Genomic DNA, 135013 nt, shown 5'->3' on the forward strand with positions numbered 1-135013 from the left:
ACCCACACGCCCGTCACCTAGCATGTGCTCACCTCCAAAATACTCACATAATCCGATAATTCGGGGTTTCATACCCTCAGGACCAGATTTAAAGCTGTTACTTACCTCAAACCGCGCAAAATCCTACTCTGCAATGACTTTGCCCCTCGAATCAAAATCCAAACGCCCCGAATCTAGCCACAAGCAGTACGATATAATTAATATAGGCTAAAAGAATCAATTCCACAAGAAAAATATGAAATTGTAAGCCAAAATCCGAAATAGGCTCAACCCAGCCCCCTGGGCCCACGCCTCGAAATCCGACAAAAGTCGCAAAACCTGAAAGCTCATTCACTCACGAGTCTAACCATACCAAATTTATAAAAATCCGACACCATTTGGTCATCCAAATCCCTAAAGTCCACTCTCCAATTCTCAAGCCCTAAACCCCCAAATTTTACTTCACAATCTCGCTAATTATGTGGAGAAATCAATGTGGAATAAAGATTTATGATAAAAAAAAAAATGAGTACAAGAAGCTTACCTCAATAATCCCCTCGAAAATCTTCTCCAAAATCGCTTAAGTCCGAGTCTCAAATGGTGAAATAAGACTAAAATCGCGAACCCTTGCTTTTAAACCTTCTGCCAAGACTTTTCGCAACTGCAGACCCACTGTCGCATCTGCGACGCCGCACCTGCGGAAAATCCATCGCAGGTGCGGATTCCACTTGAAATCCCAGATTCCGCTCCTGCGGCTACAAGATCGCATTCGCGCCTATCGCAGGTGAGGAAACCCATTGCACCTGCGGCTAGAACTTGCACCTGCACCCAGCTGCTCGCTTTTCTGACCACCGCAGGTGCGGGAAAATCTCTGCACCTGCAACCTCTGCTCAACTCATCTTTGGGCGCTTATGCAGTTCCTTCCCCGCTTTTGCGGGCTCTCACCTGCGGTGCCCACTCCGCAGGTGCGGTCACACCAGTAGCAGCAGCATTTCAGCTACTTCATCAACTCAAAATCAAGTCCGTTAACCACCCGAAATCAACTCGAGGCCCCCGAGACCTCAACCAAACATACCAACTAGTCATATAACCCAATGCGAACTTAGTCGAACCTTCAAATCACCCAAAACAATATTAAAACACAGATTACACCCGGATTTAAGCCTAAAGAACTTCTAAACTTTCAAATTCCACAAATAACGTCGAAACCTATCAAACCACATCCGACTGACCTCAAATTTTGTACACAAGACTTAAATGACATCACGAACCTACTCCAATTGCCGAAAATCAAATCCGACCCCGATATCAAAATCTCCACTGCCGGCCAAATTCGCCAAAATTTCAACTTTCGCCAATTCAAGTCTAATTCTACTACGGACCTCCAAATCACATTTTGGACACGCTCCTAACTCCAAAATCACCCAACGGAGCTAACGTAACCGACAAAACTCCATTTCGGAGTTGTCTTCACACAGTTCCGACTATAGTCAAAATCCTAAGACTTAAGCTTCTATTTTAGGGAGTATGTGTCCCAAAACACTCCGAAATCAAAAATAACATTTTTCAGAAAGTCACATAAGCAGAAACAGACACGGGGAAAGTAGAAAAATAGGGGGTCGGGGCTAATACACTCAAAATGACCAGATGAGTCGTTACATCCCCCCCTCTTAAAACAATCATTCGTCCTCAAACGAGCATAGAGACATACCTGAAGTAGTTAAAAGATGAGGATAATAGCTGCGCATATCATGCTCGGTCTCCCAAGTCGCCTCCTTGACCGGCTGGCTCCTCCACTGAACCTTCACAGAAGCAATATTCTTTGACCTCAGCTTTTGAACCTGCATATCCAAGATCACCACCGGCTCCTCAACATAAGATAAATCCTTGTGCAACTGGACTGAGCTGAAATCCAACACGTGAGACGGATCGCCGTGATACTTCCGGAGCATAGAAACATGGAATACTGGGTGAACTCATGCTAGATTGGGAGGTAAAGCAAGCTCATAAGCAACCTCCCCAACTCGCTGTAACACCTCAAATGGCTTAATGAACCTTGGGCTCAGCTTGCCCTTCTTCCCGAACCTCGTAACGCCCTTCACAGGCGAAACCCGGAGCAAGACCCGCTCCCCAAACATGAATGCAACATCGCGAACCTTCTGATCCGCATAACTCTTCTGTCTGGACTGGATTGTGCGTAGTCTATCCTGAATCACCTCAACCTTCTCCAGAGCATCCTGAACTAAGTTTGTATCTAATAATCTAGCCTTGCCCGGCTCAAACCAACCCACCGGAGACCTATACCGCCTACCATACAGAGCCTCATACGGTGCCATCTAGATGCTCGACAGGTAATTGTTGTTGTAAGCAAACTTTGCTAGAGGCAAGAACTGATCCCACGAACCTCCAAACTCCATCACACACATACGGAGCATATCTTCTAATATATGAATAGTGCGCTCGAACTGTTCGTCAGTCTGATTGTGAAATGTTGTGCTCAACTCCACTCGAGTCCCCAACTCATGTTGCACGGCCCTCTAGAACCGTGATGTAAACTGCGTACCCCGGTTAGAGATGATAGATACTGGTACACCATGGAGCCTGACGATCTCGCAGATATACACTCGAGCCTGTTTCTCAGAAGAATAGGTAGTCATCACAGGAATGAAATGAGCTGGCTTGATCAGCCTATCCACAATCACCCAAACTGCAGCAAACTTTCGCTGAGTCCGTGAAAGCCCAACAATGAAATTCATAGTGATCCGCTCCCATTTCTACTCCGGAATCTCTAACTTTTGAAGCAACCCACCTGGTCGCTGATGCTCATACTTCACCTGCTGGCAATTTAGGCACTGAGCTACATACTCCACTATGTCCTTCTTCATTCTCCTCCATTAATAATGCTGTCTCAAGTCCTGATACATCTTCGCGGTACCCGGGTGAATAGAATACCCCGAACTGTGAGCCTCCTAGAGAATCAACTCACGTAAACCATCTACATTGGGCACACATAGCATTCCCTGCATCCTCAATGCACCATCAACCCCAATAGTGACCTCTTTAGCATCACTGTGCTGGACCGTGTCTTTAAGGACAAGCAGATGGGGGTCATCATACTAACGCACCCTGATACAATCATAAAGAGAAGACCGAGAGACCACACAAGCCAATACTCAACTCGGCTCAGAAATATCCAATCTAACAAAATGGCTAGCTAAGGCCTAAACATCCAATGCCAACAACCTCTTTGTTGCTGGAAGATATGCTAAGCTTCCCAAACTCGCCACCCTGGTGGCTCAAGGCATCGGCCACCACGTTGGCCTTCCCAAGATGGTACAAAATGGTGATATCATAGTCCTTAAGAAGCTCCAACCACCTCCGCTGATGCAAGTTAAAATCCTTCTGTTTAAACAGATGCTGCAAACTCCGATGATCAGTGTAAATCTAACAATGGACCACGTACAAATAGTGTCGCCAAATCTTCAAGGTGTGAACAATAGCTACTAACTTAAGGTCATGGACAGGATAGTTCTTTTCATGAGGCTTCAACTGGCGTGAAGCATAAGCAATCACTCTACCCTCCTGCATCAGAACACACCCAATACCGATCCGCGAGGCATCACATTAAATTGTGTAAGAACCAGAAGCTGATGGTAGAATTGGAATTGGAGCAGTGGTCAAAGCAGTTTTGAGCTTCTGAAAGCTCTCCTCACACTCCTCCGACCACCTAAAAGGAGCACCATTTTGGATTAATTTAGTCAAGGGCGATGCAATAGATGAGAAGCCCTCCACAAAACGGTGGTAATAACCAACCAAATCGAGAAAACTCTGAATCTCCATGGATAAGGACGGTCTGGGCCAACTCTGAACTGCCTCTATCTTCTTCGGGTCTACCTGAATACCCTCACTGGAAAGTACGTGTCCCAAGAACGCCACTTAACTGAGCCAAAACTCACACTTGGAGAACTTTGCATAAAGCTTCTCCTCCCCCAATCGCTGTAACACCATCCTCAAATGTTGAGCATGTTCCTCCTGGCTACGAAAGTACACCAGGATGTCATCAATGAATACAATAACGAACGAGTCAAGATAAGGCCGAAACATATTGTTCATCGAATGCATGAACGTTGATGGGGTGTTGGTCAGCCCAAAAGACATCACAAGGAACTCATAATGGCCATATTGGGTCTTGAAAGCTATCTTAAGAATATCCAAATTCTGAATCTTCAGCTGGTGATACCCTGACATCAACTCAATCTTGGAGAACACCCTCGCCCCCTGAAGCTGGTCAAATAGATCATCAATACATGGCAAAGGATACTTGTTCTTGACTGTGACCTTGTTCAACTGCCTGTAATCAATGCACATCCTCATAGTACCATCCTTTTTCTTTACAAATAGAACTGGTGTACCCCAAGGTGACATACCGAATAAACCCCTTATCAAGGAGTTCCTGAAGTTGTTCCTTCAACTCCGCCGGTGCCATTCGATACAGTGGAATAGAAATGGGCTGAGTGCCCGGCACCAAATCTATACCGAAGTTAATGTCCGTGTCAGGCGGCATGCCCGGCAGGTCTGCAGGAAACACATTCGGGAATTCACACACCACAGGAACAGAATTAATAGCAGGGACCTCTGCACTAACATCCCTCACAAAAGCCAAATAGGATAGACAACCCTTCTCAACCATCCGCTGAGCCTTCAGGTATGAAATCACTCTACTAGGAACATAGTCTATAGAACCGCTCCACTCAACTCTTGGCAACCCCGGCAACGCTAACATCACGGTCTTAGCATGACAATCTAAAACAGCATGACATGGAGACAACCAATCCATACCCAATATCACATCAAAATCGACCATACTAAGCGGCAAAAGATCTACTCTGGTCCTCAGACCCCCAATAGTCACCACACATGACCGATATAAAATGTCCACAATAATAGTATCACCCGCCGAAGTAGATACATGAACATATGAAACTAGAGACTCACGGGGCATATCCAGAAAATGAGAGAAATATGAAGACACATATGAATAAGTGGAACCAGGGTTAAATAATATAGAGGCATCTATGTGGCAAACTAAGACAATACCTGTAATCACAGCATCTGAAGCAATGGCATCTGGTATGGCAAAATGAGCATAGAAACGGGCCTGGCCGCCCCCTGATCGGCCTCCCCCTTTAGGGCGAGCCCTAGATGACTGAACCAAACCCCTAGCTGGCTGGGCGGGTGGTGAAGCTGCTGGTGCCATCGGCCGAGGACTCTGTTGTGAAGTCCCACCCAACAACCTAGGGCAATCTCTCTTAATATGACCAAAATCTCCGCACTCAAATCAGCCCCTCCTCTGACGGAACAACTACTCCTGATGCCCCGAAGAACTACCCGTAGACACCTAAGCTGACAAGGCAGGGTAAGAACTCTGCATTGGTAGTACACTGAATGAAGACTGGCCCTGCTGATAGTTGTGTGACCCGTGGCTATGTGATGTAACACGGTGGGAGGGGCGAGCCGTCAGAGCATGTCGGAATGGACGACCCCTACCATGCTGGAACTTACCCCTAAAAAGAACACCGCCAAATCTACCCTGGCCACGAGGCCTCTTGGCCTCCCTCTCAACATGCTCCTAGCTGCGAACCATCTCAATCTGATGAGCAATGTCGACAACCTCGTCGAAAGTAGCACCAGACACTCTCTTTCTAGTCATAAGCAATCGCAGATGAAAAGTGAGGCCATCTATGAACCTCATGATCCTCTCCTTGCATGTGGGAACCAACCAAATACCATGACGGACCAACTCTGAAAATTGCATCTCATACTGCGTCACGGACATATCACCCTGACGAAGTTGCTCGAACTAATTGCACAGCTCCTCTCTGCGGGACTGAGGCATGAACTTCCCCAGGATAGACCAGAGAACTGTTGCCAGGTAAGGGGTGCAGCGCCGACCGGCCTACGCCTCTCGTAAGCCTACCACCAACTGAAGGAAGTCCTAGAGAACTGAAAAGTAGTGAACGAGGCCCCACTGGTCTCTAGAATACCTGTTGTTCGGAGTATCCTCTGACACCTGTCCAAGAAGCCATGTGCATCCTCTCCCTCGGTACCATTGAAAGATGGAGGCTGGAGTCTCCCAAACCTCTCCAATCTACGCTGCTCATCATCAGGCATGATAAGGACTACATAGTCCTGAGCAGCTACAACCGGATGGGCTGGTGGTGCTCTCGGTGTCTGGAAACCCTGTACCACCTGCTCTAGTGCGCGGGCGGTGGGAGTCTGAGCACCTCCCCCGGCCTGAGAATTGGTTGTTGTGGCCGGAACAGAGACCGCCTGAGCAAGAGTAGTACACACAGTCAAGATCTGAGCTAAGGCCTCTTGAAGGCCTGGAAATACAATAGGCACAGGTGGTACCTGAGCTGACCCCATAAGCTCGTCCACAACTGGATACTGCTCCTGAACTGGGGCAACTGGTGGATCTGCAGGTGCTGCCCTAGCTGCAGTGCGAGCTGCACCTCTGCCCCTACCGCGACCTCGGCCTCTCACGGCCGTGACTAGTGGTACGGGTAGATGTCCATCCTGCCCCGTAGTACGCATCCTCACCATCTATGAGAGAATTAGAACAACAGAAATTTATTACTAGAATCAAAAGATTCGCAGGACGAGAATTCAAGAATGTGAAGTTTCCTAAGGGTTCGGTAGCCACTCGAAGATAAGTACAGACGTCTCCGTACCGATCCGCAAAACTCTACTAAACCTGCACATGACTCGTGAGACCTATGTAACCTAGGTTCTGATACCAACTTGTCACGACCCAAAACTCTAACCTATCATGATGGCGCCTATCGATGGTACTAGGCAAGCCGACCTTTCAAAATACTTCAATATTTTATAAAAAGGATAATTCAAAACTTTTTCATACCAGAAAGTTTTACAAAAACCGGAGTTGAATTCAAAATAAAATGCGGAAAGATAGCCCCAAACATCGGGGTGTCACCAAATCATGAGCATTTAGATATCTAGTCTAATAAAAACAGTGTATAAGTATCAATACAGAAAAGAAAGAAAACATAAAAAGAGAGACAAGGTCTGCGGACACCGGCAGCTACCTCGTAGTCTCCTGTACTCGATCGCGCATGAACTTAACGACCTCCGTGATCAAACACACCTGGATCTGCATATGAAGTACAGGGTGTAGCATGAGTACAACCAACTCAGCAAGTAATATAAATAAATAAGAAACTGAGAAGCAGTGACGAGCTATACAATTACAGTTCATTTTCAATAATTCCAGCAAAGAATAGACATGCTTTAAAATCTGTCAGTTTAAGTCCAATCAGTTTTATATAGTTAAAGTTTAGGTAATCCAGATATAGAATCTTTCAGGAATTTCACAACAATGACAGATAGCAACTAAGTGCATCAACAAATGAAAAAACCAAGTACAGCCTCTTAGGGTAACAGTCACTCAACTAGTCACAACATCTCAAATCACTCGTCTCTCAGCCCTTCAGTACTCACACTCAATAGATACCTACGCTCACTGGGTGTGTGCAGACTCCGGAGGGGCTTCTTTCAGCTAAAGCGCTATATCTGAACGGACTACTCATGTGCTGCACGGACAACTCACGTGCAATAGTATCAATATGTGGATCCGCACGGATAACTCACGTGCCATAGTATCAATATTTCTTAAACAGGCCCTCGGCCTCACTCAGTCATCAACCTCTCTAGTCTATCGGGCTCTCGAAAATCACAAAGATCGGCCCAAGTAAAGATAACATAGTGTATCAACAAGAATCAAGAAGAGGCTGAGATATGATACACAAGTAAAACCATTACTGAGTACAAGACAGCAATTAGCAAGTAATTCAACAAGTGCGCGACCTCTGGGGGTCCCAACAGTACCATCACATAGCCTAAATATGATTTCTAACATGATTTGCAGTCAAATGTCCATAACACAGTGAGAGCATATAGCTAGCAACAAGTTATTCAACTTTACAGTTTTACGGAATGGATGAAGTCCCAATTCCTACGGTACACGCCCATACGTCTGTCACCTAGCATGTGTGTCACCTCCAAAATACTCACATAATCTGATAACCCGGGGTTTCATACCCTCAAGACAAGATTTAATACTGTTACTTACCTCAAACCATGCAAAATCCTACTCCGCAATGCCTTTACCCCTCGATTCAATATCCAACTACCCTGAATCTATCCACAAGCAGTACAATATAATTAATATAGGCTAAAAGAATCAATTCCACAAGAAAAACACAAATTTGTAAGCCCAAATCCGAAATAGGCTCAACCCGGCCCCAGGGCCCACGCCTCTAAATCCAACAAAAGTCACAAAACCCTAAAGCCCATTCACTCACGAGCCTAACCATACCAAATTTATCAAAATCCGATACCATTTGGTCATCCAAATCCCCAAAATCCACTCTCTAATTCTCAAGCCCTAAACCACCAAATTTCACTTCAAAATCTAGCTAATTAGGTGGGAAAATCAGTGGGTTATCAAAATTTATGATAAAAACGAGTACAAGAAGCTTCTCCAAAATCGACTAAGTTCGAGTCTCAAATGGTGAAATAAGACTAAAATCGCGAACCCTTGCTTTTAAACCTTCTGCCAAGACTTTTGGCATCTGCAGACCCACTGTCACACCTGCGACGCCGTACCTGCCAAGACTGCATCTGCGCCTATCGCAGGTGCGGAAACCCATCGCACCTGCGGCTAAAACTCGCACATGCGCCCAACTGCCCGCTTTTGCGACCATCGCAGGTGAGGGAAAATCTTCGCACCTGCGACCTCTGCTCAACTCATCTTTGGCCGCTTCTGCGGTTCCTTCACCGCTTTTGCGGGCTCGCACCTGCGGTGCCCACTTGGAAGGTGCGGTCACACTAGTAGCAGCAGCACTTCAGCTGCTTTATCAATTCAACATCAAGTCTGTTAACCACCCAAAATCAACCCGAGGCCCCCGAGACCTCAACCAAACATACCAACTAGTCATATAACCCAATGCGAACTTAGTTGAACCTTCAAATCACCAAAAACAACATCAAAACACAGATTACACCCGGATTCAAGCCTAAAGAACTTCTAAACTTTCAAATTCCACAAATAACGTCGAAACCTATCAAACCACATCCGACTGACCTCAAATTTTGTACACAAGCCTTAAATGACATCACGAACCTACTCCAATTGCCGAAAATCAAATCCGACCCCGATATCAAAATCTCCACTGCCGGAATCAAAAATAACATTTTTTAGAAAGTCACATAAGCAGAAACAGAAACGGGGAAAGTAAGAAAATAGGGGGTCGGGGCTAATTCACTCAAAATGACCGGCCGGGTCATTACAATCTCCCAACCTAAAAATATTGCTATATACTTGAAAATTTGTCTTTATCTTAGCTTGAAACTTTTATATTTGTTGAGGCTCTCATTGATCTTATGTTGTTTCTCCTCGTACTGTTACTCGATTCTTTGAGAGGGTGTTTATTCTTATATACTAGTACTATTCCATATGTACTAACGTCCCTTTTGTCGGGGGCATTGCATCTTTAATGGATGCAGGTGGTTCCAAAGTCGGCTGCATCGATCAATGATAGCGGTACATCCTCTCCTCAGCTGACTTGGTGAGCCCCACTTCATTTCGGGGTCTTGTATATTTTGTTCCTTATGTATAGTGTTTTGAGGTATAGCCGGGGCCTTATTGGCGGCACCATAATATTTTTCTCTTGCATCCATTAGAGGCTCCGTGGACGTAGTGTGGGTAGTATCTTGGTTTTGGGAATGTCAAACTAAAGATGTTGTATTTGTATCACACGTTTCCACTCCTAAACTATTGATGTTTAATGTAATATTTTGGGAAATCTTGAATGAAGTTCTAATGGTAATGAAATTAGTGTTGTTCATATAATCTTCTCATTGTCTAATTAATGGAATACATCTTCACTTTAGAGAGAAGGAAGAGATTGTCTTCTTCAATTGTGTGTATTGTCCTATCTATTACAAGGCCTTTATATAGACACGAAAAGTGAAGAAAAATATGTCATTGAATATGTCATTAAGCATTTGAGATGAAGATCATGGAGGAAAAGTAGACATCCACCATAATTTGATTTTTCTTATAACACTCCCCCTTGGATGTCCATAGATAATGTGCCTCGTTAAAACCTTATTAGGAAAAACCCTCTAAAACAATTCTAGTGAAGAAAAAAGAGTACACATGTTTATAAATACGCCTTTTGGTTGCCTCGTTAAAATCCTTCAAGGAAAACCCAGTGGAACAAACCCTTGTAAGGGAAAAATAGTACACTAGTTTCTTGAAGGTTGGCGTCGGTAGAGATTTGGTGAATAAATCAGCCATATTATCACTTGAACGAATTTGTTGCACATTGATATCACCATTCTTTTGAAGATCATGTGTGAAAAATAACTTTGGTGAAATGTGCTTTGTCCTATCTCCTTTTATGAATCCTCCCTTCAATTAGACTATGCATGCTGCATTGTCTTCATACAAAATTGTGGGTAGTTTGTCACATATCAAACCACATTTGTCTCTAATAAGATGTATTATAGACCCCAACCATACACATTCTTGACTTACTTCATGAATAGCAATTATCTCAGCATGATTAGATGAAGTAACCATGATTGATTGCTTAGTCGATCGCCAAGATATGGTAGTGCCTCCACATGTAAACACATAGCATGTTTGAGATCGAGCCTTGTGTGGGTCAGATAAATAACCAACATCGACATAACCAACAAGATCGGGACTGCAATCATTGCCATAAAATAATCTCATATCGGTAGTTATTTTTAGATACCGCAATATGTGTTTGATTCAATTCAAATATCTCCTTGTAGGAGCAGAGCTATATCTTGCTAAGACATTAACTGAAAAAGTTATGTCATGCCTTGTAGTGTTAGCAAGATACATTAGTGTACAAATTGCACTAAGATATGGTACTTCAGGACCAAGATTCTCTTCATTCGTTTCTTGAGGTCGGAACGAGTCCTTATTCACATCAAATGATCGAAAAATCATCGGAGTACTTAATGGATATGCTCCATCCATGTAAAACCGTTTCAATACCTTTTCTATGTAGGCAAATTGATGAACAAAAGTCCCATTTGCCAAATGTTCAATTTGCAAACCAAGACATAATTTTGTCTTTCCGAGATCTTTCATCTCGAATTCCTTCTTTAAATAATCAATTGCCTTTGGGAGTTCTATAGGTGTTCCAATAAGGTTTATGTCATCAACATATACAGCAAGTACAACAAACTCTAATATTGTTTTCTTTATAAAAACACATGGACAAATAGCATCATTTATATAACCTTCCTTTAATAAATACTCATTAAGGCGGTTATACCACATTCTTCCTGATTGCTTTAGACCATACAAAGATCTTTGCAATTTGATTGAAAACATTTTCCGGGACTTTGAATTATGTGCGTCAGACATTTTAAATGCCTCGGAAATTTTTATGTATATCTCATTATCAAGTGAGCCGTAAAGGCCGACTGTAACCACATCCATTAAATGTATGTCAAGCTTTTCATGGACAGCAAAACTAATGAGATAACAGGACGTTATAACATCCATAACAGGAGAATACGTCTCTTCATAATCGATATCAGGCCTTTGTGAAAATCTTTGTGCAATAAGGTGTGCCTTATATCTTTGTACCTCATTTTTCTCATTCCTTTTACGTACAAAGACCCCTTTATAACAAACAAGCTTAACACCATTAGGTGTTTGGACTACATACCCAAAATTTCATGTTTCGCAAGTGAAGTCAATTCTGCCTGGATAGCGCCTTTCCATTTTAGCCAATCATTTCTCTATCTACATTCATTGACAGATTTTGGTTCAAGATCCTCATCTTATTTCATTATTTCAACAGCGAGATTATAAGCAAAAACGTTATCAATAACAAAATTATTTCGGTTCCATCTTTTTTACGTTGAGACATAACTTATTGAGATCTCTCCATTCTCATCATTTTCAGGTACCTGAACCTCCCTTGAGGTCTTATCATTTGTTATGTCTCTGTGCTCTTTTTGAGCCACTACCTCCGTATTATGATCACTTTGATCATTTGCTCCTTTTCTTTTTCGAGGATTTTTATCCTTAGAACTGATTGCTCTACCACGTTTCAAGTGTGGTTTAAAATCATTTGCCTTAATTGATTGTCCTACCGGGATATCAACTCGAATTGAAGCATTAGCATCTGAATATGTGACTTAGTCACCCTTGGCAGGTCGGTGAATGTATCTGGCAGTTGATTTGCAATATTTTATAAATGAATTATCTTTTGAACCTCTTGTTCACATTGATTTGTTCGAGGATCTAAATGAGATAGTGATAATACATTCCAATCTATCGCCGTTCTCGGTTTCTTATTTTCTCCCCCTAATGTAGGGCATAACAATCAGAAAATCTTACCGTAAATAAATCTCCAATCATAGGCTCCAGATATTTTATAATAGAAGGAGATTCATACCCAACATATATCCCCAACCTCCTTTGGGGACTTATCTTTGTGCGTTGTGATGGACTAATTGGAACATATACCGCACAACCAAATATTCTAAGATTGGAAATATTTGGCTCCTGACCAAAAGCCAATGGTAATGGGGAGACTTTATGATAACTTGTGTGTCACGACCCAAAATCCAAAAAGGCCGTGATGGCGCCGGACACCACTGCCAGGCAAGCCAACCATAGTCAGTTAACTTAATTACCCATTTTAGTATTTTTGAAATAAAAATTTCATTAATAAAATTATAGAGATAAAACTCATAGAGTAAATGATAAATATTTTTGCAGCTAAATTTCTAAACAATTCACAACCATTCCCAAAATCCAGTGTCACAAGTGCATGAGCATTTACTAGTGAATTAAAAATAAAATACAACATCTGTCCAGAATACAAATTAGACAAGAAAATAAAATAACTCTGAAGGAGACTCTGTTAGCTGCGGATCGTAATATAGAATGCAGCTCACCTATGTCCCCACAATTTTTAACCACACCTCTACGCCCACAAGACCACTATACATATATGTACCTGCACAATAAGATGTGCAGCAAGTGCAGTATGAGTACGAAAATAACGTGTACCAGTAAGTATCAAGCCTGATCTCGAAGTGGTAGAGACGAGATAGCCGACTTTGACACTCACTATGGGTGAATAATAATAATTGGAATAAATTATAATTATTCAAATCAGCATGGTTCACAGAGTTAACAATAATTTTATTCAATTAGCAGAAATAATAAAAATCCTTCAATTGCAACAATTTTCAAATTTATTGATTTAAAACATGCAATTTCATTAAAACTTCCAATTTATCAAATAGCTTTACAAGTTGCAATTCAATTTCAATAAATTTTTAATTTATCAATTAAATCTTATTTACAGGAATAATAATTAATTCCTTAACAAGCAAAAATAATAATTCATTAAATTCCAAGAATTTTTCAATTTATAAATTAGCTTCGTAAGTTGAAATAAATTATTAAAGTATCGTGTAATTATTATTATTAAGCATGATTTCTGTCGAGGACGTATGGCCCGATCCAGAGTGTCGTGTACACTGCCAAGCGACGTGCGGCGCGATCCATAGATGCATCTATCCTGCCGAGGCGTTCGGCCCGCTCCACAAGAAATGAGGACATTTTCTTATGTACCTCCGGAAGGAGAGTATATTTATTATGAGATAAATTCGGAAGGAGAGCAATTCTTTTAATAATTAATTGATTTAAACAGAAAATCAAGAATATGAGATTTTCATCCTTTAATGACTTTATCTGACAATTCACAATATATTCATATATATCAATTAATATTAATTAATCAAGGAATACAATTTACACAAGTAATTCATGCTTTGAGTCCTAAACTACCCGGACTTTAGCATTTATCGTAGCTACGCACGGACTCCCGTCACCTCGTGCGTACGTAGCCCCGCAATTAGCAATAATTATTCAATTTAATCCCTATGGGGTAATTTTTCCCTCGCAAGATTAGACAAGAGACTTACCTCGTCTCAAAGTCTACTTTCCGATTACCACGTCGCGTTGAATTCTCGATTCGACGCTGAAAATACGAAACTATCCAAATATTATACAAAATAATTAATATATGCTAAATGATTCGAAATCTATCTATTAAATAAATTATCTTATCCAAAATGGTAAAATTCTTAAAATTCACCCCGGGCCCACGTGCTCAGATTCTGAAAATTTTCGGATGAAAACGTTACCCATAATCTCGAGAACTTAAATATATAATTTCTACCCAATTCCATAAATATTTTCGCCGATTGAGTTTTCGTCAATTTTAAGGTTCTGCCTAGACAAGTTTTTAGCACCTGCGGAAGGAGTACCGCACATGCGGCTTTCGCACCTGTGGAAATTCCTCGCAGGTGCGCATTTTCTTTCTTTTCCTGGTTCCGCACCTGCGGAAAAAATGCTCGCTTCTACGCAAGTGCAGGTGCGCCCATTCCTTCGCACCTACGCATCCCTCCGCTTCTGCGCACAAGGCCTTCGCACATGCGCGTTTGCATGTGCGCCAAATTACTCCGCATCTGCGATGGCTGGGCAGGCTCCTCTCTTTCGCACCTGCGAGCTCGCACCTGCGGCTGTCCAATCGCAGGTGCGATTATGACAGTAGCTGGGAGCTTCAGTCCTTGCTCAATTTTCCAAAATTAGTCTGAGCCTCGTCCGATTAACAGTAGGGACCCCCGGGGCCCCGCTCAAACATACCAACAGGTTTGAAATCATAAAACGGACTCGCTCAAACTCCCGGAATGCGTAAAACAACATCAAATCTAAGAATCATACCCTAAACCAAATTGATTCAAACTTAAGAATTTCAAGTTCTACTCAAAATCCTACTCCAAACCAAATTTAATGAATTTTAAACCTTCAAATAGTTGATATTTACTATTAAGCGCCAAAATATTCCCGGGTTATCCAAAACCCGATTCGAACATACGTCCAAGTCCGAAATCATTATACGAACCTATTGGAACCGTCAAATCCCAATTCCGAGGTCGTTTTCTCAAAATGATGACCAAAGTCAAACTTGTCCATTTAAAGTTAACTTAAGGAACCAAGTATTCCGATTTCAACCCAAACACTTTTAAATCCCGAACCAACCATCCCCGCGAGTCATAAATTAATTAAAGCATGTTCGGGGAGTTTTATTTAGGGGAACGGGGTTCTAAAAGTCGAAACGACCGGTTAGGTCGTTACATTCTCTCCCACTTAAATATACGTTTGTCCTTGAATGTGCTAAGGAGTGTTCCGGAGTTATCCAAAATTACTGTTTAACACCTCGTGCACCTACCCGTGCTACCCCACCCAGTTGAGCACATTAACTCGAGCCAATATGAAGATTCTCCCCTTTATTTAGGCAAATAAGCCTTAGAGCCCAATTCTAACATCCAGAATTTTCCACCATGCCTGTTTCCAACCTATGAACATTGTATCAATCACTACATGATGCACCAAAACAGGATTGCATACCTCGGTTGAATTTAGACCATGCACTCACCATTTACATGATCATAATATCATCCTCTGATAATAATAGCCGAATTTCCACGAATCTGATGTTCACAACCCACCTCATGATACCTATAACTCCTGTTCCAACTCCTGAACTGCTTCCACGATGGAAGAAATGTGTAGAGATTCATAACCAACTGCTGAGTCAACAAATTATTGAGTTTCTCCTTCTGACAAGAACCATTGCCTCATTACGGACCAAATAATGGTATTTGCTCTTTATTATACTTCATATAATCTGATCGTACTGATCGCGGATCCAATAACCTCATCTCACTTAGTATAAGCTGCTCAGGCAATAAGCCACCTCAGACATGACAAAAAGTCTCATATGACGCAACAATGAGCTAATAAGCTACGGACTCGATTGCGATACATAAGGAAAACAGACTATGGAAAGGATTACTCAATCCACGTGACTAATTAAACAACTGAAAAGGTGTCATGTACCTTCTTCAGAAAATGGGACATAAAAACACACAAAATAGAATATAGGGAACTGTGCTCAACATCACACCGTTGCGGCGTGCAATCCGATCCGCACAAAAGAATCTATATATATAAAAAAAAATACTTTCTGAGCTAGAATGCTCATTACTTACAAAATATTCGAACATCGGACACAAGCACGCTAAGTGCATAATACCATCCTTGGAAGGACCGACAGCGCCATACGCTACAAAACTCAAGCACAACTAAGGTACGATATATGATCTGAATTTCGAGAGCCATCCTGCTCACATAACACTACCACTACTCGGAACCTCAACACATAAGAATTTTATCAAGCCGTTTCATAACTCAAACAGCACAATATAGTATTACCTGAAATAACCGACGACAAAACGACACCCAACGTCTGAATACTACTCCATAGGGAGTTTTTATGCTGAAATGAACACATCCGGCCTGATATAGAGCTCGTATTCATATTTAAATCCATCTACAGACCTCAAGCCTATTCTGATCGCACCATACTAGGCTAATAACCTTTCAAGGATCTATAATAACCATTTTTCCCATAACACACAAGAATAACCATCATAATCGGAACAAACTTTCACAGTCCACAACCAAATGAACCGAACGCCCTCCAAGCATAAATTCTCGAATCAGCGATATTACCACAATCTTGATACTTGGCTTTAAATCTTCACTCAATCAAGTTACTACATGTCACTATTACACAATCTTTCCGTTAGACATGCTCCCACGACCTTCCGCACCAGGTAACAAGTCTGCACATCCATGCTACCGGTTACACTAATGCTGTAAAGCATATCAAGAATCCACAAATCAATACACAAGATCTCTTACACCCGACATCGACCTTAGATGATGCCAAAAACAATACCATCTTACTTTAAACATCTAAATCCCTTTGCCTGCTCATCCGAGCTCATGACATCCTTGTCAACACTGAACCGAAATCTTAAATCCTCAACTTTCGAATCCCATGCTACTTAGTGCACTTAACCACGCCAATGCGCAAGAGTACAAGAATTCCATCATAACTCTCGAACCACTAATAGGGTAAACACTTCATCATATAGAAACCTTTTTCTTAACTTATTTCAAGAGAACCATTGCAACACGTGACTGAATTTCCATATTCGTAGAAAATACCGGCCTCGGGTAGTGGTCTAAACCACTATAACTCTTCTGGGATCCCTCTACATATAACTTGTAATAATACTTGAATTCCTCCAAATAAAATCAATTACGACGGTCGTCAAGCCTCGCACGTGCCGCCACCAATCACATGCATAATTCAATGCGCTGAAGGAACTGATCATTGCCACTATCGAGTCGATTCAACCATTGTTAGCTGATCCGTCTCTTCTCAATTTACTCTCAACTTGACTTAGAAATAATAATAGCTCCATTCATTACATCACGAACTCAAATCCACACTCATCCCAAGTGACCTTATTTCATGTTACCACACTGTTTCAAAACCCACTAATCATCTCATATCCTTCCTTGTGCGCACTTTCACATCTTCAATTGGTACGCCCATTCTGATACTTCTTTTATGAATCCGAAGTTATTTTCTTCTGTTTCTCTATTGCTACACCACAACCTGAAGATAACGCAGAATACTCCGAGCCCCGTTTTATAATCTGTTGTAAAAGCTCGATACTCAACCATACTATAGACTCGAGATCCTTAGACACCACACTTTAAATTTTTGAATCCACTAGGACCGTTATTGAGATTCACTTGCTCTGACTTGTTCCCATACATGATCAACTCCAAGGTCCTGCTAGCACATGGACACTTTCTCAAGGAAACACCCGACTGTCTCACTTTCATGTGCATTACATATACACAAAGCATAAACTCTGAGTCTTCCAAAAACCTGAATATGAATTGATAAAGCCAAATATGGCACACATTCCCCAAATACTTTGCTCAAATTACCACTAATGTTTTCTTTCCTTAGTTGTAATGACCCACTAATACACCGATAACCAGAAATCGCACAAGTTGACACTACGCAATCCAATCATAGATGGTGGGGCTCTCCCATTTAGCTTGAAGCTACAATTATAATTTTTTGGAATCCACCGAGATTCTTTCTACATCGTTAACATGATCCTGCACATGCAACTCGCCAAATTTTCTCAAAATCCTTCTATTAACCTTTAATAAACACTTCGAACCACTAGCAACATTTACATATTAAATCTCTTACTGGGTAGCTAGTAGAATTCTTCGCAGAAGCTTCGTCAATACCACGCAACCGCTAACCTGCTCACAGGAGGTAACCCACATGTGGAAATTACAAGCTGACATATTCCAACATCGCTGCACTGGGTGAAAATACTACGAAATCAGTAGATCATCCTGAGTCCAGGCTCATTCACTAGCTGCATCAGTCCGTTCACTCCTCGTGGATGTCAACTAGAGGTGCGACAATACCTTCCAATCAAAAGTCATGTTGTATCCTTCTTCATATCAAGCAACTCCCTCTTGTTGTATCCAATCTTCCTTAATATAGCAGCTAATATTACAACTTTAAGTCCTTAGACCTAGTCATTGTCCATTCTTCATTCCAAATCACTCCAAACATTCCTCAAGACGTGTAATCATCCTACCACGTAACCCATATGCTACTTTGCCACTCTCCCACTTTGGCCAACCATCTCTTTTAAGCAACTACTCTGCTACTGTTTTCTTACACTTGGCCTTTTCGGAGCCTAACCACCGCAAGGCACCTTCTACATGCCCTTTCTCATCCTTCGCTGCCCAGTTGTTGCCTTAACTCAAAATCCGTCTCTGTAGCACTTGAACCAATAGGCGATGACACCACATCAAAATTGAGAACTCTACAACACCCAAAAATATCAAGCTTCGTTACTCCATCAACCACAAACCTGAACATCCATAGTCCGATTGCCTTTTCTCCGCTGGAATTAAAATATGGAACCTCTGAATCATGTACTGAGAAAACCTTCTTTCAAGTCATTTACTGCCCCGACACATAGACGGGCATTTTACCATTTCATAAACACTGTGTGATAACAACGCACGAATCGTTATACCAATTAATGCCAAATTTTAAAACCTTAGGTAGTACTGATACTTAATTTGAAATGACAGAGCGGCCTTTGAAATGACAGAGCGGCCTTTCGCAAGGCGACGACAATAGCCCAATTAATTACACATGGAGAAGCATCCTGTACTACATATGTAGTACCATTAAAAATTTCCTCGATCCCCAATTTATAACAAGCGCTTCACTTCACATAAGATTTAATAGGAAGAAAATATAGGCATAAGCCTCAAAGGAATCGAATCGCATGATGAGGAATCAAAAAGGAAAGTATTCCTAACAGCCCTGTAGCCTCTCGAAGATAAGCACAGACGTCTCCGTACCGATCCGCAAGACTCTACTAGACTTGCTCATGACTCGTGAGACCTACATGAACCTAGTACTCTGATACCATGTTGTCACGACCCAAAATCCAAAAAGGTTGTGATGGTGCCGGACACCACTGACACGCAAGCCAATCATAGTCAATTAACTTAATTACCCATTTTAGTATTTTTATAATAAAAATTTCTTTAATAAAATTATAGAGATAAAACTCATAGAGTAAATGATAAATATTTTTGCAGCTAAATTTCTAAACAATTCACAACCATTCCCATAACCCGGTGTCACAAGTGCATGAGCATTTACTAGAGAATTAAAAATAAAATACAACATTTGTCCAGAATACAAATTAGACAGAAAAATAAAATAACTCTAAAGGAGACTCTGTTAGCTACGGATCGTAATATAGAATGCAGCTCACCTATGCCCCCACAATTTTTAACCACACCTCTCCGCCCACACGATCACTATACATATATGTACCCGCACAATAAGATGTGTAGCAAGTGCAGTATGAGTACGAAAACAACGTGTACCCAGTAAGTCTCAAGCCTGATCTCGAAGTGGTAGAGACGAGATAGCCAACTTTGACACTCACTATGGGTCAATAATAATAATTGAAATAAATTATAATTATTAAAATCGGCATGGTTTACAGAGTTACCAATAAGTTTATTCAATTAGCATAAATAATAAAAATCCTTCAATTGCAATAATTTTCCAATTTATTGATTTAAAACATGGAATTTAATTAAAACTTCCAATTTATCAAATAGTTTTACAAGCTGAAATTCAATTTCAATAAATTTTTAATTTATCAATTAAATTTTATTTATAGGAATAACAATTAATTCCTTAACAAGAAAGAATAATAATTCATTAAATTACAAGGATTTTCCAATTTATCAATTAGCTTTGCAAGTTGAAAGAAATTATTAAAGTATCATGTAATTATTATTATTAAGCATGATTTCTACCGAGGATGTATGGCCCGATCCATAGTGCCGTGTACACTGCCGAGGGACGTGCGGCGCGATCCATAGATGCATCTATCCTGCCGAGGCGTTCGACCCGCTCCACAAGAAAGGAGAACATTTTCTTATGTACCTCCGGAAGGAGAGTATATTTATTATGAGATAAATTCGGGAGGAGTGTAATTCTTTTAATAATTAATTTATTTAAACAGAAAATCAAGCATATGAGATTTTCATCCTTTAATGACTTTATCTAACAATTCACAATATATTCATATATATCAATTAATATTAATTAATCAAGGAATACAATTTACACAAGTAATTTATGCGTTGAGTCCTAAACTACCCGGACTTTAGCATTTATAATAGCTACGCACGGACTCTCGTCACCTCGTGCGTACGTAGCCCCCTCAATTAGCAACAATTATTCAATTTAATCCCTATGGGGTAATTTTTCCCTCACAAGATTAGACAATAGACTTACCTCGTCTCAAAGTCCACTTTCCGATTACCACGTCGCGTTGAATTCTCGAATCGACGCCGAAAATCCGAAACTATCCAAATATTATACAAAATAATTAATATATGCTAAATGATTCAAAATCTATCTATTAAATAAATTACCTTATCCAAAATGGTAAAATTCCTAAAATTCACCTCGGGCTCACGTGCTCGGATTCTGGAAATTTTTGGATGAAAACGTTACCCATAATCTCAAGAACTTAAATATATAATTTCTACCCAATTCCATAACTATTTTCGTGGTTAAAATCTCATTTTTATAAAAATCTAAGTTTTTCATCTAAATCTTTGATTTCTAAGATTTACTAGTTATAATCTACTTATAATCTATGTATTTAACTTAAGGGGTGTAGAATTAACTTACCTCCAAGTTGTTAGTTGAAGACTCCTCACAAAGAGCTCTGAAATCGCCCAACAATGGATGAAAAATAGAAAGAAATGGACTGAGTTTTTGTCCGTTTTAAGGTTCTGGCCAGACAAGTTTTTCGCACATGCGGCTTTTGCACCTGTGGAAATTCCTCGCAAGTGTGCATTTCCCTTCTTTTCCTGGTTTCGCACCTGCGGAAGAAATGCTCGCTTCTGCGCAAGCGCAGGTGCGCCCATTCCTTCGCACCTGCGCATCCCTCCGCTTCTGCGCACAAGGCCTTCGCACCTGTGCGTTTGCACGTGCGCCAAATTACTCCGCATCTGTGATAGCTGGGCAGGCTCCTCTCTTTCGCACCTGTGATTGGTGGCTCGCACCTGCAGCTGTCCAAGCGCAGGTGCGATTATGACAGTAGCTGGGAGCTTCAGTCCTTGCTCAATTTCCCAAAATTGGTCTGAGCCTCGTCCGGTTAACACTAGGGACCCCCGGGGCCCCGCCCGAATATACCAACAGGTTTGAAATCATAAAACGGACTCGCTCAAACTCCCGGAACGCGTAAAACAACATCAAATCTAAGAATCATACCCTAAACCAAATTGATTCAAACTTAAGAATTTCAAATTCTTCAATTTACTTCCAATGCGCCGAAATATACTTAACTACTCGGAATGACACGAAAATTTGCGTGCAAGTCTTAATTCACTATACGGAACTATTCCCAAACTCGAAATTTCAAACGAACTTCAATTACTCAAAATCGTACTCCAAACCAAATTTAAAGAATTTTAAACCTTCAAATAGTTGATATTTACTATTAAGCGCCAAAATACTCCCAGGTTATCCAAAACCCGATTCGAACATACGCCCAAGTCCGAAATCATCATACGAACCTATTGGAACCGTCAAATCCCGATTCCGAGGTCGTTTTCTCAAAATGATAACCAAAGAAAAACTTGTCCATTTAAAGTTAACTTAAGGAACCAAGTGTTCCGATTTCAACCCAAACACTTTCAAATCCCGAACCAACCATCCCCGCGAGTCATAAATTAATTAAAGCAAGTTCGGGAAGTTTTATTTAGGGGAACGGGATTCTAAAAGTCAAAACGACCGGTTGGGTCGTTACATTCTCTCCCACTTAAATATATGTTCGTCCTCGAATGTGCTAAGGAGTGTTCCGGAGTTATCCAAAATTACTGTTTAACACCTCGTGCACCTACCCATGCTACCACACCCAGTTGAGCACATTAACTCGAGCCAATCTGAAAATTCTCCCCTTTATTTAGGCAAATAAGCCTTAGAGCCCAATTCTAACATCCAGAACTCCCCACCATGCCAGTTTCCAACCTATGAATGTCGTATAAATCATTACAAGATGAACCAATACATGGTTGCATACCTTGGTTGAATTTAGACGATGCACCGCACCATTTACATGATCATAATATCATCCTCTGATAATAATAGCCGAATTTCCACGAATCTGATGTTCACAACCCACCTCATGATACCTATAACTCCTGTTCCAACTCCTGAACTGCTTCCACGATGGAAGAAATGTGTAGAAATTCATAACCAACTGCTGAGTCAACAAATTATTGAGTTTCTCCTTCTGACAAGAACCATTGCCTCATTATGGACCAAATAAAGGTATTTGCTCTTTATTATACTTCATATAATCTGATCGTACTGATCGCGGATCCAATAACCTCATCTCACTTAGTATAAGCTGCTCAGGCAATAAGCCACCTCAGACATGACAAAAAGTCTCATATGACGCAACAATGAGCTAATAAGCTACGGACTCGATTGCGATACATAAGGAAAATAGACTATGGAAAGGATTACTCAACCCACGTGACTAATTAAACAACTGAAAAGGTGTCATGTACCTTCTTCAGAAAATGGGACATAAAAACACACAAAATAGAATATAGGGAACTGTGCTCAATATCACACCGTTGCGGCGTGCAACCCGATCCGCACAAAAGAATCTATATATATAAAAAAAATACTTTCCGAGCTAGAATGCTCATTACTTACAAAATATTCGAACATCGGACACAAGCACGCTAAGTGCATAATACCATCCTTGGAAGGACCGACAGCGCCATATGCTACAAAACTCAAGCACAACTAAGGTGCGATATATGATCTGAATTTCGAGAGCCATCCTGCTCACATAACACTACCACTACTCGGAACCTCAACACATAAGAATTTTATCAAGCCGTTTCATAACTCAAACAGCACAATATAGTATTACCTGAAATAACCGACGACGAAACGACACCCAACGTCTGAATACTACTCCATAGGGAGTTTTTATGCTGAAATGAACACATCCGGCCTGATATAGAGCTCGTATTCATATTTAAATCCATCTACAGACCTCAAGCCTATTCTGATCGCACCATACTAGGCTAATAACCTTTCAAGGATCTATAATAACCATTTTTCCCATAACACACAAGAATAGCCATCATAATCAGAACAAACTTTCACAGTCCACAACCAAATGAACCGAACGCCCTCCAAGCATAAATTCTCGAATCAGCGATATTACCACAATCTTGATACTTGGCTTTAAATCTTCACTCAATCAAGTTACTACATGTCACTATTACACAATCTTTCCGTTAGACATGCTCCCACGACCTTCCGCACCAGGTAACAAGTCTGCACATCCATGCTACCGGTTACACTAATGCTGTAAAGCATATCAAGAATCCACAAATCAATACACAAGATCTCTTACACCCGACATCGACCTTAGATGATGCCAAAAACAATACCATCTTACTTTAAACATCTAAATCCCTTTGCCTGCTCATCCGAGCTCATGACATCCTTGTCAACACTGAACCGAAATCTTAAATCCTCAACTTTCGAATCCCATGCTACTTAGTGCACTTAACCACGCCAATGCGCAAGAGTACAAGAATTCCATCATAACTCTCGAACCACTAATAGGGTAAACACTTCATCATATAGAAACCTTTTTCTTAACTTATTTCAAGAGAACCATTGCAACACGTGACTGAATTTCCATATTCGTAGAAAATACCGGCCTCGGGTAGTGGTCTAAACCACCATAACTCTTCTGGGATCCCTCTACATATAACTTGTAATAATACTTGAATTTCTCCAAATAAAATCAATTACGACGGCCGTCAAGCCTCGCACGTGCCGCCACCAATCACATGCATAATTCAATGCGCTGAAGGAACTGATCATTGCCACTATCGTGTCGATTCAACCATTGTTAGCTGATCCGTCTCTTCTCAATTTACTCTCAACTTGACTTGGAAATAATAATATCTCCATTCATTACATCACGAACTCAAATCCACACTCATCCCAAGTGACCTTATTTCATGTTACCACACTGTTTCAAAACCCACTAACCATCTCATATCCTTCCTTGTGCGCACTTTCACATCTTCAATTGGTACGCCCATTCTGATACTTCTTTTATCAATCCGAAATTATTTTCTTCTGTTTCTCTATTGCTACACCACAACCTGAAGATAACGCAGAATACTCTGAGCCCCGTTTTATAATCTGTTGCAAAAGCTCGATACTCAACCATACTATAGACTCGAGATCCTTAGACACCACACTTTAAATTTTTGAATCCACTAGGACCGTTATTGAGTGTCACTTGCTCTGACGTGTTCCCATACATGATCAACTCCAAGGTCCTGCTAGCACATGGACACTTTCTCAAGGAAACACCCGACTGTCTCACTTTTATGTGCATTACATATACACGAAGCATAAACTCTGAGTCTTCCAAAAACCTGAATATGAATTGATAAAGCCAAATATGGCACACATTCCCCAAATACTTTGCTCAAATTACCACTGATGTTTTCTTTCCTTAGTTGTAATGACCCACCAATACACCGATAACCAAAAATCGCACAAGTTGACACTACGCAATCCAATCATAGACGGTGGGGCTCTCCCACTTAGCTTGAAGCTACAATTACAACATTTTGGAATCCACCTAGATTCTTTCTACATCGTTGACATGATCCTGCACACGCAACTTGCCAAATTTTCTCGAAATCCTTCTATTAACCTTTAATAAACACTTCGAACCACTAGCCACATTTACATATTAAATCTCTTACTGGGTAGCCAGTAGAATTCTTCGCAGAAGCTTCGTCAATACCATGCAACAGCTAACCTGCTCACAGGAGATAACCCACCTGTGAAAATTACAAGCTGACATATTCCAACGTCGCTGCACTGGGTGCAAATACTACGAAATCAGTAGATCATCCTGAGTCCAAGCTCATTCACCAGCTACATCACTCTGTTCACTCCTCGTTGATGTCAACTATAGGTGCGACAATACCTTCCAATCCAAAGTCATGTTGTATCCTTCTTCATATCAAGCAACTCCTTCCTGTTGTATTCAATCTTCCTTAATATAGCAGCTAATATTACAACTTAAGTCCGTAGACCAAGTCATTGTCCATTCTACATCCCAAATCACTCCAAACATTCCTCAAGACTTGTAATCATCCTACCACGTAACCCATATGATACTTTGCCACTCTCCCACTTTGGCCAACCATCTCCTTTAAGCAACTACTCTGCTTCTGTTTTCTTACACTTGGCCTTTTTGGAGCCTAACCACCGCAAGGCACCTTCAACATGTCCTTCCTCATCCTTCGCTGCCCAGTTGTTGCCTTAACTCAAAATCTGTCTCTGTAGCACTTGAACCAATAGCTCGTTACCAGCTTTAAACCTTTCTGACAATCATCCTTCTCGAGACATCAATACTAGAAACGCTGCTTTGATCTTGAATCATTGCACACCGCGATCTCTAATGACTGATTCCCCTATACCAATTCCTAACACCCTGTCGTGAAGGCGAGTTGAAGAAAACCATAACATCGGCGAACCTTAACGCATTTTACAAGGCGATGACACCACATCAAAATTGAGAACTCTACCACACTCAAAAATATCAAGCTTCGTTACTCCATCAACCCCAAACCTAAACATTCATAGTCCGATTGCCTTTTCTCCGCTGGAATTAAAATATGAAACCTCTGAATCATGTACTGAGAAAACCTTCTTTCAAGTCATTTACTGCCCCGACACATAGACGGGCATTTTACCATTTCATAAACACTGTGCGATAACAACGCACGAATCATCATAACAATAAATGTCTAATCTCAAAACCTTAGGTAGTACTGATACTTAATTTGAAATGACAGAGCGGCCTTTCGCAAGGCGACGATAATAGCCCAATTAATTACACAGGGAGAAGCATCATGTACTACATCTGTAGTACCATTAAAAATTTTCTCGATCCCAAATTTATAACAAGCGCTTCACTTCGCATAAGATTTAATAGGAAGAAAATATAGGCATAAGCCTCAAAGGAATCGAATCGCATGATGAGGAATCAAAAAGGAAAGTATTCCTAACAGCCCTGTAGCCTCTCGAAGATAAGCACAGACGTCTCCGTACCGATCCGCAAGACTCTACTAGACTTGCTCATGACTCGTGAGACCTACAAAAACCTAGTGCTCTGATACCATATTGTCACGACCCAAAATCCAAAAAGGTCGTGATGGCGCCGGACACTACTGTTAGGCAAGCCAACCATAGTCAATTAACTTAATTACCTATTTTAGTACTTTTGAAATAAAAATTTCTTTAAGAAAATTATAAAGATAAACCTCAAAGAGTAAATGATAAATATTTTTGCACCTAAATTTCTAAACAATTTACAACCATTCCCAAAACTCGGTGTCACAAGTGCATGAGCATTTACTAGGGAATTAAAAATAAAATACAACATCTGTCCAGAATACAAATTAGACAGAAAAATAAAATAACTCTGAAGGAGACTCTGTTAGTTGCGGATCGTAATATAGAATGCAGCTTACCTATGTCCCCATAATTTTTAACCACACCTCTGCGCCCACAAGACCGCTATAAATATATGTACCTGCACAATAAGATGTGCAGCACGTGCAGTATGAGTACGAAAACAACGTGTACCCAGTAAGTATCAAGTCTAATCTCGAAGTGGTAGAGACGAGATAGCCGACTTTTACACTCAGTATGGGTCAATAATAATAATTGGAATAAATTATAATTATTCAAATTAGCATGGTTCACAGAGTTAACAATAATTTTATTCAATTATCAGAAATAATAAAAATCCTTCAATTGCAATAATTTTCCAATTTATTGATTTAAAACATGCAATTTCATTAAAACTTCCAATTTATCAAATAGCTTTACAAGCTGCAATTCAATTTCAATAAATTTTTAATTTATCAATTAAATCTCATTTACAGGAATAACAATTAATTTCTTAACAAGCAAGAATAATAATTCATTAAATTCCAAAGATTTTCCAATTTATCAATTAGCTTCGCAAGTTGAAATAAATTATTAAAGTATCGTGTAATTATTATTATTAAGCACGATTTCTGTCAAGGACGTACGGCCCGATCCAGTGTGTCGTGTACATTGCCGAGGGACGTGCGGCGCGATCCATAGATGCATCTATCCTGCCGAGACGTTCGGCTCGCTCCACAAGAAAGGAGGACATTTTCTTATGTACCTCCGGAAGGAGAGTATATTTATTATGAGATAAATTCGGGAGGAGAGCAATTCTTTTAATAATTAATTGATTTAAACAGAAAATCAACCATATGAGATTTCCATCCTTTAATGACTTTATCTAACAATTCACAATATATTCATATATACCAATTAATATTAATTAATCAAGGAATACAATTTACACAAGTAATTCATGCTTTGAGTCCTAAACTATCCGGACTTTAGCATTTATAGTAGCTACGCACGGACTCTCGTCACCTCGTGCGTACGTAGCCCCCGCAATTAGCAACAGTTATTCAATTTAATCCCTATGGGGTAATTTTCCCCTCACAAAATTAGAGAAGAGACTTACCTCGTCTCAAAGTCCACTTTTCGATTACCACGTCGCGTTGAATTCTCGATTTGACGCCGAAAATCCGAAACTATCCAAATATTATACAAAATAATTAATATATGCTAAATGATTCGAAATCTATCTATTAAATAAATTACATTATCCAAAATGGTAAAATTTCTAAAATTCACCCCGGGCCCACGTGCTCGGATTCTGGAAATTTTCTGATGAAAACGTTACCCATAATCTCAAGAACTTAAATATATAATTTCTACCCAATTCCATAACTATTTTTGTGGTAGAAATCTCATTTTTATAAAAATCTAGGTTTTTCATCTAAATATTTGATTTCTAAGATTTACTAGTTATAATCTACTTATAATCTATGTATTTAACTCAAGGGATGTAGAATTAACTTACCTCCAAGTTATTAGTTAAAAACTCCTCACAAAGAGCTCTGAAATCGCCTAACAATGGATGAAAAATACAAAGAAATGGACTGAGTTTTCGTCCGTTTTAAGTTTCTGCCTAGACAAGTTTTTCGCACCTACGGAAGGAGTACCGCACATGCGGCTTTCGCACCTGCGGAAATTCCTCGCAGGTGCGCATTTTCCTTCTTTTCCTGGTTCCGCACCTGCGGAAGAAATGCTCGCTTTTGCGCAAGCGCAGGTGCGCCCATTCCTTCGCACCTGTGCATCCCTCCGCTTCTGCGCCCAAGGCCTTCGCACCTGCGCGTTCGCAGGTGCGCCAAATTACTCTGCATCTGCTCCTCTCTTTCGCACCTGCGATTGGTGGCTCGCACCTGCGGCTGTCCAAGCGCAGGTGCGATTATGACAGTAGCTGGGAGCTTCAGTCCTTGCTCAATTTCCCAAAATTGGTCCGAGCCTCGTCCGGTTAATACTAGGGACCCCCGGGGCTCCGCTCGAACATACTAACACGTTTAAAATCATAAAATAGACTCGTTCAAACTCCCGGAACGCGTAAAACAACATCAAATCTAAGAATCATACCCTAAACCAAATTGATTCAAACTTAAGAATTTCAAGTTCTTCAATTTACTTCCAATGCGCTGAAATATACTTAACTACTCGGAATGACACAAAATTTGCGTGCAAGTCTTAATTCACTATACGGAACTTTTTCCAAACTCGGAATTCCAAACGAACTTCAATTACTCAAAATTCTACTCCAAACAAAATTTAAAGAATTTTAAATCTTCAAATAGTTGATATTTACTATTAAGCGCCAAAATGCTCCCGGGTTATCCAAAACCCGATTCCAACATACGCCCAAGTCCAAAATTATCATACAAACCTATTGGAACTGTCAAATCCTGATTCCGATGTCGTTTTCTTAAAATGTTGACCGAAGTCAAACTTGTCCATTTAAAGTTTACTTAAGGAACCAAGTGTTCCGATTTCAACCCAAACACTTTCAAATCCCGAACCAACAATCCCCGCAAGTCATAAATTAATAAAAACATATTTGGGAAGTTTTATTTAAGGGAACAGGATTTTAAAAGTCGAAACGTCCGGTTGGATCGTTACATTGTGGGCCTTATCCGCATAAGTATTGTTGCATACAAAATAGCATGACCCCATACTAAAATGGGGAGTTTTGTTCTCATAAGCATTGGTCTAGTAATTAATTGGAGGTGTTTGATTAATGATTCCGCTAGACCATTTTGTGTATCAACATGAGCAACCGAATACTCAATTGTTATCCTAGGTGATATACAATAAAGGCCTAAGATGTAAACTCACCAACATTATCAAGACGAATTATCTTAATTGTATAATCTAGAAATTGTGCTCTTAGTTTTATTATTTGAGCCAACAATCTCGCAAATGCCATATTGCGAGTTGATAATAAGCACACATGTAACCATCTTGTAGATGCATCTACCAAAATAATATAATATCTGAACGGTCCACATGGAGGGTGAATGGGCCCACATATATCACCATGTATACGTTCAAGAAGTGTAGGAGATTTCATCATAACTTTAATAGTTGATGGTCTAATAATTAATTTGCCTCGAGAACATTCAGCAGAAGAGAATTCCTTAAATTGAAGAATCTTTTGGTTCTTCATTGAATGTCCATGTGAATTCTCAATTATTTTATGCATCATAGTAGAACCAGGATGACCCAATCGGTCATGCCAAATAATAAAATTATCTTGATTAGTAAACTTCTCATTTACTAAGGCATGCGTTTCAGTCTTGCTAATACTTGTGTAATATAAGCCGGAGGAAAGAGCGGGTAATATTTCAAGCACATATTTCTTACCCGACTTTATTATAGTAATATAAATATATTCTATCTTTTCATTATTTGTAGTCTTAATGTGATATCTATTTTGGCGAATATCGTTGCAACTTAGTAAGTTTTTTTGAGACTTACTACAAATAATGCTTTATTAATAGCCAAATTTGTTCCTCCAGATAGTAATAAATCTGCTCTTCTTGAGCCTTCAATTAATTTTGTACTGCCAGATATTGTATTAACATTGGCTTCTTTCACCACCAAATAAGAAAAATATCTTGTATCTATTAAAATAGTATGTGTTGTAGCACTATCCAAAAGACATATATCATCTTTATTGATCTTGGATCTAATTGAAGACTGGAGAATTTTTATATTCTTCATAAATAAATAAAAAGTACATCATAAGAAATACGGAAAACTATAAATAAAATAAATATTAGAAATTAAACGAGAAATGTAGAAACTAGCATATATGATGCTTTAGGAAAGTACACTAAGAAGAACAAACTATATAAAGACATAATATGAAAATAACATCTTTTCTTAAAGCTTTATTCTCCAGTAAGAGAATCATTTATTCAGTCAATATCCTCAAAGAAGTCTCCAGCTTCTAAATGAGTAATATTTGTAAGGCCTCCAAAATTATCATCTTTATATGCAAGATTTGCCACAGTATCATCATTATTTTGAAAATCCAAGTGTGCCTCCACATTGTTATCTTTTCTTTTATTGGACGCTTGATAAAGTTTGACAAAATGGTCAGGTGTACGACAAACACGTGCCCATTGACCTTTCATACCATACCTGTGGCAAATATTAACTCTACCTTTTAAAAAATTATTTTGAGGATCCTTATTGTTCTTTTGTTTATTTTCACTATGATGATGATAATTATTTCGTCCCCTTCCATATCCATGTCCATGTCCACGTCCACGACTATGGCCACGACCACGACCACGATAATGATTTTGTTTTGTTTCAGACTTTTGAGTAGCTGCTACCATATTCACTTCGGAAAATGGTGCAGATCCAGTGGGACGTGTTTCATGATTTTTCATTAAAAGGGTATTATGTTGCCCAGCCACCAGGAAGCATGAGATTAATTCAGAATATTTCTTTAAACCCTTTTCACTGTATTGTTGCTGCAATACCATATTTGAGGCATGAAAAATAGAAAGAATCATTTCCAGTAAATCCTCATCATTCACAATTTTCCCACATAATTTAAGTTGGGAAGTTATCCTGAATACAGCAAAATTATATTCACTTACAGTTTTAAAATCTTGTAACCGTAAGTGAATCCATTCATATCGAGTTCTTGGCAATATCGTTGCCTTAAGATGGTCATATCGTTCCTTCAAACTGCTCCATAATTCAAATGGATCTTTTAGGGTTAAGTATTCAGTCTTTAACCCTTCATCGAGATGATGACGAAGGAAAATCATAGCGTTTGCTTTATCCTAACCTGATGTTTCATTTTTTTGTATAATAGTATTTTCAACAGCTTTTGCAACAAGGTAAATTTCAGCATCAAGGACCCATGATAAATAATTCTTTTCGGAGATGTCAAGTGCCACAAATTCAAGCTTGATAAATTCGACATAATGAAAACTATCATTAAAAAAATAAATAAATTAGAAGTAATTTGGGTAATTATGAAATAAGAAAAAAATAATAATAAGTCATGTAATATGGTATTCATATTTATATAAACAGACTTCAATAAATTTTTGAATCAATAAAATTAACCGAAAATTTCTATGGCAAATTCTTAATTGAATTCAGAGAAAAATAAATAAAAAGAGAGGTAAAGCTCAGCTGTAATTATGACAAAGTCTTGTTACGGAATGATTTAATATATGTATTCTATATTTTCTTATAATATCTTAATAACAATTTTATAATGATCTTACGATCTAAATATGACATCTGTATATATTTTTAAATTTTGAATAAAATGTCAATCTATAATTATTTTAAAACTTGTTGGCAGTATACTCAGAAAAATAACGGCATAGTGTCTTAAACCACAAATTATATAGATGCATCACTTTTATGTGGTTACCAGAATAATTAAGTCCATGTAATAGAGCTTACATAAGCATAGAATTGATTGGTTGAAAATATTTAAAGAATGATAACATTTAAATCAGCCGGTATATGTACAGATTAGCAATCAACCTTGGGAAAAAGAAAATTCTCCAGATGTAATAACAATGCTATGACAACTTTAAAAGAAACATAACAAAAAGTAGAGTGGTGGTAGCTAGTGTGTGCCGGATCGGACTTGAGTAGAAGCTAATTCATGTTGATAACATGTTATGAAATAAAAAAATAATAATAAAACATGAATAAGAAATAGAGATAGAGAGAAGAAAGAGATGTTCTTGTTCAATTGTGTGTATTTTTCTATCTATTACAAAGCCTTTATATAGGCATGAAAAGTGAAAAAAAAAATGTCATTAAGTATTTGAGATGAAGATCATAGAGGAAGAGTAGACATCCACCATAATTTGATTTTTCTTATAACAAAAGAAAATTAATTATTAAACAGCAGATATAGACTATTGATGAAAATTTTACGATCTTACCAGCGCAGAACGTGAAAGAAGACAAATGGGCCACAAAACTAACGTACTAACAACTCAATACATGACAAATGGACCAATCTGGTAACCTTAAGCTTTAGGCCCCCAATTAGGACAGAGATCGCACCTGGGCCCAAGCTTCTCGTAAATGGCCTGGTTGTTGATTGATTAATGGGAAAATTACCAGACACATCAAATATTTATACTGTATTTATCATTTGTAACTATATTTTTAATAAATTTACCACTCGTAGCTATATTTAAATTTTATAACAAATCTATAAAATAATATATTAATTATATTCATTTTATTTTTCTGTGTTTCTGTATTTCGCATTAGTTGTATTCGAACAAGTACATTCGATACAAGTTGTATCCTATGTATTCGTTGCGTGTTTGAACAATTGAACACTACCTACGAATAGTAATTAGGCAAACTATAATTAATAGGTCCTAAACCATACTGATTTATAAAAATTCCTTTCGATTAATTTGTTAATTTTTGGGATCTGACTCTTATGATTGGGTAGATCAGGGGCTAGTTTTTCCTTCTATCTTTTGTTAAAATATATTTTATTTGCCATAGTCCACCATTCTCTTAGTAGCAATTGGCAAACTCTTATTCCCTCTCCTTATGCAGAATAACAATCTAGCTAGAGTCATATTGTTCCCGACATAACTCCAACTTAAAGTAATTTTAAACTATACTCAAAAGTTAAGAGATAGATTCAAACCTTTTTCGCAAAAAATTTGGACACATGAACTTTACTCACTTCACGTTCGAAATTGTTTACCCTCAAAATCGAATAATAATTGAATTTATACGCAGTTTTAAGGATACGTGATCTAACTTGATACAAAATGAGAAATCAGATTCAAATAGAAATTAATGATAAAAAAGTAAAAGCAAACAACACAGGTTGAACAATCTTGAACTTGAAGGTTGGTCACCTTCAACTCAAAGATGCTGCAATCAATGCCAGAACAGAGTGATGAGATAATAATGACTAGAAATAACAGTTTATTACTTTGGGGTGCGTGTTACAATGTACTTTACAAATAATCAGACACCCTTTTATAGAGTAGAGGAGACCTACTTTAGATACAATTCTATATAAGGTAAAAAATCTCATGATTTGTTAATTAATCGATTTCATTGATACACGCCGAGATTCCCGCCGTGATATCCGACCGGTTATGGATATTTCGACCTTCCGTTATTTTGGTTCGATAACGTTTTCTCGAGCTAATTCGGAGTTGTGGTTAGTTCCGCGATTACAGACTCAATAATCTTGAAGAAGCATGTTCTAACCTCGTGCCTAGGTTCGATGGAACCTAGGGTAGATCTTCAATCCATTATGTTTCATCCTCGATCTGTCATGTAATAGATGAGCTCGGTTTCTACCGTATACAGATCGTCCCCTCATTTTTCAAAGAGTAAACGACGAAAAACGATATGAGCCCCCGATCCTCTTCTCGATACTTTGCGCCAGATACGACAAAATGAGTGAAATGCCTCGTCAATCACATCTAAATGGCATTAAATGTTCGTCAGTTGCCGGTCGGCCACTACAGGTTTTGAACCGTCATTTGCAAACTATAAATACTTCCTCCTTCATTCATTAAAACGTTACATCTAATCTTTTCCTACTCTTGTTCTTAAAGAACCTTTGCATTTTCTAGTGTTTTCCCCAATTTCTTGAGAGCTTTGTAAGGGTTTCTCCTTTGTCTGAACTATTTAAGTGTACCCTTTAACTCCTTCTTCATCTTCTTCAAAAAATGACAAAGACTTCTAAGTCTGTTCCCCAAAAAGAAACTCCATCTGCCTCGCGCTGAAGAGGAAAATATTTCTGCTGTTACCGAGGAAACGACGCCAGATCCCTCTTTGAAGATGTTCGTTCCTACGGGGTGCCCGACCGGTGCTGATTTTAAGGTCGAGAAAACTTCATCGGTCCCCGGTCGGTGCGATCCAGTCTTGAGATCTATATGCTCGGTCACCGACAGCTTCCTCTCCAAGGTTAAGGAGGATTGCAACTGGGTTTGTAAGCACGTGGTGGTGCATACGCCCCAGGAGGCAATCACTACCCACGTGGAGGGTTTTCTAAGTGTTTACACTTATCCCTTCACGTTGGGCCCCTTGGACCTGATCATCATCGCGTTTTGTAAGAGGTACGAGGTGACCCTAGGCCAAATTAATCCCTCCTTCTGGAGGATAGTCATTCTCCTCCGCTTTTTTGTAAACAAGATTGAGGGGTGTCCATTCACCATCGATCACATCATGCGTCTGTACACTCCCTGATTCTATCGAGGGGGCTAATAAAACTTGTTCATCGGGCCAGTATGGCCCCATTCTCGAGCATCGACGAGGATTGGGACCGAGGCTGGTTGGGCCGATTCATTCGAGTGAAGAGCTCGGACTTAATCCCATCCGAGGACATGCCATTTCCTGAGAAATAGAACATGAAGCGTAAGTATAACCTTGCCTTTAAGATTTTGTTTATCATTTTTCTTTTTCCCTTCTTCTTATCGATTCTATGTGATGCAGTTGTTGATCGGATGCCAGATGCATTTTCTCGACTCAAGGAGTGGGTCGAGGTCATTGTGTCGCAAAAATCCTATTCCGAGCGTGCGTAGCGCAAACTTTCGAAGGGCCGGTGGGAGGCTTGTGCTCACGGTGAGATTTCTCTACTGAGTGAATTAACACTTAGTTTTCTTAGCTGCATTTGTTCTTACTTTTTCTTCCTTTGTAGGTCTTCCCAAAGATGTCGAAATGAGGCCCCCATCCGGTGATAAAAACATCCTCCCCAAACCATCTGTTCTGAGACAGGATAAATAGAAGAAGAGAAAAGGGGCTCTGAGTTCTCCTAACTCGGAGAAGAAAAAACCAAAAAGGAGGCTGGTGCGCAAATCCAAGGAAAGTTCCAGCGGCCGAGAGGTCCCATCGAATTCGCTCAGTCGACTGAGGGATGAGTCCGAAGAAAAAAAAGAAGCCTCTAACATGATGACCCCCATGAGAAGCGGTACCGAGCTGCCTCAAACCAGGGTAGTCGATGAGGAGGCAGTGGCCGAGGCCTCAGAACCAGGGAAGGACAAGGCAATTTTTCCCCGAGCTAGGGAGGTCGACAAGGAAACCATGGTCGATACTCTTCGGGCTAAGGGATATGTCCCGAAGGATGAACTTGGGGTGATAGATCTTTCCGGGTCACCATCATTCACCGACTCCATAATAAACGAGCCCCATATGCTAAAAGGACGCCCAAATGAGGGGCCTCAAGGGGCGGCATTTTCCTTCAACAACTTCTTCGATGGCTTCGATTCTACCGCCTCGGAGGATGTCACCGGGTTAGGTGACTTATGGGTACCAAAGAAGATACTGTCTTCGGGAGCCAGTGGATCTTCTTTGAGTCCGAGATTAGTAGACCGGTTCCCAGCCCTGAGTGCAGATCCTGACCGGAAGCGGTCAATCATCATATCCATATCGGAGGATTCTCGGGTTCTCTCCGCCCCCGTGGGGGTTGCCATCTATCTTCGATGCCTAGTGACCGAAGAGGATCAGGCCAAAATGGACGAGGTGGAGACCCCCTGTCTTTACAACAAAGCTCAACAAGCGTTGAATCGGGTAACTCCAAATGCCTTTTTATTATGTACTTAGATTAAATTGCAAATAATCGTAACATTCATCTTTGTGTTCGCAGGCCTCGGTACTTCATCACAAAACTTTTATCCGATATTGGGAAGAGTTAAACCAACATGAGGCAGAGACCCGGGAGCTTACTGAGAAGAGGAATGCTTACAAGCTCCTTAGTGAGAAGCTCCAGGCCGAGTGAGAAGCGGCTCGGAAGGAGCATGCCGACCTGGTCGAGTAGGTAAGATGAGTATTTAAAGTTAGTGACGATGATTCAGACAAAATGGCTAACGACCCGAACCCGCAGGTTCAAAAGAAACTTGACCAGATCGAGCAGCTTCAGGCGGAGGTGGACACGGTGAAAGCTGAGGCCGAAGAATGGAAAACAACCATGGACCGCCTGGCCTAGGAAAAGGAGACTGCCAGAACAACTGGCTTCGACTGAGGTCCAGCTCTGGGCTACAAAAGAAAAGGCCTTGGTACAGGCCAAAAAGATCAAGGAGCTTCAATCTCAACTGAGCTCGGCGATCTCCGGCCAAGAAAATCTGGCCAAGGAACTTGAGGTGGCCAAGTCAGAGATTGCTTGTAACGACCCAGACGGTCATTTTGAGTATTATAATCTCGTTTCCCCATTTACTACTCAAATTGTGAATTACAGTTGTTATTTGGCTTACCGGGGTAATTAGTTTGGGTCCGGTGAGGTTTTGAAATGATTTGGAGCACTTAGTTCCAAGGTTTAGAATTTAAGTTGAAAAGGTTGACCGGATATTGCCTTATGTGTAACGACCCCGGAGAAATTTTTTGCTAAGGAAATTAAGGTTTGGTAGTGCCGAGGTGGATCAATTAGTACAAAGATCGCAGCTCGGACTTTTTGGGTTGAACAATGCATCGATGTGTAAAGGAAAAATTTTGTCGAAAAAGGGTCATTTCTGCGACCACAATGCGGTCGCAGAATCACTCTGCGGACCGCCTAATAGTCGCAAAGTGGATCAGTAGAGGGGAAAATTTGAGGAAAATCTGCGGTGCACTATGCGACCGTAGAACAAGTATGTGGACCACATAATGATCGCAGATCGGGTCAATAATGCCCAGCTTTGGAAGCCAAATTATGCGGCCATTATACGGACCGCATACCTGTTATGTGATCGCATATGCGACCGCATAACTGCATCGGAGCTTCCATTCTTTCTAATTTTTGACCCGAACCAATTTCGATCTATAGCCATTGAAGCTCATTTTTTAGCCAAAATCTAATATTTTAGAGAGAGATGAGAGCATTTTAGAGAGAGAAAGTGAAGACTTGGTCATTTATCCATCAATTCTTGTTCAAGGTTTGAAGATTTCACAAGGATCTTGCTAGGGCTTCAAAGAGGTAAGAATTTCTTTTCTCAATTCTTCAATTTCGGGTTTGGAGTAAAGATCGGTGATTTATAGTATGATTCTTGGGTATAAGAGTATTATGTATACATACCAATAAGGTTATGGAAAGATTGTTAGGTTCAAATGGGTAAAAATTGGGTTGAAAATGGTAGAAATCTTCATAGACTTTAATTGAAGATTTGAGGTTCGAGTTGATGTCGGATTTTAGTGAAATTTATATGGTTGGACTCGTGGTTGGATGGGCGTTCATATTCTGTAACTTTTGTTGGGTTCCGAGATGTGGGTCCCACGAACAATTTTGAGTTAATTTTGGAATTTTCGTTAAAATGTTGATTTCGTTAATTAGATGAGTCTATTATTGTTGTATTTATGATATGTAATTGCTTTGGCTAGATTTGGGCCATTCGGAGCCGGATACTCGTGGAAAAGGCATTGTGACCGATTGATTGAGCTTGGTTCGAGGTAAGTGTCTTGCCTAACCTTGCGTGGGGGAAATCCCCTTAAGATTTGGAACTATTGTGCTATGTGAGTGACGTGTACGTGAGGTGACGAGTACGTACACGGGCTAGTTGTGCTCAAACCCGATTTTCTTGCCGAGCAGTAACATATTTTCCTGTTATTTTGAGTTATACCATTTTAATGAATACTAATCCATTTTCATTCTTAATTGAGTTATTCCAATATGTGTAGCTATCATGTTTAGTCTAATACAACATGTCTACGTATCTTAATTGTTTATGTGAATTATGTGCAGCATGCTTAGTGAATTTTTCTGCTTCTTCCCTGACTGGTACTTAGGCTAAATTGTAAGAATTTCGTGATGTAGTTGTATTTCTATCACTCGCCCTGCACATTTACTTTGGGACTACGGAACGGTATTCCGGGAGATTCCCCTGCACATTTACTTTGGGACTATGGAACGGTATTCCGGGAGATTCCCCTACACATTTACTTTGGGACTACGGAACGGTATTCCGGGAGAATCCCCTGCACATTTACTTTGGGACTACGGAACAGTATTCCGGGAGATCTCCCTGCACATTTACCTTTGGGACTACGAGACGGTATCTCGGGAGATCCCCTGTTGTGTTTTTTTTTGTGTACTGAGCTGTTACCTTCCATGATTCCATTGTTGTTAAATTTTAGCCTTTATTTTATTGCGGTATTATACTTTATATTGTTTTATTATATATATTTACCAGTAGGGCCCTGACTGATCTCGTCGCTACTCGACCGAGGTTAGGCTTGGCACTTACTAGGTACCGATTGTAGTGTACCCATGCTACTCTCTGCACATGTTTTTATTTCATGTGCAGATCCAGTGCACCTTATCAGCCGCACTATTAGTGAGCCGGGACAGCTTTGGAAACTTCAAAGTATATCTGTCGCGTCCGCAGACCTCAGAGTCCCCTTCTACTCTTTATCACGTCCATTATCTTCTGTATTTTTCTTGTTAGAATTCTGATGTATAGAGACACTAGATTTTTCCTTCTGTAGGTTGTGATTCACGATGTTCCGGGTTTTGAGATTTGCTGTGTATTTTTGAACAGTTAGGTGTTAAAATTTTGTTTTCATTTTATTATTCCGCGAATGTTAGGCTTACCTAGTCGTAGAGACTAGGTGTCGTCACGGCGTTATACGGAGGGGAAATTTGGGTCGTGACATTATTGTGGTTAAGGTCGAGGTTGATGAGAGGGTGGCCCGGCATAAGGCCAATGCCGAGGCGGCTCAGGATCAAGTGAGAAATTTGGTGGAGCATATGAAGTGGAAATCCTGAAGGGAGGCCCTCGGGGGAGTTCGAGCTCAGGGTTTTAACCTATTGACCGAAATCAAGAATGCCAAGGTATCTGAAGCCAAGGCCAGAAAGCTGGCTTATCCCAAGGAGGAGGATTCCGAGGGATCTGAAGATTCGGATGAGCCCAAAGGTAGCGGAGACCCCGAAGATGATGACGCGGCCCCCGGCAAAGACTAGGCCACTTAGGACCTTTTTAAATATTTTTTTGTCTTTTATTTTTTTTAGGTTGTTTTGGCCGTTTTAAAATTTTATATCGGGGCCATTCGAACCTTGTAAAAAGAAATTTCTGAGTATGAATATAAGGCATTTTCCCTTCAACAGCTTTCAAATTTTCTTTTTGTCCTTGTTTATTTTTATTTGCAAAGATCTAAATGCCTTGGCATGAAACAGTTGATTTTTGTTTAGAGACTCGAAGAAACCTTGCCTTCAACTATTTTGTTTTAAGGCATCATGGGGTTTTGGTGTGACCAAAAATTTTCTTTCCCCAAAGTACTTAGACTTTTTTTTAAGTTATAGTCTGTCGAGGGTAGCCTTCGGAACCGGTTAAGAAATTTCAAGGCTTTGTTATTTTTGTTACGGGCTTTGGATGTCTCTGAGCCATGTTTATGTGGCCGTATCCTTTATATTTTGGGTGTTGTCCCGTGTTAATATCATTATCTAGAGTTATTCGGGTTTGCCTAAGATGGAAGTCCCCGAGTGGGGGTGGCCATAGCCTATAAAATTCGGGGGTTGCCTAATAGGTCTTATACCCCCGAGGTCTAATAGCTTGGACCGTCCGGGTTTGTTTTTCGGACGGCAGTCCCCGAGTGAGAGAGTGATTATTCGAACTCAAGTTAAAGCGGCCCTTGTGCTCGTTTCCTTTAGGGGATCGTAAGCAGGGAATTCCTTAATAAATGTAAAGGAAATATTTTAAAAGACAAGATGTTTGCAAGGAAGAGACTTCTCTTTATTCTTGTGCATAATAGTAATGTATGTGTACATACTTTGTGTCAGGGTTCAATCAATCTATGTGGACGCAGTTCATTTAACCGTTTGGCCCTTACATTGAATCCTATCGATCGAGACCATTCAATCCCGAAGTCTCTTTCCATGCTAAAGTCGATATCAAAGGGTAATGCCCCCAGTGTTCGTGGTTGACCGAAGAGGGGCCTCGAACACTGTTATGATCATCGTCACTGATTTGTTGCCGGCCTTCAATTCTAAGTTAGCATGATTTACTTGTTGCCTCATTAAAAACCTTGCTGGAAAATCCATTTGAGACAAAATCGGCTCAAGGGAAAAAAAGTGCAACGCGTGCTTTCAGACCTAAAACCTCATACCGTCCCTTGTTGGTTACCTGCAGGGGTTAGTTTAATATGTAAATAAAGGAAAGAACGGGGCCATACCTTAGCAGTAATATCACTTTAAGTGAGTTATATTCCAGTTTTTCAGTAGTTGCTCGCCGTTCATTGTTTCGAGCTTCTAGGATCCTTTTCCGGTGATCTCGATAATTTGGTACGGTCCTTCCCAGTTTGGCCCCAATTTTCCTTAGTTCGAGTTTCGAGTGCTTAGAGTTACCTTTGTTAGTACCAAATCCCCGGTATTGAAGTGTCAAAGGTTGGCCCTTTGATTATAATATCTTTCGATCCGCTGTTTTTGGATGGCCAACCGGACAAGGGAGGCTTCGCGCCTTTTATCTAATAGCTCCAAGTTCATACTCATACCTTTGTTGTTCGATTCCTTTGTTACATATCGGAATCTGATACTTGGTTCCCCGACCTCGACCGGTATCAATGCTTCGGTGCTATAGACCAAAGAAAATGGGGTAGACCCGGTACTGGACTTCGAGGTTGTATGGTATGCCCACAGGACTTCGGGTAATATTTCCTTCCATCTTCCTTTGGCGTCGGTTAAACTTTTTTTAAGGTTTTGGAGTATGGTTTTGTTGGTAGATTCAGTTTGTCCATTCCCAGTAGGGTGATAGGGTCTCGGTGGGATCCTTTTGATCTTGTGGTCTTCAAGGAATTTTGTTACTTTGCTTCCGATGAACTGTTTTCCATTATCGCATACAATCTCAGACGACATTCTGAATCGGCATATGATGTGGTCCTAAATGAAATCGATGACGTCCTTCTCCCTCACCTTCTCGTACGCATGGGCTTTCACCCACTTAAAACAATAGTCAGTCATAAACAATATAAATTGAGCCTTACCAGGTGCCCACGGAAGGGGGCCAACGATGTCCATTCCCCACTTCATGAACAGCCATAATGACAAAACCGAATGCAGCAGCTCCCGGGGTCGATGGATCATCGGAGCGTGTCTTTGGCATTTATCACATTTTTGAACGAACTCCTTTGCATCTTTTTTCATGTCGATCCAATAATAACCGGCTCTTATTATTTTTCAAACTAGCACTTCGGCACCCGAATGATTTCCACAGGTATCTTCGTGGATTTCCCTCAAAATATACTCAGCATTACCCGGCCCTAGACATATTGCAAGTGGGCCATCAAATGTTCTTCTGAACAAGGTTCCGTCTTCGGACAGGCAAAATCGGGACGCCTTTGTACGCAGGGCCCTCGACTCTTTTGGACCTGAGGGCAGTTTACCGAATCTGAGATATTCCACATACTTATTCCTCTAGTACCAAGTTAGGCTCGTCGAGTTGATCTTAGCGTGGCCTTCTTCCACCACCGATCTCATAAGTTATACGACTTCTCCCGAGTTGAACTCGTCGTCTTCGACCGACGACCCCAAGTTAGCGAGGGCATCAGCCTCGCTGTTTTGACCCCAAGGTACGTGTTGCAAAGTCCATTATTTGAACCGATTTAATGTCACATGTAATTTGTCCGAGTATATTTGCATTTGTTCCTCTCTAACCTCAAATGTTCCATTGACTTGGTTTACCACAAGGAGGGAGTCACACTTGGCTTCGATTACCTCTACCCCAAGATCTTGGCTAGTTCAAGGCCTGTAGTCATGGCCTCATATTCGGCCTCGTTGTTAGTCAATTTTACATTCTTAATAGATTATCTAATTATATTACCTGTTGGTGGCTTTTGTACGATGCCAAGTCCGGATCCTTTTGCGGTTGAGGCGCCATCCGTGAAGAGGGTCCAAATTCTCGAGGAAGTTCTTGAGTTAACCAATAACTCTCTTTTGACCTCGGGTATTAGGACCGGTGTAAAGTCGTCCACAAAGTCTACCAAAATTTGAGACTGAATGGCGGTCCGAGGTCGATACTCAATATCGTACCCACTTATTTCTACGACCCATTTGACCAATTGGCCCGAGAGTTCAAACTTATGCATAACGTTCCTCAATGGGTAAGTAGTTACGACACATATGGGGTGGCATTGGAAGTACAGTTTTAGCTTCCTAGAGGCGCTTAGCAAAGCGAGCACCAGTTTTTCCAGTGAGGGTACCTAATTTCGGCCTCACCTAAGGTCCTACTAACATAGTCAATTGGAAATTGCGTACCTTGTTCTTCCCGAACTAGGACTCAACTTACCGCTATCTCCGAGACCGCCAAGTACAAGTACAGTTGTTCGTTTGTTTTCGATGTGTGAAGCAGGGTCGGGCTCGATAAATACCTCTTGAGTTCCTCCAACGCTCATTGGCATTCCGAGGTCCACGAGAAGTTTTTTTTCTTCTTCAACAGTGCGAAGAATCGGTGGCTCTTGTCGGACGACCTCGAAATAAATTGCCCCAGGGCGGCTATTCGCTGATTAACCTTTTCATGGCCTTTACATTGTCCACGACCGTGATATCTTTGATGGCTTTGATTTTATCGGGATTGATCTCGATTCCCCAATTGGATATCATTAATCCGAGGAACTTACCCGACCTAAATCCAAACGCATATTTTTCTGGGTTCAGCTTCATATTGTACTGCTTCAATATGCTGAAGGTTTCCTGCAAATGTTTTAAATGGTCCTCTGCTCGCAGGGACTTAACTAACATGTCGTTAATGTAAACTTCCATTGATTTTTCTATTTGTTCCTCGAACATCTGATTTACTAGGCATTGGTAAGTAGCACCGGTATTTTTTAATCCAAACGGCATTACGTTATAACAGTATGTGTCATATTTAGTGATGAAGGAAGTTTTTTCCTGATCACCCGGGTCCATCAGTATTTGGTTGTACCCGAAAGAGGCGTCGAGAAAACTGAGAATCTCGTGACCGGCCATGGCATCGATCATACGTTCGATGTTGGACAAAGGAAAGGAGTCTTTTGGGCATGCATTATTCAAATCTTTGTAGTCTACACAGATTCTTAGTTTATTCCTTTTTTTAGGGACTACCACTACGGTTGCTAACCAATCCGGGTATTTAACCTCCCGAATATACCCTATTTTAAGAAGTTTAGATACCTCATCCTTGATGAAAGCGTGCTTGATCTTGGACTGGGGTCTCCTCTTCTATTTAACCGGGTGAAATTTCGGGTCCAAGCTTAGCTTGTGAATGGTTATATACGGTAGGATTCCTATCATATCGAGGTGGGACCAAGCGAAACAATCTTCGTTAATTATAAGAAATTGAATGAGTTTTTACCTGAGCTTAGAGCTTAGTCCCATGCCCAGGTATACCTTTCGATCGGTGAAGTTTTCTCGCAATATGACTTATTACAGCTCATCGACCGTCGATTTAGTCGCGTCGGAATTATCGAGGGCTATAAAAGATCTGGGAACCCCATAATCATCATCCTCGACTTCCTTTTGTTTGTCCGAATCTGCAGAAGATGGTATCAGTGATTGCTATTTGGCCCCAGTTTTTACCATCTGGTTTGGGGCCTTCGATGTTGAAACTGTAGATGTCGGTATCACCTCCTCGACCGCAAATATTTCCTTCGCAGTCAGCTATTCTCCGTAGATTATTTTGACTCCGTCAATTATTAGAAATTTCAGTGTCTGATGTAGTGTCGAGGCACCATCCTCATGTTGTGGATTCATGGCCTCCCGAATAAAGCGTTATACCTCATGTCCCCTTCGATCACATAAAATTTAGTCTATTGGATGGTCCGGGCAGTGTTTACGGGTAATAGTATTTCTCCCTTAGTAGTCTCATATGCCATGTTGAATCCATTCTGAATTCGAACTGCAGGCATGATTTAGTCTTGTAGACCGAGCTGCTCCACGACCCTTGATCGAATGATGTTGGCTGAGCTACCTGGATCAATTAACACACGTTTAACCCGAATTTTATTTACGAGTTCAAATATTACCAGTGCATCATTGTGGGGCTGCACGATCCCTTCCGCATCCTCGTCGTTGAAAGATAAAATTTCCTCCGGTATGTAGTCTCGAGTTCGTTTCTCCCTAGTGATGGATACTTTGGTGTGTTTCAACATCGGCCCATGTGGGATATCAACCCCTTAGATGATCATGTTAATGAAATGTTGAGGTTCTTCTTGTTCTGCCTGTTTGCTATAATCCCTGTTCCTGAAATAATTCTTGGCTCGGTCGCACAAGAACTCCCGAAGGTGCCCATTTTTGAATAGACGGACCACTTTCTCTCTCAACTGTCAATGATCTTCCGTTCTGTGACCGTGAGTGCCATGATATTTGCATATCTGGTTAGGATTCCTTTGGGTTGGATCGTACTGTAGAGGTCGAGGCCATTTGGTATCTTTGATGCGCCCGATAGCTGATACAATGGCGGCAGTATCGACTTTGAAGTTATATTCTGATAGCCTCGGTGCGTCTTTTGACATGTCGAAGCCATTTTGGTCATAATTCCCCAACTATTTTGACCTCGGTCATTTCTCCTTTCGTTTCTCATGGAGTTTTGCCCGGACCCGTTGCTTCTCCGATCTCCATTATATAGCCGATAACGATCCCTATTTGGCCTCGATTCGCGATCGATATCTCTCTTGACTCTGTCTAGGGTTTTGACGGGATAGACAGACCCCAAAGGGGCCCCGAGTTGATCATCTTCGACTCTGATTTTCGATTGATACCGGTTATACACGTCAGCCCATGTAACAGCCGGGTATTCTATTAAGTTCTGCTTTAGCTGCTGTGAAGCCACTGAGCTTCGAATATTAAGTCCCTGAGTGAAAGCTTGAACATCCCAATCATCAGCGACCGGCGGCAGATCCATTCATTCCATTTGGAATCGGGAAACGAACTCTCTAAGCATCTCGTTATCCTTCTGTTTGACTTTGAAAAGGTCTGATTTCTGAGTCTCGACCTTGATGGCATTTGCGTGTGCTTTTACGAAAGAATCTGCAAGCATAGCAAATGAGTCAATAGAATTAGGAGGTAAATTGTGATACCATATCATAGCTCTTTTCGACAGGGTCTTCCCAAATTTTTTCAACAGAACAGACTCGATCTCATCGTCCTCTAGGTCGTTCCCTTTGATAGCACATGCATAAGAGGTTACATGCTCGTTTGGGTCGGTCGTTCCGTTATACTTGGGTATTTCGGGCATACGAAACTTCTTGGAGATCAGTTTCGGAGCCTCGCTCGGTGGAAAAAGTTTTTGCATGAACTTCCTAGAATCCAGGCCCTTCAATATCGGAGGTGCTCCTGGGATTAGGTCTACCTTGGAATTATAAGTTTCCACCTTTTTGTCGTTAGCCTCGATCTTTTTCTCCCCTGATTCTATCCATTTTGTCAGCTCTTCGAGCATTTTTATAATCTCAGGGTTAGCCCCCGATTCGTGTTCGTTCGACCTTTCTATGACCGGTTCATCCCTACAGGTGACTTCCCGGGAAAGATCGAGCTCAACCCTGCTCGGTGCATGGATTTGGTTCTGTAACTGAGCTATCGCCGCATGTTGAGCCTGCAACATTTCGAAGATCACTCGTAGACTGATTCTGTCTCCTTCAACATTTTGCGTGTTTCGAGTTACCGATTGGGCTCCACCACGAACGTTATTTTCCGGGTCGGTAGGAAAGTTTGCATCGATAGCCACATGCGAATTAGCGTCAATCGGATCTGCGATTGGAATTCCAGCGGGATCAGCAGGTGGTATCTCGATACTGGGCGTTATGTTGTTATTTTCACCTTGGTGACCATACTCATTATCAACATGCAGAGGTGCTAATTGAGAGTTTGACATTTTTGTATTTTAGCTTGGAATCAAAGACACTTTAAAGAGCAAGTATAAAGTAGTGTGTGTTATGGATATTTGTATCCTTAGCTCTACGGTGGGCGTCAAATTGTTTACCCTCAAAATCGGGTAACAATTGAACTTATATGCGATTTTAAGGATACACGATCTAACTTGATACAAAATGAGAAATCAGATTCAAATTGAAATTAATGATACAAAATAAATGCAAACCACAGGTTGGACAATCTTGGCCTTGAAGGTTGGTCACCCTCGAGTCAAAGATGTTGCAATCAGTGCCGGAACAGAGTGATGAGATAATAATGACTAGAAATAATAGTTTATTGCTTTGAGGTGCGTGTTACAATGTACTTTACAAATAATCAGACCCCCTTTATATAGTAGAGGAGTCCTACTTTAGGTACAATTCTATATAAGGTAAAAAAATCTCATGATTTATTAATTAATCGGTTTCATTGATACGTGTCGAGATTTTCGCTGTGATATCCGACCGGTTACGGATATTTCGGTCTTCCGTTATTTTGTTTCGATAACATTTTCTCGAGCTAATTCGGAGTTGTGGTCAGTTTCGGGGTTACGGACTCGATAATTTTGAAGACGTATGTTCTAACCTCGTGCCTAGGTTCGATGGAACCCAGGGTCGATCTTCAATCCATTATGTTTCATCCCCGATCTGTCACATAATAGATGAGCTCGGTTTCTACCGTATACATAAGCTCAATTAATGAAAGCAAATATAATTTTTGGCACATGTAAGGGATAATATAAAGACAAATATGTTCCTTATCCCTCTATTGTTATTCTCATACTTTCTTACCTCGCAGATATCTCCGTTTTAAAGTATATCTAAGTGGGCGTTTGGACATAAGAATAGTAAAATTTCAAAATAGGGAGAAAAGTTTTTTCAAGTGAAAATGGTATTTGAAATTTAGAGTTGTGTTTGGACATGAATATAATTTTGGGTTGTTTTTGAAGTTTTGTGAGTGATTTGACTGCAAAATTTGAAAAATAGCTTTTTGGAGTTTTTTAAATTTTCGAAAATTTTCAAAATGCATTTTCAAGTGAAAATTGGAAATTTTATGAACAAACGCTGATTTCGGAAAAAAGTAAATTTTTTTTGAAAAAAAGGAAAAAATTTCTTATGTTCAAACTGGCTCTAAGTTACTTGATCCTAATTCTATCCATATGTACTAACCATTGGCTCACGGATATGTTGTAGCAGACTGAGAATGAATGTGGTACTCCCCTGAGTTGTGTTCATTTTTGGCAGCATTTTCAAACTTAGAACAATTTCTCTGCTTTTATGTTAGTACTGTACAATACATAATTTCGGTGGTCCACTCTCCAGATGAGTAACCACTGGCTGTGACATCGACTCCCCCTACTAATTGGTTGGGGTTGGGATCTTAAAAACATCTCTTGAATCTTGACCCTATTCAATTCAAGTGCTCCAACTGTCCACATTACATTCCTAGGTCTGGTAACTAACTTTTACTTCCTAGGACTTTTGTTCTTTTTACTAGTAACTAGTAATAGCTATTTTGGTTCAAAATTTACTATTCCTTACTAATTGGAATTCATGCGAACAGAGACGGAAATAGCATTTCAATTTTATGTGTTCTGAATTTTAGAATGATAATTTTAAGTGTTAACAATTAATTTATAAATTTTATATGTATACGTATTTATTGAATTGTCAACACAAATATATTGTTTGACCAAAAGTTATTGAGTTCGACTAAATTCGTACAAAGACTTCTGCTTGTGACCCAGCATGCGAGTAGACCCATCAAGGGGAGTAGAGCATGTCTATCAAGAAATTTTTCATTCCAAGGCTCAAATCCGAGAACACAAATTAATTAAGCTCATCCAACCATCTCACCACATCATTAGGGCTCGTTTGGTACGAGAAATAAAGGATTATTAATCAAGAGATTAAATTTAAGATGAGTTTATTCCACGTTTGATTGGGATAAAATCACGGTATAACTAATCCTCCCGGGATTATAGTGTAATTTTTATCTTTATGAAAGACTTAGATAATAATCTTGGGATAAAGTAATCTCGGGATAATTAATCCAGGGATAAGTTAACCAAACGACCCCTTAGACGATAATTTTACTACTCCCTCCGTTTCAATTTATGTGACTTGTTTGATTGGACACGGAGTTTAAGATAAAACGAAGACTTTTGGAATTTATGGTCCTAAACAAGTCAAAAAGGATCCAGATTATTTGTGTGGTTATAAAAGCTTCTTATTAAGGATAGAATTGAAAATTTAAGCTAAATTATTTTTAAATTTATAAAAGGGTTATTTTTTTTTTGAACGGACCAGAAAAGAAATAGGTAAATTGAAACTGAGGGAGTAATATTGTTTGCTAACAGATTTTACCGTTGGCCCCAAACATAATAATTTCCACAGCTCTTTCTCATTTACTTTTCTTTCTCTTTCTAAAATTTACTCCTTCCCACCTCATGTAAACCAATTTCAGTCCCCCCCTCTCTCTCTCCTTTGCCGGAGAAATATCCCACTACATTTTCTAGGACCTCATATTTCTTTTTCATTATCCCCATAGCGTGCACATGAGCACAAATAAGAGTGAGTGTGACTAAGGAATCTGACAACTCAGCCACCATATTTCCTTTGTAAAAACAACACTACTTTTTTCCTCCTTTCTTCTTCCTATTTGACCCTCCCTGTTTTCCATTTTCAGTTACTCAAAAAGCTACAACAGAAAGCTACCAAAAGAAGTAAAAACAAGAAACAAAATGGCTATGAAGTTGTTCCTTTTGTTGCTTCTTTTTGTCCTTCTCTCAACTATAGAACAAGCACAAGGACTCAATCCTATTGATTTATCTGCTTTACGTGATATTAAAAACAGCCTTACCGACATAAATCCTTCTTCTTCAAATGCATTTTTCACTAGCTGGGATTTCACTGCTTCAGACCCATGTTCCACTTTTGCTGGAATTACTTGCTCTACCAATTCCCTCTTTCCTAGACGTGTCACTTCTCTTACCCTTGGCTCTGGCCTTTCTGATTCGCCCGGCTTAGCCGGTACGTTATCTCCTTCTATTGCTAATCTCTCCGAGTTAACTCAGCTTGTTCTTTGCGCCGGCATTGTCACCGGTCCGATCCCTTCCCAACTCGGAACCCTCAAAAACCTCAGTGTCGTTTCTCTCACTAACAATCGCCTTACTGGCTCCATTCCGACTTCCATTTTCACGCTCCCGAATCTTCATACGCTAGATTTGAGTCATAATCAACTCACTGGAACAATCCCGGGTTCGATATCCGGGTTAACTGAGCTGAAGGTATTAATTATCGGGTCCAACAAACTCAACGGCGAGATTCCTCGGTTACTGCCGGCGGAATTACTCCATTTGGATTTGAGTAACAACCAGTTCTCGGGAATGTTGAAAAAAAGTATGCCGTTAACGCTCCGTTATCTGTCGGTATCACGAAATCGATTGTGGGGACCACTCAACGTACTCGAATCACTCTCAGAGTTAGTGTACCTCGACTTAAGCATGAACCGTTTCAGTGGGCCCATCACTTCATCACTTTTCCGTTCCACGTTGTCATCAATGTTCCTCCAACGGAATTATTTGACTGGAGGGGTCCCACAACTACCGCTATCACCGTCAACCGCCGCCGTCTACGGTTCTGGATCCACCGTGGATCTGAGTCACAACTCGCTAACCGGGAAACTCACTGGTATTCTCGCCGGAGTAGAAACTTTGTTTCTTAACAACAACCGGTTCAACGGAGAAGTTCCAAAAGAGTATGTGGAGAGTGTTTACAGTGGAAATACAAAAACTCTGTATTTGCAACATAATTATATTTCTGGATTTCCGGTAGAATCGGGATTATTATTGCCGGATTCAGTAGCGTTGTGTTTGTCGTACAACTGTATGGTGCCGCCGCTGCCGGTGGAGTTCATGGCGTGTCCTGCTAGCGCCGGCGAAGAGGTTTCAAGACCGGCCAATCAGTGTTCTGCTTTTAATACTTCCATGGCATAAGTTAAAAATTTGAGTTTAGTCCATTTGTGATTTAGAAGATAAATATTCAATTATTGTCAGCATATAGCACATGATACATATTATAGGAGTACGTTATACATATTTTGATTGGTTAAGTTTTACTTCTTCTTCTTTTTTTTTCTGTTCAAATTAGTCTCTTCTAGGCTAAAGTTACTAGTTTGAACAATTGTAATCTTCTTGACTTGAGCAAATTTTGACGTTGTTTATGTAGTAGATCCACCAACTTTGTGAAATTTGATAAGAGTTTCTTTATAAATTTTAGCATATAAATGAGAACTCGTGATTTTTAAACTTTTAATCACTCTTAGAAATAGTGATATTTTTGGCCAATTTAACAAGAACAGACAACTTAACGTTTTGATGGTGAGAGAAGTTTTAATCCTTTTGGGCGTCAAAAACTAGAGTATAATGTTTACTTTAATCGTCTTTTTTTTTGGTCATTGTAGGATCCGAGTTGGTCAAACAATTGGCTTACTTTTGCATTTTAAAAGAATAGACTGTTGTTGTGGTCGTCCTACTCTCATCCTATAGGAAATTGAACATGTATTTTTCTTTTCTTCATTTTTTTTTTGAGAACGACAATGGCCACCGGCTCACCATAAAAAATCGTATTATTATTATTATATCCTAAAAATTAGCTCATGAAGTTACGGGTTTAATCATCCTGGAAAGCTTGAATTAGTAGCGGTTTTACTATCATCGGGCCACCCGATTCAACTACCATTTTGTTACAAGATTTAGGGTGGAGATAGAAGTCGAGCTAGGGTTTAGTCAAACCTAATATTTTTGTTCAAATGCTATATATATCTTAAAAATTCATTAAATATGTCAAATATTAAAGATAGAACTCAGTCATTAGCACTTGAAGATGTCGTTGTCAATTCCAAAACCTATAATTAAAATTCTGGCTCCGCCTCTAACAAGAACTTTCGACCCTTAAAGTTGTTTAGTCCTCCCTCTCTAGTCCAAGTGAGACTAGACTCCACAATACGTAGCTCTTTTAACACCACAACTCTTTTATTGTCATAAAGAAGTAATAAAGAGGGAGGAAAGGAAATGATGCACCATAATCATTTATAGAAGCACGTAGAGTTCATGTAGGGGCAACTATTCCATAAGCGTGCATCGAGTCAAAAAGAAACACAAGTTATGATGCAGGGAAGACGACGGTATACTTTCTACTTGCAGTTTTGTAGTGTTCTATTATTCAGAGGGACCAAACATCGAATACACCACTCGTGAACACCCATACTGTTCATAATATCAACTCTTAGGAGTCGTTTGTTAGGATGCATTAGAAAAAATAACGCATGCTTTGGTATACTTTTTCAACATATATATATTACTAATGCAAGTATTAGTTATACAACATATTAGATATTATCCTATGTATAACTAATACATAGCAAACTATGGTATTAGCAATACAAAGGCTATTAATACATGCATTAGCATGGTTAAAGATAAAATTATCCTTAAAATACCTTAAAGCTAAAGAATATGAAGGGCATATTTGTAAATAACTAATTTTTTTAAACATTATGCAATGCATGTAGTTTTTAATACGTCATACCAAACGGTGGATAAGAAATAATCTTTGCATAACTAACTCATGCATTAGTAATCACTGCATTACTAACACACTTTATACCGTACTATTCTTATACACTCACCCAAACGACCCCTTAAAACTTTTGCCAACAGTATTTTCCATGTCCTCTTCCATCCTATATATTTCACTTTTTCTTGCTTCTTTTGATAGCCCGAAAAATCCACTTAAATACTTGGGTTTGTCTACAATAGAGTTCGATTTTTTTACTTTTTACCTATATTCCTTTAAATTACCTTGACTAGTAGAAAATCATGCACCATCGAATAAACTAGAAGTGGTGAAAAGTAGAATGTATTACATTGTACGTTCAATATGAGGTATCATGGATACGTTTTCATGGTTTTTGTAAAGACATTTTGATGGTTAAGTGATATTTTCTCTTTTGGTGTAAGTCAAGTGTTACCCAGTTTAATGCTGAATTTGAGTGTCAAATTGGGGGAACGGGAAGGATATATATAAGAAGTGAGAGTTCAGCCTTTAAACACAATTATAGAAAATCTTCAGCAAATTTTTGGTTACTGTAAACCTTGACACTGAATTAATGCAACAGCTCATGGAAAAGAATGAACTGTCGGTCTGACAATGGTAAGATGACCTGACTACCAAAAGATCACTAAGCTTCCACCAACTAAAATTTCAAACTATTCCACTACTGCTCAGTCACAGTTTTAATCAACAATAATAGGAGTAGAAACCAAGTAAATAGTCAATCATCAAAATGGGCTTTTCAAACATTAACTCACCAACAACAAAATAGTGAAAATACCCGGTGAAATCCCACAAGTGGGGTCTGGGGAGGCTAGTGTACATGCATAACTTACCCCTACCTCGGCGCAATGAAAAATGAAATAGCATCTATACACAAAAATGCTAAAGCCTTAATAGGTATTCTTTTCTGTCTCTCAGGTTCACCACTAACAAACCTAGCATCAACATGTAAAGGAAACCTTATTTTCAAGAGAGCTAATCAAGCGGATACAACATTCAGAGCTTAGAAGCTGCTTTGTCAATGATAAGCCTGTGAAAGGCACACGTACAATGTAGTCCTAGTCCTAGTTGCTGCTTTGATGACTAACAAGCAACTCAACATTTATTTCGGAGTACTAGACAAGAAAGCGCACAAAACTGTGGAGGTCTCTTGATAGGCGAAAATAAAGTTCCTGGGACTATCAGCGTCCCCCAGGGCCTAAACTCTAAAATTTTCCTGGTATTTTACCAAATAAAATGTTGCAGAAAACTGCTCTATCTCTATTGAGTCCTTATAAAATTCTTGAACCAAACTGAATCCTTTTCAACCTTTTCAGTGACCTGACCTGGAAACCAGGCACATGGCATGAGAAGCCCCAATGGCTACTGAAAGCACGTTATGGTTCCCAAGTCCATCGTCCTCCATGAGAAACTTGACTTCAATAGGAGATAACTGTTTCTCCGGCAGTCCGGGAACCCCCAGTTGACAATCTTGTGCATTGCCCCACATGTATAGCTTGCCACCATCTGTCACCAATAAAATTAATCATTAGCCAACAACATTACATCCTTTGTACAATAAGCTAAATATGCAAGAAAAATGAACATCGCTCGTTGACCAGCAGGTCTCTAAAGCAGTGATGGGAAGTGGTAACAATTGGATCAGAACAATTGTGACATGTTTACCAGTTATAGCTGCCGATGATGAACCTCCACAAGCTATATAGATGACTTTCTCGTGGGTCAAAGTCTCAACTGGGATAGGCACTTTCTGGTTGTGAAGAGAAGAATTACCTAGTTGACCATGGCCTCCATGACCCCATGAAAGCACTTCTCCCTTATCTGAGAGTAAAGGATACTTTCTAACATAAGTAGTTCAGATACAAATATGCATGTAAGATATACTAGTTTCACTGTATGTTACCAGTCAAAGCTAGAGAATGATATCCCCCACTAGCTATCTGAACAACACGAACACCTTTAAGGCTTGAAACTGGTTGTGGTTTCCAACCACCTAATTTGTCACCTCTTCCGAGCTCATAGTTCGAGTTGGCTGAGAAAAGAAATCACCAGAAATGTTATTGCTGCTATTCAGAAAAGAGAGATTACATAATAGGCAATAAGATGTTCTAAAGTATACCCAAAAAATAGAGAAAAAAGATCAACACTGGAATCTCCAGGCGTATTCCAGACAAAGTCAAATTCTATCATAGAACTCACAGTACAAGACTTGATACTTCATCAAGTTTGTTTCTAGGTCTGGTTCATTATTATGGATGTGACTTTTGGGGCGCTAAACTTGTTGGAATTAAGAGCAACAGATATGAATGCTATAACTCTTATTTGGTGCAAAGAATGTCTTCTACTTTTCAAGTGATTGATAAATTATATTTTTAGCTTTTTAAAAATTATAAATAGCCCCCATCTTCTTCGTTTTTTCTCACAACTTGCTCTCTTCTTCTACTCTAATTCTCTCTCAATTTCCTCTTGATTATTGAATTGCTTATTGCTCTCAAGTTCTCAATTAATTAATATTTCAAGTTTTATCAATTATTTACGGTAGCCACTACAAAATTACAATTATCAAGTGAAGTGTGTTTACCATTTTTGTTAGGTTAAAGTTAAATCATGCACCGTGCTTCTAGAGTGCGCTCACATGTTTAGGAACACTTTAAGGTGGTAGAAGAAAATGAAGAAGTTCGCAAAGTAAAGTGCAAGAACTGTGGTCGAGTCTTTAATATTCGTCTAAAGTGGGAGGGCGGATCTGGTTTAAGGAGGTATATCAAGGGTTGTCTTGAGCGTCCTTCAAGAATTCGTATTTAAGTTTATTTGAAACAATTTGTGTTATTTTGAATTTATTAGACTTATTTAAGCTTAATGTGCTAGTTTACTAGACAAGTTAATTTGAAGTATTATTATGCACAAAAATATGAAATTGAAAGCCTTTGAAGTTTGATCCTTACATATTGGTCTTATTAAATAATTTTATGTAGCCACTTAATTTCAATTTTCAAATTTTCAAATTCAAATTTCAAATTTAACACTTTAAAGTTTAAACTTTGAACTTTAAAAGTTTAATTTTATATCTTACAATACTTATTTTATTATTTAGAAGTTTGCAAACATTTAAGTATCAATTACATTGAATAATAATAATAATAATAATAATAATAATAATAATAATAATAATAATAATAATAATAATAATAATAATAATAATAATATATAAAGCCAATCTGGCTTGCTACGCCGCGCAGCTCGATCCCATAAATATCCTCATAATTGGATGCCCACTAACAGCCCGGTATACCAGCCCACTAACCAGCCCGCCCCACTAACCGGACGGGCGGTTTTTTCTCATGACTAGCTCGGTCCAGCCCGTCCGGTAACCACCCTTAGCTGTAATATAAGAGAAGTTTTCTGCTATCTAATATCATTGAAACACATGCAAGGCATTTCGATTAAGACTAATATGTCCCTTAAATTGCAATAAAGAAAATAAGACAACATCAATGCCATATTTTGCCTTCACAGTGAAATCATCTTTACGCTCCAGTACTCGAGTATGATAAAAGAAACACAGCAGAAAACCTTCCTTTTAATCTTTTTGATAAACATCAGACATAAATAATGGTGTAGCCCGGAAAACACCACCTTCCTTTCAATAAATTGACTTTCTTCAAAAGGATTATAACAGAAAATTCTCAAAAATGCGATAGTATCTACCTCCCCAATTCCAAAGCTCTCCCTCTTCAGATAGTGCCATTGTGAAAAAACCACCACATGAAACAGCAGCTGCGCTCACAGGAAGTGCTTTTACCTTTGAAGGGATGCTAAGACCACCTCCTTCATTTGGGCCTCGACCTGGACCAAGGCCTAATCGACCATCCCCTTCATCTCGGCCCCAAGTATAAAGCTCACCTAATGATAACAACTAAAAATTTAAACTCTGAGTTAAAGGAAAAGAATAAACACTAAGTTCTACTTCACATCTAAATTTAATTGAGTAAAAGAAAAGGCAATAATTAGAACGGTAAGTACCTTACAACCGAATTTCATGTTGGGAAGCGAATATCTAGGTTATCAAATAGAAATTTATATTTCTTTATTATGGATGAATGATAAATATTCCAATCTCCTACCACCACATTTCTGGGCACATTTTCCTTCTAAAGAATTGTTTGCAATTAGGAACTTTTTTAACTAGCATCTGGATAACACCAGATTTATGGAGTAAAATGGATGAAAGAAGTGACTTTATTGCCAAATGAGTAATCCAATTATAACTACTTATGATGAATCAGCTGATAGAAGTAAAAAATCTAAATCAAACAATCCAAAAAACATAACTATAAGAAAGGATGATAGCACACTTTCTCTCTATATGGTTAAGGGCGAAGCCTGAAAATGTTTGAATTTCCAACCTGACTTTGTTATAGCAGCTGTATGTGTCCCACTGGTTGCAACGTGGCATATTTCTGCATCCCAAGAGCCCTCAACTAATCTAGGAACCAGCTCTCTATGATAAACTGTATGACCAAGAGCACCAAAGCCACCGTAACCCCTGAAAACTTCATTTTTCCATAAAAGAATCAAGTTATAATGAACAAAACTACTGAATCTGGTTTTATCAGATAGTTCAAAATATTCGCCATCAATAATTAAATATCATTTCTCTTTCCACTAAAGGAATTAGAATACTTATGTCAAACTCTTCAATGGAAAAATCCATGACTCTACTTGTTCATTTGTCTATTTTTTGTGCAGCCATTCTGTGTGTTCCTTCAACTTAAGTTAACCAAAACAATAAGAGGCAACAACTGTCTTAACAAAGAGAATATAGACTGAACAGGAATATTTTGGTTCAGCAAACAGATTACCTTAAACTTCAGTACTTCCACATTCATTCACACTTATCTCGCAAAACTAAGTGAAACCACACTACAAAGAGATTACGATACAATTACACAAGGAAAATATTATTGCCTAATCAGCTTAAAAAAATTATTACACAATGGAACACTGATCAAGAAAGTTTAAACGTTTGCTCGTGCAGCCATTGAATGTGTTTATTCATCTGAAATTCACAGTTTTAATAGCAAGCAGCTGCTTTCCAAAATAAGAGACTAAAAATAGATTTTTCAGTTAAGCATCAAAATTCAACCTTTCTCCACATTCCTTTCTAGTTAACAAACAAAACTAAGTAAAGGCACTATTTATAAACTAGAACCACCCAAATTACTGTATTCAACTATGGTTAAGTAATAAAAATTGACAAGAGGGGTTGCTCCTCCACTTCCAACCAAGAGGTTGTGAGTTCGAGTCACCCCAAGAGCAAGGTGGGGATTCTTGGAGGGAAGGATGCCGAGGTTTTGTTGGAAACAACCTCTCTACCTCATGGTAGGGGTAAGGTCTACGTACACACTACCCTCCCCAGACACCACTAGTGGTATTATATTGGGTTGTTGTTGTTGTTGTTGTTAAGTAATAAAAATGAGGTGAAAAATTAATTAACCATAGTTGGAATTGGTACTGACCAAGTGAAGACCTGGCCAAGAGAGTTAAGAGCAACAGAATGAAGCCCCCCAAGAGCAACGCTTCTCACCGAGCCCAAATTAGTATTCAAAGTAGGAACAAAAACTGGATTCTCATGACCAAAACCAAGACGACCTCCATCACCTTTACCCCAAATCCATAAATTCCCATCAACCAATAAAGCTGAATGAAAAAGCCCACATGAAATTCCTATTTCCACGTCAGCATTTCCCACATTATTAGATGAAGGAAGACGACCAGGAATAGGAGAAGATAAACGGAAAGTAGGAGGCAGAGAAAATGAGGCAACAGGAGAAGGGTAAATTCGTATTTCTTCAATACCGCCACCTAATTGGCCGGAAGCACCACGGCCCCAGGAATATAATTGGACGGTGGTGATTGATTCGGAAGAATCAGTGATTTCAGATTTCCAGAGAAGAGGAACTTTGGACGAAGTAGAAGAAGAAGAAAGGTGACGCCGCCGGAGAAAAGTGGGAAGAGTACGACGACGAGTGTGGTAATAGAATGATAGCATCTTCCTCTGGCTCGTCGGCGGAACACTGGTTCTTCAGCTGCTCTTTCTTCAGTTTATGAGTGTTTTCTCAGTGTTTCTCCCGTTTTGCAGAAAAAGTGCATTTTCACCCCTACTCTTTGTACATATTTGATACTTTGCATTCTCAACTTTCAACTTATTACAACAAAGTTACTAGAAAAAATCATTCAACTTTATATGAATATCATGAAATTCAATAAACTATTTTTATTATTAAAAAGATATTCAATTTTGCTTAAGTATCACAGAATGTCTTTAAAAACAAAGGTAATACTTATTTTTTATGAATTAAGTAATTTGACTTATCATTTATGAAATAACCTCTTTGAACTCGTACTCAAAATTCAACGAAACTCCTCAATTATCCAAGTATTTGATAGCATAATTTTATAATAAATTTAAGAAAAAGTAGTAGTGCATAAACAAAATCTATATAAAAACAAGAAAAAGAGATTATATTAAATATATCAAATATTATTCCACTCAAATGTAACAATAAGCAATGGAAAATCCTAGTCTAAGTGTCTATAATTTGAGAGTGCAGTAGAGACGAGTAATTCAATATATATAATTTAAGAATTTTTTGAATGATGTGTTGAAGATTAATGGTAGTATACTCATTTTTCGAGGAGATGATTCAAGAGGCACGGGCCTTGAAGACCCTCTCCATCGAAGGAGGCCACGGAAAGGAAGATCCCTTTTGTGATTATTTTATTAGGGTCGAAGATACTACCGGCCTGAGCGATTTGGAGGTCTCGAGGAAGGACTCGGGCCAGGCATCGAGCCTTTTCAACGAAGCGCAGCAAGCTCTGAATCAGGTAAGCCTTAACTCCCAATGTTGGTATTACCCTTGTGTTCATTTTTCTCTTCCTGTCTAACTTCTTTTCTTCTTTCTGCGTAGGCCTCAACACTTCATCTGGAAGCATTTTCTCGGTAATATCCGACCTGAACACAATATCCATATCAGCTAGGGTGAGAAACATACAGGATTATAAGCATTTAAATTTAAACTTATAGTTTTTGTCAGCTAGACGTACTTATTTGAGAAAACTAAAAGTCAATGGTCAAGTTTGCAAAACAGTACAAATTCAGGTGCTATTTTGTGTATTAAACCTTTCTTTTTCCTTTAGTCTTAAATTGTCGGAAATGGTCTCAGAAAAATACATGGATAAACCCAAACAAAATATAAGCCCTCTTTCTATATTAACCACCAGAAAGTCAGTCTCGTTCTTCTTGTTGTAGTGTGTTAGGTGTGTGAAATCGCAATTGGATGCAGCATCCAGAAACAACACTAATTACATAAAAAAAAAAAACTTTAAACCAGCTGGATTTCTTGACCCATTTCAAGTTTCATTTGCTCTGTCCATCATTTGAGTAATCATTTCTTCGGAAATTATGAGCTCTTAGCCAATGACCTCATTAATGTAAGAAAATCTCCATATCATCACTTTGTATTTGTTTTTCAGCTCTGACTTTTCCTTAAAGTATTGGTTTTTTTTTAATTGTAAAGGATAGTCTTGCGAATATTATTTAAAATGGGTTTACACTTATTGGGTCAAAGAAAGAAAGAGATATCTGAAATTCATTTGATTGATGGATTATTATTTATCTGTGTGTGTTTTTATGTTATGGTGAGTGCTTCATTATCTGACTTTGAGTTTTTGATTCCCTCTTGTAAGGAAAGTGTGGTGTTGTTTATAGCTCTTTAATTACATTGAGGTACATTAACTGAGGTTTGCTTGAAATTTATGTTTTTGTCGAAGCTCTTGGAATAATTACAGGTAAATCGATTGAGGAGCATTAATTAAGAATCTGATAAAAATGGTAACTAACATGCTTTAAAGGTGAGATTCACTGATGGTATAAAAAAAATCTTGATATTGTCAGTGTCCGTAACTTAAATCCATGTAGTTTAATTGGTCATGTGAACAGTGAATACAGATACGGATTGATTGGTGATAAATTAGTACAAAATGGGCTGCAGATTGTGGCTCTTCTGATGAGATGCAGTCCAATACGCCCTCTATATGGAGGAAATCTACCTGGATGCTTATTAAAAACTCGGAAACAGTTCAGTTCTTTTTCTATCAAGAGTCTTCTTCCAGTAGTTTCTCTTAAATTGGAAATATGATTTTTCTTTTTTTCTTTTTGAGAATGAATATAGTTATTGATGGATCTTTAAGTGGTAGAAAGCATAATCTGATTTATCTAATGTATTGCCATGGGAAGCTTGGATAGTTAACCCAAGTTTTCTCATGTTTCATGAGTCACAGATTTTCAGTAAGTTTGCTGTAAATCTTCTATATTTCAAGTCCAATGAAATCCTTCATCAAAAGTCTAATGAAATCAAAGATTGTATATTACAAAAATCAACAGTAGCTTCTTCGAGATAGATTGTTGGTATGAAGTAGCTCAAATCATGGAGCTCGTTTTTGCTATAACCCATCTATTCATATCTGTTCTTTTTGGTGTGCTATTTCGTCACCTTTTGTTTTTTCCTTACTTTATTTCAATTAAGGAAACTTTTCCTGTCTATAGTACTTTGGACTGCAGTACTTTATTGCCATCATTTTGCCTCTATTGTGCCCCTCGTTACAACTTCTCTAAGCTCAAAACTGACTCTTTGAACTTGTAGACTTTCTTGTGCAAGTCATCTTAAATGCTAAGAAAGTCTTTAGTGATATGTAGTCAAAAGCACTGTACATCTCATGCTCCAATGTTGCGTTTCAAATCCTGACCTCTGCATGCTATTTCCTTATCTCTATTTCATACCCTGATTCATTTCTGAGGTAACTTTTCTGTAGGGAGACAATTCATCAACCGATAATACCTGGATTACCAGATGATTTGGCATTGAGATGTCTAGCAATGATATCACATGGATATCATGGTATTCTCGAAACTGTATGTAGAGAATGGAGGAAGCTGTTCCACAGTGCAGAATATTCCAATTACAAAGCTAGAGAAGGATGGTGCGGAAACTGGTTGTTTGTTCTGACCGAAGGATCTGAGAATCAGTGGATTGCTTATGATCCTGAAGCTGATAGGTGGCACCCTCTGCCCAGGGTACCCACAAGCCACCCTAAACAGAAGCACCTTGGTTTCTCATGTGCTTGTGTCTCGAATAAGTTTCTTCTGATTGGCGGCACATATGAAGCAAGTGATCAAGTGTTTTCCCGTCAAAAAGCCCTGACAACAAATGAAGTTTTCCAATTTGATCCTTTCAGAAAAGAGTGGAGAAGAGTTACAAGTATGAAAACACCACGTTCTCACTTCGCCTGCAGTGTTGTCTCTGGTAAGGTTTATGTAGCTGGAGGGCGCGACACATCATCGAGAGGAGGGCTTGCTCTTGTTGAAGTTTATAATCCTCTGACAGACAAGTATGTATTAGAAACTTATGGAATATTTGATTTGCTTTTGCTTCAATATTTAATTAACTAGGTCAAACATTCCCTTGCACATTTTAAGTGTATAAGGAAATATGGCTTTTTGAATACTGAACTAAGCTTAGATAAGGGTAAAACATGGACCATTGAAGTTGCAAAGGATCCATGAAATTGACAATATTTAAATAGTTTATCATGCTACTATTTGGTCCACAAGTTAACCAATTGTTGTCGAGATTATCAAATTGTTTCAGGGGCTAGGTATAACTAATATAGCGGAAGAAATTGAAAGTATGCAGAAAATGATTTGTGAACCAGACTGTATTTAACATTTTCACTTCTTTCTGCATTTTTTGCTAACGTAGTTTTTCGTTTCAGCTTCTGTTTCGCCATTTTTTTCATTTTCACTTTGGTCAAGTACACCGCTCGCTCCTCTGTTGAAGTTAATATTTTTTTATCCTTTACAGGTCACTTGTTTTCTGGTTTTGACAATTCTATGCACATATCACCTTAATTTGATTAGCAGCTTTTCAGCTAGAGGCTGACGATTTATAGTCTCAGAGAAAAAAAGTTAACCAGTGGAAGTATTCATGCGAATTCATGTCTTTTTAAAAATATATATATATATATGATCGGTCATAAGATACTAACTAAAAAACCCATGTACGACCATAAGTTTTCTTACTGCTATGCAGAAGAAGGTATTGAAGTGGCAACCTTAAATATCAGATATATTATGCCATATATCTATTGCAATTGTAGGAAAAGAGGAAGAAAAGGAGATTTTGGGAACGTTCAACTTGTTGGGTTTAAGTTATGTGTACATATGTCATGAAATAGGAAATAATACATAATTATTGGATGAGAGTAAGGAGGAGATGGAGGCGGCAATTATGGGTGCTATGAAACTTTGTTTTGAATGGGAGTGACTTGGAGACTTAAGTTAGAGGGTTAGACTTTAACCAAATAGGTGAAGGTAGGAGGGATTGGTTGGGGAGGGCCATCGGAGAAGAGGAAGCGAACACCCCCGACTTGATGATTTCACCTTGGCATTCTTCCAACAATGATAGAGTACGATCAAGGAAGAGTTGACAGAGACCGTGTTGTATTCCGTGCATCCTTTATTGTTATCACGGGAAAGAAAGAGGGACTAGCGAACACTAAGGGGTTACAAGCCTATTAGTGATAGTGAAAACATTATAAGATATATTGCGAAGTTGCTTTCTCATAAAGGAAGGTATTTGATGGCTATACTGCGCAGACTCTCCAAAATGCTGCCACACCCGTGTCGGATCCTTCGAAAATAAACTACTTTTGGAGGATCCGACACCACCCGATGATGAGCCACATTATTTGATGGAACAACCTTATCCTTATGTCCTGGTTTCACAATGATTTCAGTTCCTATTTTTATCTATCTCATGCCTATGTTGTCGATGTCTCTAGTCATTTCCCCTGTCCACATAGTCTCTTGCCTATGTTCCAACCACCTATTTGAATTCAAGCCTCTTGGACTAGCTTCTTTACCATCATCATCGTTACGATGAAAGAGCCTTTTTATATCTTAATACCACATTGGGGTGCTTATGTGGTCGACTAAGTTTTCACTCACACCCGTCCATAGTGTGGTAATCATTGTTTATAGTACCTCCCTCGCAAAGATGCAGTGGAACTAATTTCCCATTTATCACCACATCCGGGTACTTGCTGATAATTTACCAGCTTTTAGAATACAAATTTGAATTCAAAATGAATCTACATTGTTCTATTTTGTTTTCCTTTGCCAAATTATTTTTCTATTGGAGTATCCATGTAACTTTCCTTTTTCATTTACGGAAATTTAGTTTTGCCGCTTTTTGTGGTCTTAGTTTTTATATGGTAGAATTTTTTTCTTTATTTCCTTTCCAGCTTCATTATGTCCAAATTAAGCTTTCAAGAAAATCAGTGGAACTTTTATAAGTAGTCTAGATCGAGGTAATATATATCACTTTGACTACATTTGCCATAGGGGTCATAGTTTTTAGAAACTTATGTGGTCCTGTTAATTTATCATAGAAAATGTTCCTTTCTGCTTCTAACTTTTAATCCTCCTTTTTTTGGGAAGCAAAAGAGGGCTAATATCTCATTTGGCGATATCCTAAGATAGCAGTTAAATTATGTTTTCCTCACACGGTAGGGGTAAGGTCTGCGTACACACTACCCTCCCCAGACCCCACAGTGTGGGATAATACTAATTACTGGGTATGTTGTTGTTGTTGTTAGCAGTTAAATTATGTTTTATGCAGTACTCTTTTTCTTAACTTTTTAGATTTTGCAGGTGGGAAGACCTACCACCCTTGCCAAGTCCCCAGATGGATTGCATAGGGCTATCGTTTGAGGGTAAATTTTATGTTCTGACGGACCTTGTTGGGCTACTAGAGCAGGAGACATCTGTAGTTTTTGATCCATCCGATGAAACGTGGCTGAGTATAGATGATATTTGGCCATTTTCAAGGGCTATGCATTTGGGAATTCAGGTGCTTGATGGTGGTCATATATGCACAGTTGTTGATTGGGGCGGGAGCTCTGTCAAAACTAGGGAAGTGGAAGACGGTGAGTGGCATCATAGGGGTTTGGTACCTCCTGTGATTCTACCTGACCATCCACGGCCTCTAGAGGTCTTTGATTATGGATTTGCTGCACTGAGAAATGAAATTTATGTTTTGGGAGGAAGAGTGCTGCGATGGGAAGAAACTGGGACCGGGAAGTTTAACATTGTGAAGTTGAGCACAGTTAGAGTGTGCAACCCACTGAGTTTACCTTTAAGGTGGAGGGAAACCAGACCCATGTGTAAGCCTGCATCGGGCTCCATACTAGGTTGTGCATCCATGGAAACAAGATCTTTGATTTAAGATTCTGTTGTCTATGTGCTTATGATTTTCTTTTAATTATGTAACAAAGACAGCACATTGCAGCCTCGCTTTTATGATCGATTAAAAAGGTATGAAAGTGTTCCAACGGACATGAACATTCTTGCAAATTAATTCTGACTAGCAGTGTGAGTGACGTTCTAAAACTTTGACGAAAAAACTGCTGGCCTTTAGCCAAATTTTGTAAACAATAGACAGGAGTGACAGAGATCCAGGAAGATTGCATAGAGGTCTTTGATTATGTTGTATTTTATGGTATGACAAAAATGTTTATTATTAGTGTTTAAAGTTCCGTGGAAATGACTCTTTCTCCTCTTTCCGGACGGACATGCACTCTCTCAAATTCCATATACTGGGTTTCTTCTGCTGTTCTGAGTTACATCCACTGGTTTTCTTTAGCTGTACCTACATTCCATTGGCTTTAAAAACTCATCAACCTCAACATGCATATTGCTTTCACACATTTGAGATACTCTTTACTTCAAATTTGGGTGCTTCAGTTCTAAAATTTGAATCAAACTCTTATTTCTCCTGGGCGAATAGGCCAAGTAGAGTTCTGTCTGTTGTTTGTCAGGAAGATGAGAAAATGCACGATGCAATTGTCCATTGTTTATGACTATGAAATCCCACCTTCCAAAACTATGGAAAAGAGTTACAGCTCTAGAAAATAGTTTACATGTGCCACATTGTTTACTAATCCAGTAGAATACCTCAGATTCAAGAGTCAAAAACGTCAACTAATCCACTAGAATTTCTTTTCATCAAGTCCACAGGAACTCTAGTCTCCTTTTTTTCAGTTTCAGCAATACAGATAGATCATGGAATGAGCATTAACACGCGCGAATGCATGCTCTTTGCTAAAACCATGCCTGTCCATCCAACACCTTAGAGTTCTTCTTAATGAATCCCGTACAACTCTTTATTCTGCTTAACTAAGACCAGTAAAAAACCTACATGATACAGACCAAGCCACATAAATACTGGTATATCAACAACATACATCAAATAACGAATATTCAAAACAATAGCACCCTCCAAATTGGTTCTCCTGTAGACAACTCATCCCCAGCTTTATAAGGATGCAACAACTAGAGTTAAGTTTGACCGCACAGTCAAAGTAGCTAAAAGAAATTTAACAAGACAGAATGCCAAGAGACTAGATGATGCTCACAACCATTGAACATACAAAAAGATGAATGCAAGGCCTTTAAGGTTTTGTCATTCATGAATAGTAGAACTAAGAAACAATGACCAAGACAAAGAGAACATCACCCTGAACAAAATTGAAACTATAAAGTAACTAAAACACATTAGATCTTTCTCATAGGAAAGACATCGATACATGTGTTGAAGGTGCTATTAATAATTACTAAATTAATGAAAACCTGCTTCTCATCAACTACAGAAAGCCATCTTGTGCAGCAGGTCCACAGCACAGCTTTGATAACTAGACATGAGCAGTGCCTTCAGTGAACTTGGGATCCTCACATCTGTACCTTCCATCGGGCCCAATTCCGAAGCCCTTGGGATCAGCAAATACATTCTCTAGCAGCTGGCTACGAGCTGGAACAGGGCTTGCATCTGCAAACTCAACTGACTCTTCAACCAACTCATCAATCTTCTTATCTATGGCCTTTAACTCCGCTTCGCTGACAAGGTTGTTCTCAAACATATACTTCTTCAAGGCAGTGATAGGATCTCTTGTGGCATAGTGATTCTTTTCAGCTGCCAATACGAACAAATTAATGTCAAAGAAATGAAGTAATTTGCTCCAAAAAGTGGACAACGTATAAGGGTACATGTGCAACAAAAATAAGATAATAGAGTTTAAAAGGCTCATTCTCTCGTTTTCCCCTTTCTTTAATGAAATTTATTACTTTATTAAATAAAGGCTCATTCTCTCATGGTACTTCAAAAAATCCTACATCATTTCTACATAGGCTTCTTTTTTTCTGGTGTTTTGTTTGCTTTGTTTTTGGAGGTATGTCTCCATCAGAGAATACATCTGGCGATGCCCCGGCCTGAGATACTTCGTGTTATGTGCTTGAGCATAAAGGAACTAGAAATAATCAAATAGGAAGTGCTCTTCACTCCACACACTTTATCGAGGTAACATTTACTCAGTTGCTCACACATAAATCACCATTTCAAAAAATTTCACACAACCAGCCAACTTGAAGCTTCTCGTACAAAATGCTAATATCCTCCTATTCGCCATGTCATAATAGTTAGTACAGACATATTACTAAAAGAAGTGGTCGGCTAATGTGCTATTACATTCTATAGTTGCTGACATAATTCACTACACAAAAACCCAGGGGGTAGTCAAAACACATTTAACGAGTTTTCAGACAAGCTGCCTATTGTTAATTTGATAGACTAATAGCTCTCTGTTAAGTACTAACTGTTGAACCTTCAAAACCTTAGAAAACGTGGACTACGCTCATTGAAGCAGCGGTAATGTAGAACAGCAACGAGTGGATTGAGGATAAATGGATAATAATACAAGTAAATGGGAGGAATTTACAATACTTTACCAAATGAAAATAAGGGAAATGGACCTTTTATTACCGGCTACACACCTTTGTAAGGTTTTCTACTTTTTTGGTATACTCCTTTGTAAGGTTTTCTACTTTTTTCGTATACTCCTTGTTTTGCCCTTTTTTTAATGAAATTTATTTCCATATCTAAAAAAATGAACATAAAGGAAAATGGAACACTCACCAGGGTCACGAAGCTCATCTGGATCGGCCAAAGAGTGTCCTCTGAATCGGTAAGTCTCACATTCGACCAAAGTGGGACCTTCACCTCTCCTAGCTCTTCCAATAGCCTCCTTTGCTACCTCCCTCACCTTCAACACATCCATGCCATCAACATGAACCCCGGGCATCCCAAAGGCAGGACCTTTCTTCCAAATTTCAGGATCAGAAGTAGACCTCAAGTGGGACATCCCAATTGCCCACAGATTGTTCTCAACAACAAAGATAATGGGCAATTTCCACAACGCGGCCATGTTCAAGCACTCGTAGAATTGGCCATTGTTGCAAGTACCATCACCAAAGAAGGCTAGAGTGACATGATCACAATCAGCCTCCTTCAAGACCTCCCTTCTGTACTTGCTAGTGAATGCAGCACCTGTAGCCACTGGGATTCCCTCACCGATAAAAGCGAAACCACCAAGAACATTGTGCTCTTTGGAGAACATGTGCATGGATCCACCCTGGCCTCTGCAACAGCCCGTGGTCTTTCCAAATAGCTCACTCATCACTTGACGAGCTGGGACACCTTTGCTCAATGCATGGACGTGATCACGGTAAGTGCTAACTACAGAGTCTTCCTTCTTCAACAGCTTAATGAAACCAGTTGAGACAGCTTCTTGTCCATTGTACAAATGCACGAAACCAAACATTTTCCCCCTGTAATACATTTGGGCGCACATGTCCTCGAAAGCTCTTCCCAGCACCATGTCCTCATACAGTACCAATCCTTCCTCTTTAGTAATCAACTAAAATGCAACAGCAGACACAAATAATTGGGTAAGAATCACAAAAAGCCCGATTCTTTTCAAACAACTACAATGCTATATGAGAAATTCAAAGAATAGTAAGCACTAGATCAACTACTATTACTCCTCAATCGGTCAATCCCAAACAAGTTGGGGTCGGCTATATGAATCCATACTAACCATGTTATTCTATTTTAACTCGCATCATGCGAGTATTATGAAATACAAATAAAAAATATTAGAAGTTCTCTGTATTTTCTAAATGCATATATCTCTGAAAGGCTAAACCACTCCTAGAAAGCATAGGACCTAAATCGCCATAATAAAAACACTTAGAATAACGAGTTACAACTGGGTCAAAAGTTGCATGATTCAAATGAAAACTGAACTAGCAAATGTCATAATTATCAAAGATTGGGATGAAAATTAAGAAAATGCAGGACCCTTTAGCTCAATCAACTAGATGGAACAACACATACAAATAACTGAGTAAAATCACAAAAAGACCAAATCTTGCAAACAACTACAATGTCATACGAGAATTCAATGGAGAATAAGCACAAAATTAACACACAAAAACGTTTTAAACACTTTAAAATCCCAAAAAGCATGAATCTTTAGCAAGCAACAGGAATGTTATATGAGAAATATAAAGAAACTAGCACTAAATAGCCATATAGACACCACTTATAAGATGGAGTTAATAAAGTAAATAAAATGAACATGACCCAAATGAAAACTGAGCTTGCAAATGCCAAATTTATCCCAAAAATGGGGATTACATTAAGAAAATGCAGGCCCCTTTAGCCCAATCAACTAGACGGAAAACCAGACACAAATAACTGAGTAAAATCCCCAAAAAGCACGAATCTTTTGCATGACCCAAATAAAAACTGAGCTTGTAAAGCCAAAATCAATACAAAAAAAATCAATAAAATGCAAAGTACCAGATTGGAGAGAGAGGATTTGGACTTGGACTTCTTTTCCTTAACAACATCAGAAACAGCAACAACTGCTGCATTGGATCGACGCTGGCAATTAGGAGGCAAAAAAGGCTTCTTGAGAGAAAGCTTATGAGAAGATGATGATCCAAGAAAAGATGAGCTTTGGATCAAAAGGGGCTTTTCAGCAGATCTAGTAGAATTAAAGGGCAAAGGTTGCAAAACTTTTGTAGCAGAAAAAGCCGTCGCCATGTTTTTGGAGACACAGATGAATGAATTACAAGAAAATCAAAAAATGGAGTTGCTGTTTCTATTAAACAGATGAAATGTGCTGAATTATATAATCAATGGTTAAGTGAAAAGTGCGGAGAAAACGAGAAATGGGAGAGGAGAAACCAAAGTGTGGAAATAACCGTCAGGAGCGTTGGCTGCTCAGTTGGTGCTTAGCTTTCTTGTCATCCTAATTTTGCCCTTCTATTTTGTGGGCATAGTTGGTTTGACAAAAAAATAGTATCAATTTTATATGATTTATAGTGAAATTTTATTTGTTAGTATTATAAGCATTATATTTTTCTTGGTCTTCTGGCTAAGATCAATGCGTATTTGTTCTTATCACTTATCAGATGTTTGTGTAACTTCCACTTTTACTGGGCATGGCTTATGAGTTTTCTTCTATAGATTTTCATTTTCAATCATATTCCACAAGATGAATGAAAGGTTTGGTGTCACGCCCCGCGATTGGTGCTCAACCGAGTGAACCCGGCCGAGCAAGCCTGTTAGATTTCCTTCTACCCAAACTCATCCATGAATAAAGAGGAGATGCACTCCATTAATCAAACACTAAAAAGATTTCATTAACAACTCTCCTTTCATTTCCATTAGTAGCTTCATTCATAATTTCCAAACTATTACAAGTTTATAGATATAATGAAAAATATGTTTGTCAAATACCAACATTTCTAGTTCAATTCTCCATATCAAACACCACCCATAGCTTGTCTACGGAGCCTCTAAGTATAACAAAAGAGTAATATGGAAATGCCGGCAACAAGGCCCCGGCTATACCTCAAAACACAATGTACAACATCAAATGATATCAGGCCCGGAACAGAGTAGGGCTCACCAAAACATGATTAAATAAAGAGTAAATCCCAAACTATTTTAATACTAACCCTGTAACCACCCAACCGGTCGTTTTGAGCATTTGCACTTCGCTTGGTAGTTTACGGGCATGAGTAGCTCCGTATGATGTATTATGACTTATGTGAATCGTCGATTTTGATTTTTCAGGTTATTCGGAATCGAATTGGAAGAATGGATTTCATTGTTGAAGCTTTAAAGTGGGAGAGTTGACCAAGTTTGACTTTTTTAGCATTTGAACCCGGAACGGAGTTTTGATGGTTCCGGTAAGTCCGTTGGGTGATTTTGGACTTAGAGCGCATCTGGATTGTGATTTGGAAGTCTGTGGTTAAATTTGGCTCGAAATGGCGAAAGCGAAAATTTTGAAAAGTTTGACCGGGAGTAGACTTTTTAATATCGCGGTCGGATTCCGATTCCGGAAGTTGAAGCAGGTCCGTAATGTCGAATGTGACTTGTGTGCACAATTTGAGGTCAATAGGACGTGATTTGATAGGTTTTGGCATCGGTTGTGGAAGTTTAAAGTTTCAAAGTTCATAGATTTCGATTTGAGGTGTGATTCGTCGTTTTGATGTTGTTATGTGTGTTTTGAGGCCTCGAGTAGGTCTGTATTATGTTATGGGACTTTTTGGTATATTTGGTTGAGGTCCCGGGGGCCTCGGTTGAGTTTCGGACGGGGTTCAAATCATTTTCATTTCATGTTGCATTGCTAAAGATTTCTCGTTCTGGTGTTTCCCCATCTGCGGAAGAGTAGGCGCAGATGCGGACAATTGGCCGCAGAAGCATAGTAGGCTTGGCTGGAGGTCATCGCATATGCGGAGGAGGAGGCACACCTGCGAGTGCGCAGAAGCGGAAATTGTTCTGCAGGTGCGAGGGGCCAGCTGATTAGTTGTGGTCGCAAAAGCGAAACAGTTACCGCATATGCAACTATTTGTCTGCAAATGCGGAAAGTGCTGGGCAGAAGCTATAAAAATCCAGGGTTTTGGTTTTTTATTCATGAATCTACCTTCGTTTTTGGTAATTGGATTGTAAATTTTAAAGAGGAAATTACGGGTTTTGGCATAAAGTTTCATAATGTGAATTTTTTAGTTTTGAACATCGAATTGGAGTCGGATTTGAGTGAAACTAGTATGGTTGGACCCGTAATTGAATGGGTTGTTGAATTTTATAAATTTTGTCGGATTCCGAGGTGCGGGCCTGGGTTGGGCTTTTGGCCGATTTTGGGCTTTTGATTTAAGATTTGATCTTTTTGATCGGGATTGGTTCCTTTAGCATTGTTTGATGTACTTGAGTTATTTTTGGTTAGTTTCGAGCCGTTCGGAGGTCGGAACGCGCGTGATGACATCCTTGGAGCATCGCTTGGCTTGCTCGGCATTGGTATTAGCTTGTTTGAGGTAAGTAACTATTCTTAACTTAGTGCTGAGGGTATGAAACCCCAAAATACGTGTTATGTGATTGATATTGAGGTGACGCACATGCTAGGTGATGGGCGTGTGGGCGTGCACTAAGTGAATTGGGACTCTGTTGTTTTCATGGTACTGTATAGTAGTCCTGTTTTGTTAATATCCGTGTTTTCACCATGCGATAAAGTAAATGAGTTGTAAATCATGCTAGATATCATGTTTAGGCTTTATGCCGATACTGTTGGGACCCATAGTGGTCGTTTCTTGCTGTCATTTCACTGATTTTATTGATATTTCATACTCAGTCATATTCATGCATTCATATCATATCTCAGTCTCAGTTGTTATTTATTGATACATCATATCATTGTTGTCGGGCTAGTTTCATGATATTGTGAGCCCGTGAGTGAGACTGGAGAGATTGATGTTTGAGTGAGGCCGAGAGTCTGATTATGAGTGACAGTTATGGGATCGGGTTGCACGCCGCCGCATGTTATATTGATTTATGCCTGGATCTGGCTTATGATAGCGCTTGGGCTGTAGGAGCCCCTCCGGAGTCTGTACACACCCCCAGTGAGCGCGGTTGATTATATTGAGGGATGGATCTTCCCTGGACATGGATCTTGTCCGAAGAATTTATATACCTGGAGATGGATCTTCTCCATGGGGCCGGATTGGCCTTCATCGGTACTGAGTGACTGATGGTCAGTGATGTATATATTCCGGGATGGATCTTCCCTGAGCCGTATGGGCCATATACAGTACCGAGTGCTTGAGCATGATGAGTGAAAAGTATGAGACAGTGAGATTGAGTACTCGAAGAGTGTGAGTATATAATTCATCTCTGAGATACATGGCACTGGCATGCACACATGACATACATGCATAGAGATGCATTTTTCCTCATGTTGTACGGTATCACGTCATTCATAACTTTTTACACACATTGATATGTGGGCATAGAGAGGTATTTCACACTTGCTATCTGGAAAGAAAATGAAACATCTTATTTATTGTGAAAAGGATATTTGAAAAAATTACAGTTTTTAAATTTACTCGTATTTTTGGCATTTTCGGTAAAAGATTTGGGGTTTCACTAAGATACTTGAAAAGCATGACTATTTTCTGGAACTGTGAACGAGCTGAGCATTTTACTTCTGAGATACATCTTTTATTAGTTGTATTATGTTGTTATGAATTGTTGTGAGATATTGATATTGGACCCGACCTTGTGTTAGCTCATCACTACTTTCAAACCTAAGGTTAGATTTGTTACTTACCGAGTACATGGGGTCGGTTGTACTCATAGTACACTTCTGCACCTTGCGTGCAGATATTGTTTGTTGATGTTATTGTGTTTGATGAGAGCTGGATTGAAGATGTACCTGCGTCCCAGTTGTAGCTGCCCCTTGTTCGTGGTAGCTTTAGATCTATAAAACTCTATTTATGTACTTTTCAAACAGACAACGCATTTATTTCATTTCAGCTTTGTAAATTCTATTCTTAGAAGCTCATGATTTGTACTACCAGTCCTTGAGAAATGAATAAAATTCAGTAAATTACTATCTTTTTTTGTCTTGTTAATATCATTGAAATTGGATAGTTACTAGTTGGCTTGCCTAGCGGGTTGGGTTAGGTATCATCACGACTAGTGGATTTGGGGTCGTGACATGAACTATCTGCATCCATTGAAGATGCAGCGCCCCCGACAAAAGGGACGTTAGTACACATAGAATAGTACCAGTATGTAAAGCTAACTGTCCTCTTTCAAAATAGAATGCCAACATAAAAGGAAAAACCATAGAAACAACAATCAACAATCAATGATATCCAATTTCCAAGTTAAAATATATTAATTTCCAAAATACGAAGATAATATTATTTTTGGTTGAGGGATCTTTAGCACCGATATACCACTGTTCACAATATCACCATTCACAATACCAATACCACCGTACTTTTAGCACGGAGTCTGATCACGACCCGATCGGCTAGGCCATCTCATCGGAGACATCAACCACAATCACAATTTCAATTACAATTTCCAGCACAATCACCACCATGTGTGCGGCATGGTCTCCTATCACAACCCGATCGACTAGGCCATCTCACCACAATGCCGTGTGGATCGACATCATCCTTTTCTATCAATCATCTCATCCCAATTAAGGGGAATAATTTTATCACATCAATCTCATCCCAAATAAGGGAAATAATTTTATCACATCAATCTCATCCCAAATAAGGGAAATAATTACAATCCATTCCTACACTGGCACATGTAGTTTCAGGGTAAGGTTATTTCAACCTACCCTTCCTCGATGACTATCGATACTCCCAAAAAATATTTTTGATTTGCTTACAAAGGAAACAACAATACAAATGCATTTACCTCATAACTTTTCATACCGTATATAGCCTCATTGGCACTTTTAACATCATTATTTCATTAGCTCTCTTGGCCATACATATGATTCTTCATTCATGGCACAATGGTCGTACTTCGTATTCCACACTTTTATTTCTTTCCTTTCACGGATCATCATAAATATCAACAAATATAATATTTTGGAAATCACAACTTTAGGTTCATTAGTAATGAAGACTTTAAACACAATGGATTTCTTTCCAAGAAATAGAGTAAAATTATTGGTAATCGATGCGCAAGTTAAAATCATAAACAAGTAACACACCATTTATTCTTGACATACTTTTCCCCAAAAAGGACAATACACAATTTCAACTTGCGAATATGTAAGAACGCAAAACACACCGAAACTACTTACAAAGCATAACATTAGTTAAAACAGCCACATATGTGCATCACTTGAGTTCATAAGCTTTTAAGCAATTATATTTTCAAAGTTAATTTTGGAACAGTTGAATCAAAGCTCATTTCATAATCTTTCTCACATCATTTCATTTCATTGGCACCATTGGCCACAAGTATAACTTTCACTCTTGGCACGTTGGCCATACTTTATATCCCCAATTCAGTTATTTCACTTCCAACCATCGTTTTAGATTATCAACAATAAGACATCTTCAATCAAGACTTTAGGTACACATATGAGCAATTAAGAGACTTAAGCATATTGGGATCTTCTCACATAATTTGGCATCATAACCTTCATTTGAAACATGACTCAAAGACATAGCATTTTAATACATATATCATTCTTGAACACATTCCAAAAGGATAACATAATGTGATATAGGGGTGGGCATAAAATCCGAAAAACTGAATTTCGAACCGGACCGAATTAATTCGGTATTTCGGTTTCGGTTTTTTGGGTATTTCGGTCTAATTCGGTATTTCGGTATTACGGTACTGCCCTCGGTATTAGAATCTTCAAATTTCGGTATACCGTAATACCAAATTACCGAATTTTTAAAGACTTTTTTTAAATTGGACATATAGTTAGCTACTACACTCACTGCCTAGCGCCCCAGCCCAAACATTTTTAATATAATTCTCAGCCCACTGCCCACTCCAGCGCCCCAGCCCAACTTCCCAAGCCCACTCTCTAGTCTCTATTCAATTAGGGTCTAAACTCTAAAGATTAGGACATTAGCATTAGTGTCACGACCCGAAATTTTCCACCGACGGGACCGTGATGGCACCTAACATTTTACTTGCTAGGCAAGCCTACGTTAGAGAATCATTAAACCAATTTCTTATTCCCATTAAGTAATAAATAAAAATTAACTAAGATGAAATATAATAAGTGCGGGATATCATAAAACTATATTAATTACTACCACCCGGATCTGGAGTCACAATTCACGAATATTCTAGAATTTACTACAAGTAATAGTCTGAAAGAAATACAACTGTCTCAATGAAAGAAAACAGTAGGACATAAAAGGTAGACGGGGACGTCAAGGTATGTGAACGCCGACAGATCTACCTTGAGTCTCCAGACAGCGGACCAATAGCAAAATCTCGATCAACCTGAGCCGGTATCAAAATCTGCACAGAAAGTGCAGAATGCAGCATCAGTACAACCGACCCCATGTACTGGTAAGTGTTGAGCCTAACCTCAACGAAGTAGTGACGAGGCTAAGGCAAGGCACCTACAAATCAACCTGTACAATTTAACAGTGTATATACAAATAACAGAAATGAAGAACTAAACAGGAAATGTCGGGAGGGAAACATACTGAGGGGAACACAAGATAAAGAACTACAACAGAATGATCACCGGAGCAGTCAATATACCATGAATCAACAGGAATAGTGAATACAGTAAGGAAAAATACACGGCATCACCCTTCGTGCTTTTACTCTCAATCTCACCATAAAATTAATAGAAACGGCATTGCATCACCCTTCGTGCATTAACTCTCATATCATGGCATGACATCACCCTTCGTGCATTAACACTCACAGTATGGCACGACATCACTATTCGTGCATTAATACTCACAATATGGCACAGCATCAACCTTCGTGCCTTAACACTCACAATATGGCACGACATCACCTTTCGTGCATTAACACTCTCCCTTACCATAATGCAATGCATATATAACAACAGGGAGATAAAATAATACGTACAAACCTTACTTCAACATTTGGTTCCATAATATCAATCTCAACTTTGAAATAAAAACTCAATTATCACCAGAAAATCCGTAAACATGATAAGAACGATAAATTGAACAACACTAGTATAACACATAGCAATTAGGCATAGGAAAGAGACAACATAAGAAAAATAGAGAAACATGGAAAACAGATAAATTGGCGGCGCATAAGTACTCGTCACCTCACATATACGCCACTCACATGGATTTCACATAGCAAGTAATCTAAGGTTCCTAATTCCCTCAAGTCAGGGTTAGACACAACACTTACCTTGCTCCGAAGGCCACTTAATTCTCAATCACAGCTTTTCCTATAGAATTCATCTCCAAACCACTCGTATCTATTCAAAATGACCCAATAATATCAATTATTGCTAAAGGAATCAATTATATCGCATAAATTAAATATCCCAAATTTTTCTCCAAAAGTCGAAAAATCGACTCCGGACCTGCTTGGTCAAAACCTAAGGTTCGGACCAAAATCCATTTACCTATTCACCCCCGAGTCCGAATATACAATTGGTTTTAGAATCCGACCTCAAATTGAGGTCTAAATCCTCAAATTCCCGAAATCCCTAGTTTCTACCCTAACCCATAATTCTACCATGAAAACTCTAGATTTTAGGTTGATAATTCAAGAAATGTAATGGGTGATTGAAAGAAAATGGTTTAGAATCACTTACCAACACTTTGGAGAAGAAAATGACTCTTGAAAATCGCCTCTACCCGTTTGGTTCTTGAAAAATATTGAAGAAATGGCTTAAACCCGTGTTTGATTTTGTTTTATGCACTGGGCGACAGTGTGCTTCGCGTTCGCGAGGCCACTGTCGCGTTCGCGAAGGGTACTAGCTGCCAAGCCTTCGCGTTCGCGAGACCCTGCTCGCGTTCATGATGGTTACTTCCCACTGGCCTTCGCGTTCGCGAGGCATTGCTCGCGTTTGCGATGAAGGAACGACCAACCCTTCCCCAAGTGTGCCTAACACTACGCGTTCGTGAGGAGCTGGTCACGTTCGCGAAGGGTAACGCCCCCATCGCTTCGCGTTCGCGAAGAAGAAAACTTCAGCTGCCCAGTTTACTCTTCGTGTTCGCGAGAGTACCTTAGCAAACGCGAAGAAGGACATGCCAGAACACCTGCTGCAGCAAAATACCAGATTTTCAAAGTCCAAAACATCCCGTGGCCTATCCGAAACTCACCCGAGCCCTCGGGGCTCCAAACCAAACATGCACACAAGTCTAAAAATATCATACGAACTTGCTCGCGCGATCAAATCGCCAAAATAACACCTAGAATCACGAATTTAGCACCAAATCAAATGAAATTCTCAAGAACACTTTAAAATTTCTATTTTCTCAATTGGATGTCCGAATCACGTCAAATCAACTCCGTTTCTCACCAAATTTCACAGATAGGTCTTAAATATCATAATGAACCTGTACCGAGCTCTGGAACCAAAATTCGAACCCGATACTAACAATGCCAAATATCAATTAATTCTTAAAAATAAATAATTTCCAGACTTTTAATTTTTATCAAAAATTCATAACTCAAGTTAGTGACCTCCGAATTCGATTCTAGGCATACGCCCAGGTCCCATAATTCAATACGGATCTACCGGGACCGTCAAAGCATGGATCCGGGCCCGTTTACTAAAAATATTGACCGAAGTCAACTAAAATCATCTTTTAAGGTAAAAATTCTTATTTTCATTAGTTTTCAACATAAAAGTTTTCCGGAAACCTGCCCGGACTGCTCACGCAAATCGAGGAGAGTAAAAATGAGATTTTTAAGGCTTAAAAGCGCAGATTGGAGTTCTATAACATAAGATGACCTTTTGGGTCATCACATTCTTCACCTCTAAAACAACCGTTCGTCCTCGAACGGACATAGAAAAGTACCTGGGCTGGTGAAAAGGTGGGGATATCTACTCCGCATATCGGACTCGGACTCCCAAGTAGCTACCTCAATAGGCTGACTGCTCCACTGCACTCGAACTGAAGGGTAACTTTTGTTCTCAACTGGCGAACCTGTCGGGCTAGAATCGCCACCGGCTCCTCCTCGCAAGTCAAATCCTTGTTCAATTGGACAGAGCTGAAATCTAACACATGGGACGGATCACCGTGATACTTTCGAAGCATAGACACATGGAATACCTGATGAACAACTGCTAAACTAGGTGGCAACGCAATCCTGTAAGCCACCTCTCTCACTCTCTCCAGAATCTCAAAAGGTCCGATATACCTAGGACTCAACTTGCCCTTCTTTCCGAACCTCATTACACCCTTCATGGGTAATACCCGAAGTAACACTCTCTCTCCGACTATGAATGCAACATCACGAACTCTACGGTCGGCATAACTCTTCTGCCTGGACTGAGTTGTGCAAAGTCGATCCTGAATAATCTTAACCTTATCCAAGGCATCATGTATTAAGTCTGTGCCCAACAACCGAGCCTCTCACGGCTCGAACCACCCAACTGGCGACCGATACCACCTACCATATAATGCCTCATAGGGAGATATTTGTGTGCTCGACTGGTAACTGTTGTTGCAGGCGAACTCTGTAAGGGGCAAGAACTGATCCCAAGAACCTCCAAAGTCTGTGACACAAGCGCGGAGCATATCCTCCAAGATCTGAATAGTACGCTCGGACTGCCCGTCCGTCTCAGGATGGAATGTTGTGCTCAAATCAACCCGCATACCCAACTCACGTTGTACTGCCCTCCAAAAGTGCGAGGTAAACTGCGTACCTCGATCAGAAATGATAGACACGGGCACACCGGGAAGACGGACGATCTCCTGAATATAAATCTCTGCTAACCGCTCCGAGGAATAGGTAACTGCCACAGGAATGAAGTGCGCTGACTTAGTCAGCCTATCCACAATAACCCACACGGCGTCGAACTTCCTCTGAGTCTACGGGAGTCCAACAACAAAGTCCATAGTGATACGCTCCCACTTCCACTCAGGAATCTCCATCTGTTGAAGCAAACCACCGGGTCTCTAATGCTCATATTTCACCTACTGATAATTCAAGCACCGAGCCACATAAGCAACTATATCTTTCTTTATCCTCCTCCACCAATAATGTTGTCACAGGTCCTGGTACATCTTGGCAGCGCCCGGATGAATAGAATACCGGGAACTGTGGGACTCCTCAAGGATCAACTCACGAAGTCCATCCACATTAGGCACACAAATACGACCATGCATCCTCAAAACTCCGTCATCTCCAATAGTAACCTGCTTGGAACCACCGTGTCGCACTGTGTCTCTAAGGATAAGTAAATGAGGATCGTCATCCTGCCGATCTCTAATGCGCTCAAATAAAGAAGACCGAGCAACTATACAAGCTAGAACACGGCTGGGCTCAGAAATATCTAACCTCACGAACTGGTTGGCCAGGGGCTGAACCTCCAATGCTAGTAGTCTCTCACCAACTGGAATATAAGCAAGGCTACCCATACTCGCTGCTTTTCTATTCAATGCATAAGCCACCATATTGGCCTTTCCCGGATGGTACAATATAGTGATATCATAGTCTTTCAATAGCTCCAGCCACCTCCTCTACCTCAAATTGAGTTCCTTCTGCTTGAACAAATACTGCAAGCTCCGATGATCAGTGAATGCCTCACATGGCACGCCGTAAAGATAGTGCCTCCAAATCTTCAGCGCGTGAACAATGGCTGCCAACTCTAGATTATGAACAGGGTAATTCTTCTCATGAACCTTTAGCTGCAGCAAAGCATATGCAATAACCTTGCCACCATGCATCAACACCGCACCCAGACCAATACGAGATACGTCACAATATACTGTATAAGATTCTGAACCTGTGGGTAACACCAATACAGTGACGTAGTCAAAGCTGTCTTGAGCTTCTGAAAGCTCGCTTCATACTCGTCTGACCACCTGAACGGGGCACCCTTCTGGGTTAATCTGGTCAACGGGGCTGCTATGGATGAAAACCCCTCCATAAATCGACGGTAATAGCCCGCCAAACCCATAAAACTACGGATCTATGTAGCTGATGTGGGTCTAGGCCAGTTTTGAACTGCCTCAATCTTCTTAGGATCCACCTGAATACCCTCTGCTGATACAACGTGACCCAAGAAAGCAACTGAACTCAACCAAAACTCGCATTTTGAGAACTTAGCATATAACTGGCTGCCTTTCAGAGTCAGAAGAATGATCCAAAGGTGTTGCTCATGCTCCTCTCGACTGTGGGAGTAGATCAAGATAACATCAATAAACACAACCATAAAGGAATCCAAGTAGGGTTTGAACACCCGGTTCATCAAATCCATGAATGCTGCTGGGGCATTTGTCAGCCCAAATGACATCACTAGAAACTCAAAATGCCCGTACCGAATCCGAAAAGCTATCTTAGGGACATCGGATGCCCTAATCCTCAACTGATGGTAGCCAGATCTCAAATCAATATTCGAAAACACCTGGGCACCCTGAAGCTGATCAAATAAATCATCAATCATCGGCAATGGATACTTGTTTTTGATAGTGACTTTGTTCAACTGTCGATGATCTATACACATCCTCATTGATCCATCTTTCTTCTTCAAAAACAACACAGGTGCACCACAGGGCGAGACATTAGGTCTAATGAAGCCCTTATCAAGCAAATCTTGCAACTGCTCCTTCAATTCTTTCAACTCTGGTGGGGCCATGCGATATGGCAGAATGGAAATAGGTTGAGTTCTCGGAGCCAAATCAATGCAGAAATCAATATCCTTGTAGGGTGGCATCCCAGACAGGTCTGCAGGAAACACCTCTGGGAACTCACGAATAACTGGTACCGAATCTATGGAAGGAACCTCCGCACTAGAATCGCGGACATAAGCCAAATAAGCTAGATACCCCTTCTCGACCATATGCCGGGCCTCCACATAAGAGATAACCCTGCTGGCAGAATGGCCAAGATTCACCCTCCACTCTAATCGAGGCAACCCCTGCAAGGCTAAGGTCACCGTCTTGGCGTGACAATCTAATATAGCATGATAAGGTGACAGTCAATCCATACCCAGTATGACATCAAAATCAACCATGTCGAGAAGTAGAAGATCTACACGAGTCTCAAGACTCCCAATAGTGACCACACACGAACGATAAACACGATCTACAACAATAGCATCTCCCACCGGTGTGGACACATACACAAGAGCACTCAAGGAATCACGGGGCACAACCAAATAGTAAGCAAAATAGGATGACACATAAGAGTAAGTAGATCCCGGATCAAATAGACCTGAATGTTCTCTACTGTAAACTGAAACAGTACTTGTGATAACAACGTCAGATGACTCAGCCTCAAGCCTGGCTGGGAAAGCATAACACCTGGGCTGGGCCCACCACTCTGAACTACGTCCCTAGGACGGCCTCTAACTAGCTGGTCTCCACCTCTACCGGCCTGACCTCCATCTCTAACAGTCTGGCCTCTACCTCTGGCTGCCTGACCCCTGCCTATGGTTGCCTGAGCAGGTGGTGCAACAACTGGTGCCGAAACCATGGCACGAGAACTCTGATGTTATGAGCTGCCCGTTGCCCGAGGGCAAAATCTAGCAATGTGCCTCGGATCACCACAAGTATAACATAACTTCGGATGCTGTGACTGCTGACCTTGACGACCTGAATAACCATCCTGATAACTCTGGAGTGGAGGTGCACTAATAGGAGCTGGTGGTGCACTGTAGGCTAGCTGGTCGGAATAATGCATTTGAGGGCCATGACCACCTGAGGCACCGTGGGATGCCTGGAGTGCTAAATGAAACGGCCTGGGAGGATGGCCTCTACCAAAAGTACTCCTGCCTCTAGATGAGGCACCGCTGAACTCACCGGAATGACGAGGTCTCTTGTCAGACCCCTGACCTCCCTGAGTATGAACCATTTCGACTCGTCTGGCGACATTAGCAGCCGCCTGAAAAGAAATCTCACTCCTAGTCTCCTTAGCCATCTACAATCTGATAGGCTGAGCAAGTCCATCAATAAACCTCCTCACCCTCTCTCTCGGTAGGAAACAGAAGAATGGCATGACAGTCCAAATCCACAAAATGGGTCTCATACTGACTAACAGTTATACTGCCCTACTGGAGACGCTTAAACTGACGGCGACGCTCTTTTCTCAATATGATAGGTAGAAACTTCTCTATGAAGAGCTGAGAGAACTGGTCCCAAGTAAGAGTAGGCGACCCAACTGGTCTGGACAACAAGTAATCTCTCCAACATTTTTTGGCGGAGCCAGTCATCTGAAATGCAGCAAAATCGACCCCATTGGTCTCCACTATACCCATGTTCCGTAGAACCTTGTGGCAGCTGTCAAGATATTCTTGGGGGGCCTCTGAAGGAGCACCACTAAAGTGAACAAAAAAGAGCTTGGCAAACCTGTCCAATCTCCATAAAGCCTCAGAAGATATAGCTGGCCCATCTTCGACCTGTACCGCAATAACCGGCTGAACTAATCTGACTGGCTGAGTTGCTGGAGCTTGATACTGGGGAGCTATCTACTCTGGAGTGGGAGTGGTGGGAGTTTGGGCTCCTCCTCTAGCCTGAGAGACTGCTGGTGCCATGGGAAATGCGCTAGTCTGGGCCACATTCTCCATAAGGCCCACTAAACGGACCAAAGCGTCCTGAAGTATTGTGGTAGCAATGAACCCCTCCGAAACCTGGGTTGGTCCGGCAGGAACAGTCTGGGTTGGAACCTCCTTGTCAAGCTCTATCTAAGGCTCCACTGCTGGGGCTACTGCTCGGGCTCTAGGCTGAGCCCTGCCCCTACCTCGGCCTCTGGCACGGCCTCGACCTCTGCCTCGCATAGGAGCTGTCACTGGAGGCTCTGGCTCCTGCTCAGCTGAGGAAGCGGTATGTGTTATCGCCATCTGCGAGAGAATAAGAGTAGAAGAGTTCAATCAGCATTGAGAAAGCAAAAACGTGCGACAGAGAATAATAGAAGTGAAACTTATTCCTAAACTTCATAACATCTGGAAGATAAGCACAGACGTCTCCGTACCGATCCTCCAGACTCTATTAAGCTTGCTCGTGAATCGTGAGACCTAGGCAACCTAGGGCTCTGATACCAACTTGTCACGACCCGAAATTTCTCATCGACGGGACCGTGATGGCGCCTAACATTTCACTTGCTAGGTAAGCCGCCTTTAGAGAATCATTAAACCAATTCCTTATTCCCATTAAGTAATTAACAATAATTAACTAAGATGAAATATAATAAGTGCGGGATATCATAAAACTATATTAATTACTACCACCCGGATCTGGAGTCACAATTCACGAACATTCTGGAATTTACTACAAGTAATAGTCTGAAAGAAATACAACTGTCTGAATGAAAGAAAAAGTAGGACATAAAAGGTAGACGGGGACGTCAAGGTCTATGAACGCCGATAGATCTACCTTGAGTCTCCGGACAACGGATCAATAGCAAAATCTCGATCAACCTGAGCCGGTATCAAAATCTGCACAGAAAGTGCAGAGTACAGCATCAGTACAACCGACCCCATGTACTGGTAAGTGTCGAGCCTAACCTCGACGAAGTAGTGACGAGGCTAAGGCAAGGCACCTACAAATCAACCTGTACAATTTAACAGTGTATATACAAATAACAGAAATGAAGAACTAAACAGAAAATATCGGGAGGGAAACATACTGAGAGGAACACAAGATAAAGAACTACAATAAAATGATCACCGGAGCAGTTAATATACCATGAATCAACAGGAACAGTGAATACAATAAGGAAAAATGCACGGCATCACCCTTCGTGCTTTTACTCTCAATCTCACCATAAAATTAATAGAAACGGCATTGCATCACCCTTCATGCATTAACTCTCATATCATGGCACGACATCACCCTTCGTGCATTAACACTCACAGTATGGCACGGCATCACCATTTGTGCATTAATACTCACAATATGGCACGGCATCACCCTTCGTGCATTAACACTCACAATATGGCACGACATCACCCTTCGTACATTAACACTCTCATTTACCATAATGCAATACATATATAACAACAAGGAGATAAAATAATACGTACAAACCTTACTTTAACATTTGGTTCCATAATATCAATCTCAATTTTGAAATAAAAACTCAATTATCACCAGAAAATCTGTAAACATGATAAGAACGATAAATTGAACAACACTAGTATAACACGTAGCAATTAGGCATAGGAAAGAGACAACATAAGAAAAATAGAGAAACATGAAAAGCAGGTAAATTGGCGGCGCATAAGTACTCGTCACCTCACATATACGCCGTTCACATGGATTTCACATAGCAAGTAATCTAAGGTTCCTAATTCCCTCAAGTCAGGGTTAGACACAACACTTACCTCGCTCCGAAGGCCACTTAATTCTGAATCACAGCTTTTCCTATAGAATTCACCTCCAAACCACTCGTATCTATTCAAAATGACCCAATAATATCAATTATTTCTAAAGGAATCAATTATATTGCATAAATTAAATATCCCAAATTTTTCTCCAAAAGTCGAAAAATTGACCCCGGACCCGCTTGGTCAAAACCTAAGGTTCGGACCAAAATCCATTTACTTATTCACCCCCGAGCCCGAATAGATAATTTGTTTTGGAATCCGACCTCAAATTGAGGTCTAAATCCTCAAATTCCCGAAATCCCTAGTTTCTACCCTAACCCCTAATTCTACCATGAAAACTCTAGATTTTAGGTTGATAATTCAAGAAATATAATGGGTAATTAAAAGAAAATGGTTTAGAATCACTTACCAACACTCTAGGAAAGAAAATGACTCTTGAAAATCGTCTCTACCCGTTTGATTCTTGAAAAATGTTGAAGAAATGGCTTAAACCCGTGTTTGATTCTGTTTTATGCATTGTGAGACAGTGTGCATTGCGTTCGCGAGGCCACTGTCGCGTTCGCGAAGGGTACTAGTTGCCAAGCCTTCGCGTTCACGAGACCCTGCTCGTGTTTGCGATGGTTACTCCCCACTGGCCTTCGCGTTCGCGAGACATTGCTCGCATTCGCGATGAAGGAACGACCAACCCTTCCCCAAGTGTGCCTAACACTACGCGTTCGTGAGGAGTTGATCACGTTCGCGAAGGGTAACGCCCTTTTCGCTTCGCGTTCGCGAAGAAGAAAACTTCAGCGGCCAAGTTTACTCTTCGCGTTCGAGAGAGTACCTTCGCGAACGCGAAGAAGGATATGCCAGAACACCTGATGCAGCAAAATACCAGATTTTCAAAGTCCAAAACATCCTGTGGCCTATCCGAAACTCATCCGACCCCTCGAGACTCCAAATAAAACATGCACACAAGTTTAAAAATATCATACGAACTTGCTCGCGTGATCCAATGGCCAAAATAATACCTAGAATCACGAATTTAGTACCAAATCAAATGAAATTCTCAAGAACACTTTAAATTTTTTTTTTCTCAATTGGACGTCCGAATCACGTCAAATCTACTCTGTTTCTCACCAAATTTCACAGACAGGTCTTAAATATCATAATGAACCTGTACCGGGTTCCGAAACTAAAATACGGACCCGATACTAATAATGCCAAATACCAATCAATTCTTAAAAATAAATAAATTCCAAACTTTTAATTTTCATAAAAAAATTTATAACTCAAGATAGGGACCTCCGAATTTGATTCTCGGCATACGCCCATGTCCCATAATTTAATACGGACCTATCAGAACCGTCAAAGCATGGATCCGGGCTTGTTTACCAAAAATATTGACCGAAGTCAACTAAAATCAACTTTAAGGGCAAAAATTCTTATTTTTATTAGTTTTCAACATAAAAGCTTTCCGGAAACCTGCCTGGACTGCGCACGCAAATTGAGAAGGGTAAAAATAAGATTTTTAAGGATTAAAAGTGCAAATTCGAGTTTTATAACATAAGATGATCTTTTGGGTCATCACAATTAGGCAGTCACGAACTCAGCTCACTCCTCACTCCTCACTCCTCATAAAGTCAATTCCGATTTAAGGCGATAGTTTCACAAATTTCGGGTAAACGAAGACCAAATACAAAAAGAGATCGGCTGTTATTGCGATAGTTTCACAAATTCTGAAAGAGATCGGCTGCTGTTTCAAAAGCTTGCTGGGACTTCAAAGAGATCGGCTGCTGTTTTAGAAGCTTGCTGGGGCTTCAAAGAGATCGGCTGCTAATCAAAATTCAAAGGTATGTTTCTAGTTTCTTCCATAATTTGTGTTAGAACTGCTAAAGATTGACTCTTTTTTTAAAACCTTTTTACCGGTTTTTATTTGTTTTACCTTGAAATTAGATTATTGGGTATTTGGGTATGTTCAATAAAATGAAAGTAAACATTTTGGCTAAGGTGCATTTTGAGCTCTTCCTGTTCCTTAAACAGAGCTGATTTATTGTTCGTTGAGTTCTGAATTTTGAGTTGATCCGTTGAAGCTTTGATTTCTATATTGTAATTCCTGTTTAATGTCATTTCTCTGTTTGATTGCTTTGTTAGCCAAATGCTAATCTGTTCACCCCTGCTTTATAGTTTTTTCTATGTTTGAATAGCACAGAGGAAATCTTTCATACTTGAGTTATAAGCTACTACAACAAAAATCTTTCATACTTGAGAATATCAAAAAGTATTACAAAAAGTTTACCTGTGTTTAATTACAAGCAATTTTATGTAGCATAAGATTCCTATATGTCATTCCTCAATTCAACTCTTACACATATAATAAATCTACTCTTAAATATACAATCCCAATTTTTAGTTAGAACAACATGGTCTCTTGTTGGAGTTGCCAGAATTCTCTCCAACCTTAATGACAGTTCCTTGACCAGGAATAACATCTGCCTCTTGACCAGGACGATTCTCCCCATTTCTGACTCAACATTGGTATATACAATGTTCTTTCTATATATTTCGTGTTTATTGGAAGCTTCATTTATCTTAAAGTGCAAGTTCTTTACCCAAAAAGAGCTGTCCTTGGTTCATTTAATACTTGGAAAGTGCACAATTCTGGTTTCTCTTCCATGTACATATTGAATCTTTTAGTTGGTATTTGTGTGTTTATGTGTAAATTTTCAGTATCATACTTTAAAGAGAATATCTCTTTAAACCATAGTACTAGAAGGTGTTTCTTTCTGGAATTGCTCTAAGTAATGTGAGTTATTTTTATAAGGCTGAGATACTGCCCTATGGTTGAATCCATACAAATAAATTCTTTACCGTATTTGTATAGATGACATATGAAAATAGAGTAAGTGATGCCGGTTCAAGTGAAAGTTTCTAATTTCCATATACTACTACAGGCGGGCAAAAATTTTGTTGGCATTCGAATTATTTCTGTCTTGGCATTCGAACTGTTTCTGTCAATTTTGTTTCTGGACAAAAATTATTTCTGTCACTTAATCAATTTTGTTGTTTCCAGTTTGGTGCTACAGTATCGAACCAAAATAAGTGTATTTATTTAGCGATTATTAAACCGAAGCCGTACCGAACCAAAATAAAAAATACCGAACCGTACCGAAATAATTTGGTACGGTATTTGGTTTACACAATTGATAAACCAAATACCGAACTGAAATTCTTAAATACCGAACCGAAATACCGAATGCCCACCCCTAATGTGATAGGAATATTTGGAACACGTTTTGAATACATAATTCTCGACACTTTACTTATTCGGGATAATCGAATTTATAGGGAACAACTCGAAATATGAGAATAAGGAACTTGAGCCAACCATACTTGAAACTTACGGGAACATCAAAGAATCCAATGTTAAGAGAGTAGTTTAGCCAGCATACCTCGCTTTGAGCTTTTCTTAAATTACTATAACGTTCCGAAATTTCTATCAATCCCAATCTATTTTGAGACATAATAAAATTGAACACAAATTAGGAAGATATTCATGGTTTCAACTCATTTGAGCATTTTATCAAACACTAGGTGTGCAAATTTAACTACAAGGTTCTTCTACAAGATTTATTTCACTCCACAACCCAATCCTTACTTATTTAAGCTCAACAATCTTCCCACAAACCTTATTAGTACATGCATGTATAAATAATACTCTTACACCCAAGAATCATGCTCCGTATCACTCATCTTTTACCCCAAACTCGAAATTAAAGACTAGGGTATGGAACCTTACCTCTTAGATGAAGATTTTGTGATTGACTTCCTTGATTCTTGAAGATTGGCGCAATATTGGGTGATTAGAATGTTAGGTTTCCTCATCCTCTCTCTAAAATGCTCTTACCTCTCTCTAAAATCCTCAGAAAATCGCCCTAAAATAAGCCCCAAAGGCTATTTATCAAAATGGGGTCAGATTATGAAAATAGGGAAATTAACCCTCCAAACTTAGGTATGCGGTCGCAGAATGGACCGCAGAATGGGTATGCGGGTCGCACAATGGACCACAAAATTGATGCCCAGAACTGGGCTGCATTGGTCAATTTTGCGACCATTTTGCGGTTCGCAGACCACTTCTGCGGCCCGCAGAATGATTTTGCGGTCGCAAAATCACATTCTGCCAGCCTTTGGTAATTTGGTCATAACTTCTTGTAGGAGTGTCCAAATGACGAGCGGTTTAAAGCGTTAGAAACTAGACTCGAAGATCTTTAAATTGATAGGTCATCCATCATATAACTCCTTATATATATATATATATATGCTCGTCCAAAGTTTGGTCTTGTGCGTACTTATTTGGAACTTTTAGCCTATCATGTAATTTCCAACTTGACTTGGACTTAGGGCTCTCCTTAGACCCCACATCACTTATAATATGCCTCATACACTTATTGTCAAATCCAATTGATATCCATGATATAAATAGTCCTCGTCTTCATACAAAATAATATAATTAGCACACATCAACTTTCTTACTAACGCTTAAGTACTTCAAAATTTTACGGGATGTTACATTTGGTTAGGAGGGCCATAACATCTACCTTTGTGAATTTAAATATTAGTATTTTTAAAAAAGTTTATCAATTATAATCATTGTTTGTAAAAAAAAAAACTAGTTAGAAGTAACTGTAAATTTTTACCGTTAAAAAAAATTATAAAAAAAGCGAAGTACATAAATAACCCCTTAAACTTGTTACTTTACTAATACTAGTGATATAGACATTCTTCTTGGCAAAAGTGTGTACCATAAACTCTCACTATTATGTTTTTAAGTCAAAATTAAATAGGTTTAAAAACGGATATAATCAATAAATGGTATTATTTCATGGCAAAATTTAATTTGTTAAGATGAGTTAGAACAATTCAGTATGTTTGCAAAACGGGTCAATAATTAACCCATATGTGTTTAAACGGGTTAGGTTCATAGTTGACACTCCTAAGCAGAGTCAAAGCGGTCGATTCCCCGTCTTCCTCAGTCCCCCACTCTCCCAATCGCAGTTGATGAATCTGCTTGCTGGATTAGAGATCCCAATCTCCAAATTGAATACTTTCCCCTTTGAAGATCTGTTCCAGAAATGTTGCGTCCTCAATTGGCTCGCTCCTTCTCGTTCGTGTTCCTCTTCATCTTGGTAAAACACTTGTTTTTGATTTTCCTCAATTTCTCAAAGTGAATTTCATTTTTCTTTTTCATGCCCTAATAATACCGGATTCGTTCATTTTTTTCCTATCTTGGTCATGATCCTGAATTTCTGATTTTTAGCGCCCAAATGTGCCTTTTTGTCTTCTTGATAACCTCATCAGCGAATCGAATGTTTGTGTGCTGATATCTTTTTTCTGTTTATTTGATTATAGGTTCTTGTTCTTAAGTTGTATACACTCTCAAAAATGTTTGTATGAGAGATCGATGAATGGAATGTTTATATGCTCTTATTTCGTGATCACAATATAATGAGTAAAAAAAGAGCAGGCTAGTGCACTAGGCTCCCGCTATGTCCTGAGTTGGGGAAGGGACAGACCACACAAGGTCTATGGTATGCAGACTTACGGCTTCAACCTGTGAAACTCTTGGTCACAAAAAAGAAATTGTGAATAACTACCTCTCTAAGTGAATGATCGCCCGGTGGTTTCGAATGCTAACTTCTGAGTTAAATGTGGAAGCTCCCTCCGCTCGCTTCAAAAGAGGTTATAATGGGCTTGCGCGGATCCAGAGGGTCGGAGTACGGGGTCACGTCAACCCAGTAGCTTTTTCCCTGGCCCTATATAGAAATACACTAAATATCTATAAAACTTCGGCTATGAACCCAATTATTATTGTAGTATTAATTTGAGGTAGCTGTAGCTTGTAGGAACCCATAAACTTCAAATCCTGGATGCACCTTTGAATTAATGGGTTAAATTCATTTGAAAGGGTGAATAGCATATAGATATTCTAATGAGGCACTTCATCCTTGAGTCTTTAGGTTACAAGTGAATATAATGACTTCATATTCAAACTATTAGGTTCTTAATTTTGTTGGACAAGGGGTTTGGTTTTATAGAAAGCATATGCGGGATTATGAGCTTATAGTTTCGTGACAGGAGCATTACATAGTGTGTTAATTTGAGATGTTAGTATTGCATTTCCGTGGACCTTAAATTGTTTAAACCATGAGCAGTTTTATTAGATATTTTTCTTCTTTGTTTCTCTTTATTTTTGTTTCTTCCATATAGCCTAGTCACTGTATACTTGTTTAATACCTAAAATCATGATACGGATGGCTGTGGGAGGAGAATATTGATAAATTGGCACTTTCTTGGGAATCGTAGAATCAACAATTATTTCCTTCATTTTCTTTTTTGTGTATCAATATTTCGGGAAATATTTGCATACTTTTGTGATGATTTGTACTTTGTCTCAACTTTGCACTTTGCACCGATGACTTTCTCAAAGCCCTGTATTCCCACTTGCATTGCAAAGAGTGAAACTATATAAAGGGTACTGATTATCCTTATTATTATTGGCAGTTCCTGAGTGATAATTCACTTGGTTCTACGGGTGGCAATCGTAAAACAGGGAAGTCATCGGTATTTTCGTTGTTTAACCTTAAAGAGAAGAGCAAATTCTGGAGCGAGTCTGTTATCCACGGTGGTAAGTTCTGCAAATACACGCTTTTTCTGTATGCTTGATTGTAATGGTGACTTGTTCAACTTACATTATGATGATGATGTATGGGTGCAGATTTGGATGATCTGGAAACATCTAATCCGGGAAAAATGAGTATTCTCAATTACACCCAGGCAGGTACTTGTGTTCTCCAAAATTTTCACTTTCTTTTTGTGTTTACCTTCGATGTCTACTTATACTCCCTTTTCTATTATCTGTGTCAGAGCTTCAGAAGGTAAATACTTTTTTAACTTAGCATCCGAGACAATGAAACAACTTTGTGCATTTGCTTTCTATTTATCTATTGAAGCTACTTGTGGTCCTTTAAGTGTAACCAGTTTTTGTATAGCATATTGTAAAACTTGTATGAAGGACCACAAGAAGCTTCAATGGAAATCTGGGACTTCCATCCTGGGGAGTTACCCATGAACTATCCGTTTTAGTAAGTCAGACAACAACAACAACAACAACTCAGTCCCAAACAAGTCGGAGTCAGCTATATGAATCCTCATATTTTTATTTAAGCTCAACTCATATCATCATCTTACCAAATAGAATAAAAGTGAAAAATAAGTTAATTATATATATAAATAATAGTAATTGACTAATTGTAATAATAACATAAGGATTTCCCTAGAAGTCTAAAACCTACTCACAACTAATAGATATCACTCATATTGATCTTTTTCTTTCATTATGTCCTATCTTTAGCTAAATCTGCATTGATTCCAAGGATTTGTAGGTACTTCGAGATAACTTCCTTACATGTGATTTTAGGTCTACCCCGTACTCTTTTAACACCTTCACTCACCATAGTAACCACTAACCTGGAAACCGGTGCATATGTGGTGCAAAGCAGGACATAACCAAACCATCTTAACTCAAGCAACCTTCTGCACCTTCTGGCGATTGTGGTTTGGCTTATTTTCTTAGTAGGATCTTTGTGTTGTTCCTTCATCTCATATATTTCTCTTTTGACATGTTCATTATGCAACTTTGAATGAGAATGCAAGATGATTTTAAAAGAATTGCTTCTCTATTCTAGCCTGAATCTCAAGTCTGATGGGAGGGGAGGGTTTGGGACGTTGAAATCTAAATAAGGTAAAGCGCAACAACAACAACAATTCCTCAATCCGAAGCAAGTTTGGGTCGACTATATGATTCCTCATTACTCATGTCACTCCATTTAAGCTCATCTCATGCCAATACTATGCAAAACAGAAATAACAATAAAAACTGTCAGACGTTCTCTATATTTCCACTAGTTGACTACCATGTAAATATCTGATAGGACTAAAAGAAAATAGAGGACCTAAAGTAAATGTACTAGCATGAGTAAAACATTTATATCCTCAACTATTTGGTATTGCCTATATATGTCCTTTTCTTCCACTATGTTCTCTTTTTTGGTTAGGTTTGCATGGATTTCGAGAGATTGTAGTTTTTTTTAGGACAACTCCCTTTTGTGTGATTTTAGGTCTACCTCATTCCCTTTTAATGCCTTCTTACCATGGTTGACTGGTGCATTTGGGGATCAAAGCAGGGCATGACAAACCACCATAAACGACCTTCTCTTATTTTGTCTTTGTTCTGTGCTACTTGCATGCACATTCTGCCGAATGTGGTTATCTTTAATCCTACTTGATCTTGTATGACCACATAACTATCGTAGTGTCCGCATCTCTGCGAGACTCCGACACTCATCTTGTGGATATGTTAGACTTTAGCTTCCCTTATAACTGTTCTAGAGTTCCTTTTACTTTGGTCGGTATTCGTCTATCATATAATACCCTGGTAGCACTAAATTTAGAGAGTGTAGTGAAGTATTTTTCTGTACCAAGAATAGAATTAACTCAAGTTTATCTTTCTAAAAAAAAGTTGTACTCAAATTCATAATATCTTCGGGAGAATATTTTGTCTCATTTCTCCATCTTTGGAGATTGGAAAATATGGTTAATAAGTTTTTACCGTGGAGGCTTCTTAAGAAAATTCTGTCGAGAAGAGCTTGTATGATTTTCAAATAGCACACCCTCTGGAGAGCATTATTTGGATACTTTACCTGGTGCTCGATTTAGTTAGCTGAAATGCACTGCTGGCTGCAATTGTGCAATACATTTGCGCAATACCTTCATGACGATTGAATTTGCAGAAAATCTAAGCCTTCAACCCAAAATTTTTGGGCGGTGGGTTAGTAGTCCAAGACAACCTACTGGGACAACAATATAACTCAACACCCTCAAATATGTGTAAATTTTAGAGTTCAGACGTAATGTTTTAATGCAGACTCATAGGTGTGCGGATGACTTACCAAAGGTTGACCCTGATATCTCGTGAAAGGATTTAAGACCTTTATCAACCTCTTGGAAGCTCTTACACTACCTATATGGGACAACTATATAATTCAACAAGGCAAAAGAATTATTTACAAAAGCAAGGTGAAAGAATCCGATCTTCCAACTGAAAATTTTGAGGCGACGGGTGAAGTAGTCTAATACCATTAAATCTCTCCGGAACCCTTACTTAACCCATGTGGGACAAAATTCAACCTCTTGCGCGTGTAATCTGATTTTGGGTACACGTGATTTTCTAGAGTGTGAATGAGCTTATCAAATATTGACTCTGATATTGTGAAATTGTGTGATCACCTCATCTAAAAGATTAAGTTGTTAGATAGATTTTTATTTATTTGTCTACAACATCCCTTCACGTGGGAGCTTGTTTTTCTTGGACCAAGCTAGTGGAAATACTTTCATCAGTAGGTGGGATGAAACTCCAAACTCATGACCTTCGCTTGCCTGATACTATGCGGAAGAATATGAGCATTCAACTCGAAACTTTAAGGCAATATGTGGAGTGGCTCAAGGTGTTTATAAGCCCATTTGGATGCTCTTATGCTATCCATTTGAGATAACTATATAACTCAAACAAAACTCGATTGAGCCATCATATTAGTTTATATTCCTAAAAGCCTTAAAGAACTATACGTTTGATGTGCTCTTGAATACTGTTAATACGTTCTATGATAGGACAGATGGAGTATATCTTTTGATAAGTAGAGTGGAATAAATTATTGTTCTCTTGCACTGCAGGTACTATAGCAAACTATTTGAAGCTTATGGAAGTTGATTCCGTGTACCTTCCAGTACCTGTGAATTTCATTTTTGTTGGATTTGAAGGAAAGGGGAATCAAGGTATGTAATCGTTCCTTTACTTTACCTTCCCAAAAAACAAAGGTATTATGTAATTGTTCCTTCACAATTAAAGATGACTGCTCTCTTTGTTATAGTTCTATATGGTAACTATTGACTATATTGTTCTTTACTACTGCGATGTGGTTTCCGCTCAGAATTTAAGCTACAACCAGAGGAACTAGAGCGCTGGTTCACAAAGATTGATCACGTCTTTGAACATACAAGGATTCCTCAAGTAGGAGAAGTTTTGACACCATTTTACAAAACTAGCATTGGTAGAGAACAACGTCACCATCTGCCTCTTATCAGTCACATAAACTACAAGTACTTGTTGTGTCCCTTCTTCCAAACACCCATATGTACAATCTACTTGAGTATAAAATAGTTAATGCATTGTAGATGGATCTGATAAGGTATTCAAATCTCTGTGCAGTTTCTCCGTTCATGCCATTCAAATGGGTGAAAAGGTCACATCTATCTTTGAGCGTGCCATTGATGTCTTTGGCCGCAAGGATGATATGTCTGATAACAGGTAGTTGATAGTTCTTTGTTATATTAGAGAATTCATGATTTTCTCTGCAACACTTTCTGTGAACCGATTATTATTTCTTAGCAGTATTTGTTCAATTGTTCACCTCTATACATGTACGTGTTTTCAGAGATGATGGAGCTGTTCTATGGCAAGTTGACATGGATGTGATGGATGTTTTCTTTACCAGCCTCGTGGAGTATTTACAACTGGGAGATGCCTATAACATCTTCGTTTTGAATCCCAGGCGCAATGGAAAAAGAGTCAAATATGGATACAGGTTTTTCTTCTGAAAATTGAAAATTTTATGCTGATTTTCACACGTGTATTGCGCTAATGCAATGAATCAGAAATAAAGGTGCAAATTGCCTCCTCTTTGCTCATTCCAGCAGCCTCTTTGCTCACTCCAGCAGAGAGACAACAAAGGATCAGGGAAATTTGATGAGATTTGGGCAATCTAAACCTGTATAATCTTTCCAATAGCAAATACGGATGCAAAATAGTTGATAAGGTTTCAGTTACTGAATTAGACGAAGATAATTAAAATCCATATTTAACTATTAGAAGAATATGTCCGAACTTAATGACAGAGGACAAGTCTATTAATGTTTTGAAGTTGTAGCAACAAGGGTAAACTGATCAAACATTGATTACTACAATAAGACCACATACACATGCATGCAACAACAACAACAACAAACCCAATGTATTCCCACAAGTGGGGTCTGGCGAGGGTAGTGTGTACGCAGACCTTACCCATACCTTTAAAAAGGCAGAGAGAATGTTTCCGGTAGACCCTCGGCTCATGAACACACACATGCATGGATGTGCACATATATTTACATATATATCAATCTTTCTATCTACACATTTAGATGATATTTGCGTGTAGGATTAGGTTTGACAATTGAGTTAATACTGAGAGATGGTAAACATTGTGCTCTTATGTAAGTTTCTCTTTCTTGACCTAGAGCATATGTGTTTGAGATGTTGAACAATCGCCTAGTATTGCCATCCTGGAGCCTTGTGTACATGATGCTCTATTTATTAGGGTTGACAGCTCTTCTTTTACGGTGTAGATGCATGGGTGACCTATTTACTTCTATTAATAATTAATATTGGGCCATCAAAGTTGTTGTCAATGCGTAATCACTTTATTACCTGTATTGACTGGCCATGCTCACTTGTTCAGGACAACATTTACTTGGTTTAATTGATTGCATTGGAGTTAAAGTATGCACGAAATTCAATTTATTCAAGTTTGTTGAAGTGTAAAAAGTTGCACTTTTACGTGGTTTCATATGGAAAAATTGATTTTTGGAAGATGGACTGTTTTTGACGTAGTCTAAACTAGAAATTCTGACACTCAATTGATACGAGCAAGTTGAAGTTGAAATTTTCTTTTGTAGTACTTATACAAATAGTTATTCTCGCTGATATATATTATTCCATAAAAAGGTAAAGGAAAAAGGAAAAAAGATGTTACTTTTATTTAGTAGCACACATACACACATAGATAAATTATCCATTTGTTCCAAAAAATATGACTTGCTTTCTATCATAGAAACTACGGTTAAAATGTTTCAGTAGATTGTATTGAGTTAGAGAAGTGCTTTACGAAATGTGAAGTAGTGGAGCAGTTAATGACAAGATGAGACTTTGAGCTAAACAACCTCCTTTAAAGAGACAAATAACTTGCAAGTTTAAACAATATGCTTGAACTTATTGATGGAAGGACCTTTCCATTCAAAACGAGGTCAGTTTCTTTTTATGGGCAAAAGGAAAAGTAGGTCAAGCTATTTTTGGAACTGATGAAGTTTTTCTGAAGGTTTAGTAAGATCTGAAACTAAAGTATTAGAGCAAGTAGAATGCGTAAAGTTGGTTTTATGCAAAGCTCTGATCTAATGCATTGCAGACCCATGTCAGTTCAACATCATATGTGTGTCTCTACTGTCTCGTCACTTGTTTGAACTTTGACAATTTCTTTGCTAAATAGCTTTTCTTATTTGCGTGTCTCTTTATTTCTATGTTCTAATTCATCTGATTGGATGTTCCTTAAATCATGTAGGCAAGGGTTATCCGAGAGCGAAATTAACTTTCTTAAGGAGGTAAAATTGTAATTTCAAATACCCATTTATGTTCATTGGACATGGATCATCAGCTTCATGCTTTTAGATCATATACTGCTTTCAATGATTCTTCATTCGTCAAGATCTTTTTTTTTTGGGAAACATTTTCACTGATTTGATACTTAATACAGAATAAGGAGTTACAGTCGAAAATTCTTCACTCAGGAAGAGCATCAGAAAGTATTCTTGGTAGGTAAATGCGTGTTAAAATTTTTTAACTGAAGAAGGATTGATATTTACATGTCCTTTGATTAGCATTAACTAATGACTGGTGCTTATTTGTACAAAAACTGTGACAGCTCTTGAAAAGATGACAAGACCATTGTATGCAAAACATCCAATGGCAAAGTTTTCCTGGACTGTCACAGAAGATACAGATACAGTAAGTTATCTCTCCTCTTGACTCCCTTAATATTATCGGGGACTTTAAATTTCAAGCATGTTAACAGAGATGGTATTTATAGTGACCCAATGTAGATATACTGATCGTGTATGCGCCTATGTTGGCTTCACCTGTCACAACACAAAAATAATGCTCTTCCATATCTAGTTACGAGACAGTGAATTCTTGTTAGAAATAGATTGAATCTAAATATGAAATGTCTTGCTGATGCAATTTGTTCTGTAATTTATTAGAGGCTTGCAGCCTGGCATTGAATATTTTATTCTAGAATATATGCCAGTGCCATCTTATAAATGAAGCAGATACTGCTTTTGCTGGATGGAAAGATGTTGTTCAGGTAGACTGAATGATACCAACTGTCTGATCTTGGAAGATTTGTTTTTGTTGTAGTTCAGACTTCAGTGACCTATATCAGTGCCTGGAAATAAACTGCTGGTGTCATATCTTATTCTCCTTTTTAAATTGCATTTGGTGCAATCAATTTCATCATGCAATGTGTGCTGCTTGTTATTGTTGTCGAGGCAACATAATTTCTCTTGGTTGTAAAAAATTCAATGTGCTGGCAAGTGGCAACAAGCTTGCAGCGATGCATCGAATGCTCCTTCTTTCCCCCATGTATTTCATGAAATTAGTTAAGCTGAGTGTGGCATTTTTTCTTTTTCTTTTTTGATAAGGTTGAAGTGAGTATGTAGTAAGAGTATAACTGTAACAAATGCACAGTTTTGGTGGTTTAAGTTTTTGTCCACATGCTTGTTTCTCTGAGATCTCCATATCATCCATGTTTTAATTTTGTAACATTCTTTTATCTTGATAGCTTAAGCTTTCATTATGCTTCTTTTTAGTGATAAAAAGCATTTCCTTACTCAGTTAAATGGACCACACAATTGGCCTAGAGATGCACAGAAAACCTGTGGTTCTCGTACTTTCATGTGCTGATGTGTGTTTGTTCTGAAACTATTTTCTTTCTTTAACAAAACCAGGTAGAATGGTATAATAGATGCCTAGATGCGTTAAACAATGTTGACAGGCTATCTCAAGTGAAGGACATGGCTGAAGTTGTTCAGAACAAGGTTATGCAGGTATTACTTTGCACCACTTTATTCTCTCCCCCCCCCCCTGGATATGCCCGATCATTTTAGAAGAAAAGTGCCGCAAATACTGGCAAGTATTTCTTTGAATATTACATCAAGGACTATGTAAATCCTCCATTTAACTCTAGTTATTATGATACTTTGTTCCTTTCAAGTTTCTGAACGGGAAAAATGGAGATTTGAAGCTTCGTTTTGAGAGAGAGTTAAAAGCTGGGGAATTTAGCGGTTTTCATGCTGAATGTCTCACTGATACATGGATTGGAAATAACAGGTTAAAATCTTTCTTACTTCCCTGCACTCTTAGTGCCCTTTCATATTTCTGATTTGTGTTTCATTTTCATATCAGGTGGGCCTTTATTGATTTGACTGCGGGCCCTTTTTCATGGGGGCCTGCTGTGGGTGGAGAAGGCGTGCGCACAGAACTAAGCTTACCAAACGTGGAGAAAACAATAGGTGCAGTTGCAGGTAGAGCTGTAGACACATGTTTTCGTTCATTGCTGAGGCTTTGGTAGATAGATCCTTTTTTTGCTTGATCTAAAAGATAGATCTTTTTTCTACAAGGCAGTGTTGTCAAACGCGCGCTTAAAGCGCGCTTAAGCCCTAAAGTGAGGCTCAAAACATGTTGAGCGCTTCGCATCGCTTAGTGGGCGCTTTAGCCTTGTCATCAAGGCTCTAAGGCATACTTTTCCTTGCCAATGAGCGTAATCCTGAAGAGGCAAACCTAAACAATTGATAATTCACTTTATTGTAAAAAAATTCAATTTCTTTATCCATATATTTGTTATTCATGCTTATAATTATTAGTCTTGGATTACACATACATATTATTTTTTCTCCATTTTGCACCTTTCTTCATTAAAGCCCACACTTTATTTGCACTTTGCGCTTAAAGCCCCAATGTACCTTAGAGCTTTTTTGCACTTTTCGCTTTTGATAACACTGCTATAAGGTAGGATTTATTGATGTAAACCAGCTGAAGCTGGGAAAGGTAAATCCACAAAGGAAATGATATGTGCATCACAAAGAGTGTAATGAACAGATAAAGTCCAACTTACCTTCAGGCTCTAACAAGTTTGCCGCTGCCATGTTGCACCAAAAACTAAGCAAGCATATACATTAATGTTTAAGGTTAAGTACGGTGTCATTCTTGTCCTAAAAAATCCTATCATTTCTTTCTTTACAAATGGTCCAGCATATAACAGTCAGGAATGGTGTTCCAAACAGGAAGGGAGGTTTTAGGAATGCCCTTCTGTGCCAAGCAAACAGGAGCCCAAGAAAGTTCTTTGGTAGATAGATCTGTACACTTTAGACTGTATATTTGAAGTTGATTGGCGATGTTTTGGAGGTGATTGTTTTTTTCTGTTGAGTGCACAATGGTCTTGGTTGATGTACGTGCTTCTGTTATTTTGCTCTTTGATGCTTTTATTAGTTTATCAAGATAATATGACAGCCCAAATAGCGGAATGGATATTTAGAATTAATATAGGTGGTTCCAACTAGTTCGGGATTGAAGTGTGGTAGTAGTAGTAGTAGTTGTTATTGCACCCAAATGTGTGGCCTAGTGGTCAATAAGGTGGGGGGAGAATTATGAGGTCTTAGGTTCCAATCCCAGCGGATGGGAAAAACACTAGGTGATTAAACTCATGACTCATACGATGAATCTCTGGCAAAGAATGATAGAGCGTAGACTTAGCAATGCAACTAAAGTGACAGAACCATTTTGGATTTATGTCCGGTAGATCTACAACGGAGGCTAAATTCTTGCTAAGAAGATTGATGGGAATTTACTGCGAAAGGAAGAAAGATCTACACATGGTGTTCATTGACATGGAGAAAGAGTATGATAGAGTACCACGAAAAATTAGAAGTTTCAACGTTATAAGTTATAACTTTTCAGCAAGCTTCTTTGAAACATAATATTTAGTTCCATGAAAAAGGTCTTAATCCAATCCATTCTTAGATAATGAATATATGAGTCTTCCCCTTCTCAATTTCTGTTTAATATGTTTTCAGGTTTGCGCGTTCTCAAAACACGGTCCTATGCATTCTTATATTGTGCCCTTTGTTTTCTTCAGAAATTTCAGAAGAAGAAGCTGAAGATCTGTTGCAAGAGGCTATTCAAGAGAAGTTTGCGGTGTTTGGTGATGTATGATATACAGAATAGTTTATTTTCCTTAATCATGTCAATGTTTCTACTTTTAAATATTATTAGTTAATTAACTGGTCGTGAGAAATCTTAGGAGTAACTTTGTAGAACAAAAAGTCTGTTGTGGGCAGAAAAGCCGTGGGGAAAAATAGCTGAACTAACAAAGGACATGGCCATATCTTCTTTTTAAGTTGCCTTCTGAGAAAGAGAATGGTTTTTCACATGATTAGTGATGAAGTAATCGGGGAACTGCAGAAATGGACCTTTACAGATTGAAAAACCGGTAAAGTTTTTCATTGGATCAATAACCAATAAAAATACTTGATGTACGAAAAGCAAGATTTAACTAAACAAAAGGATAATGAGATACAGAACAATCAGTAACTGTATGGGGTCTTCATTCCCTTCTGCTTGTGCTTTTTTCTATCTAGAAAGGAGTTGTCTAAGGCAATGAAGTTTCAACTTAGGAAATATGTTGTAGGTTTAGTGGTCAGGAGATTATTCTAGGATAATGAATATTACAAGTGCTCTGTCAAGTAGAATGGGGAGCCTAAGTTCTTGGATATTCGAAATACTCTGCTTTTGCCAAACTAAGATACTCGCTTGTTTTGTCTTCTAGTCCTTTCTACTTTTGAAAGTAGAAATTTTATGAAACCCCCTTTCTATTATCAGCATTTTTTTCTTTTTCTTTACCTTCTGACTTTGGTGGCGGTCGGGTTCCGTTATTGAATGTATGGGTGCTAAAGTCTGTTATTCACTGTTCTGTTATGTAGGTCCAGAAAGATCATCAAGCCATTGATATTCTTTTAGCTGAAATAGATATATATGAACTATTTGCTTTCAAACATTGCAAGGGAAGGAAGGTCAAGCTTGCTCTTTGCCAAGGTAATCCTATGTCATTCGTTATGGAATCCTGCATGGTTTCTGTGAAAATTGTTGTTGGACGCCTATTTTTTTTGGTTTTATTCTGTTTAGTTTGTTTTCTGTTAAATCTTGGTATCTATCTGATTATCTTGGTATCCGGTGTTGGCTTTATCTAGGTTTTTCCTGTTATTTAAAATGCCACTTAACACCCACCTTTGACAAGTTTCAAACTGTTTTCCATAAATTTATCTTAATATTGAGGAAATTTACGAGTGTAAATCTGATACCAGAGCTTGACGAGAGAATGCAAGATTTGAAAAATGAGCTGCAGTCTTTTGAGGGTGAAGGGTCTGAAGAAAGCCATAGGAGAAAGGCTCTAGATGCATTGAAAAGGATGGAGAACTGGAACCTGTTCAGTGATTCTTATGAGGTTTGTTACTTTTGCAAAGACGTATTCAGTAACTACTATCAGAAAACTATTGTTGCTGTCTTGATATAGTTCTTTCATCCGAAACATTTCCCGTGCTTATAGTAGCATTGTTTCTTCCACATGAGATGATGGTTAAACATGGTAATGAAGATAATAATCATCAGTCTTTAAAACCGTGGTCATGCAGGATTACAAAAACTATACAGTTGCTCGTGACACTTTCCTTGCACATTTGGGGGCAACCTTATGGGGGTCAATGAGACACATAATTTCTCCATCACTTGCCGATGGGGCATTCCACTACTACGAGAAAATATCTTTTCAGCTGTTCTTTATCACACAGGAGGTATGATGTTAAATTTAAATTAAAACTAAGGGCATTGCTTAGCACTTATGTTTTTCTCTGATTTTGTGCAGAAATTTAGAAATATTAAGCAGTTACCTGTTGACCTCAAGACTATCATGAATGGTCTTTCGTCATTGGTGCTATCTTCTCAGGAAGTGATGTTCAGTCCTCACATGTATGTATTTGACTCATCGTCTTTATCCATGATCCTTCCAGATAAATAGTATTCTCTATATTTTGACTCGAGCTAAATGTAGGTTAGTTATATGTTTGTGTGTAAAGGTAAGAGTGTTCAGTACAGATTGTATGAAATGTTATGTCTACATAAGTGTCTATTCATTTCCGTTTCATAGATTTCACTCACTCTCCTCTTTAATTATGTGATTCGGTTCTAAATATGTGTTCACGCATACTTGTGGCCACAAATCCCTACTTCCTCTCTGGATATGTGGCACATATTTATTTTCAGTCTGTTATGTTTCACAGGTTGCCACTGTCAGAGGATCCTGCTTTGGCCATGGCTTTTTCAGTGGCTCGGAGAGCAGCAGCTGTTCCCCTTTTGCTTGTGAATGGAACATATAGGAAAACTGTCCGTTCCTATCTGGATTCTTCCATTCTCCAGCATCAGTTGCAGAGGTTGAATGACCGTGGTTCTTTGAAAGGTGAGTTTTTTTTTGTGATCACAGGTTACAATTAGTGTTTTGTCAAAGACACTGCTACTCTCCTTAAATCTGACCCCGTCTGAGAGGGAAACGAGATGGAAAGGAGAGACGACCGGCTAGAATAATAAACTAGAAAATGGAAGTATTTGTTTTTCCCTGTAGATTTATATCCGGGGTGGGCTGGAGGATAACAAGTACATTATTATATGGTTAGTAATTGTCTCAGTAGTCATGTGTTCTGTTTCAGCTTGTACTTTATGTATTGATTCTTAAAAACATGTAATAACCATGTGCTTGTTCTTTTTGATAACTAAGAAATCCCAGAGGGCCTGCAATGCATGGTTCGAAACTCGGTGCATAATGGGCCCACCTCTATCCTTCTCCACTTAAATACTAGACTTTTGTATGCAGTGGTTTCAAACTCGTGACGTGCGCCTAACCCATACATCACACTGCACTCTTACCATTAGACTAAAGAGTCTGGGGGCATAACCGTGTGGTTATTCTTTGTACATTTTTGTAGCCATTTGAAGGGAAATGAATATTAGATGTGATTGAGTTATCATGTCTGCCTTCTTCTCTCTCTGTTCCTTCTCCCCCCTCCCCCCTTCTGGTTTTTGGTCAAATTTTCTAAGCTAGTTAGATTCTTAACTTTTGCAAATTATAGTGCTTTGATTTCCTTCATACTGCAGGTTCACATGCACATAGCAGGTCTACTCTTGAAGTGCCTATCTTTTGGTTTATTCACAGTGATCCCTTGTTAGTTGATAAGCATTACCAAGCCAAAGCGCTTTCCGATATGGTCATTGTGGTGCAGTCAGAAGAATCATCCTGGGAAAGTCATTTGCAGTGTAACGGGCAGTCTCTCCTGTGGGATTTGAGGTTATTATGTTATGCATTTAAGATGAGTTTAGATAAAATGTTGCAACTTATTATATTATTTGTCTTTCTCATACATTTACCTTAAGGCAATTTGTAAAGGCTTGTTATTTTAGATGCCTTAGGCTTTTATATTTTGCTAGTTTTGTGTAAAGAGAATAAGCAAATTTAGTAGTAGATCTCTCTCTTGTTCTTCTGTTGGGTGAGTTTGTAGAAATGTTCTGTAGTTCCCCTGTTGAAAGCAAGCACATATTTTGGACTGAAAATGATAATGGATTTGGAGGAAAGAAAGGTGTTGATGTCCTAGCAAGGATCTAAACATGCAAATTTGGACTGGTTTAAAGCTTGCTGAAAGTGATAGTTATGATGAAAATAGAGGAAGAAAAAAAAGAATCGCTCTAGAGCACTCCTTGTCCCCTTAGGCATTACATGATAATGTAGAATTGCATGGATTCGTGATAAAGAACTCTTGCTTAAGAAAATTAAGCATTACTATGGTTTTATTGTTGATTCTAAGACCAATCCTACTTCATAATGGATTTCACATGCCAACTAGGGATGAACTTTCTTATCTAAGTTCCCAGGCATAGCGAAATCAAATCTGATCAAAACTATGACTGAACTTCACAAAGGAATAACAGCTTCTATTTCTAATGATATATCCGCTCAATGCGTATATTTTTTTTAATTTAGAAATTGGAGAATAAAATACAAAGGACTTCAAAATAGGACTCCAGTGATGTTAAAAAGGACAATTTTCAGGCTACAAAAAAAAAAGGGATGGGGGGGTTAAATTGTTCTGGAAGTTTCTCTCCATGAGTAATTTTTCCATAAATGTTTTCCTTGAGTAATCTCGTGCAATGCATCATGCATATTCTCACTTATCACATGTCAAGACTGAAGCATTTCTCATGACACTCATAATAACTATATTTAGCTCATCTTAGATCTCAATGAATCAATTGCGCTTAACTAGTTATGTATCCACTCTATCCATACGTCTTCATTCAGGTAAATCTTATCCTAAATCTCGCACTTATCTTGACACTAACATACAAATCTCTAGTTAGATTAAAAAAAATCTCATGGCAAATACCGGACCTAATGTAGGTGAAATCACATGGACAATTCCCTCCATGTGGTTTCACGGTTACCTTGTTCTTTCTTTAGCTTACGTGCAATCTCATCGCAAAAAAGTCTGTTGAGTGGGATTTGGCAATTTTCTTAGCTTGATATTATGGAAATGGACAATGCTGATCTGGCATTTGCTTTCTCATCTATTATACAGGAAGCCTATCAAAGCTGCTTTGGCTGCTGTGTCGGAATATCTAGCAGGAATTCTTCCACTTCATCTTGTTTATAGTCAAGCCCATGAAACTGCAATTGAGGTAGACGCAAATGTGAATCTTGCAATCATCTCGCACTGACTATATACTTATAACGATTTTTTTGTTAAGTGTCTATAGACTTGTAACCTGTCATAGGTTTATAAAATTTTGGCATGTAAATTAACTAATTCTGAGGGCTTGCTATCTACTTGAGTGTTTCACACACTTCTTCCTCTGCACCACACACTTCTTCCTCTGCACCGGTTTTTCTTTTGGTAGTGAGACAGGACAAGCTCTCCAAAATCAGTAACACGTAGTATTATTTGAAATAGTCTCTCTCTCTCTCTCTCTCTCTCTCTCTCTCTCTCTCTTGTCTCCCCTCTGAATTGTAAGAGCTAAGAAGTTTGTCACACTTTTATGATACTAATTATCTTAGTATATTTTTTAATTTTATTGTTTTATTGTATCTTTTTTATTTCTGAGACCCCATTTTAAAGAATGTATTCATGAGAATGCAATATAGATAATAAGAGTGTACTTCACACTCTTTAATGTGTTACTTATGCTTTAACCTAATGTTTTACCTTGAGACAAAAGTGGTAACTTAAGTTTTGTTTAACATTTTACGTTGAGACAAAAGCTGGTAATTTGAGTCTGGTTTCTCCTAGTTACTTATGTTCTTCTCATCACACTTTTAACAGGACTGGATTTGGTCAGTTGGATGCAACCTTCTATCCATCACTTCCCAAGGCTGGCATATCTCCAAATTCCATTCAGACACTGTTGCTCGAAGCTATGTATTGACAGCTCTTGAAGAGTCCATTCAATTGGTCAATTCGGCTGTTCATCGACTTGTTATGGAGCGGACGTGTATCCTTTATGAATGGTCTATTTTGATGAGTACAAGTAAAAGATTATTTTGATTGCACAATTTGTCATTTCTGTGAGTGGTTTCGTTGAATATATTCCACTTGAAGGTTTTGCAAATTGTCTTCAATAGAGTGCATAAAAAATTATTTTATCTGTTTGACTGGTGAATAGAACCTTTGGTGTTATCGGTTTTATCACTTCTTCTGCATAATACAATGTTCTCTGCAAGTCAATTAAAAGGGACAACCCGGTCCACAAAGAATCTCGCGTTTACGCAGGGTCCGGGGAAGGCCGCACCTCATGGGTGTGATGTAGACAGCGTACCCTAATGCAAACATTAGTGACTGCTTCTACGGCTCGAACTCGTGCCTTACAGATCACACGGGAACAACTTTACCGTTGTTCCAAGGCTCCCCTTCTTCTCTACAAGTCAATTGTGCAAAAAATATTGAGTGATCTTTTGTTTTTGAACAGTGGACAACTAGTTTTAAAAAAAGCTTTCTGCCTTAGTTGTTGATGTTCGTACCGATCAGGAAAAGTTGCTGATGTTTTTACAAATAAGTTGTTCTTCGTAATTGACCATTTATCACTATTTGTGGATACTTAATCTGGAACAGCAGAACAGACTTTTAAGCTCTTCAAAACCCATGAACGTGAGTTGGTGAACAAATACAATTATGTTGTTAGCTTGTGGAGAAGAGTAAGTGCTTTACAGTTTTCACCAATCCTTAATAAGTAGTACTATGTACGCCAATGTTTTGCCAAATACCTTTTGCTCTATTTTCCCCCCAGATAAATAACACTTGATGCACTATCATTCCAAGCTCTGTGGAACGATTTGTTTCTTATTTCAATCTCATTGATCGGCATTTGCTGCATAAGTTGGAATGATATTTTCCAGAAATAGTTTGATCTTGTTGGCTCTCATCGTCTTAAATTTAGCCCATTTATTCCTTTTAACCAATTTATTTCATGTTATGGGTCCCTCGCAGATTTCAACTGTCAGCGGAGAACTGCGTTATGTGGATGCCTTGAGACTTCTCCATACTTTAGAGGATGCAGCAAAAGGGTTAGCTTCTTTCGTTTGTTGTGTGACTGATATAGTGACATTCACTGATGTTTGCTGCACTCACCACTACCTGATGACCTCCGTATTGTTAGTGTTGCATTTACATGTCTAACCAATTTGAGATAGCAGAATACTACATATGGAAGCCATAATGCTTAGCAAGCATTAAGCAACTTTCATTTGTCATGCAAAAGTGTCTTTACTTCACTCAACAGATGTGTTTTCTGAATTTGCTTGCTAAAAAGATCTTGTCTGTTATGCAGGTTCGTAAATTATGTTGATACAACTCTAGACAGTCTCCATTCAAACATTGGTACCCGGCAGAGGAATGTTAAGGTCGAGTTTGACATGACAACAATACCTGCTTTCCTAGTTGTTTTCTTTGTTCTTTGGTTTGTGCTAAAGCCTAGAAGAGCCAAGCCTAAGATCAACTGAGAGTTTCTTGGTGCTGTGCCTTAAAAATACGAGGAGCCGAGTTTCATGAAGTATGATTTCCTCTCAGATGCCAGGAAAATCTATTGAGCCAATAGAGCTGTCTTATGCAACAGGTGACAAGAGAGCATAGGCAAGACAGGTAGAATGAATAGCTAGGTCAAAATCATATGGTGTTATACCGTCTTTGGTTGTACATTTTCACCTCCCTCCCAGTATTATTACATCTGAGGTTTTGCCCTGTACCATCAAGTCTTAGTTTTCATGTTGTTGCTAATTATTGTAATTGTGCTCGTGCCTCAATGCTGTGTACATCCGAAGAATGATCTCATTGATTACAATAGCAATCTGAACTTTACGGCCCTTTTAGTGCGATATTGGCCCTTTTTAGTGCTCAATTATGAACAACCCTTCATATAACGGGAGGAAAACACTTAGAGTTGCTTATTTTATGTTTATCCATTTTAATCGATATCCATTTTAGTTTAAGTGATAGGGTGGACTCCTATTTGGGTTAATTCTTCTAGTAATATTCAAGAAGCCATTAACCTGTTTTATCCGTATTAAATATGGGTCGGATCGGATAATTATCCGTTTTTACCCGCCCATATTTCACTCGACCCGCCCGTTTCCCTTCCCTATGGGTCCATGCGTAGATAATCTAAGATTTATCTTACCAAGGGCTGGGGCACCTCATTTAAGTAATTTTTCGGCCATCGTTTCTCAATTCATGATTGAAGCAGATGGGTAAACCATAGTAACACTATGTACAAGGTTGTAAAAAGATATAAATATTAAATGCTATTAGCAAAATAACCTAAGTTGGCCATAAAAAACTGTAAGTAGTTTTTGTAGCAGAAAATCTAAATCCCATTACTATAGGGATACTAATCTATATATTATATCTACTAATCAATGTATGTAACATCTATTTGTATAAAAGATATTGAAACTTCACACGCATATTTGTTCTAATTGTAAAATTAGTTAGAGTATTAAAATGGAAGTAATTAATGCATATTATAAATTATCACTTTTAGGGAACTAATATTTGAATTCAAGACGTAATTGGTCTTGCTTGTCCCTCCAAAGGATCACAATTAAAAAAAATACATATAATTTGTAATTGCATTAACTCTTTTTATAAAGTACAAACATGTTATATGGCCGTATCTTTCTTATTTATTCTTTGTGCATATTTGTAATTGCTTTTTCATTAATATCACTAAGGTAGTGTGCGCCTTATTTGGGGAGAAATTCAAAAATAGCCAGATTTACAAGTGATAATTGAAAAATAGCCACAATTTCAAAAGTAATCGAAATTTAGCCACTTTTCATGTAAAGATAAATCTGAACGAAAACACTGTTCAAAATCCAAAAAATATTCCAACATAATATACTGGAGTTCCAGTATTATATACTGGAACTCCAGCATACCAGCATATTATATAATATACTGGAGTTCCAGCATATTATACTGGGGTTTCAATATAATATACTGGAACTCCAGCATAATATATTGGAGTTCCAATATAATATACCGGTCCAGCATAATATGCTGGAAGTTCATAAATAGGTGCTCCTATCTCTAATATATTATGCTGAAACTTTCCGCGTGTTGAAGTTCCAGCATAATATGCTGAAAGTTCATACACAGGTGCACCAATCTCCAGTATATTATGCTGGGCCGGTCCGTATTGCAGCAAAATAGTGGCTATTTTTCAATGACTTTGCAAACGCTGATTATTTTTCAATTACCAGTCCAAAAACTGACTAGCCCGTGCTATTTTTACCCTTATTTGCTCTGAGTCATATTGGTGAACTGCTGTTATCTGCAGTTTCTTAGGATAATAGGATCAACAGTTTAAGTAAAGAACACGGAAGAAGATCATTAGTGGATCTTGAGATTTCACCACTAAAAGATCACACTAAGCTCCCGCAATGCTCTATTGTACGCAGACTTATGCAAGAGGTTGTTTCCACGGCCTGAATCCGTGACCTCCTGGTCACGTGACAACAACTTTACCGATTACGCCAAGACTCCTCTTCTGAGATTTTTCACCACTGAGTTAGATTTAGATAACGAGTATTTTAATAATCAATAGCGGGTTTAACTTATGTACATTGATAGTGTATTAAAGATTCAACACGAATTTTAACATGAATACAGTACCAATATAACTTAGAGCGCTGCATCTGTAATAGATAAGTCCATTTCTCTCCAATGTGGAGAGCTGATTAATACTACTACTAATTGATAAAACTTTCTACAAAGAGACATGATCAACAAGTTCACGTCCCTTGGTCTCAACTGGAAAGAGCAGAACACTAATTGCTGATAAAATTAAAACCACTTCAAATAAAATGATTGCAGCCATCTGATGGCAACCTCTAACCAAATGCACTGCAACTAAAGGAGAGACCATCCCTGCAATTCTCCCCACAGAACTCGCAACTCCACAACCAGTCGTTCTCACTGAGGTTGGATAAATCTGCATAAAAAAGAGATCAAAATAAGTGTTCATGTCAAGAAATGGAATCAGTCAGACTACGCTAAGAATGAAAGAAGAAAGGAGTGCTTCAAGATGGAAAAGAGTGACACTCACCTCTGGACAGTAGACACCAGCAAGGGTGAAGGTTCCAATGACCCAAATACGAGCTCCGAATAGCAATACTGTACTTAGAACCTCATTCTGAGGTACAACAAGCGGAAATAGGAATAAGAAGCCTAAGACGTACATCAGTGCCATTGAAAATTTTCGACCAACTTTCTCCACCACTAAGACTGAAAAAAGAAGCCCAGGAAGTTCTGAAAGACAAAGGATAACTTAGATTTACAAATTGTATTCAAGTCAATGTGAACTGAGAGGAAATAATTGAATTGCAAATTTACACAAAAAAATGAAAAAATGAAATGAAAATAAAAAGTACCAGCAAGGCTAGTGATGAACACATCTCTATAGAGGCCTGTGTCCTTTTTCGCGTGCAAAGCAACTGAGAAGCATCTATTTTCCCCAGCACTTAACTGTGATGTCAGCAGTATAATGCCATAGTAGGAAAATGAATTCCCGAAATAAACCACCCACGTGAGGAGGGTAATTCGTCGTAGCCTTGGGGATAAAAGCATTAGAAATGATGACAATCCTGTTTTAAAATTGGAGATTTTGTTTTTTCCAGGGGAAAGCAATTCCTCATTCAGCTCATGAGTCACTTGATCAGTAACAAGAATTCCAGGCGGAAGTTTTGTCTTATTGACAATAGCTATTCTCCTCAAGATATCATGTGCATCACTTATTCTACCTTTGGCACATAGATATCTAGGAGACTCTACTGTAAAAGTGTACAAGAAAAGTGCTGCAAATGATGGAATTGATGATAAAGCTAGTAACCACCTCCAACCTAGGCTTGGCATGATAGTCTGCAAGAAAGACCAAGCAAAGTAGCAATAAGTTTTCCAACATATACATGAGCACAAACAATATGAGATGCATACTCTACTTTGTTTTCATTTTTTCTCATTTATCACAAACTGTTTGGGAGCTCTACAGCTCTGTCAACAATAAAAAACCACAGCAAATTGTGGGAAGAAAGTGAGGTATGTCCTCTTACAGTCATCTATGTTCTGGTCGAGCTCCTCGAACTAGGGCAGTCAGACCAAATTTAGGAGAAATCTTATAGGTTTGTGAGTGAAACTTTTCACCTCAATCCCATCCCCCCCCCCCCCCGGTTCTTTCTTTGAATTAGTTTTCGTTGGCGAGGATTTAAGACCTGGTTTTTTTTGGGGAGGAGAGCATTGTGCTGATAAGTGCCTACACTTAATTGGGTGAAAAATAGGTGCTTATTTATTTTGAGACAAAGGTACAATTATTCTAGAAACTCTTGGAGAACTGGAAATATAGATAGAAGTAGAAAACTGTTATAAGAAGATAATCACAAGAAATCAAAACTGAAAGAAATGTGTTTGTTCTGTGTGTGTGTGTATATATATATGGCACGAATTATTATATATATAGACACCACTTTTCAGATCATGCTAATCATGCTTACCCTTCAAAAGAATGCAAACAGAGATGGACATGTTTTTAATTTATAAAGAAAAAGAGTTTGCAGACAAATATCACTTTTATAAATTATAAATTGGAAAAAACAAAATACTCTTTTCTTGTTAGCTAAAAGCAAAAAGCGGATCTTATTCACTTATAAACATGTTCCTTCACGTATTTGAGAAGCGTTACTCAGCCATTCCTTATCCTAAAGACATTATTTACACATACGGCACCTTCTACATTTGGATGATAGACTTCTAGTCATCCTTTAAAATCTGCACTTGGACCTCAGGGAAAGCTAATTTCAAGAAAGTAAAAAAAATGGATAGTAACACCGGCTAATCCATCCTAACTTAAGCTCATCTGAGTTGGCACGAATTATTATATATATAGACACCACTTTTCAGATCATGCTAATCATGCTTACCCTTCAAAAGAATGCAAACAGAGATGGACATGTTTTTAATTTATAAAGAAAAAGAGTTTGCAGACAAATATCACTTTTATAAATTATAAATTGGAAAAAACAAAATACTCTTTTCTTGTTAGCTAAAAGCAAAAAGCGGATCTTATTCACTTATAAACATGTTCCTTCACGTATTTGAGAAGCGTTACTCAGCCATTCCTTATCCTAAAGACATTATTTACACATACGGCACCTTCTACATTTGGATGATAGACTTCTAGTCATCCTTTAAAATCTGCGCTTGGACCTCAGGGAAAGCTAATTTCAAGAAAGTAAAAAAAATGGATAGTAACACCGGCTAATCCATCCTAACTTAAGCTCTTCTGAGTTGGCACGAATTATTAAAGGGAACCAGGTGAGTGTAGATAAAATGATAATCTTGTGAAAAATCCTGAGAAGAGGAGAACGATATCTTTAGATAAGCAGTGGATATCACAAGCAAATTAAGGATGTACCATTGCCAATAACGCCTCAAGTATTGTTCCAATTGTCCAAAAAGTTGAATAGATAACCATCCATGTGCCCCTGTTTCTAGAAGGCACAAATTCAAGAAACCAAGATCCATATACAGGACCACCACCCAGACCAATTCCGACCAGCATACGAAGAATGAGCAGTGATATATAGTTTGGAGAAAAGGAACTCAGAAATGCAGATATGGTAGTCACTATTGCCACAGTCAGAAGACCCTTCCTGGTGATGGAAAATGAAAGTGGATAATCATTTTCAGTGCACAGATATGACAAACTTAAACCAAAGAACTATTGAGCAAATGCATCTATCATTTATTAAACAACTAAGTATTGCATTTAATAACCAGGGATTAGTTTAAGTGGCAAAAGGTTGAGAGACTTGTGACTCAGGTCACAGGTTCGAGCCCTGCGCTATATGAACTAAGTCAGTTATATGGAGAAGGGTAGAGGGGCAATCCATTACCCCCGAGTAAAAGGCGGTGCGGTTAGTCCCGTATGGATTTCTCGGTCATAAAAAAAAGTATTGCATTTGATAACCAAATTCATCAACAATAACAATAGCAGTAACTAAAAGCGTGAGAAAACATTTAAGGCATTTAAGAAACTGATCAGGTTCAAGTTGACTGACCTACAGGCTACAACTATAATCACTCACAATATAATTATTCGCTAGTCACATAGCTCTTTATAATACTCCCTCCATTCCAATTTGTATGGCACTATTTTGTTATTAGTCTGTTTCAAAACAATTAACTTTAAACTTCCTATCGTACATGTAATGAGCTATTATAGCCACATAAATGTTATAACATGCTTAGAATCACAAGTTTCAAAAATTTTATAACAATACAAATGTTATGACATGTTTAAAACCATAAGGAATCATGTGGTACACGGACTAAATTATTCCGGTAATATAGTCCCGGGATTATAATCCCTAGATTAATTTATTCCAGCTAGGAGGTGGGATAAAATATTACCAAGTTTGATGGGATAAGATAGATATCCAGGATTAAGCCTGGACTATATTTATACAAACATAGTATAAATTTAGTATCACGCTTTATCCCACATACTAAACGAGACCTAAGTTTGAAAATTATTTTTTTCTTAAACTTTATGCCGAGTCAAACTACTAAATATCGGAACATAGGGAACAACTCAAATTGAAAAAGAGAAAGAAAAGCACAAACTTCTCACTATGTCTAATTGAAACAGCCATGTAAAGAACAAAAATATATAATAAAAGAAAAGGAAAAAAGGCTTGCCTTCTGCCATAGTTGTCAGCAACAAGGCCCCAAAGGTAAGCACCAATAAGCATTCCAGAAAATACAACAGTAGTAATAAGACTTTCTTGGGTAGAAGAAAGTCCCCATTGAGATTTAAGAGCTGGTCCAATAAAAGAAAGAATCATAACTTCAACAGCATCAACCATAGATCCAAGACCCGCATAAACCAACACCATATATTGGAATTTGCCAAAACCCAATGATGTAAGTGCTTCATCCAATGTGTACACAAATTCATCTTCCTCCTCTTGCTGCTGTTGCTGTGCCATCGCAAAATTTGGGTCAGTGAATCAAAGGGATAAAGCAAATTGAAGGTGAAATGACAGCCAAATAGACGGTTCCTAGATTCCCGGTACTTCTCTTTGGTCAAACCAAATGGATTTGTTCGCTCCAAGTGGTAAGCACTATCAACTTTAACTCTCAAGTTGCTAAAGGAAACAAAGTGGAAAGTTTATGGGGTAGGTTCAAAATTTGTATTTTTTAAAGCTTCTTTGTGTAATTTCATAATGCATGGTATAATATTTTATTATATGTACTGCATCGTTTTGATATATATAATATTTAAATAAATTATATTATTTATCGTCGTTTGATACTCACATTCACCGACAAAATAAAAAATAAACTTGTAAAGAAAAGGTAAGGTAAGAGGTAAAATTATTATATAAAAAGGCAGAATAAAAGAAAAATATAATTATTTAATAATAAAAAAGGGCAAGATGAGAGAAAAAAATAAAAAAATAATGCGACACACCAAATCGGTCATTCCATAAAGTGTAACTTTTCGTCATTGCGTAACGACGGATTTAACGATACGATACAATAAAATTTAAGTAATAATTAAAACAAACATTGTATTTAAAGTAGCAATACGATACAATACAACATGTAACAACTAACAAACATAGAAACAAGCTATTAGTCTAACCAAAATACTCTTCCAAAATAGAACTCATATCTCTATCCATTTTATTTCAATTGTTTGTTCTTCTACTTGTAAAGATACTTTTTATCTATAATTTTATAAATATTTAAGAATATTTTAACCATTTTAATAAAAATTGCTATTAGCACATCAAACATATAACTGTTTAAATGAAATGAGCCTTACATAAATTGAAATGAAGTGAGTATCATGTTAATCGTTTCCTAATTTTCGTATAGCTATAATATTTTAAACTAAATTAACATTTTAAATTCAGTGTATAATTACAATCATATAAAATGAACCAATTCCAAAATCCTACTCGAGACAAATAAATGGGTGACAAAAAGAAAGGATTGATGAAACCCAAATGACATGTGTTGAAAACAAAAAATTGAGGAAAAGGAAAAGTATAATAATCTAAGTGAGGTCAAATCCGGAGTGCTGAATATTAATGGAATCTATGACACAAATAATGACTACTTTGATGCTGTGAAATGTTTTATGATTTTGCAAAAATATGTGCAAATAAAATAAATTAAAAACTTTATACTAGTATATATTAGGGGTCATAGTATTCGCCGATTAACCTTTTTTTATCCGTATTAAATATGAGTCAGGTCGAATAATTTATTCGTTTTTACATTACCCATTTTCGTCCAGCCCTTTTGGCACCCTAAGCAGTTCTATAGCAGCTCGACCAATCTCACACAAGTAGTTGAGAATGATACCAACTTATTTGCATTTCTTTTCCTCTCCAATGTGGAGTAGAGAAAACTTCAATACAAGTAAAATGAAATAAGTCCAAACTTTAGACAACAAGATTATCAATTAGTTCCCTACTCTTAGGGTGTGTTTGGTATAACAGAAAATATTTTTCAAGAAAATATTTTCATGGAAAACAAGTAGTAATCTTATTCATTTTTCGGTGTTTGGTACGCGTAAACTTCCAAACACATAAACCTCCGAACTCATAACTTTGCAACTTGTAAAATTTCGAACATGTAAACTGAAAGATGAAAATTGAAAATATATAAAATAAAAAAAAAAAAAAATTGGGGGCAGGGGCAGGGGCGGGGGAGTGCAGAAAAAAAAACAGAAATTTGAAATTATAAAAAAAAAAGATAAAATTTTTTTTTGTGCGGGGGGTGGGGCAGTGGGGGTGGGGGTGGGGTTTGACGGGGTGGGGTGGTGCAGAAAAAAGAAAAAACAGAACAATAAAATTACAAAAAAAAAAAGTAAAAGAAAAAACTTTTTTTGCGGGGTTAGTAGGGTGGGTTAGTAAAAAATTATTTTCGTACCAAACACACCCTGGGTCTCTACTGGGAAGAGCAGAACACTGGCTGCTGATAAAACTAGAACTGCTTCAAAAAATATGATTGCAGATAAATTTATAAACAAAACATCTTTTTCTCTATTGAATAAAAATCTCGGGACCTTTTCAGAGAATATAAGTGAAAAGGACCAAATATGATTTTTATCTTTTCTTTTACACTTTGTTTCTCCTTCTGCCTGAAAAACTCACACAGTTGTTTTAGATTTTCAAATCAGCAGCATAGTGTTCGTCTTATGTCAAAATACTTGTTCTACTTTCCCTTTTTTACATTGTCTGAAATTGTTATTCAAATTTACATACTACAAAGTTAAAATATGATGCTAAATATTTGCAACAAATACTTAATTAGTATTCATATCATTAAGTCTTCTCTTAATAATTGTATCAGTTAAAGCGAACGATCATTTGTTTATTGCACGAAAATTTTGGAGCTATATGCGTTTTGTGGTAAGTGGTAGGTGCAAATGTGCTTTCTTCACCCATTAAAAAATAACTGCGCCATTATGCAACATGAATCATTCATCCAACACTAAACAAATTTTCAGCTTATTTTATGAAGCAGAAAACTATATGATTTCAGCAACTTTTAACTTTCATATATGGAATATACTATATAATATAATGGAAGTTCACACGTCGCTATGTTATTATTCTTTCCTTTTTCTTAGATTTCGAAAACTTCCTGATATTACTTCTGCTTCGGTGTATTATTAGAATTTCTATTGTTTCTGCATATTTCCCTTCTTGTTTCCTGCATCTCTTGTTCTAAATTGTTGTGTTTATACTTGAACCGAGGGTCTATCGAAACCGTTTCTCTGTCTGTACAAGGTAAGAATAAGGTCCTTATACATCTAGACCCCACTGTTGTTGTTGTGGTTATTTGCATGTCACTTTGTTAGTAAATATTGCTAGTAAGAGAATAGATGGATTCAATTTTAGTTTTTCTTTGATTCACTCTCAAGTAAGTAGCTTATTTGAACGTTGTGAACACTGAACTCATTCCTGCCTTTACAATACAAGCGCATGTTGTGCCACTGAATCGGTTGTGCTCTTCCTCTTTCTTCTATCAGAAGATTGCCTTGTGTGGAGGGTTGACTCTGAACTTCAGTCGTCACTGGACGGAGATGGAGGAGCAGGATATTGGCCTTGTATATACATTGGATGAAGCACTCACATCACTTGGTTTTGGGAAATTTCAATATTTGGTTTTGTGTTATGCTGGTCTTGGTTCCATGGCTGAAGCTTTTGAAATTATGATTCTGTCATTTATAGGACCAGTGCTAAGGTTAGAGTGGGAACTTTCTCCTACTCAAGAAAGTCTCATAACAACTGTTGTTTTTGCTGGTATGCTCATTGGATGTTATTATTGGGGTTTTATCACTGACAATTATGGAAGAAGGTAAACCTATTTTTCCCCTTTTCTTCTTGAGCCGGGGATATATCGGAAATAGCTTCTCTACCGTCTAAAGGTAGGGGTAAGATTGTGTACACATTACCCTCCTAGGGGTTTATTGTTGTTGTTGTTTGTTTCCTTATCTATCATGATGAATAAACTCAAACAAGCATAATAGTGGAGAAGTTTGTACTCTGGTTTAGTTTATTATTTTGGAATCTGGGAATTTTTCCAACAAAATAATCAGCTGTGGGATGATTGAGTCTAGCAATAGCTGCCCAGTTGAGCTAGCATAAGTTCATGTTATAGGGTGTGTTTGGTATGAAGAAAAATGTTTTCCATAAAAAATATTTTTCCAAAAGATAAGTGATTTTCTTACTTACTTTCTTATCTTTGGTAAGTAAGTAGAAAATAATTCAAAAAGCATTTAAATATAATCTAGACAAATACTATAGGGGTGTTGGTGAGCTGGGGGTGAGGGGTAGGAGTGGGGCAGGGGTGAGCGGGTGGGGTTATATTTGGGTCGAGGTTCCAGGTGGGTGCGGGAGTGAGGGGGTGGGGGTGGGGGTGGGGTGAGGGTGTTGGGGTGGGGAGGAGACAATCACCTTCGGAATGTTTCCTCACTTTAAGGAAGTTACTTCCCAAAATATTTTGACCAACCAAACATAAAAAAATTGAAAATATTTTTCACAGCAAGCACACCCTTAGTGATAATTTAAGGGTATTAACAACAAATTAAGGATGTAAAGGAGAAGATAACAAAGTCATTACCTTTGGTTTAATTTGTCACACCTCACTTCATTTTGAATGACTAATATCTTTTCATTTTCCATTACCAGGAATGGTCTTCTGAGTGTTGCAATAGTGACTGCTGCACCTGCAGCACTGACTACTTTTTGTCCAAATTATATTTGGTTTCTCGCTCTACGTATTATGGTTGGATTTGGCGTAGGCGGAGGTTATGTATATGGATCTTGGCTTCTTGAATTTATTCCTCCACAAAGCCGAGGCATGTGGATGATTATCTATTACGCGTTTTGGTCAATTGGAACAATACTTGAGGCTTTATTAGCAATGGTACATCCTTTGCTTGTGCTCCCCTTAATCTATACTCTTATAATAGATAGTGCTAACACTTCGTTAGATAAATGCTTACCTGCACCCGATGTTTACATCAGATGAAGCAACTCAAGTTTAGCAGTTAAAAATTAAAGCGAGAATACATATGACTTAACCATATGCTTACCTGCACCCGGTGTGCTAATCCATGAAGTTGTTTGTGAAAAAACAAAGAAAGTAAGATAAGGATTTCGCGTAGGTCAAGCATGCAACATGTCAAGTTTCGTTGATGTAACGCTTGAAAAAACTGATGGCATTCTCTTGGTTTCTGTTGCAGGTGATTATGCCAACATTAGGTTGGAGATGGTTACTGGCTTTATCATCTATTCCATCATTTGCAGCACTTTTCTTGTACATTTTTACAGTAGAATCTCCGAGATATCTCTGTGCCAAAGGCAGAATAAGCGATGCACACGATATCTTGAGGAAAATAGCTATTGTCAATAAGACAGAACTTCCCCCTGGAATCCTTGTTACTGATCAAGTGACTGACCTGAATGAGGAATTGCTTTCCCCTGGAGAAAACAAAACCTCAAGTTTTAAATCAGGCTTCTCATCGCTACTGATGCTTCTATCCCCCTCGTTACGAAGAAATACCCTCCTCATATGGGTAGTTTTTATTGGAAATACTTTCTCATATTATGGCATTATATTGCTAACCTCACAGTTTAGCAGCGCTCAAAGTAGACACTCGTCAATCTCTTTGTATATACACAATGATCAGAGCCTCTATAGAGATGTACTCATCACTAGTGTTGCAGGTAAAAACAATGTTGTTTTCCCTTCATCTCATACATACGACTAATCATTCTATTTTTCTTTTTTATAGAGATTCCTGGGCTTCTTATATCAGCTATAATGGTAGAGAAAGGTGGTCGGAAATTTACTATGGCACTTATGTATATCTTCTGCATCCTCTTCCTTTTACCGCTTCTTATGCCTCGGCTTCATGAGGCTTTAACTACTACTTTGCTATTCGGGGCACGTATGTTAATCACAGCAAATTTCGACATCTCAAATGTCTATTGTCGAGAGGTAACCCTCGCCCCTTAGATTAATGCAATTCTGCACATTTTTCGCTGTGCATAAATTAAGATGTAGACTGAAAAGGGTGCCTTGGAGCAACGATAAAGCTGTCTTCGTGTGACTTATAAGTCATGAGTTTGAGCCGTGGAAGCAGCCACTAATGTTTGCATTAGGATAGGCTGTCTACATCACATCCCTAGTGGTGCATCACTTTTTTCTAATATTAAGAACTATAAGAATCTAAGCTTTTCAACCGTCTGTTTATTATGCAGATATATCCAACGACTGTAAGGTCAACTGGTATTGGAGTGGCAAGTTCTATGGGAAGAATAGGGGCCATGATTTCTCCAATCATAGCAGTGCAATTAGTAAGGAGTTCTCATCAAATGGCAGCAATCATAGTTTTTGAAGCAGTTCTTGTTTTATCAGCAACATGTGTTCTGCTTTTCCCAATAGAGACCAAGGGAAGGAAACTGATTGATACTCTTGTTGTCTAAAGTAAAAAGTTTGGACTCAATCCATCTTATTTGAATTGAAGTTTGCTCAACATTGGAGAAGGAAACACAGAAAATAGGTTACTTGTGTAAATATTTCACTTCATGAAACTCCTCTTGATCTGATTATGAAATAAAAGTTCTTTTCGGATATAACCATCTGATATTCGAAACTCAATGGCTCGACTAATTCAGATTTCTCGCTGCATATGACCAGTTAAAGGGAAGTGCTTCCTATAAAGTATTCCATCCAAAACTATGGTTAGGGAAAAAAAGAGGAAAGATTAAAATTCCTGTAATGCATAAATACATGTCAACTCATATAAACAACCACACTGATTAGTTGGTATTGTCAACAATTCTTTTAATTTCCATAATAAGAAGGTGAAATACCTAAGATGTCCTAAAATCGCATAAGAATAGATATATTCGCCTATGTTATACAAAGGTGATCTTAAAATCAAGATAATTTTTTTGTAAAATATTTGACATTGCGATATTAACATGCTTAAACAAAAAGTTCTTGTTCAAAAGCATGAAGTTTTTCAAACAATTGAACGGCTAGAAAATAGAAACAATAAGGTTAGTCATGTGCTTGCAGTGTCTCTGATTCTTATAGTAATATATTGCTCATCCATTTCTTCGTCGGCGATGACAAAATTTATGGCAATTTCCGGATAACACAAAAGCGATTTATTTACCAGTATCTCCCATTTTATAGGAAAATGATCCTGGTAACAACTAATAAATGATCAACCGAAGATCACAAATAATACATGAGTGATTTCTAGGTAATACATAGGTGATCTATGATTTTACAAGGATCTTCCACTTTATAAAAAACGATCTTGGTACTCCTAATAACTAACAAATAATCAATCGAAGATCACTTAGAAGATCATAAATTTATCAGTATCTCCCAATTTATAAAAAAAATGATCCTATTAATAACTAATACGCGATCAATCCCAAGATCACTAAGGCAATCACATATTTTTTATATAAACATTTTTTTTACTAACGACTGTATAGTGTATTAATCTTTTTTTTTTGGTCCAAAAGAAACTAGTTTATTAAGATAAAGAGTGTGTAGCACCAGGGGCGGCTCAAGGATATGCGGGGCCTAAGGCCAAAGTTTAATATGGGGCCTAAATTTTTAAAAGATAGTTATAACATACGTTTTATTTGAAATATATTCTTCTAACTTTTTGAAATACAAAGTTGTTAATAATCTTTTTTATAATCGATTTTCTCTAATTATCTTTATTCAATTGATAATATAACCAGCTCATTTATTTTTTCTTGAGATATTGTTGATATTAGATAATATTTTATAGAGCAATAGAAGTATAGAATTATTGGAAGCTTAAAAGTATTCTTGAACAGTGGAGCTAATGAAATCTTGTAGAAAGAAAGTGAGTAATGAAATATTGGAGAAAGAATGTGAGTAAGAATATTAAAGAGAAAGACAGAAAATATATAGGGGTTTCTGAAATATAAAGAGATTGGAGAAAAGAAAGATTAACTTGGACATATTAAAAAAAGGAGTGTGAATTTTTTATATTTCCTTTTGATATTAAAAACTCTAATTTTGTATTAAAAAGTACTAAATATTTATTTTTCAAATACCTATAAACCTATTCTTTTTAAAAAATGGGCCCCCAAAATTTGGCCTGTGTAGCACAAGGAGTTAAAGTTGATATAGGCACAAGACACGGCAGACCTCCATAAGTAACAGAACTACAGGGACGACCTCGCTGTGGGTCGTGACAAAAAGAGGGGAGGGGGCTTGAGCTAGTACTACCTAAATCCCCGAGATTGGGGTTACAAAAAGAGGCGTCTGAGCGACTTGTGGTACATAGAGTAACAGGTATGTGTCTAACAAAAAATATTCCTAGCTTGTCTTCTTCCAAAGCCGTGTGTACTGAAGTTGGCGGGTGTGTGAAAGTAGTGAAGTCCGCAGAGTTGTCCAAAGTGCAACCAAAATTTGCAAGTATGTCAGCCACCCGGTTTTGCTCCTTGTACGTGTGTAGTACGATCGGATCTCCAGTTGCCAAAGAAGTACCTGCAATCCATAATAATATTGTTAAATAAGGGGTGGGAGTTGGTTAGGAGATCGAGGGAGTATTGCCTGAGCATCTATGTTGACTACGAGAGGCTTAAATCCATGAAGAAAGGCGATTTTTAGTCTGTATAGAAGTCCAAAAAGTTCTGTGTAAATGCTGGAGGAAGCGCGACATGGGCCCGCATAGCCAATTATCCAATTTCCTGCTGAGTCGCGAATGACACCTCCGAAGCCCCCTTGGTGAGAGAGTAACTTAGTAGCCCCATCACTATTAAGTTTATAAGTATTCAATGGAGGGGGTGCCATTTGAGTTGCAGGGGAATTCGAGGAGGAGTTGGGTTTCTTGGTAAGGCAACGTAATGATATTCAGCTGCCTGTTTGAGTATAGTAGCTTTGGAGAGTGGCTTTTTGTGAGATCGAAATATGGAGGCATTTCTGTTTAGCCATATATGCCAAAGACAGAAAGGGATAACGATAGAGTATGGAATGTGAAGTGTATTTGGTGTCGTAGTGTGATTGATGAAGTATTTTAACCAAAGCATAGGGGAGGAGGATTGGTAATTGAGTGCAAAGATGGGAGGGTGCATTGAGAATGCTGACCAAATCCGGACAGCATCAGTACAATGAAAAAGGAGATGTGGGATAGTTTCAGGGCTGGATGTGCAAATTGTTGGGATACTATTGTTCTTGGGTTTGGTTTAGATATAATATTTATTATGAAATAATTATTTATTTAATTTTAATAAAGTTTTAAATAGATCATATATTAGTTTGTGTCCTTTGCTTATATAGTAGATGATTTAGTGTATACAATTTAACTTATACACGGAAGATTAGATCATCGGTTCTTATAAATATAAAATTTGAATTCATAATCTAACGATGGAATTGGACAAACCATCATGGATGATTGTAGCACAAGATTAAATATAATTTATCTTGATTATGAGAATGATTTAATTCCAACTTCTTGTGCTAGTACATTTTGTATGTATTGAACGGACCAAGTAGAGATGAGTATTTTATACTGACTTAATAAAATAAAATCTCTAGCCATTAAATGTACTTATACTCTTAATCTTGATATAATTATTATTAGTTGTGTATATTATTATTGTTTTGATTTATTAAAAGGCGAGATTCTTTCGTGGGTCAATATGTCTGGTAAATTGGATAATAATAATGTACATTGGCGAAATAATAGTTAGTTGATAGAATCCATGTCTCGGTTTAGAGATTGATGATACACCTTTATGAAAGCTTATAAGTTTTCATGTGTAAACTCAGCCGGTGGATTTTGTCTCCGACACATGAAATAAGTTAAGCGAAAGTCTAAAGGAAATAATCAATAAATTAAATCGTCAGTAATTTAATTTAATTGATTAGTATCTGAATCTTAACATGGGGAGTTAAATAAAAATTAATGGATGAATTTCAAAATTGAACAAGGAGTGCAATTACGAATTTTTAGTGGAATAATTCTTAATTAATTATGGTGGATATTAATTTTAAAAATTAGAAATTAATTTCATAATTGGAAGCCTTGTTAATTAAATTTTGTGGTCCCTGCTGTGCCTAAATAATAGAAAATAAATGAATCTTTTTTCTGGTGGAAAAGAAAACCCAATAGGTTTTGAAAAAGGGTTTTAATCCTTAAAACTTGTGCTATAAATACATAAGGTTTTTCACCTAGAGGAGGAAGAACAAGGTGGCCGAAATTTTTAGCCTTTTTCCTAGAAAATTTCGCCCACACGAAATTACTATTTTCGGATATGGTGGGGGTGACTCTCCATGGTCTCCATGATTAAATACTGGTGATAGGATGGGTTTATACATTAGCTATTAGTAAATAGTCGTGTTGTTGTATTAAATTCAATGGTTAATATGTAGGATTTTATTGATCAGGTCTTACAATGTATACTTGATATTGTATGATGATATAATTATTTTGTAAGAAAGTGAAATCCTATGTTTGATATCCTGGATGACTAATGATTGGTGCGTTTGGCATATTTGTTCATAAAAAATTTCTTAAATTTTAGTTTATGTTTTCATGCCCTACATGATTACTGGTCTTGGATTTTCGATAAAAAAAATATTCTCTGGTTGGAAGTTGTAATTAAGTAAAATATGACGGTATTTTGTATGAGTTTTATATTATTGGTATGGCTTTTAAGCTATGGTCAATATTCTGCCATAAAATAATTTTATGAGCTTGTGTATATTCACTTGAAAATTGAGAATTTTGTGAGTAATAAATAGTTACCACTAAAGTGGTTTGTTTATTTGAACTCATGAAAAATTCTTAATAAATTTGTACATGTGAAATTATGTCCATTCATGGATTGAGTATTATGATTAATAAGTAGGATCCACAAAATGGTCTATTTATTTGAGTCATTAAAATCTGCTTAATGTACCATGTGAAAATTATCCTTGATAAATTTACATTAGTGGTGGAGGTTCTTAACGAGAAAAAGACTTTTATCTTTGGGTACTAGTGAGACCAACTCCACCCATGAAAAGAGATATTGGGGTTTTCGCCGAACGGGAGAAAATATAATATCTTAGGTTCTTGTGTATTTAATAAAAGCATAAATTTATTGCAAAAGGAGATATTATGTATCCTAGAAATAGGAAAAACATAATATATATGCCTTGAGCTCATAGTATAATTATAAGGATAATGGAAATCAATATCATATTTATTTTAATTCATGAAACTACTTAAAACGGTTATTCTCCGAGTTTGGTTACAGGCTGGTGGTCATATATGAACTCCGATTGACCTGAAATTTGGTAGGTTCATCGAAAACGATCTAGTGAGAAAAACTTACTGCTATGCAGTGAATCATGCTGTTTTTAGGCATTTTGAGGTCGTTTAGATGGATTTTCAAGCAGTTTATTAAATTGAATTTGTTACAAATATAAAAAAAATATTCTTTATATATCGGCTATATTTGTGTTAAATCTGAAACATGATGATTTAACTTGATATGATATATAGCAAGAATGCAAATCACATGGATTTAATCCTAAATACACCGAAAATAATTTATTTGAATTTGGTCTAGTTTTTTGGCGATCGTGAATTTCACGATCTCCGAATGACCTGAAATTCGGTAGAATCATCGAAAACGATCAGTTAAGAAGAACTCACTGCTATGCAGTGAACCAGATCGTATTTTGATGATTCAGGATCATTTAGATGAGTTTATTGAAGGTTTGGCGGATTAAAATGTGATTTACATACGAAAAGTCATTCTTTCTATCATTTTATTTATATCTAATATGGAACATGAGAATACATGTTGATTTGACATGAATTGGTGTATGATAAGAATGTAGGTCATATTTTAAATTCTTAAAAAATACTTAAAATGGTAATTTTCCAAATTTGATCGCAATTTTTGGAGATTGTGATTTTAACAATCTTCGATTGATTTGAAATTTGGTAGGTTTATCAGAAATAGCTCAGTGATCAATTCCCACTGCTATGCAGTGAAAATCATTAATTTTAGCGTTTTAAGATTGTTCAAATGGGGTTTTGAGTATTTTTAAAATTCTGGAACTTAATCCTCAGAGAAAAGTTCGTGGTTGTGATAAAGTGGTGATAGGAATTAACCCCTATGGTCTTCATTTTTTATTTATAGTGAGATAATAAATTTATGCGTTGACATTAGGTCTTCCTCCATATCGGATAAATTTATTATGAACTCACTGGGTATAGTTACTAGTTATGGATAACCTATATTAACTCTCTATCTGAGTTTAATGGTTGAATCAATTTTGTAACTAAAATACAATCATGATTAAGTGGTGATATTCTATGGTCTTCCACTATTAATTTCAAGTGATTAATAAATTTATGCGTTGACTTTAGGTCTTTCTCCATATCGGATAAATTTATTGTAAGCTCCCTAGGTGAAATACTAGTAATTGATATCGTGTACTTATTCTCCATCTGAGTATACATGTTGGATCAATGGAACTAGAGCTATTAATTATGATGTTCACTTGACTTAAATTAACAGCATACTCTCCATCTGAGTTGGGTCTGTTTTAATTATTGGAATGAATAATCTGGCATTATATATGTATGTTGCACGAGTAGTTCTTTTCCCATCGAAATTGCTATTCAAAATGCATGACATATATGTGTTTAAAATTTTCATATTAAACGGTTATATACAATTGACTGAAAATAATAGTATACTTTCCATCTGAGTTGGTTCTATTTATTTTTGGATTGTATAATTCTTGCATTATATAATATACTTTGCATGAATGAATCTTTTCCCATCGAAATTTATTATTCGAGATGCATGTATGCATATACATATTGAATGTAGTCTGAATTTTACTCTTCAGTGTTTTGACTTATTATGATCTATTTAATATTTTTATCTCAACTACACAATGATTTCATGCAATTTGTTGTATTATTTGTTAAAATTTTCTTTTAGTGATAAGACATTAATTTAAAGGATGCGATATATGTACCTTTTGTTAGAAGGAATTTAATTCCGGTTTCTGGGCAAAATAAGAGATGGATATTTATTTTCTTTTTCGAATAACTCTTGAGTTATTGAGCTTGATAAACATTTTATCACTTGTGGTACATGAATGCATGACCTTGTTATTGTATATTAGTATCTCTCCTGAACAGAATAATATTAGTCTACCTCATAAGAGAATATGTTCTTCAAAAATTGAGAAAAACTTATCTCTACACTTTTGTCTAAGCCATATTAATCTGGATATGATTTCAAGTTGGTCAAGGATGGACCTTAAGGTTCATTGAAAGTAGAGGCACTACCAACTTGTGGATCCTGTTTGGAAGAAAATTTGACTAAAGGATATTTCCCATCAAAAGGAAATAAAGCTAGTGATAAGCTAGAATGAATCCCTTATGATTTGTATGGTTAAATGAACATACTCGTAAGAGATAGTTTTGAGTATTTTGTGACGTTCATAAATGATTACTCAAAATATTAATATATTTATTTGATGCACCGTAAGTCTTAATGATTTAAGTAATTCAAGGTTTTTAAGACTTGAAACGGAGAAGCACCAAGGAAATATATTAAGTTACTACAATTTGATTGTAGTGGCGAGCACCTCTCTAAAGAGTTCTTTTGTTACTTATCAGAATAAGGGATTGCATCTCAATTGTCTATACTGTAAACTCCATAATAGAGTGGTATGGTAGAAAGAAGAAATAAGTCTCTTTTGGACATGGATAGATTAATGAAGTGTAATTCAGATTTGCCTTATTCGTTTTTGGAATATTTCTTAGAAACCGCAAATTACATTATGAATTTTGTTCCTTCTAAGTTAGTATCTGTGATATCTATAGAACTGTGGACTGAATGTAAGCTCAGTTTGTGGCATGTTCAGATATAGAATTGTCCCGCATATGTGCTGAAAGGGAAAGCGAATATGTAATTTGGAACTAAGAATGGATAGGTGCATGTTTGTTGAATATCCAAGAAAACGAATGGAGTATTATTTTATAGTCCTAAAGAAAATAAGGCAATTGTTAAAACAACTGCATTTTCTAGATAAGGACTGTTTAATAAACCATGTTCCTAGAAGTAAACTATTTTTACAGGAACTGGGCAAAGAAATAACTAGATGTTCAAGAACATCAAACCCCCACACGTCGGAATTGACGTTCCATTGCATTTAAGTAGTGGGAGAACGTTAATAGACATAATATGCCTTTATCGAGTGGGAATGATGTTTGAACAGTGAACACTATAGTAAGAAGTAGCTAATATTTCAATACCGTAAGGTAATAAAGGTAATATTAGTAGTACTTCGTCGTAGTGGGAGAATACTAAGGAAAATCATAGTTCGGTGTACACTCTTGGGATAGTTTCGGTAACAGGATCCCTGAAGAGTTTAATACCAAACTAGATAGTGACGACAAAGAACTACTGGACAAAGATTGTATCAGAAATAACTTGGCAAGATTCTTGAACAAAATCTTATTTGGTGAATACTTTAAATAGTCATGTAAAAGAATGCCAGAGAAAGTTGTAGATGCATGGCTATGAGTCTAAGTGGGAGATTGTTGGGGCATATACTATTAACCATGTCTTTGGATATAGTATATTCTAACAATTGTCATGATTAAAAGTCTAAGTGGGAGATTGTTGGGATATATACTATCAACCATGGGTTTGGTTTAGATATAATATTTATTATGAAAAAATTATTTATTCAGTTTTAAAAAAGTTTTAAATAGATCATATATTAGTTTGTGTCATTTGCTTATATAGTAGATGATTTAGTGTATAGAGTTTAACTTATACACGGAAGATTAGATCATCGGTTCTTATAAGTATAAAGTTTGAGTTCACAATCTAATGATGGAATTGGACAAACCATCATGGATGATTGTAGCACAAGATTAAATATAATTTATCTTGATTATGAGAATGGTTTAATTCTAACTTCTTGTGCTAGTACATTTTGTATGTATTGAACGGACCAAGTAGAGATAAGTATTTTATACTGACTTAATAAAATAAACTCTCTAGCCATTAAATGTACTTATACTCTTAATCTTGATATAATTATTATTAGCTGTGTATATTATTATTGTTTTGATTTATTAAAAGGCGAGATTCTTTCGTGGGTCAATATGCCTGGTAAATTGGATAATAATAATGTACATTGGCGAAATAATAGTTAGCCAGACAAAGTTACATTGCTAGCGTTCTAATTGTTTGACAATTGATTGAGGTAGTTGTATATATTGCATGAGGTGATTTGGTAAACTATTGCCATAGTGAGGAAATTGGTCTTCCAGCCGGCCAAGCGAGATTTAAAGTTGTCGAGAAGGAATTGAAAGTTCCGTTTCACTTGAAAGGGCGTTTAGTAAAAATTGGGAAGCCTAAATATTTACCAAAGTTGATACCTTCACGCATATTAAAAGAAGATAAAACAAAGGTCTTATTACTTTGAGCACAATTTTTAGAAAAGATAATTTTTGATTTGTCAAAATTGATTTTTTGACCAGAGGCATTGTTAAAGTCATTAAGGACCTCAATAATGGCATGGCAACTTTTTGCCGAGACCGTAGCTGTTAGAATAATTTAGGGGTGGCAAAATGATTAAAAGAAAATAATTAACCACCCATATTATCCGCTAAAAATGGGTTGGATAATGAACTATTTTAAAACGGGTCAAATATGAATAAGAACCATATTATCCATTTAGAAAATGGATAACCAATAGGTAACCAATGGATAACCAATGGGTCTAACTTTTACATTTGTAAAGTCTCAAATTGGGGGTTCCTCAAGTTAGGGAGACTAAGAATACTCCCAAAAGTAATCATATGCAAGAAGTTAACCATATTATCCGCCGGTTAACCCATTTTTATCCATATTAAATATGGGCGGGGCGGATAATTTATCCGTTTTTTCATTACTCGTTTTCAACCCGAATCATATCCGCCCCGCCCCGCCCGTTTGCCACTCCTAGAATGATTCTTTCTCTTCTTTTATTTTCTCACCGTCAATATAGTTAGTTGAATTATTGGTATTAATGGCACAGGTCTCTTGCAACCTTTAGGCAAAAACTGCTTTATTTTGGTCTAGAAGATAAGTGAAAGATGTAATAAATTCAGGCGCCTATTCCTCCTTCGTCACCTTTCATACCCCAAATAAAAATATTTTACGTAGAGTTCCTGATATCAAGACTCACAAGTCACAACCATCATCAAATGGAGTCTCACAATCACCCTTCATCCCAAAAAAAATAAAAAAATCACGTGTTAGCAAATGGAAAAAAGATCTAGCTCACACATGAGAGAATGTACTAAAGTTAAAAATAAGTGATTACACTAATTTTATAAATTAAAAAAAATAACAAAGTGGGATTACACATTCAACAATTTTGGCATTCAGGAGAGACAGTTCAGTGGTTACTAGAACATTTTGCTGCTCAAGAATATTCATCAAACATTTCTCAAAAAAAAAGAAGTATTCATCCAATGTGAAAAAAACATTGTCTTCCCGAGATGGCTATACAGATTAGAGAATTCTGCAGAGTCTCTTCGATCCAAAGTCATTTGACAGCTTCTCAAAATTTCTGCTCTTTCTACTCAAACAAAAGTTTGAGATCAACAACCAAAATCTGTATATTCTATGTTTTAGGCATATGACAAAAATCAAGGAATTTCATAGTGCTAGGGTATTTAGTACTTCGCTTGACATATTATAAGAGCTGCCACAGTTTAGCACCCGCAATGACTTTTGCATGCGGCCTTCACAAGACTGGTGCCAAAGGAACAATCATTTACCAAACGCTCTGATATCTTGATATCTCTGCTTTTCGAAATACACGGCATCTTCTCTTTATAACTTTCCATAAGCATACTACAATGCAACACAGGCTACACACAAAAGAATATCCATATATAAACTTAAAATGGAAAACTGTAGCTTCAAGAATAGGACAGTTACTTGAAATTAGAATTACGCACCTAATGCATCGTCTACGTGACTTGAAGCAGTCACATCTTACAAGAAGCTATTCTGAAATCTCCACTACTTTTTGTCGTTAGCCTTCTTCTTGAGTGACCCACTCAATGCTGCTTTTGTTTTTGTCCACTCTTTCATTGAAGCAGCACTCCTCATGAAAGAACAAGTATCACTGAAGCTAGTATCTCCAACAAATTCTTGTTTTGGTGCAGATACGTGTTTCTTTTCAGGAGTTGGAGCCAAGCCTTCATTCATTACTTCTTCTTTCTGCTGATAATTTTCCAGATGTGGAAGCTCTTTACTGAGATGAACATTCTTCTGCTCCTCTACTATGGTACCCCCATTGCCAATTCCAGGGACACTGAGAGCATCAGCTTTGGTCCCTTCCTCAGATGTGGAAATATGTTGGAAATCGCTTTTACCTGTGCTGCTAGATTTTTGCATCTTTAAAGTCTCGCCCATCACTGCCAACTCTGGTTTTGGAAAGAACTGCGAAATGCTGAAAGAACTTCTGGTGGTATCACGAACCAACTCTGTCCACGACAATTTTTGTCGCCATGCAGCACCTCTGGCATAAAGATCTACAGGGGCATCTACATTGTCAGTTGAATCTTCAGCAACTTTACCCAGCTCTTCATGCTGATTTGATACTTTCTCATCTTTTTCGCCAACACCTTCAGAGCCAGACTGCATCTCTTTACCAGGAATAGCACTTGGCAAAATATCTGATACACTGAACATAGCACCACTACTCGCACTAACGAGATCTTTTTTGTCATGCTGATCTGAAACTTTCTCATCTTTTTTGTCAGAGGACACACTAACACCTTCAGAGGTAGACCGCATCTCTTTACCAGGAATATCACTTGGCAGAATATCTGATACATTGGACGTAGCACCACTACTCGCACTAGCGAGATCTTTTTTGTCATGCTGATATGATACTTTCTCATCTTTTTTGTCAGAGGACACACTAACACCTTCAGAGCCAGACCGCATCTCTTTACCAGGAATAGCACTTGGCAGAATATCGGATACACTGAACGTAGCACCACTACTTGTACTAACGAGATCTTTCCATGGAGACTTCTTTGGAAATGTGGCACTACTATTTCCTGAATGTGCTTTTCTCTTTGCTTCAGGTTTAGATGGCAAAGTATGTGCCTCGCCATCTTCATTTTCTGAAGGTGCTTTTCTCTTTCTGTTGGAAGACATCTTCCTTCCTTGCCTTTGTTTATCTGTGGCAAGTTGTGATTCCTTGGATAGCGAATTCTGGGAGCAAACATGCATGCACAAAAGGAACACAAAAACTGAGATACTAATACCTTATTTAGAAAGTGTAGGGCAAAGCTAATGTAGAACATAACAGAATATGAACCTGAATAGCTGCGATTGCTTCCTGGGTTGGATCTTTGAACATAGTGGTTTTATCATTTGCACCAGCCACTACATTGATAATAAGGTTATCATCATCTTCGTCCATTTCTTGGTCGACAGAATTCTCATTATCCTGAGTAGCTGTCATTGCTTCCTGTGTGGGATCTTTTAACACAGTGGCTCTATCATTTGCACCAGCCACCACATTGAGAATGAGGTTATCATCATCTTCCATTTCTTGGTTGACTAGATTCTTATCATTCTTCAAATGATCAACTGTAACATTTGAGCTTCGAACTTCCTTAGATAATTTAAAATCTCTAGGATCCTGCTGAGAGTATTTCTCTCGCTCAAAAATTTTGTTCAACACTGAGTTCATAATGTTCAGCTCTTTCTCATCCATTCCGCCATTCTTTGAGTCATAATCACAAAATGATTTTTGCTTGGTTGTATCAGGAGGACCAGAGTGCTCTTCACAATCACAAAAATGGATAGGTAATGAAGGAACTTCCACTCGCTGAAAACTGTATTTGTGCTTGCCAGTTCCTCTAAAAGGCACTGATTTTAACTGCACAAAGAGAATCCAGAAGCATGGTTTTTGACATAAAAAGAAGTATAGGCCTTACTGAATGAGAGAGTATTCAAATGTAAAGCATGAATTTGCAAGTCATCTTTCCCACCATATGTAATTAAAGAATAATTGCATCCAAGGAAGCATGTCATAACCAAGCACCGGGAAATAAGGATTTACCTTTCCTAACTTAGGGAAGTACATCCGAAGCTGCATTTCATCCATCTTGGACCCTTTCTTCTGATATTTAAGGGATTTTGTCATTTCAGCTGCAGTAGCGGCAAGATGGGAAACTTCTTCTGTATCGGGAAGATGGGCAGAAGTAGTGGCAAGTGCAGCATCTTCTTCCCACTCACGTTTCAAACGAAGGAAAAAATGCTCCTTTGCCTTCTCTATTCTAAGTCTCCCACCTTTCCACATGCATCCATTATACTGCAGATCAAATTGGATTAACACCAATAAGCATCAAGACGACAACAACAACGACCCAGTAAAAACCCAAAATCCCATTAGTGGGGTCTGGGGAGGGTAGTGTGTACGACCTTACACCTACCCTGAGTGAGTAGAGAGCCTGTTTCCGAAAGACCCTCGGCTCAAAGAAGACGAAAAGAGACAATATACCAATAAGCATCAAGGTAATACAAATATGTAGAGTGTTGGTTATTGCTGCAAGTTCAACGTGATTATATGAATTACACAACAAAACCCTTATACAATAGACAACAATGAGCGCTAAAAACACTACCCTCCCCAGACCCCACAGTTAGGATTACACTGGGCTTGTTGTCGTTGTTGTCTTGCACTGCACCGATTTATCTAAGAATTTAAGTTATATACATGGACAGTGTAATGAATTTTTAATTTAACCTATTATAGCAAGTTATTTGCCACTTATTCTAGGCTACCAATCAATATAGACAACCGTGCAATTGCGGATTTCGCTCATCAAGTTCTTGTTTGATCTGCCGCTGTTAGAACACCACAATATTCGTCTTTTTGGGTTAATGTTCTCAATATATCTTTGAAATGACCTCTGTAAAATATTTTTCGTAGAACTTAAACTCTTTATCTAATGAAAACAAGCAATTTACCATATACCTTAGTGCACAGCAAAAAGTTAGCTGAGTTACTACGAAAAATAGCTAAAATAAAGATTGAAATCGAGAGATATTTATACCGTGCTGAAAAGCTTGGCTAAGGATTTATCGGAAGAAGGAAGTAATTCCAAGTAAGCAAAGCTGCGGCCTTTGGTTCGAACGATGTCCATAGATTCCACTTTTCCGAGTTGTGGTGTTGAGAATGTCTTCTTCAAATCCTCCGCCGTCACACATTCGCCTAAACCTCCTACATATATCCTTATGGTTGATGCATCGCCGCCTTCGGCCTTCGCCATCTCTGCCGGTACCGCCATGTCCCACGCAACAAGCTCTGGTCTAAAACCTAATACGCCTTTGTTGAGGAAAAAGAAAGGGTAAATTACACTTTCCACACTAGAGTTTGTCAGCTGAATCATAAACCCCCCATTTGAAACCCTTCCTTTTCTTCGTTTTTTTTTTAATTAAAGAAGAAAAAATAATCAGATAGCTAACCAACTAGACTATGCTATACAAATGTTTAATTAATTTATTTCAAGAAATTGGAATTAGACATTCTTTAATTATATTGATTATTTTTATTTTTTCTTGATCTAAATTCTATTTGATTAACTTTCAATGTCTTTTCAAAAGGCGCATAAAGTATAGTTCTTATTTTCTTAAAATGATAACAACTAGTATAATGTAAAGTATAGAGTTCTTATTTTCTTAAAAAATAGTAGACCAATAAACAATACTAGCTTTGGAGTAATTATCAGAGTTGTCATAGTTGCGATATTATTTGCTCAACTATCATAAAAAACTATTTGAAAGTTTTGGGGGTTATATAACATTAGAGTTTGCACTCGATTAAAG

The 135013-nt window shown here is 38.2% G+C and overlaps 8 protein-coding genes across 9 annotated transcripts; 4 read left to right on the top strand and 4 right to left on the bottom strand.

Annotated features, from left to right (window-relative positions):
- The first annotated feature begins 49427 nt into the window (after positions 1 to 49427).
- LOC107760335 (uncharacterized) lies at positions 49428 to 51244 on the top strand. Its single transcript, XM_016578368.2, has one exon. The coding sequence runs from the start codon at positions 49757 to 49759 to the stop codon at positions 51008 to 51010; it is 1254 nt and encodes a 417-aa protein (XP_016433854.1). The 5' UTR covers positions 49428 to 49756; the 3' UTR covers positions 51011 to 51244.
- A 2101-nt stretch (positions 51245 to 53345) lies between these two features.
- On the bottom strand, positions 53346 to 58775 carry LOC107760336 (RCC1 domain-containing protein RUG3, mitochondrial-like). The gene is made up of 6 exons (XM_016578369.2): positions 58148 to 58775; positions 57035 to 57174; positions 56337 to 56531; positions 54535 to 54663; positions 54297 to 54452; positions 53346 to 54137 (listed from the first exon to the last, which is right to left on the bottom strand). The coding sequence occupies exons 1-6, from the start codon at positions 58678 to 58680 to the stop codon at positions 53944 to 53946; spliced, it is 1347 nt and encodes a 448-aa protein (XP_016433855.1). The 5' UTR covers positions 58681 to 58775; the 3' UTR covers positions 53346 to 53943.
- Positions 58776 to 59833: 1058 nt separating this feature from the next.
- On the top strand, positions 59834 to 65082 carry LOC107760337 (F-box/kelch-repeat protein At1g16250-like). Its single transcript, XM_016578370.2, has 3 exons — positions 59834 to 60122; positions 61503 to 62078; positions 64402 to 65082. Exons 1-3 carry the CDS (start codon positions 60109 to 60111, stop codon positions 64973 to 64975), a joined length of 1164 nt encoding a protein of 387 aa, XP_016433856.1. The 5' UTR covers positions 59834 to 60108; the 3' UTR covers positions 64976 to 65082.
- Positions 65083 to 66111: 1029 nt separating this feature from the next.
- LOC107760338 (pyruvate dehydrogenase E1 component subunit alpha-3, chloroplastic) lies at positions 66112 to 69940 on the bottom strand. The gene is made up of 3 exons (XM_016578371.2): positions 69446 to 69940; positions 67718 to 68498; positions 66112 to 66718 (listed from the first exon to the last, which is right to left on the bottom strand). Exons 1-3 carry the CDS (start codon positions 69689 to 69691, stop codon positions 66441 to 66443), a joined length of 1305 nt encoding a protein of 434 aa, XP_016433857.1. The 5' UTR covers positions 69692 to 69940; the 3' UTR covers positions 66112 to 66440.
- A 19884-nt stretch (positions 69941 to 89824) lies between these two features.
- LOC107760339 (uncharacterized) lies at positions 89825 to 108349 on the top strand. Of its 2 annotated transcripts, none has more exons than XM_016578372.2 (25): positions 89825 to 90103; positions 91479 to 91602; positions 91693 to 91755; positions 94707 to 94808; positions 94964 to 95132; positions 95242 to 95340; positions 95468 to 95617; positions 97406 to 97445; positions 97598 to 97655; positions 97766 to 97848; positions 98850 to 98948; positions 99116 to 99231; positions 99307 to 99425; positions 101036 to 101106; positions 101880 to 101991; positions 102261 to 102400; positions 102588 to 102746; positions 102818 to 102921; positions 103233 to 103408; positions 104101 to 104290; positions 105576 to 105675; positions 106317 to 106485; positions 107103 to 107185; positions 107478 to 107554; positions 107818 to 108349. In XM_016578372.2, exons 1-25 carry the CDS (start codon positions 90050 to 90052, stop codon positions 107987 to 107989), a joined length of 2829 nt encoding a protein of 942 aa, XP_016433858.2. In that variant the 5' UTR covers positions 89825 to 90049; the 3' UTR covers positions 107990 to 108349. The 2 variants fall into 2 exon arrangements, with proteins under 2 accessions (XP_016433858.2, XP_016433860.2); XM_016578374.2 differs by having other exon boundaries at positions 89892 to 90103; positions 91693 to 91751.
- A 1726-nt stretch (positions 108350 to 110075) lies between these two features.
- Positions 110076 to 114662, bottom strand: LOC107760340 (organic cation/carnitine transporter 7-like). The gene is made up of 5 exons (XM_016578375.2): positions 114240 to 114662; positions 112954 to 113191; positions 110918 to 111404; positions 110593 to 110795; positions 110076 to 110478 (listed from the first exon to the last, which is right to left on the bottom strand). The coding sequence occupies exons 1-5, from the start codon at positions 114527 to 114529 to the stop codon at positions 110254 to 110256; spliced, it is 1443 nt and encodes a 480-aa protein (XP_016433861.1). The 5' UTR covers positions 114530 to 114662; the 3' UTR covers positions 110076 to 110253.
- A 2182-nt stretch (positions 114663 to 116844) lies between these two features.
- Positions 116845 to 120731, top strand: LOC107760341 (organic cation/carnitine transporter 7-like). The gene is made up of 6 exons (XM_016578376.2): positions 116845 to 117349; positions 117592 to 117920; positions 118754 to 118991; positions 119311 to 119794; positions 119863 to 120068; positions 120332 to 120731. Exons 2-6 carry the CDS (start codon positions 117646 to 117648, stop codon positions 120554 to 120556), a joined length of 1428 nt encoding a protein of 475 aa, XP_016433862.1. The 5' UTR covers positions 116845 to 117349; positions 117592 to 117645; the 3' UTR covers positions 120557 to 120731.
- Positions 120732 to 130452: 9721 nt separating this feature from the next.
- Positions 130453 to 134603, bottom strand: LOC107760342 (uncharacterized). Its single transcript, XM_016578377.2, has 5 exons — positions 134242 to 134603; positions 133245 to 133496; positions 132495 to 133061; positions 131119 to 132388; positions 130453 to 131028 (listed from the first exon to the last, which is right to left on the bottom strand). The coding sequence occupies exons 1-4, from the start codon at positions 134575 to 134577 to the stop codon at positions 131183 to 131185; spliced, it is 2361 nt and encodes a 786-aa protein (XP_016433863.1). The 5' UTR covers positions 134578 to 134603; the 3' UTR covers positions 130453 to 131028; positions 131119 to 131182.
- Positions 134604 to 135013: the final 410 nt, after the last annotated feature.

This window comes from Nicotiana tabacum, chromosome 2, assembly GCF_000715075.1.
Source record: "Nicotiana tabacum cultivar K326 chromosome 2, ASM71507v2, whole genome shotgun sequence".
NCBI lineage: Eukaryota > Viridiplantae > Streptophyta > Magnoliopsida > Solanales > Solanaceae > Nicotiana > Nicotiana tabacum.

Coding starts and splice junctions, on each gene's coding strand:
- LOC107760338 (XM_016578371.2), bottom strand. CDS start 69,691: ATGGCGACGGCTTTTTCTGCTACAAAAGTTTTGCAACCTTTGCCCTTT. Junction 68,499..69,445: donor AATCCTCTCTCTCCAATCTG/GTACTTTGCATT, acceptor GTTGCATTTTAG/TTGATTACTAAAGAGGAAGG. Junction 66,719..67,717: donor AGATGAGCTTCGTGACCCTG/GTGAGTGTTCCA, acceptor TCGTATTGGCAG/CTGAAAAGAATCACTATGCC.
- LOC107760337 (XM_016578370.2), top strand. Junction 62,079..64,401: donor TATAATCCTCTGACAGACAA/GTATGTATTAGA, acceptor TAGATTTTGCAG/GTGGGAAGACCTACCACCCT.
- LOC107760342 (XM_016578377.2), bottom strand. CDS start 134,577: ATGATTCAGCTGACAAACTCTAGTGTGGAAAGTGTAATTTACCCTTTC. Junction 133,062..133,244: donor ACTTCCCTAAGTTAGGAAAG/GTAAATCCTTAT, acceptor CTCTTTGTGCAG/TTAAAATCAGTGCCTTTTAG. Junction 132,389..132,494: donor AAGCAATCGCAGCTATTCAG/GTTCATATTCTG, acceptor GTTTGCTCCCAG/AATTCGCTATCCAAGGAATC.
- LOC107760336 (XM_016578369.2), bottom strand. CDS start 58,680: ATGCTATCATTCTATTACCACACTCGTCGTCGTACTCTTCCCACTTTT. Junction 54,664..56,336: donor AGAGCTTTGGAATTGGGGAG/GTAGATACTATC, acceptor TTCTTTTCTCAG/CCAACTCGAACTATGAGCTC. Junction 54,453..54,534: donor TCATTCTCTAGCTTTGACTG/GTAACATACAGT, acceptor CTTTACTCTCAG/ATAAGGGAGAAGTGCTTTCA.
- LOC107760335 (XM_016578368.2), top strand. CDS start 49,757: ATGGCTATGAAGTTGTTCCTTTTGTTGCTTCTTTTTGTCCTTCTCTCA.
- LOC107760341 (XM_016578376.2), top strand. CDS start 117,646: ATGGAGGAGCAGGATATTGGCCTTGTATATACATTGGATGAAGCACTC. Junction 117,921..118,753: donor ACTGACAATTATGGAAGAAG/GTAAACCTATTT, acceptor TTCCATTACCAG/GAATGGTCTTCTGAGTGTTG. Junction 120,069..120,331: donor CAAATGTCTATTGTCGAGAG/GTAACCCTCGCC, acceptor TTTATTATGCAG/ATATATCCAACGACTGTAAG.
- LOC107760340 (XM_016578375.2), bottom strand. CDS start 114,529: ATGGCACAGCAACAGCAGCAAGAGGAGGAAGATGAATTTGTGTACACA. Junction 113,192..114,239: donor GCTGACAACTATGGCAGAAG/GCAAGCCTTTTT, acceptor TTCCATCACCAG/GAAGGGTCTTCTGACTGTGG. Junction 110,479..110,592: donor CTGGTGTCTACTGTCCAGAG/GTGAGTGTCACT, acceptor TTTTTTATGCAG/ATTTATCCAACCTCAGTGAG.
- LOC107760339 (XM_016578372.2), top strand. CDS start 90,050: ATGTTGCGTCCTCAATTGGCTCGCTCCTTCTCGTTCGTGTTCCTCTTC. Junction 94,809..94,963: donor TGAAGGAAAGGGGAATCAAG/GTATGTAATCGT, acceptor GTTTCCGCTCAG/AATTTAAGCTACAACCAGAG. Junction 97,446..97,597: donor AAATTAACTTTCTTAAGGAG/GTAAAATTGTAA, acceptor TACTTAATACAG/AATAAGGAGTTACAGTCGAA.